Here is a 142,452-nt window from a genome sequence, read left to right on the forward strand (position 1 = left end):
GACTGAATAAAAGATGTGGAACTACGATCACGCTGCGTATTGGTCCGATCCTTCCGAAAGCCCTGACAGAATCACCCACCAACCAAGGACCAAGCAGCGTGGTATGGAGCAGCGGGAGTTATGGACGTGGGAGGAAATCCTGGATGGCAAAGGACCCTGGAGGCAGGCTGGGGAGTATCGCCGTCCGAAGGAGGAGATCGAGGCAGCAAGAGCGGAGCGGCGATACTATGAGGCGCGATATCCACAAGAGGCAAGGACGAGAGGCAGCACCAAAAGAAATTGGGGGGGGCACACGGGCAGATTGGCTAAGGCGATTTTAAGACCTGAGCCAACTCCCCGTGCTTACCGTGGGGAGCGAGTGACCGAGCAAGCACCTTGTTATGCGGTGGTGCGCACTCACAGCCCTGTGCGCTCGGTGCAAGCTCCTCACCGTTGCCATGCTAGAGTTGGCCGTCAGCCAGGTAGAAGTGCGCCGGTTCAGCGTATCTGGTCTCCAGTGCGTCTCTTCGGTCCAGGTTATCCTGCGCCTGCTCTACGCACGGTACCCCCCTTTCACCAGCACAGCCCAGTTTGTCCTGTGCCGGCGCTCCGCCCTTGCTTGGCGCAAATCACCATTCAGCCAGGACGGGGTGTGCCAGCTCTAAGCTCCAGACCTCCGCTGCGCCTCCGGAGCCCAGTACGTCCTGTGTCTCCACCTCGCACTTGCCCTGAGGTGCGTGTTACTAGTCTGGCGCCTCCTATGCCAGTCCCATGCATCAGGCCTCCAGTGTGCCTGCCCAGTCCGGGGTGTCCTGTTCCTGCTCCTCGCACTAGCCCTGAGGTGCGTGTTACTAGTCTGGCGCCTCCTATGCCAGTCCCACGCATCAGGCCTTCAGTGCGCCTGCCCAGTCTGGGGTGTCCTGTTCCTGCTCCCCGCACTCGCCCTGAGGTGCGTGTTACTATTCCAGCGACGCTCCTCAGCCCGGAGCCTCCAGCGACGCTCCTCAGCCCGGAGCCTCCAGCGGCGGTCCGCAGCCCGGGGCCTCCAGCGGCGGTCCGCAGCCCGGGGCCTTCAGCGGCGGTCTGCAGCCCAGAGCCTTCAGCGGCGGCCTTTAGCCCAGAGTCTTCAGGGGCGGTTGGTGGTCCGAAGCCTCCGACGATGATCCATGGTCTGGTTCCTCCGGACATACAGAAGCGGGGGGATCAGCGGGCGGTGGGGGTACTACGCCCGGAACCAGAGCCGCCGCCATAGACATTAGTCACCCACCCTACCCTCCCTTTGTGTTGTGTTTTCTTTTGGGGGGGGGGTTGTTGTTTAGTTTATATATTTTTTTTTTAGGTGCGGTCGGAGTCCGCGCCTTTGGGGGGGTGCGACTGTCACGTCCTGACCATAGTAAGTTGTTATTTTCTATGGTAGAGTAGGTCAGGGCGTGACAGGGGGTGTTCGTCCGTTTTTGTATTTCTATGTTTAATTTCTAGTTTTGTATTTCTAGGTTAGTTTTTGTTTGGCATGACCTCCAATTAGAGGCAGCTGGTTGTCGTTGTCTCTAATTGGAGGCCATATTTAAGTTGATGTTTGTCCCACTGGTGTTTTGAGGGTGATTATTTTGTGAGTAGTGTATGCCGGCTCTGCGTCACGGCTTTCTTGTTTTTTTGTATTTCAAGTTTATGGTTTATTGCATTAGTTTCACGACTGAATAAAAGATGTGGAACTACGATCACGCTGCGTATTGGTCCAATCCTTCCGAAAGCCCTGACAGGGAGCGGCAAGCGAATCCTGGTCTCCGGCGTGAAAGGCAAACCCCCTATGCATCACGACAATAGGGTTATCCCACTTGGTGGGAATTGTAACATGGCTCAAAGAGCTAGGCTTTTTATCAGCCACACCACAGTATCTTACACAATATAATGATGCACCACAAGAGGGAGACTGCTTCACTTGCATATGGTCCATATGGTCCACATAGTCCATTATGTGTAGTTTTTGGACAGGCTCCATCGTCCTTGATGATACACTAAATTTGGGAAGGCCACTGAAAGACCACTAATGCACGTCTGAGTTCTATTATTGTGTTTACTGCTCAATGAGGTATTTACACTAAAAGGCAAACCAGTGTTGATGGCTATTGATCTCAGACAATTTGGCCAGCAGAAGCCACCAATCAGGTTGCAGCACACTGAACCTGCTACCGTCACGTCCCATCTCCACTATAACCTTATTGTCCCCCTGACCCTGTCTGGTTCCACCCCTTCTGTACCTATCAGCTGAGGGGGTCTGCTCTACTCTATGGGCTGAAGCCCCCTTGTATTGGCAGGCTGGTTGGGTTTCACTGTTGAGATCTGAATACTCTCCTTTATTGATCTCTGGACACAATGATCCCACATCCTCCATCCTCCCAGAAGACCAGCCCCCACTCCTCACACCCCCATGTCCCTCATCCAGAGGACACGGACCAACCAGTCACTTTAATCTAAAACATTGCATAGGAAATACACAAGTAAGAAAGTATTCTACTGTGTCACTGACCTTTACAGATGGTGTCACTCAAGTTGTTTTTTGTTTGTATACATGTAGCCACAATATGACTCGACTATATTATTATCCATTATGGTAGGTGGTGGGCCTACCATAGTTTGTTGTCATACACTTGGTTGGTTTGTTAAGATGATTGTCATGGCAACTTGCTAATGGATAAACAGCCCATTGAAAGAGGTGATGATGAATATGCTGGTGATTACATGGTTATGGAGGTGTATAGAACTTTTTGCTGAAATGGATCTATCCAACTGGCCATAAATAGCAAATAGCCAGTGAATGACAGCTCTTTAAGTAGTGTTATGTATATGCTGCTGGTGTGCTAACAAGGCCTTCTATGAGTCATACATTATTCTCTCCCCACATATCCTGTTCCTGTCCTTATGATTAGTCAGCATACTGTAAGCCAATGTCATTCCACTCGGCAAGGTCACTCATAAAATATAGTCTTAATAAAGATTTCATGAGGCTGAACATTTTAAAGGTTTGAATTGGTAAAGTAGCTGAATGGCCTATTCATTAGAATAAGTAATGAAACATGATAAGTTTCTTAAAGTACCTTACTCATGACTTTGCCTCATACAGTCTGTTACAGTTTGGTATGGTAACATGGACAGTCTCACTAAGAGACTAGAGAGGGTTGTGCTGAAAGCCTCAAAGATTACTGGCTGAACTGGGACCTTCCCTCTGTGAGCTTTCTGTACACCAAGCGCACCTCCAAATGTGCAGAAAAAATAATCAACGACCCCTCCCATCCATCCAATTACCTCTTTCAGCCCCTCCCCTCTGGTTGGCGCTACAGGTCATTGACCACCGAAACTGAACGTTTTAAAAACAGTGTTTTTCCCACAGCAGTCAGAACATTGAACTCCCTTCGATAATATAGAGCTACACTAGATGGCCAAAGGTATGTGGACACCCCTTCAAGTTAGTGGATTCACCTATTTCAGCCACACCTGTTGCTGACAGATGCATAACATCGAGCACACAGCCATGCAATCTCCATAAAAAGACAGTGGCAGTAGGATGGCCGGTACTGAAGAGCTCAGTGACTTTCAACGTGGCACCGTCATAGGATGGGACCTTTCCAACAAGTCAGTTTATCAAATTTCTGCCCTGCTAGAGCTGCCCCAGTCAACTGTAAGTGCTGTTATTGTGAAGTGGAAACATCTAGGAGCAACAATGGCTCAGCTGTGAAGTGGTAGGCCACACAAGCTCACAGAACAGGACCCACGAATGCTGAAGCGCGTAACTCATAAAAATCGCCTGTCCTCGGTTGCAACACTCACTACCGCATTCCAAACTGCCACTGGCAGCAACATCAGCACAATAACTGTTCGTCGGGAACTTCATGAAGTGGGTTCCCATGTCCGAGCATCCGCACACAAGCCTAAGATCACCATGCGCTATGCCAAGCGTTGGCTGGAGTGGTGTAAAGCTTGCCGCCATTGGACTCTGGAGCCGTGGAAACGTGTTCTGTGGAGTGATATATCCCGCTTCACATCTGGCAGTCAGACAGACGAATCTGGCATAGGCGGATGCTAGGAGAACGCTACCTGCCCCAATGCGTAGTGCCAACTGTAAAATATGGTTGTCACAAGGGTCGTCGAAAGGGGACCAAGGCGCAGCGTGTAAAGTGCTCATATTTCCTTTATTAATGAAAACACTTAAACCAAAATAACAAAAACAACAGCCAACAGTTCCGTGAGGTACACTGACAAAATCAAAAACAACTACCCACAAAAACCAAAGGAAAAACAGGCTGCCTAAGTATGGCTTCCAATCAGCGACAACGATAGACACCTGCCTCTGATTGGAAACCATACCCGGCCAAAACATAGAAAACAAAACATAGAAATAGAAATCTAGAAAAAGCCCACATATAAACAGAAAACCCAAAACCACCCAAAACAACTACCTGTCACGCCCTGACCACTCTACTATGGAAAATTACCTCTTCCAAGGGTCAGGACGTGACAATGGTGGAGAAGGAATAATGGTCTGGGGCTGTTTATCATGGTTCGGGCTAGGCCCCGTAATGCTACAGAATACAATGGCATTCTAGACAATTCTGTGCTTCCAACTTTGTGGCAACAGTTTGGGGAAGGCCCTATCCTGTTTCAGCCTGACAATGCCCCCGTGTAGAAAGGGCTTGAAGAGATCAGTGTGGAAGATCTTGACTGGCCTGCGCAGAGCACTGACCTCAACCCCATCGAGCAACTTTGGAATGAATTGGAATGCCGACTGTGAGCCAGGCCTAATCGCCCAACATCAGTGACTGACCTCACTAATGGTCTTGTGGCTGAATGGAAGCAAGTCCCCATGGCAAAGTTCCAACATCTAGTGGAGTTAGAGCTTATCAGCACATTGTACTGGAGTTAGAGCCTACCTGCCCAGTGTACTGGAGTTAGAGCCTATCGGCACAGTGTACTGGAGTTAGAGCCTATCGGCACAGTGTACTGGAGTTAGAGCCTATCGGCACAGTGTACTGGAGTTAGAGCCTATCGGCACAGTGTACTGGAGTTAGAGCCTATCGGCCCAGTGTACTAGAGTTAGAGCCTATCTGCCCAGTGTACTGGAGTTAGAGCCTATCGGCACAGTGTACTGGAGTTAGAGCCTATCGGCACAGTGCACTGGAGTTAGAGCCTATCGGCACAGTGTACTGGAGTTAGAGCCTATCGGCACAGTGTACTGGAGTTAGAGCCTATCGGCACAGTGTACTGGAGTTAGAGCCTATCGGCACAGTGTACTGGAGTTATGGCCTATCAGCACAGTATTTGGTATTTTGTTATACACTGCTCAAAAAAATAAAGGGAACACTAAAATAACACATCCTAGATCTGAATGAATGAAATAATCTTATTAAATACTTTTTTCTTTACATAGTTGAATGTGCTGACAACAAAATCACACAAAAATAGTCAATGGAAATCTAATTTATCAACCCATGGATGTCTGGATTTGGAGTCACACTCAAAATTAAAGTGGAAAACCACACTACAGGCTGATCCAACTTTGATGTAATGTCCTTAAAACAAGTAAAAATGAGGCTCAGTAGTGTGTGTGGCCTCCACGTGCCTGTATGACCTCCCTACAACGCCTGGCCATGCTCCTGATGAGGTGGCGGATGGTCTCCTGAGGGATCTCCTCCCAGACCTGGACTAAAGCATCTGCCAACTTCTGGACAGTCTGTGGTGCAACGTGGCATTGGTGGATGGAGTGAGACATGATGTCCCAGATGTGCTCAATTGGATTCAGGTCTGGGGAACGGGCGGGCCAGTCCATAGCATCAATGCCTTCCTCTTGCAGGAACTGCTGACACCCTCCAGCCACATGAGGTCTAGCATTGTCTTGCATTAGGAGGAACCCAGGGCCAACCGCACCAGCATATGGTCTCACAAGGGGTCTGAGGATCTCATCTCGGTACCTAATGGCAGTCAGGCTACCTCTGGCGAGCACATGGAGGGCTGTGCGGCCCCCCAAAGAAATGCCACCCCACACCATGACTGACCCACCGCCAAACCGGTCATGCTGGAGGATGTTGCAGGCAGCAGAACGTTCTCCACGGCATCTCCAGACTCTCACGTCTGTCACGTGCTCAGTGTGAACCTGCTTTCATCTGTAAGCACAACCCCCACCTGTGGACGTCGGGCCCTCATACCACCCTCATGGAGTCTGTTTCTGACCGTTTGAGCAGACACATGCACATTTGTGGCCTGCTGGAGGTCATTTTGCAGGGCTCTGGCAGTGCTCCTCCTGCTCCTCCTTGCACAAAGGCGGAGGTAGCGGTCCTGCTGCTGGGTTGTTGCCCTCCTACGGCCTCCTCCACGTCTCCTGATGTACTGGCCTGTCTCCTGGTAGCTCCTCCATGCTCTGGACACTACGCTGACAGACACAGCAAACCTTCTTGCCACAGCTCGCATTGATGTGCCATCCTGGATGAGCTGCACTACCTGAGCCACTTGTGTGGGTTGTAGACTCCGTCTCATGCTACCACTAGAGTGAAAGCACCTCCAGCATTCAAAAGTGACCAAAACATCAGCCAGGAAGCATAGGAACTGAGAAGTGGTCTGTGGTCACCACTTGCAGAACCACTCCTTTATTGGGGGTGTCTTGCTAATTGCCTATAATTTCCACCTGTTGTCTATTCCATTTGCACAACAGCATGTGAAATTTGTCAATCAGTGTTGCTTCCTAAGTGGACAGTTTGATTTCACAGAAGTGTGATTGACTTGGAGTTACATTGTGTTGTTTAAGTGTTCCCTTTATTTTTTTGAGCAGTGTATTTTATTTGGATCCCCCATTAGCTGTTGAGAAAGCAGCAGCTACTCTTCCTGGGGTCCACACAAAACATGACATAATACAGAACATTAACAGACAAATGATCAGTTAGGGCCAATCAGCACAGTGTGCACTGAGGCTGGGACCAGGCAGATAGAGGCTGATCTAAGAGGTGGACTGTTCCCTATGAGGTCACAGCCTGGTGTGCATTTCAGCATGGAGTGGAGAGAGTGGCCATCACATGTGTGTATCTATTGTTAAGAAGGGAATAGGCTATCACCTGAGAATGGTTACAGAAAAGCCCAACATCTAAAAACAATACTAACATAAGCAATGGGCAGGTGTTATGTAATGGTTCTGAGTAGTTGTAAAGTCCCTCGACCCTGTTCCTGGTTACAAGCCTGGCGACAGGCCCATGTCGCCCTTCCGGCTCACACCCGCTCCCCTGCTGTTATCTCGTAAGGCAGCAGCACGAAGCCAAACAGAATCAGTGGTCAGGGTTGTGGTAAGGTGCACTGAGGCTGGGGAGACCAAGTTGTAAAGCACCTGACCTGTTAGAGGGTATGATCCTGAGGATATCACAGGGAAGTGGCCATGGCTCCCTGTGTTTGTACAGGTGATAGACCATACTGTAATAGACAGGTCTGTCTCTATCTGGCCATTAGAGCGTTGAGGAGTGAGAGGGTGTCAGACAAATACAGACATGGTGGTCCTCTGTTGGCCCTGAGGATGTGGTCTGAGAATTCAGCAAACAGGATGGAAGTCCAGTGTGCCCCTGACATCCCCCAGATGTGAGAAAGATGTTGTCTGTAAACAGGCAGGTCAGCTAATAAACACAGCATCCCGTTTCCATTTGTGGGATAGATGCTAGGTTGTTCAAGTTGTGTGGGTAGACTAGAATGGAAATCAACGTTGTTTCCATGTCATTTAAATGGAATTACTTTGAACCAACGTGGAATAGATGTTGAATTGACGTCTGTGCCCAGTGGGTCCTGCCTCCCTTCTCCTACTGATTGTACAGAGTGTCGTAGAGCACATGGGCACACATGTAGGAACCCAACCTGGTGGATGGATGCATAGCAGTATTTTGCAACTGGACACTCACCACCACATACTGGCAACAGAAAAGAGAGGAGTGATTGTCTTAAACTCCCTCCTGCTCTCCTCTCCCATTCTAATCAGTCTGGTTGAGCTACTAGCTCTAATCAGCTAAATGGATGGTCTGCTCTGGGTGAATATTGATGATGTTGGGAGGTGGGGACCTTAACCTCCCCTGGGGACTTCTCTGGGGGAGGGAGATTATTATTGCATATTGTTGTGGCAGAATTAGAATTTTCCACAACAATACTGTTATTATTGTATTGTGTAAAATGGTGTGTATAACATTTCAAGAACATATCAGTTATGCATTTTATTATGAGTATATTATTATCAGTGGTTTGATATTTGCACTATGATATGGTTTCATTTGTATCTCTCAATACATACAATATGTATTGAGGGGAGGGGGGGTTAAGGCGTCGCAGCTATTTTGTTCTGGACACACGCAGCTAGTCATGTATTCAGCATATCAAACAGTGGAATGATCAAAGTGTCTTAGTGTATGTGAGAGTGCATGGGAACTAAGCCAGGAGACCATCGTTTAAACCTCTCATCCTCTGTATGAGTGTCCTGGGATCCTTAACAACCACTGAGACCAAGACCTCCACTGGATGTCTTCTTATCTGTTAAATGGACAGCACCAGGGAGGAGAGGAGAGGGTTACTGGGTTCAAGATAATAGAGGGGGGAGAAAATGGGTGAGAGAGGGGGATGAGAAGGGGAAGAGATGAGTGTAGCAGAGAAAGAGGAGTGGAACTGAAAGAAAGAGCAAACGAGGGAAGGAGGAAAGGAGAAGTGTTAACACAGACAATCTTAGTGATGAGTATTGACAGCCAGGCACAGAGAGGGACTAATCTGATTGGTTGGTGGCCTGGTATTGAATAACCATCAGTGATAACCTGATCTCTCTCTTCCTCCCTGCTTCCTTCCCTTCCACAATGTGATCTGAGCTCAGGCTCTCATTGAACTCTGCAGGCACTGGACTTCCTCAGCTCACTTCTATTGAATAATATTTAGTAATGAATTATTACATTTAATAGGATAATCAAAGTGTGTGCCTGAGACAATGAAATAAACCATATAAATAAATAAACAATACACCAATTGTGAAATGGCAATCCAAAGAATGCTTACTTATCAATCCAAAACATCCAAACACAAATGTAGGCCTAAATTATGTTGATGAGCGGTACGATGGCTGCGTGGTCCAGTGGAGTTTATACTTGCGTACTATTGTTTGTACAGATGAACGTGGTACCTTCAGGCGTTTGGAAATTGCTCCCAAGGATGAACCAGACTTGTGGAGGTCTAAAATTGTTTTTCTGAGGTCTTGGCTGATTTCTTTTGATTTTCCCATGATGTCAAACAAAGAGGCACTGAGTTTGAAGGTAGGCCTTGAAATACATCCACAGGTACACCTCCAATTGACTCAAATGATGTCAATTAGCCTATCAGAAGCTTCTAAAGCCATGACATAATTTTCTGGAATTTTCCAAGCTGTTTAAAGGCACAGTGTATGTAAACTTCTGACCCACTGGAATTGTGATACAGTGAATTATAAGTGAAATAATCTGTCTGTAAACAATTGTTGGAAAAATTACTTGTGTCATGCACAAAGTAGATGTCCTAACTGACTTGTTAACAAGAAATTTGTGGAGGGGTTGAAAAATGAGTTTTAATGACTCCAACCTAAGTGTATTTAAACTTCCGACTTCAACTGTACATATGAGATGAGTATTGCAAGATATGTAAACATTATTAAAGTGGCATTATTAAAGTGACGAGTGATCCATTTATTAAAGTGGCCAATGATTTCAAGTCTGTGTATGTAGGCAGCAGCCTCTCTGTGTTAGTGATGGCTGTTTAATAACAGTCTTATGGCCTTGAGATAGAAGCTGTTTTTCAGTCTCTCTGTCTCAGCTTTGATGCACCTGTACTGACCTCGCCTTCTGGATGGTAGTGGGGTGAACAGGCAGTGGCTCGAGTTGTTGTTGTCCTTGATGATCTTTTTGGCCTTCCTGTGACATTGGGTGCTGTAGGTGTCCTGGAGGGCAGGAAGTTTGCCTCCGGTGATGTGTTGTGCAGACCGCACCACCCTCTGGAGAGCCCTGCGGTTGTGAGCTGTGCAGTTGCCGTACCAGGTGGTGATACAGCCCGACAGGATACTCTCAACTGTGCATCTGTAAAAGTTTGTCAGGGTTTTAGGTGACAAGCCAAATTTCTTCAGCCTCCTGAGGTTGAAGAGGTGCTGTCGCGTCTTCTTCACCACACTGTCTGTGTGGATGGACCATTTCAGTTTGTCCATGATGTGTACGCCAAGGAACTTAAAACGTTCCACCTTCTCCACTGCTGTCCCGTCGATGTGGATAGGGGGGTGCCCCCTCTGCTGTTTCCTGAAGTCCACGATCATCTCCTTTGTTTTGTTGACGTTGAGTGAGTGGCTGTTATCCTGACACCACACTCCGAGTGCCCTCACTTCCTCCCTGTAGGCTGTCTTGTTGTTGGTAATCAAGCCTACTACTGTTGTGTCGTCTGCAAACTTGATGATTGAGTTGGAGGCGTGCATGGCCACGCAGTCATGGGTGAACAGGGAGCACTGGAGGGGGCTGAGAACACTCAAGCTTAATGATGAGCTTGGAGGGTACTATGGTGTTGAATGCTGAGCTATAGTCAATGAACAGCATTCTTACATAGGTATTTCCCTTGTCCAGATGGGATAGGACAGTGTGCAGTGTGATGGCGATTGCATCATCTGTGGACCTATTGGGGTGGTAAGCAAATTGAAGTGGATCTAGGGTGACAGGTAAGGTGGAGGTGTTATGATCCTTGACTAGTCTCTCAAAGCACTTCATTATGACAGAAGTGAGTGCTGCTGGGCGATAGTCATTTAGTTCAGTTACCTTTGCATTCTTGGGTAAGCCAAGCGGTCTCTGTTTCAGGCCAGGTGCCAACCAATCACAGCCCCCCCCCCCTCCCCCCCCACCACCCCACTTAAGTGGACCTGATGGACTTTCCCTGGACCAGCAAATTTAGTCCCACAGGGATAATTTTATGGATAATAATAATTAATTTTAGGAACTGGGCCTGACCACAAGCCTTATCCTGTTCCCCCAATAGAATCCTTCTGAATCCTTCTGGGTCCCATGGCATATTTTGAAAGCTTCACTATTGTTTGTTATTATATCGATCTAAATTAACTTTTAGTAGATAAACATTATGTCAGTTGGGTCCAGCAGGTTTTTAATAACAGCTTGTTTTTATTCAAATGAAATCAGAGAGCATATGGCCCTATGCATATTAAGATGCACTCTTTATGGGGTATAGAAGTTCAGGCCTCCCCCTGATCTACAGTGTACCACCTCAGACAGACATCGACCCCTTGGGGGGTCATGACATTGGAGCGTGGAGAAGTGAAGGATGGCTGATTATTTTTCATGAAGTCTAAATCATCCCTCTCTCTCCCTCCCTCCATGCCTGCTTCTCTCCCTACCTCCTTTTCCCATCCTCTCTCTCCACCTGGAAAAATAGCAGGTGGTGAAACGTGATCCCGTATGTGTGTGTGTGTGGGGGGGCGCTGGGCTGGTCGCTGGGCTGGGCGCTGGGCTGTCCTACTAATGGAGATGAATGTGGGCTCAGGACTGTCTCCTGGGCCAAACGGCCACTGCACCGCCATCACGCTGAGAGATCCATTTCTCTCCAGCTTCCGTACGAGCTGCAAATCTTTTTTAATGAGTGGGGAGGGCTGAGACTCACAACTGGAGCTGGAAGATTGAGGGGGGGAATAGAGAGAGAAAGAGAAAAATTATGATTGGAGGACTATCCTATGCTGACTCGCCAGAACACGCTAACATCTGCTTTTCAGGGATGGAGTATTTTCAACCTAACTTCCGTTTCCGCTGAAAATCGGAAGTGGGAACTTCGCTCAGACGTCTTTTTATGCCTCCTACGTTAGGCTATTGGAGGACTGACGTAAGATAAAGGAGGATGGATGATAAAGCAAGAGAGCGAGAAAGAGAGGGAGGAGTGGATAAAAGGGGGATTGATATTAATGGGGGAATAATGCAGTGAGAGATACAGAGACAGACTGACAGAGATAAAGAGATCATGATTGCAAACAAGTCACCTCTTTGGCTCACCGTGGGAGGAAGTCTTGCAAACACCAAATCTGCTCATCACCACTCTTTCCCTTCCTCCTCCCTTGTACACTCTTAGAAGAAAAGGTGCTATCTGGAACCTAAAAGGGTTCTCCGGCTGTGCCAATAGGATAACTTTTCCACAGAGGGTTCTATATGGAACCCAAAAGGGTTCTCCTTTGGGGACAGCCGAAGAACCCTTTTGGAACCCTTTTTTTCCTAAGAGTGGAGTTTACATCTGTTGTTTAAGAGCCATGGTTCATATTACAACATATTAAAACATCCCATACCCTCTCTGTTTACCATGTTGTACTTACTCTCCTTTCTCTCCAGTCCAGGCTATGCTGGGATGGCAGTCACAACCCTCTCTCCCATTGGCCAGTAAGGTGGGCGGTGGGGAGATGCACTCTGAACCCACCAGGTGGGACCCTCCTCACTCTCTCCAAGCACTCTGGGGATCGCTGCATAATGCATGCTCCTAGAATGGAACTTATAGTCTGAGTAGGGAAAAACACACCAGGCCAGGGAAGAGACTGGATGCCGAGGCTATGTGTCAAAAATAAAACATGTGCATTTATGCCCCAAGAGCCTCACTTTGTGGCTGTGGGATTTCTTTACTCTAAAAATAACCCAGTGTTGCTATTAACAAAGCTGAATATTGGATGTAGAGAGTTAAACTAGAGGTTGACAAAAAACAGTATTGAGAGGAAAGTACAATTGTCTGGCTGGTTTTTGGCCTAAGTTTCAGTAATTCTGCAATGTCTGAGTGTCAATATTTTTTACAGTACTGCCTATCTGGTGTATGTGACAATAAAACATATATGTTTTCATCAATCTGTCAACGTTGTAACCTTGTTCAGAGGGTCAGCAAAAACTAGAGGGTCAAAAAAATAATAGCTGGCAAAAACATTATTTTTTAATGTCTTCCCATTTCCGGATTTCAACAAAATTGCCCTATAAAAACACTTTACTTTGAGATTCTTACATGTTGGCTTTAAAAGTAGATAGAGATTGACCTTGACTGCACCAGGCTTTGCAAAGTGTTTACTTACCCAGCCAGAAATCTATTAGCCGCTGTATGTGTCTGTGTGACTCATCTCTCTGGCTCTTGGGCAAATTCTGAAAGGGTTTAGAAATGTAGCCTTCCAGCTTTATGGTATTCTCAGCTAACACAATGTCTGGTCTGCCTGAACCAACTTCCTGTTTTTCATTAACTGGAGATTGAAGGTAATTTAGGACATGCTCTGTTTCTGCATCTCTCTCTCTCTCTCTCTTGCTCTCCCTCTCTCCCCCTCACTCTCTCTTGTGCAGTCTCTCTCTCTCTCCCTATTCCTCCCCCTTTCTCTCTCTCTCTCTCCCTCTCACACACCTCAGCATGTTGCAAGATGGAGAGCAACTGTGAATAGCACCTGAAGTGTTTCCTAACCATATGACCTGAAGAGGAAAAACTCCATGCCCTTATTTATGAACAGTAGCTACCCAATGTGAAGACCTACAGTATTTCCCTTCCAGTTGTGAATCAGCCCAGTTCTACTGTACATGTTCTGCTTCTGCTGTAGAGAGATGAGTCATCAGCCAGTGGGCTGAGGCTGGGGCTGCAGCACCTGCAGACAGTCACAACACCACAGCAGTCAGACAGTTTTTCATCCTCAACTTACCCACCACCTAAGAGGGTCACGGCTCTCAGTCTTTGTTGCTGTCAATTCTATTTACATTGACTCGAACAAGTCATCCCATGAGCAAACACAAAAAAAAGAGTCGCCCCTTGGATGGTATGATATGTTTCATGATTTAATATGTTACTTTTATGGCATGACACGTGCTGTCATCTGGACCCTGATATGTCTGTCTTTATACAAGGCTCATAAGATAAATCAAATAATCATCTAGGAAATGATCAACAATAACTGAATTAAAATGTCTGGTATCTTGCATAATAATGTAGTGAAATATTTAATGTAGTGAATGGATACAGTAACAGGAGTATGCAGGAGACCAACCCCCCACAATTTCTTATCAGAGGGCTCCCTCTTGTGGAAACACATGACATTATGAAGTTAATATACTGCCTCACCATTAGCATTAACTCCATCAGTAAATCAATACTGTTAATTAGTTGTTACCTGAACAATGATGTTAGGGCATATTTAGATAAAACAAACCAATCTATAACTTATCATTTATGTTATTGTTGAACATCTCTCCTCTAGCAACTTTCCTCCACTTCTGCCTCCCCTGCATCAGAGGGAACAGCAGGCTTCTGTGTTGCTTTACTTCTGTCACTGAGTTCCTGTATGATGGCACAGCTGCGATCCAGACTCTGTCTGAGGTCCAGCAAGTCTCTCTGCATGCCTTCCAGGATATCCAGCTTAGACAGCTTCTTGTCAATGGATGACGCACCTCCTGGCCACCATTATTTACAAGATCCTCCCCAACATCATTCATCTCTGGGCTGTTGCTGGTGAGACAGTCCTCCTCCTCTACTATGAAAGACCCCATGGTTTTCTTCCACACCATTTCAGAATAGGAGTCAATGAAGGATTCAAGCTCCTCCAAATTACTGTTCCCCCATTAGTCAATCAAGGCCTGCAGGCCTCCTGTTCTGGCAATCTCCTTGAGGGTCCTGTCCCTCAGCCTGGGGTGTCCAAGGGACTGTATATCCACAATATCTTCCTGTTTCTTCACCAGCATTCTTTCTGGTTCTTTGGGTTGCTGGACCAGGAGGAGAGCTTGGTGTCCTGGAGAGAACAGGGTGACTGGTTTTCTACCATTCTGTCCATTCCATCTCAGATGATGGCTCTGAGTAGATCCAGTGTGGAGACAGTCTGGGAGGTTCACCACTAGCGTCTATCTGCCCCCCATGTTCCACATCAGCCCCTCCTGATTCCCCTGAAGCACGCTGGCCATGCTGGACAGAAACCCCACCACATCCAGGATGGAGTGATTTGCTTCAGTCCACCATCCTCCGCTGGCCTCTGGTAGTGCCAACTCCTGTCCACCAAAGTCTGGGGCTCCTGAGTCATCTGAGGTTAGAAGGTCCTCTGAACTAGCCACCTCACACGTTGCAACACAAGAGAGCTCTGTCAGAAGAAATAGTAAATACATCATGAAATGATGCACTGTAAGTTCTATCTAATGTGCATCAGTCTTGCTTACCATCATGAAAGGGAGTGTCTGTGTGGTTTGCTACAAGGACCTCTATGCCCTCTCCCATCACTCCATCCATCTCTGGCTCCTGCATCAATATAAGACTCTTCCCAACCTGTTCTCCTCTCTGTAGAACCTCCAGCCTCTCCTCCACCAGCATCTCCTCTATCTTCTGTAGCAGCTCAGTGACCTGTGCACCAGTCCCCTGGCTCTTACTGTCCAACACGTGATATCTGTTGCCACACTTCTCAACAAGCCTCTGGAGGGGCTCTTCCTCACTCTCAATGCGCTGCTCGATGGTCGTGTCCCCCAGCCAGTCCCCAAAGGTGAATAGGACCATGGTTCTATTCCATACTTTCTCTCCGAGCGCCTCCAGGTGTTTTTCTGCTGTTCTACAGACAGTGTGGCTGAAGGAGGAGCTCACATTCATAACCACCAGGACCACAGTTACCACAGAGGCTGAGAGAGACATCAGGGAGCCAGGAACCACTGACAACCAGCCTGGTGGGTCCAGAACTGTCACAGTCTTACCCCTGACCTTTCCTTGTCCTTCCACACAGTCAGTGGCATGGCACCCTACTTTAAAGTGCTCTTTGCCCAGGATGGTGTTTCCAGCAGAGCTCCTGCCTGTGTTGCGGCCACTCAGCAGCATTATTCTCAGCTCTGAGGGACAGTAGAGCTCCCCTGTCACAAACAAATAAGAATACTGTCATGTATAACATGTCTACTGTGGACATAAAATGTATGAATACAAAGTGTTTCATTCACATTGTCAGATTTAAAGCTCTATGAGCGAATGGAAAATGTTCATCCTAAATATTTCACACCAATATGAATAGAAACAGACACCTAAAGTGCATTTTGAGAGAGATTGATTTAACTCACCGAATAGAGATCTGGCAGACTGTCTTTGTTTCTGCCTCCTCGCCAGTCTCTCCCCTGCTCTTTTCTGTTCTTCCCTCCTCTTCTCCTCCAACTCCTGCAGAACGCCAGCCTCAATCTTACAGTAACAACGGCTGTTGCATGACATCAGTTCAAGATAAATCAAAGCAGTGCGACACAAACAACAACACAGAGTTACGCATGGAATAAACAAAAGTACAGTCAATAACATAATAGAAAAAGTCTATATACAGTGTGTGCAAATGGCGTAAGGAGATAAGGCAATAAATAGGCCATAATGGCGAAGTAATTACAATTTAGCAAATTAACACTGGAGTGATAGATGTGCAGATGATGATGTGCAAGTAGAAATACTGGTGTGCAAAAGAGCAAAAAAGTAAATAAAAACAATATGGGGATGAGGTAGGTAGTTGGATGGGCTATTTACAGATGGGCTGTGTACACCTGCAGCGATCGGTAAGCTGCTCAGATAGCTGATGCTTAAAGTTAGTGAGGGAGATATAAGTCTCCAACTTCAGCGATTTTTTCAATTCGTTCCAGTCACTGGCAGCAGAGAACTGGAAGGAAAGGCGGCCAAAGGAGGAATTGGCTTTGGGGGTGACCAGTGAGATATACCTGCTGGAGCGCATGCTACGCGTGGGTGTTGTTATGGTGACCAGTGAGCTGAGATAAGGTGGAGCTTTACCTAGCAAAGACTTATAGATGACCTGGAGCCAGTGGGTCAGGCGACGAATATGTAGCGAGGGCCAGCCGACGAGAGTTTACAGGTCGCAATGGTGGGTAGTGTATGGGGCTTTGGTAACAAAACGGATGGCACTGTGATAGACTGCATCCAGTTTTCTGAGTAGAGTGTTGGAGGCTATTTTGTAAACGACATCGCCGAAGTTGTCGATCGGTAGGATAGCCAATTTTACGAGGGTATGTTTGGCAGCATGAGTGAAGGATGCTTGGTTGTGAAATAGGAAGACGATTCAAGATCAATTTTGGATTGGAGATGTATGATATGAATCTGGAAGGAGAGTTTACAGTCTAGCCAGACACCTAGGTATTTGTATTTGTCCACATTTGAGGTAATAAAGCTAGAATCCTTCGTTTTTGAATTCCAGGTCTCACAGCAAAATATTTTGGCACATATGCGAGTAAAATGGTCGCACTGTAGAGCCCTGATAGAACAGAAATATTCTAAAATCTACTGTTGGCAATATGGCAAAGCATTGTGTCCTAAGAACCATCTCAGTGATTACTCACCATTGAGCAGAGATCTCTGTTTCTGTGTCTTCATCAATCTCTGCTGAGCCCTTTGCTCCACTATCCGCTTCTTTTCCTCCACCTCTTGTAAAAGCAGTCCATCCATTTTAAAATAGTTGTCACTATTTTCTGTCACCAGTCTCTGCATCTTCCTGAACAGCTCTGTGACCTGATTTCCACCTGGTCCACTCTTCAAGTTGAGGCAGTGATACCTATGACTGCATTTCTCCACCAGCCACAGGGGGGCCGTGCCTCCTCTCTTGACTTGCTGTTCCATGTGCATGTGTCCAGGCCAGTCACTGCAGGTGAAGACGACCATACAGTGACTCCACACTCTCTCACTGAGGAGGGCCAGGTGCTCCTCTACAGCCCTGTGACGCTTCTCACAGAACACTGAGTGTGCCTTAATGACGATAAGGAAAATATGGGGTCCCTGGGGTGCACAGAGAGACACTGCACACTATCTCCCTTTTCACCAGCTGAGGTGTGTCCTGCACCTTGAAGTCACACCACCAGCCAGGTGTGTCCACCACAGTAACCCACCCACCTGCCACCTCTCCCACCCTCCTAGAGCACGTGGTCCGCTCCTTGATGACAAACTCCTCCCTGTCCAGCAGCACATTGCCCACTTCGCTCTTCCCAGAGTTTCTGACGCCAAGAAGGACAACTTTCAGGTCTGAGAAAGACACAAACAAGAGACGTGAGAGACAGAGTTACTGTTCATGCTAATGCACATTTTGTGTTATACTGTCTGACATTAAGCTTCCATTTTAAAGAGACTGTCATTCCCACAATGATTAACAAAGAAATTGTAAAAAACCCACACGTACAGTCACAGGTACACGCACAAACATAAACATGTACAGTCACAAGTACATATATAAACACACACGTACAGTCACAAGTACATATATAAACACACACATGTACAGTCACAAGTACAGTACATACACAAACAGACACAGATAGCATACACCTGTGTGTGTATTACGCCACTATGAAACTACTGATAACGTGGTGTATTGACAACTTGATCAGATGTCTGTCACATGTTGCTTTATCGCACACAGTATGTACCTGCTACACACAGTATGTACCTGCTACACACAGTATGTACCTGCTACACACAGTATGTACCTGCTGCACACAGTATGTACCTGCTACACACAGTATGTACCTGCTGCACACAGTATGTACCTGCTACACACAGTATGTACCTGCTACATACAGTATGTACCTGCTACACACAGTATGTACCTGCTACACACAGTATGTACCTGCTACCCACAGTATGTACCTGCTACACACAGTATGTACCTGCTACCCACAGTATGTACCTGCTACACACAATATGTACCTCCTACACACAATATGTACCTGCTACACACAGTATGTACCTGCTACACACAGTATGTACCTGCTACACACAGTATACATACAGTACATGGGGATATTATAAAAACATGAATAGTTGCTATAAGTAATGGTAATGTTGCCTACAAATATCAGTACACACACCACATTGATAGAAGAGGGCAGTTCATCATCTTAACTTACATTAAACTGGCCATGTTAGGGTTAGAGTAATACTTTTACACTGATTGATGCTAAAGTTATTAAAAACAACTTCACAAGCCATGTGTAAATTGTCCTTTATATACAGTACAACCTTTTTCTCAAGTTGATATGTAAGACAATTGAGATTAAAAAACGTACCACATGTTGATGATTCTCTGGTTGCCATTTCTCTTGATCTTAAGCTTTATCTGTGCTTAGTTTCTCCCCAAAATTGTTACAATCCAACTCATTTTAGTCATCATGTCAATGCCCAATAACAGTCCTTTCCCTTCTGGCTTACAACAACTTCCTGAAAGACTGGGGTGTAGCTTTTACTCTGAAGGGAATGGACACTTGCCTTGATGACTTGTGATGTCTTTATGAGTCTGAAGTTAGGCAGTAATAAGCAGTAATAATGTTATGTTTATAACCACATGGGAAGTTGGTAATAACGAGTTGTGAAGTTGTAAATATGAATTGAATGCATGAGACTAAATTGAGAATAAAAATGGGTTTAGTAGTAAACAGATTATTCAGTAGACATTCCTATCGGTCCTAGACTATGGCGACATCATCTATATAAATGCAGCTGCCACTTCATTAAAGCTGTTAGTTGCAGTTTATAATAGTGCACTGAGATTTATTACGGGCGACAATTTTAGTACTCATCACTGCATTCTCTACAAGAATGTTGGTTGGCCCTCTTTGATGTCACGTAGGTTGATATATTGCTATGTTTTAATTTATAAAGCCCTTTTACAAAAAGACCCACTGTACTTAACATCATTAATTAACTTTAGACATACGAGCTACCACACCCGGTCTCAGGGATGGCTAACTCTGGAAATTCCTTTGGTCTCTGTGTTTTCTTGCACCTTAATTGTGTAACAATTGGCCCCTAGGCCAATTCAGAAAGCTGATTGAGGACCTTATTACTGATGAATGTGTTTGTTTTTTATGACCGTGTTTTTCTTTCTGCTCGCATATTGTATTTATATTTTGATGTGTGTATTTTCTGTAATTTATGTAATTCAGGGCTAATCTGTAAAATAAACCTTGGTCTCAGTATGACTCACTGATAAAATAAAGGTTAAATTAAAAATGTACTTCCGCAAATGCTGGTATGAAGGTAATTTCCTTATTAGGTGATGTCAGAGTTCAGCATGTGGGAGAAGATGGAGCTCAGGGATGACAGACAAGCTTCCCAATAGTAATTACCAGTTGGAGGGCCATTCAACTGGATTTTTACCAGTCGTATATGTGGTAAATACTACCTTCCCACTTGGTTATGAATGGAGCATAAATAAGGAGCCAGCCATTTATTTCAGTTGAAGAGACATCAACAAGCCACTCCTCAGAGTCAGCATGCCTTGCAAAAGTAAAAGATAAGGAAGAAAAATAGTTAGGCTGGACTTTATTGACCCAACTTTATGACATGACTCATCTGTCTGAGTTTGTCATCTGCCCAGCCCACCTTTGTCATTGATGCAGTACATCTGTACAGTTATTATCTTATGTTGACTTGCCCATGACTGAGAGGCAGTATATACATCATGTTGTTACAGTTTTTCACAATTGCTAAAACACAATTTTGCAAACTAGGCTGGTTTTATCAAAATACTTAACACAATTCACAAAACCACACACCCAAACTACAAAATACCTCATATATCCTGCAAAATGAAGCACTGCAACCAAAACTACATATAGCATTATCAAAATCAAACATTTGCACGAAATGGCACACACTTCATTCATATTACCATTCTCCCCCTCCCTCTTCCTCTCTATGCATTGCCATAATACTAAAATAGTTCAAATTGTAGAAAATTCTTCAGAGGCACAGAAATATTTGCAGATACACACACATGCTGTTGAAACACAAGTCAGTGCAACATATGCACAGCAGATATATTTACATTGGACTGAACAAAAATATGCTCACAAAAAAACAGTAAACTGAAAAAGAAAATTGCTGAAAAAAATTAGCTGAAATAATATATAGAAAAAAAAAAGAGGCAAGAAAAATAATTAGGCAGCATCTTGCCGCACAGCTGGGTCTGGCCACAACGCCTCGTCCACATCACAGGCAATATCTTCCCTTGACAGACATCGAGGGAAGAAGCGCCTTGAGTGCCTTATCCATCCCTGAATCGCACCCACATCAATCTCATCACATGCCTCTTCCATAGCCTGCACAAGAGGCATGCACTCAAAGGGCTGCCGGTCGTATACCTTCCACCGCCATGCCGAAAAGAACTCTTCTATGGGGTTCAGAAATGGTGAGTATGGTGGGAGGTATTGCACGAGAAATGGTGGGTGGTCAGCACACCAGTTTTGGACTGGGGCTGCACGATGAAAGCTCACGTTGTCCCATACTACAACGTACCGGGTTCTTTGATGGTCTGCATCATTCATACACTCTGGTGGTATGAGAATGTTGTGGAGTCTGTCCAGAAATGTGAGAATATGGGCTGTGTTGTATGGTCCAAGGTTGGCATGACGGTGGAGGACACCATGCGTATTGGAGATGGCAGCGCACATTGTGATGTTCCCACCACGTTGGCCAGGAACATCTGTAATGGCTCTGTGGCCAATGACGTTTCTCCCCCTTCTTCTGGTCTTTGCTAGGTTGAACCCAGCCTCATCCACATCCATAAAGATGAACTCATGTGGGATTGCATGAACATCCATTTCCAGTACTCCCTGAAAACAAAAAAGCAGTCAATATGGTGTTATCCATTACACTGGGAAACAATGTTTCATGTAGTGTACTGCAGTCAATATTGTACTTACATCCACATATGCTCGTCTGACCTCTTTGTTTCTTTGAGAGTTTCTCTCAAACGGCACCTTATAAAGTTGTTTCATTCTGATTTGGTTTCGCTTGAGAATGCGAGCCAATGTGGACAGACTGACTCGTTGAATGTTATTGAATATGGTGTTGTCTTGGATGATGTGGCTTTGAATTTCTCGTAATCTGATTTCATTATTTTCCAAAACCAAGTTTACAATGGCAGCTTCCTGTACCCCGGTGAACATTTGGCCCCTTCCTCCACCATGGTTGCGTCTCTCAGTCCTTTAGAAAAACAAAAATATAGGGCTTGGACAATGCAGCCTAAAGATATTTCCCCCACAGTAGAGTAAATTCTACTGGAAATTTGTGCAGTTAGTGTATGACATCAGCCATTCATGAAGTAAACAGGTGTCACCCAACTGATACAGTATGACATGGGGTGTACTACATAGTGTGAAAGACATTTTGGTTACATACCTGTACTCCAGTCTAAATGTCCGGATGACACAGGCGACAGTAAAACGGCTCAAGTTGGGCTGTACTCTCTGTCCAGCCTCTCGCATTGTCAGCCCATGGTTGATGACATGATCAACTAAGGTTGCTCTGATTTCATTTGAAAATTGTTGTCTTCTTTGGCCATGAACTCCTCTACCAGCTCTACCCCTACCTCGCACTCTTCCTCCCCCTCTCATTCTCCCCCTCCCCCTTCCTCTCTCTGCAATGGCTTCCATTGTTGTTGTAAAATAAAAGGTGCTCACCTGTGGTCTTTTCATAGTGCTTACTTCCTGATTGAAGTGGTAACAATTAACCATTGAGGTGTTTGGCCAGGTGGCACATGTATTGGCCAATTAGCTCATGTAGTGTCATTTTGAATGGCAGTGTTTTGAAATAGCAAACTTGTTGTGTCTGATGCAGAGAACCGTGTGCAGTGCATTTAAAAAGTGCCATTTTGAATTGTAAAATGTGTGTAAAGCAGAAAATGTGTTTAGACTTTTGGAGACTTGAGAAGAGGTTTTGCTCTCTGTGTGTCAGTTTAAATAATGGTGCTGTGCATGTCATTTTAATGTGTTAGCAATTGGAAAAAACTGTAAGCATGTCTTAATGAATTGGTGAAGTCTGATTCCGGTAGGTAAAAACTGCAATCTTGCATCCCAAACATTAATTTTGACAGCATTCCTAGAAAAGAAATGGCAAACTATGCTACTATGCTACTGCAATTGTTTTTTGCTACAAAGTTGGATTGTTCATTGCAGTGTCACCAATAATCAAATCAAAATCAAATCAAATGTATTTATATAGCCCTTCTTACATCAGCTGATATCTCAAAGTGTTGTACAGAAATCCAGCCTAAAACCCCAAACAGCAAGCAATGCAGGTGTGGAAGCACGGTGGCTAGGAAAAACTCCCTAGAAAGGCCAGAACCTAGGAAGACACCTAGAGAGGAACCAGGCTATGAGGGATGGCCAGTCCTCTTCTGGTTGTGCCGGGTGGAGATTATAACAGAACATGGCCAAGATGTCCAAATGTTCATAGATGACCAGCATGGTCAAATAATAATAATCACAGTAGATGTCGAGGGTGCAACAGGTCAGCACCTCATGTATCTCTACCACTCCTGCTGTCTCTAGAGAGTTGAAAACAGCAGGTCTGGGACAGGTAGCACGTCTGGTGAACAGGAACAGGTCAATAACGACCAAAACCTCACCTATATATCTATAGTATTTGCCATTCAAACAGATGATCAATAATCTCAAAGAAGGGAAGAAGAAAGGGAAATGATGGATGCATTTCAAAAGTATTGGAACATGTCCCTGCTAGTATTTTCTTCCTGCTTTTTCTCGCTCCTCCCACCTCTAGTTACACCAATCAAAAGCATTTCTCTGCTCATACGCTTAAGCTAGCTAGTTAGCCTTTCTAGCATCTGTGTTACACAATCGTGTCTTGAGGTCAAACCTGAATCAGCTTATCGAGAAGGAACTAGCAAACTAGCTAGTTTCTTCAACAGCCATGGGTGTGCAAGTCAAAGTCGAATACTGGTATGTTTATTTTCCTTTTATTGGATTGTTCGCCGTTTTTTTTAAGCGGCTCCCATGCGTTTTTGGTAGCTACTGTAGCTAGTAGCTCGAACCAGCCACCTTCATAGCGCAGAATACCCACTCTTTTATTATGAAACGGGCTATGTTTTATGCTAGCTAACGTTAGTTGATGAATGTTTACCTTAGACATTGCTTGGACATTTTCCCCCAACTACTTTAGTGTTAATTATTCATCACTAAGCCATGTTTTTGTTTTGTCGTTGTCTTTAGCGGTGGATGAGGGTACGAGCCCCGCTATCAGGAGCTCGCGCGGGTTGTCACCGCGGAATTCACTGAAGCGGAAGTGTCGGGCTTCGTAGGAAGGCAAGGTAAGTTGGTCCTTTCTACATAGCCTACTACAGACAATACAGGTACGTACAGTGTTGGTAAGTACACTAATAATGTGAAGTATTTTGACATCGCTACATGTTCTTCTGTGTAGCTATATATTCACTGGACAGTTTATTAGAGAGGTGTGTGTCACCCTCATGCAAGGTTAGTGCAAAGGCTGAGTGAGTAATGACAGTTGCCACACGGACCCCCCTTTGCCTCCAGAACGTCCTGAATTATTTGGTGGAATGGATTCTTTAAGTCGGACACATTCCAAAGGGATGTTGGTCTACACTGATGCGATGGCATCATGCAGTTGCTGCAGATTGGATCGTGGTACACCACCGTCATCAGCCTGTACCATTGACACCAGGCAGAATGGGTCCATGGACTCATGCTGCTTACGCCAAATCCTGAGTCTGTCGTCAGCATGACGCAACAGGAACCGGGATTTGTCGGACCAGGCAATGTTTTTCCACTTCTCAATTGTCCAGTGTTGGCGATCGCGTGCCCACTGGATACGTTTTTCTTGTGAGATAGGAGTGGAACCTGGTGTGGATGTCTGCTGCAACAGCCCCTCCGTGACAAGGATCGATGAGATGTGCATTCTAAAATGCCATTCTGCACACCACTGTTGTACTGGGCCGTTATTTGTCTGTTTGTGGCCCGCCTGTTAGCTTGCACGATTCTTGATATTTTCCTTTGACCTCTCATCAATGAGCTGTTTTTGCCCACAGGACTGCCGCTGACTGGATTGTTTTGGTTTGTGGCAACATTCTCGGGAAACCCTAGACACTGTTGTCGTTGAAAAGCCCAGGAGGGCGGCTGTTTCTGAGATGCTCGATCTGATGTACTTGGCACCAACGATCATACCACACTAAAAGTCACTTAGGTCACTCGTTTTTTCCCATTCTTCTAACATTCAATTGCACAGCAACTGAATGCCTCTGCCAGTCTGCCTGCTTTATACAGCTATCCATGGCCACATGACTCACTGTAGGAGTGAACCATTTTCTTGTACCTAATAAACTGGCTGGTGAGTGTATGTCTCTACTATATTCTCAGACTACATTGTTTTCCTTGATTTGATGCTTTTGTTTCTGCAGGCAGTTTTGAGATTGAGATCAATGGGCAAGTAGTTTTCTCCAAGCTCGAAACAAGTGGCTTCCCATATGAAGACGACGTAAGTTGTTAACTTCTTACAAGGCTGTCATTTTATTGTCTGACACACTGTATGTGTGTCAACTGCCAATGACTACTGCCAATGACACAAGATGTCTTGTCCCCCTGCAGATCATGGACGCTATACAGAAAGCCCATGATGGCAAGCCAGTGGAGAAGATCACCAAGAGCCGCCCGCCTTGTGTCATCCTGTAGATCTCCTCTCCCTCTATTCTCCAACCCTGCCCTCTCCTGACAGCAGCATGCTGAAGACAGGACAGTGCGCATCCATCACTGCCACTGTCATTACTCACTCAGCCTTTGCACTAACCGGGCATGAGGGTGACACACAACTCTACGTTGAAACTACACTAGCAGAGTTGGACTAAGACCACTGTCTTTGATTTAGAGTACAACCTGTCATAAGGTTTTGTTGTGCCTTCTCTCTCCCCTCTCTCTCTGCTCCCATTGAGGTGTTCCAGGACTTATATGATTACTGTAGACCAAAGCTGAAAGGTTTATAGTATGATGACCCCAGTCCTGGCAGCTCCTATGTTATGGGATCAGAGAAATGGAGGAGACCGTAAGATCGAGGGGCAGACGGGTTGGGGGGAGCACCCTATTATATTCCAAAAGCCTCATTGCCTAGCAGACAGTTACTGCCTGATTTGTTCTAATTCCTCTCAAATACAGCACCATCATTGGCCAGACATAAACAAAGTTTTGATGAATGTAAAAGATAAATGTTATCGAGTACCAAAAGCAAGAAGGGAAGGAGCTCAATTATTTTCAGCCCTCTGTGAAAATAATTCTATCACCAAGCATCATAAGCCCTGTTTCACAACTTGTATCCTGTACCCTACTATGATGATGAACGTGCTGTTTGAACCTGTCAATGCAATGTTTGTCAATTTATTTAATAAGATGTGTTCTAAAGTGGAGACACTTTAAACAAGGTTGAAGCTTAGACCTTTAACGTTGTTTTTGTGTTCAGTTCTGTCACTGCAACTTTTATTTATCTTTAAACTAGTGTATCTCAATGTCGGAACTTGGATGTAATCAGGGTTTTTTTCTTCAGTTTTGGCTATCTTATAGCCTGGAGCATTCCAGGCAGTGTCTTTAACAGTGAACTATATCTCTGTTTTGAACTGTTCTCTTTAGCTGAAATGTGAGGAACACCGTAGTAGCCAAACCTCTTGTAAATTTGCAATTGTATACTGCCACTGAATCATAGATGATGCATTTTCATTGACTCTGTGGTTTTTATATATGATCAGCTTTACTATTAGTAGAGCTGACGTTGCAAGTAGATAAATCCTCAGATGTTTTGAAAGCCATCTCTCACTGCTCTGTCTATAACTGACGACACCTCATCAGCCACTGTTTATGCGCACAGTTTATTGAATATCATCTCTGAATACAATTTGTTTTCTGTTGCCCAGGGCTGTCAAGTATGATATCCATTTGGGAGAACTTCTATCACAAAATAAAGTTATGGATTATTTAACTGTATAAATATGTTAGTATTGTCTTAACGTGTCATGCTCAAAACTACTTAACATGTTTTTCTTCTCTTTGTTTCACTTCTGTAATAACTACTCAACTCCATTAGAATGGAGAACATGTCAGTTCTAAAGGGCTATGTAACAACATATTACCATATTATTACAGTATTGGCTCATTCACAGGTCTGAACTCTATACAGTACATCCCCATGGCAACATAGCACCTCAGGTGTGTTACTCAGGTCTCAGTAATTACTCTCTTGTTGATACTCACATTCAGATATCGAATGCCACTGTCATGTGATCATTCTATAGGGGGAACAGCTGTAGGCTACACCCACGCTGTAATGTCAACACAGAGCCAGCCATGACAACTGCAGTAGGAAGAGAAAAGCCTTTGGAGCAAGAAGCATCTTGGTACGTTTCATACATTGCGCCTGCATTGATCAAACCCTGCTGACTGGCTACAGTATAGTGTTTCCGAGTGTTTTTTTCCTGTATTGAATGTGTTAAGCAGGGTTGTGGTCAATTTTAATTAATTGAATTCAGGAAGTAAACAAATTATAATTCCACATTGAATAGAAGTTGAGGGCAATTGGAATTTAAATTTCAGTTTTCTTCCTGAATTAACTGGTGTTCAGCTCAAAATACCACTGCCATCAAGCTAGCTATGTACTTCTGTTAACTGAAATGTTTCCAACTCACTCTGAGTAGGAATAGATCCTCTCAGATATGACATTTTGTGGAGGTGTTGTTCCTGCATGTTATGGTCTTGACACTACACACATGGAATCAAATACCCTGCCCAGCTATATTATTGTCTCAATACACATTTCAATGTTTTTCTAGAACTTATCCATTACTAAAGAACAGAATAGAAATGTCAAATAACTCAGGATGATGAGCCTTTGGAGTCTCGATTGTCAATGGTTTTTGTTTTTGCAATGTTTTATTGTTTTACTTGAAAAAACAGTTAACTATCATGTAGTAACTTGCCTGTTTCAGTTGATCACTGGCCCAACCCTACCTGGGACAGTAAACCTGTAATCCAGTATACCCTTTTAGACTTACTCATGACTAAGGAGGCAGGTTACGATTGCTCCTATTGTATTTACATATTGAGGATTCTTACTCCTCCTACATCAGTCATTCAGGCAAAACACCTTTACATCAGCGAAGCACAATCAAGAAGAAAGGAGTGAGAAGAAGAATCTGGGTCAAAAGCCATGGGTGTGGTGCATATCAGAGTGGAGTACTGGTAGGTTTATATTCATTTATATTTGGGAGGATGCGTTTGTTTAACAAAGAGGCCGGAAACTATGGAAGTCATGGAACATATGGCAACTGCCATAGCTTTTAACACTCAGGTTGAGTCTGTATGTTGTATGTTTTTATGCCGTTTTAATTATTCATCACAGTTTTGGTTTTCTATCACTGTTTCAGTGGCCAATGAGGGTACGAGCCCCGCTACAAGAAACTTCAGCAGGCTGTCGCTGTGGAGTTTCCTGAGGCGGAGGTGTCAGGCTTTGTAGGACGAAAAGGTCAGCTGGATAACCAATCAATCACATTTATTTTATAAAGCCCTTTTCACATCATCAGTTGTCACAAAGTGCTATACAGAAACCCAGCCTTATTCCCCAAAGAGAAAGCAATGCAGATACAGAAGCACAGAGGCTACAGTGAAATGTATTGTTGTAGTATTGTTGTAAAATATGTTGTAATATTTACCTATTCTTTTGGTAAAATACCAGTTTTCACACCTGTTTTGTGTATGTGTCCATCAAGGTTAAACCTACATATTGTTTTGAAGAGAAGTGTGATGCTGTTGTTTCTGCAGGGAGCTTTGAGTTGGAGATCAACGGGGAGTTGGTCTTCTCCAAGCTGGAAACAGGTGGCTTCCCCATGGAAAAGGATGTGAGTACTGGAAGCTTTCTCCTCTGAAGTTGCAGAACTGTCAACTTCAGCCAGTTTGTTTACATCACTGAAATTGACACAAATGTTTTGAAATTGACACAAATGGTCTCAACAATGTGTATGCCCCTTCAGGTCAGGGATGCTCTCCAGAACACCTATGATGGCAAGCAAGTGGAAAAGTGGACCAGAAATCGCCCACCTTGTGTCATCCTGTAGATCTCAATTCCCTCTATCCTCCAACAGTTATCACTCAGACCAATGCTGATGTCTGTCACCACTCACACAGCAGAGAATATTTTCTGTTCCTTCTCTCTCTCTGCTCCCATTGCAGTGTTCCAGGACTTTATATGATTACTGTAGACCAAAGCTGAAAGGTTTATAGTATGATGACCCCAGTGCTGGCAGCTCCTATGTTATGGGATCAGAGAAAGGGAGGACATGGGAAGACTGGTTGGGTGGAACTTCCTTATTCCAGATCTTCTATGCCTATCTGCTTACAGCACCATCATCAGCCAGATAAACGATCAATTTGAGCTGCTGAAGCCTGTCTCGCGTTGTGTTACTGTGTATTGATCTCCCATATTGCAACTGATGCTTTGAAATTAGCTTTAAGTAGAACTGGTCAGTTGAGTAGATGAATTGCTAGTTATGGTAATGAAGGCCACCACCCACTGGTCTGTCTGCTACACTAACGAGACATCAGCCCATGTTCATCACACGCCATTTCAATTATCATCGCTGAATACTGTTATTGATTGCTGATGACAATGTTTGATACCCACTGGGAGGACTTCAATCTCGAAACAAAATAAAATGACATTGTTTGTTTTCTTCCTAATTGTTGTCATGTTCAGAACCCAGGCTTTACTGGCAACACAGTAGGAAGGAGGAGACCGCAACCCATACAGACACTTGTTTTTACTGATGCACATTTGTACACTAGAGGGTGACACATGCAACATCCTTTGCCTACAGTTTTCTATTACTTGCCAAGCTCAACTCATTGTTAAAAAGTCCTATTCTGTAAAGTGATATTTGCTGAATTAGTTTTCACATTTATCTGACTTCTACAGAATGATCTGCGTAGTGTACTGTATGTTGAATTCCTTTTGCTTGGTTGATGGTTTTGCACTTTGGCCCTTTATGAGTTTCTGCTCCTTGGGCGGTAAGTGGCTGACACTGGCTAGGTGGGTCCAGGCTACAGGCTCTGGTAAGGAGTGATAATTCATGCAAGCCTGCTTGCTCTATGCCTGATAGAGCCTATCATCTCAGTCTATGAGCTCCATAGTACTGTCACCGTCTCTGCCGCCCATTTTGTGCCACACAATTCCCCCATCAGAACTTTATGAATTGAAGCATTCAAAATTAGCATTGTGTAATTCATATATGATGGGGTTGCCATGATCATTTTTGCAAGAGACCCCTCCATACCAGTCAACAGTAACTTCTGAACTCTGTGAAGTATGAATTTTTATAGTGTTATTGGTTTGTCATATGATTTGTTAGAGGACATTCCCTCCTGCATCGGTTGCTATCAATTATGAAGCGGGTAAGTGACTGTATGTCACAAGAAGGATGCAACCAACAGCCTCTTTAGTTTTTCAATATTGTAGTTAATGGCCGGGAATACATTGTTCCTTGCGGGGATTGAACCGAGAACACCATGACTCCCAAGACAAACAACCCCAAGAGAATAATGTCCTCATCTATGTTCTGCATATTACGTACGATAATGCTAAAGAGGTACAGTACAGAGGCATATGGACACAGCAGATGGACCTCCACTATTAATGATTACCGCCCTGTGCCACAGCAAAATTGCTATTTTCTCTATCCCTGTCCGTCTGTCCGTCTCGCGCTCTCTCTCTCTCTCTCTCTCTCTCTCTCTCTCTCTCTCAGGCTTCTCCCCTTTTGATTTGTCCTATTATTTATTGTTTTCTCAGTAATTCAATACCTTTGATACTCCCTCAACAAGACACACTATTCAGTTCCTGCTTATAACATTTAATTTACATATGAGTACATCACAATGAGTACATTACAATACCATTTAGCTCTGAGACAGGTGCCATAAATTGAATGGTAAATAGCATAGGCGCTATAGTAAATGGGGACAAATTGTGAATGCAAAAGCCCAAGTGCAGTGAACATCTAGAGCCCTGAAATTCAACTTGAAGCCTTGAAGACAGTTCCACACCATTTTTTCATTGTTCCCCTCTAATAAGGGACCGATTTAGACCTGGGACACCAGGTGGGTGCAATTAATTATCAGGTAGAACAGAAAACCATCATGCTCCGGACCTCATAGGGTAAGAGTTGAGTACCCCTGCTCTAAAGTAAACACATGGGTGTGGTCCACTGCTTATCTAGTGACCCCTCTGTCATGAGCATGGATGAACACACTGTCATATTTCTAATTTCCAATTCATGCTTTTCACAGATTGATTCAGCATTAATTGACTACTGGCAAGAATGGTGGTGGTGCATCAATAACATTTGCGTTTAAATTAACAACAGTTGTTGAGTGGTAACAGGGGATGTTATTGATTTCCTCAAGGTTACCTCGCCAAAACAAAGAAAGATCCAACAAGCATTGAGCCAGTTATTAAAAATGCATTTCATACCGGGCTATACGGTTTTCAATTACAAGGGCCGGCATTTACAGTAGTATAAACATTTTCTTATTTCCCTTACAAGAGGTGCACAAAATAGAGAAAGTTCCTTACGCAAAGCTGGAGAGGTTGTTCATACAGGTATTCAGATACAGATACAGTATGCTGTGTGTTTTGTAGAATCAGAGCAAATGGAAATATAGTTAAATATTTCAATCTCTGTTCATCTCATTAAAAGCCAGGATGGATGTCCCTCTCCTGTCTCATAGAGCTATGGTACAGGTCACCAACAGACCACCACCATCAGGCACTCTCTATATTTGGATATACAAGATATATTTACTTGTTTCTACGTATGTTGCTGTCATGAGTTTCTAGTGTTTGAGAACCAAGACCCAATCAAGGCCCTAAATGGATCAAGGTTGATCTGATGGTCTGAACGTTAAGCCACATGGTGATGGGGGAGCTACAGTAGGTCATACAGTATGACATGTGTCAGTGGGGGCCTAGGTAACACTTTATTTGGATAGTCCATTTGTAGATGCTATACGGACTATCTACAGACTATCAGTAACATTTCAACTAACTATCTACTGACCCTAGCTCTAACCCTAACCTTAACCGTTATCCTAACCCTAAACTTAACTCTAACCCTAACCTTACTCTAACCCTTATTCTTAACCTAACCCTAACCCTAACTGTAATATTAGCAAGGAGTTGCTTATTAACAGATTGTTGATAGTATGACCATCTGTAGACCATCTACTGATGGAAAATCCGGACTATCCAAATAAAGTGTGACTGAGGTCTGCTTATAAGTTTGGCAGCTCTTAATGGAAAAAAGTTTAATTTAATAATAAAACCCACTCAAGGTCATCATGAGGGGGAATCCCTCCTTTCATAGAAGGGAATCCCTAGTACGTAAACAAGATGACGTCAGAAGTCAAGATGCTCACGTCCTGATAGAGTGCCCCTTTGCATACCCCCTTTCCCCTCCATGCAGGGTGAAGCTGGTCCTGTTGGTCCATACAGGTTTGGTCTCTCTGGCACCCTGTGTCCTGACTTGGCAGCATTCCAAACAGAGAGGGCGGAGGGGAGAGAGGAGGGTTGGGATATCCCTGGCCCAAGGTGGGCCACATCGATAGGGCTGTTAGTCTGTCACACAGGCCTTATCTCTCTATCCCCTTTGGTGCTGAACGTAGTACAGCGTTTCTTGCCCCGGCGTACTTTCAAATGGGTGTTCCCTCCATTTTCTCTCTTTCTCTCTCTGTGCCTCTCCATCAGCCCCAGGTCACTCTATCATTGGGTACGTTTACGTTAGCATCGTGGCGATCAACCTATTTCTACTGCCACAGACTAGGCTGGATTACCTTGGTGCAGGTAAGGGTGTGGCCTCCCAGGCCGGGGGTCCTTTACTGGGGTCTGTCATTGAGGGGGCTTGGGGGTCAGTGGTATTGAGTGGAGTACAGGTGAGAAAAGGTGGGGATTTGAATGAAACATGTGACAGACAACTTTATCTAACTTTCCATGTATCTGAGGTTTATACTAAAATTGTATTATATATGCCTATTAGTGAGAATACATTTTTAGAATGACATAGCTGCAAGTTGGAGTTTGTCTTTCTACAACCCAAGTCTCTCAATTAATCTATTGCTAACTAACCGTACAATGACCCAGGTGCTTAATTTCTTGTTTGTAATTGGTACAAAAATGACTGTAAAATCTAACCAGCATTATGTGTGAGTTGTATAGTACAATTTACGGTCTGTAGTGTTTGATTGTGGCCTGTGATGTTTCAAATAACAGCTAACATCACACTTCTCTTCATCAGTTTAATTAGTGATGGTATATGTGAAGAAAGTTGACTTTTTTTTGTTTTCCCGATCACCTTAATTTAGTGGTCGACGGAGGTTTAAAAAGCTCAGGGTCACAAGGTTTGAGAGACTATGGCGGTAGTGAACAGTGTCTTATCTGTCCATCAGCCTCTGTTGTTCCAATGTTATACACATTTGCATAGTATTTCTAATCAACATTGTTTTATGTGTATTTGGAGTACTACATATTCATTGTGTAACCAGATATATGAAGACACAATTTTAAGTTAATACACATTAAAATATTCTACTTCTCACTGTACACTTAAAGATTTGTATTGCCTGTCATTGTACCACGAGTTACCACCAGCCTTTTTTTTCCTTTACTGTTTTTGGAGTAGAGTAAATCTGTTAAATTACAAGTTACTGTACAAAATAGTTGTTACAGTATGAGTTGTAATATTGTAAGTTACTGTAATGGATGACTAGAGCACTAGGGTGTCTGTCTATCCTGAGGAGGGCGTAACCCAGAGATAAGACTCTGTGAGTCTCCTACTCAAACCACTGCAAGGGCCACACTGTCTCAACAGCTGACTCATGGTTAGGAGCACAGCTCATAGGGGCTGTGACATGAGCTGGTGGTATCTTGATTAAATGGGCCTCAAAATGTGTCATAAGTGTGTTTATAAGGCTTACTTGTGTAGAGGTTCATATGCCCTGTTGGTTGGGCCTGTGACACATTGTGACCAATTTGGGTTCACTGTGTGAATGAGTAACCCATGAAAACATGACAAAACAGTCCATTTAGAGTTTACACCAGATTACCCCAGATAAATTTTACCCCAGATTAGCCCAGTTAGAGTTTACCCCAGATTAACCCAGTCAGAGTTTACCACAGATTACCCCAGTCAGAGTTTACCACAGATTACCCCAGTCAGAGTTTACCCCAGATTAACCCAGTCAGAGTTTACCCCAGATTAACCCAATTAGAGGTTACCCCAGATTACCCCAATTAGACTTTACTCCAGATTACCCCAGTCAGAGTTTACCCCAGATTAACACAGTTATAGAACTGATGCAGGGGCAGTTGAGTCTCAGGTATTCCCAGAATTATTCTTCAGGCCCAGGGCCATAAACCCCTCCCCCTCCCCCAAAATGGTCACGATAGAGCTGAGAGGTCTAGACTAGAGCAAGGTCTTATTCGATGTCACTGTTGAACCATTGATTGTGACATTAGAGGAAATCCCCAAATACCCCCCCCCCCCCCCATATGAGAGCGGGCTGGCATTCATTAGCTCTTCGGAAACTAAGTCATTGGTACGTTTCTATTTATAAGGCCACACTGAGACAGCTCCCTTTTCACCTGTGTACCTACATTGTCCAGCAGAAGAATGACAACTATCGCCTGCGCTCACATGTGCATTGTTGACTGTGCCTAAGGCCCGTACAGAGCTAGAGGAAAAAGGTTCATGGTTTTTTGAATATTTTTTTATTTAACCTTTATTTAACTAGGCAAGTCAGTTAAGAACAAATTCTTATTTACAATGATGGCCTACCAAAAGGCAAAAGGCCTCCTGCTGGGACGGGGGCCTGGGATAATTATTATATATATTTTTTAAATACAATAGAAATATAGGACAAAACACATATCACAGCAAGAGAGACAACACAACACTACATAAAGAGAGACCTAAGACAACAACATAACAAGGCAGCAAAACATGACAACACAGCATGGTAGCAACATTACATGACAACAACATGGGAGCAACACAACATGGTAGCAGCACAAAAACATGGTAGAAACATTATTGGGCAAAGTCAACAGCACAAAGGTCAAGAAGGTAGAGACAACAATACATCATACAAAGCAGCCACAACTGTCAGTAAGAGTGTCCATGATTGAGTCTTTGAATGAAGAGATTGAGAAAAACTGTCCAGTTTGAGTGTTTGTTGCAGCTCGTTCCAGTCGCTAGCTGCAGCGAACTGAAAAGAGGAGCGACCCAGGGATGTGTGTGCTTTGGGGACCTTTAACAGAATGTGACTGGCAGAACGGGTGTTGTATGTGGAGAATGAGGGCTGCAGTAGATATCTCAGATAGGGGGGAGTGAGGCCTAAGAGGGTTTTGTAAATAAGCATCAACCAGTGGGTCTTGCGACGGGTATACAGAGATGACCAGTTTACAAAGGAGTATAGAGTGCAGTGATGTGTCCTATAAGGAGCATTGGTGGCAAATCTGATGGCCGAATGGTAAAGAACATCTAGCCGCTCGAGAGCACCCTTACCTGCTGATCTATAAATTATGTCTCCGTAATCTAGCATGGGTAGGATGGTCATCTGAATCAGGGTTAGTTTGGCAGCTGGGGTGAAAGAGGAGCAATTACGATAGAGGAAACCAAGTCTAGATTTAACTTTAGCCTGCAGCTTTGATATGTGCTGAGAGAAGGACAGTGCACCGTCTAGCCATACTCCCAAGTACTTGTATGAGGTGACTACATCAAGCTCTGAACCCTCAGAGGTAGTAATCACACCTGTGGGAAGAGGGGCATTCTTCTTACCAAACCACATGACCTTTGTTTTGGAGGTGTTCAGAACAGGGTAAGGGTAGAGAAAGATTGTTGGACACTAAGGAATCTTTGTTGTAGAGCATTTAAAATCCAGGGAGGGTTCTCTGCCCCTTCCATTTGGAACAAGCTTCAAGAAGTCCTGGAAATTACAAGAGCCCCTACGTTTAAATGTGTTTAAAGCAAAGGTAAACACTATGATATACAATGAAGTGAGGGGCTGTCAGTGTTTTGACCCATAGTTGCACGACACTTCCCTAAACCATGTTGTTGCTCAATGTGTACATTTTTTTTTTTAACTGTAGTGTTTTGCTTTTTTGGCCAGGTCTCTCTTGTAAGAGATTGTTCATTTCAATGGTAAAATAAAGGTTAAATGCAAGTCTGTATTTCATGTGTCTAATTCTAGTGTGTTTGTGTTTATTAATTTATGTCAATGTGCATTCACATTACAGGGTATGCACAAACGTTGCTGAAAGTTTAAGGACAGACGAAGCAAGCACTGACACACTCCAATGGAGAACGATCTGTCTTTTGGAGAGGTGGATAAAACACATTTTTATTGCAGTAATGCAGTAAATGGGATGGGGAAATATGAATTGTCAATTCAAAGTATTTGTAACATTTTATTTACATATTTTACTTTGACCCCCCCCCCTCCTCTCTCTCTCTCTCTCGCTCTCTGATTCCATCCAGGATGTCATGTCCTATGAGGAGGAGATTGACTCTGCTTTCCCATCTCCGATCAGACCGTGAGTGCTCTCCCCTCTTAAAAGTTTATTTTTTAAGTCTAATTAGCATTTCCTCATAAAAGAAGTCCAACCTGAACAATATTAGAAGGAATTCAATTAATGGGTGAAAGAGTCTAAAACAAGATATTGTGAATGCAGCTACATCAAGTGGTTGCCTAGGTTGTCAGTGAGAGTGATCAGAAGTAGGGCTACTGTAAATGATTATACAACACCACCCCCCACTGGTCTAAGCCAGCATGACATCCTTATCTGAGAAGGCAGGACTGATAATGCAGAGCTTGCCCAAGTCTCTCACTGAAGTCACCAATCTCTGGTAACACAGCAAGCGAATGGTTCTGAGGCTACAGAATATACAGACATCATACAGGCTTTTGCTGCCCCTTTTGGCCAGAACGCCAAACACCAGGAGCTGCAGGTACTTCATGAAAGAAAGGAGCACAACCTGGCCTGTTGTCTGTAAGATCTGGTGAGACATGGACAGGTGTTGAGGAGCAGCACACCTGCGTCCCGTGCCCCCCCTCACTAACCTGGTTCTCCCCCCTCCCCCTCCCTCCCCAGGACCCCACCGGGCCACAGTGGCAACTATGACCTGGAGCAGAGCAGGCAGGAAGAGGACAGCGACCAGGCCATCCAGAGCATCGTCATTCACACCGACCCAGAGGGTGAGCACTAAACGCCCATCAACACATTCTCTCTACTCCCCTCTGTATGTCTCTCCTACACAAGTACACCTCCAATGGAGTGCTAGGACTGAATACTACCTCTCTGTATTTCAGCCTATCTGAACCTGAACACCAACGCCAACACCAGAGGGGATGCTCAGGTAAGCCCCATTTGGGGTATAGCTTCAAATAAACGGATACCTAGTATATTGACAAGGAAGTTGCCATTTTGAACCTGAGCATGATGTTGTGTGTGTGTGTCTCAGGCCTATGTGGAGCTGAATGAGCTCATGGGCAACAGCTGGCAGGAGACTGGCCGCTGGGTGGGCTATGAGGAGAATTTGAACCCAGCAACGGGCAAGTGGGGCCCCTCCCACGTCTCCTACCTCACCTTCAAGAGTCTGATCCAGCTTCGCAAGATCATGAGCACAGGTGACTATCTGGAACAAATTCACTGTGTTTATCACTCAATCTATATTAATTTCTTGACATAATCTGGTTCATTTCATGAGGTTATTAGCAAATGAATCTTTTCTCAGAACCACCATATGAAACCGTATTTCCAACAATAGATGACAGGCAGCAACAGGCCATGTTTGACCTTTCCCAAAACTCTGTCTGTGTGTGTTCAGGTGCGATCATTCTGGACCTGCAGGCCAGCAGTCTGTCTGCTGTGGCTGAGAAGGTGGTGGATGAATTGCGGAGCAAGGGTGAGATCCGTGCCACTGATAGAGATGGCCTGCTGAGGGCTCTACTGCAGAGACGCAGTCAGTCTGAGGGAGCTGGAGCTCGACCCCTGGGAGGAGACATCGAGATGCAGACATTCTCTGTCACCAAGCAGGTAACACTAGGCTTAGGATCTATATCGCACCGCTAAATCTAAATATCATTCCAGCACTTCATGACTTCTGTCAACCTCTCTTCCTCTTTCTTTGATAAATCTACCTTTCTCTCCCAATATCTCACTAACTGACCTTCCTCCCTTTGCTTTTCAGAGAGATACAACTGATAGCGTGGAAGCATCCATTGTCCTCTCAGGTAAGTCGTGTGTGAAAAATGTACTTTTTAAATGTATTTTATTTAACTAGGCAAGTCAGTTAAGAACAAATTCTTATTTACAATGGCGGCCTACACTGGCCAAACCCGGACGACACTGGGCCAATTGTGCACCGCCCTATGGGACTTCCAATCACGGCCGGTTGTGATACCGCCTGGAATCGAACCAGGGTGTCTGTAGTGACACCTCTAGTACTGAGATGCAGTGCCTTAGACCGCTGCGCCACTCGGGAGCCCAACTGGATATTCTGCCTGATTTGCCTATTCAACCATTTATTCTAAAGAATATGGAGACTGTAATCTAAGCTCTATATGTGTGTGTTTGTTCCAGGGGTGATGGACTCCCTGGAGAAGCCTGCTGTGGCCTTCGTCAGGCTGGGGGACTCTGTGGTGATAGAGGGGGCCCTGGAGGCCCCTGTGCCGGTGCGCTTCGTCTTTGTGCTGGTGGGCCCCAGCCAGGGAGGAGTGGATTACCATGAGAGTGGCCGTGCCATGGCTGCCCTTATGGCTGACTGGGTGAGAAAATAGGAGTGGAAGGAGGGATGGGACTTATTAAGGCCAAGGAGCGCAAGGGGGGAGGGGAAGAATGAGGAGATGCTTCATAGTATCTAGATGAATCTTTTCAGTGTTTTACAATAGCTAACCATGCTCTCCCCACATCTCCGGTCCTACAGGTCTTTAGTCTGGAGGCTTACCTAGCCCAGACTAACAAGGAATTGACCAATGCCATCGCTGATTTCATGGACTGCAGCATCGTCATCCCGCCCACTGAGATCCAGGACGAGGGCATGCTCCAGCCAATCATTGACTTCCAGAAGAAGATGCTGAAGGACAGACTCCGCCCCTCTGACACCCGAATCATATTTGGTGGTGGGGCCAAAGGTCAGTCACACAGACTAATCCTGTAGTTACAACTAATCTAAATCTACATATAACTTGAAAATTCAATTTCCAAAATTAGGGATTGTTTACGTTTGGCCTACATTTCCTTCTAATATGATTTTCCAAATAAAATTGATGTTTAGAAAATGCAGAGATTTTGGAGATTCTAGTCTAAACCCATCCAAAATACTTGCTCTGTCTGTGCTCATTTTGAGTCATTATTTGTTTTGTTTTTGTATCCAGCTGATGAGGCCGATGAGGAGCCAAGAGAAGACCCGCTGGCCCGGACAGGCATTCCCTTCGGCGGGATGATAAAGGACATGAAGCGGCGGTACCGCCATTACATCAGTGACTTCACAGACGCCCTCAACCCCCAGGTCCTGGCTGCTGTCATCTTCATCTACTTCGCTGCCCTGTCCCCTGCCATCACCTTCGGAGGCCTGCTGGGTGAGTTCATGTCTGAAGGAGGGACCCACCTAGTATCATAGAGGACAGGAGCACTGACTGACTCTATATAGGATTTGTGGGTAGGCCTACATAACAGCAGTTATAATCATGACCTTCATCCCCCTGACCTCTGCCTCCAGCCGATAAGACGGAGCACATGATGGGCGTGTCTGAGCTGATGATCTCCACCTGCGTCCAGGGCATCATCTTCGCCTTCATCGCAGCCCAGCCTACACTGGTCATCGGCTTCTCTGGACCACTGCTGGTGTTTGAGGAGGCCTTCTTTGCGGTATGTATCATAGAACTTTCACATAACAGCTCAGTGAGCCCTAGCTCTGACCCCTGATGACAGTATGCTGAGCCATCACTGCTTCATGTCCTCAGGATGTCAATCATATTAAACATGATTTGCATTGGCTATTATGATAACTATGAATTTCAAAGTTACAATGCAAGTACATCATTAACATAAACAACTTATTTTTATAAATCCCATTGTCTAGTTCTGCAAGTCCCAGGAGATTGAGTACATTGTGGGCCGTATCTGGGTAGGCCTGTGGCTGGTGATCATCGTGGTGGTTATCGTGGCCGTGGAGGGCAGCTTCCTGGTCAAATTCATCTCCCGCTTCACGCAGGAGATCTTCTCCATCCTCATCTCCCTCATCTTCATCTACGAGACCTTCAGCAAGCTCGGCAAGGTACCACACATCACTCTACCTCATCTCCTCACATCCATCCCAACATTTACATCCATCCACTATCCTAAGCACTTTTTTATACCTCAACTGTAAATACAAAAATAAAACCTGTCTTTCTCCTTTCCTTCACACCCCTCCTGTCCTCTGCTGCTAATTCATCTACATACCTACTTTTCTTCTCTTGTTATTCAGATCTTCAAAGCTCACCCTCTGGTTCTGAACTATGAGCACTTGAACGACACCCTGGACAACCCTTTCCACCCGGTGGTCAAGGAGGAAGTAAAGCATCTTGATGATGGCAACATTACAGTGCAAGAGATCTTAATTGAGAGGGCCTACCCCAACACCGCCCTGCTTTCCATGTGTCTTATGTTCGGGTGTTTCTTCATCGCATACTTCCTCCGTCAGTTCAAAAATGGCCACTTCCTCCCTGGACCGGTAAGAGCTACAGCTGTTTTCAACAGTGATGACTACTGTATGTCTGTGAGCAAAGCGAACTTTTAACAACCTGGTGCTTACACAGTATTTTACTGCTGGACAGTATTGAAGAGAGATGAATCAGGATAGGGTCTTTTAGGGCTGGAGAGCCCCCTCTGTGTTCTGTGTGTGATAGCCTTCACTTCATATGTTTTCCCTATCACCAGATTCGTCGGATGATTGGAGATTTTGGTGTTCCCATCGCCATTTTCTTCATGATCGCTGTGGATATCACCATTGAGGATGCCTACACTCAGGTTAGTGATGTATAGGTTTGTGTTGCCTTGACTAAAAGGTGATCTCGGTGTATAACATATTACTCTATCCTTAAACTGTTTCATGTAAAAAGTGATATCTATTAATAGATTAAATACAGCATATGTATTTTGTGTGTCCCCTGGCAGAAACTTGTGGTGCCCAAGGGTCTTATGGTGTCCAACCCCGATGCCAGAGGCTGGTTCATCAACCCCCTGGGAGAGAAGAAGCCTTTCCCCGCCTGGATGATGGGGGCGTGTTGCGTGCCAGCCCTGCTGGTCTTCATCCTCATCTTCCTCGAGTCCCAGATCACTACGTTAGTAAAATCGTCTTTATGTCCATAGTCCCTCCACAACCGCCAAGCCTCCTCTCATTGTTTGACCTCTGACCTTTCTAGGCTGATTGTGAGCAAACCAGAAAGGAAGATGGTGAAGGGCTCTGGTTTCCATCTGGACCTGCTCATCCTTGTCACCATGGGTGGCATCGCCTCCCTGTTTGGGGTGCCCTGGCTGAGTGCCGCCACAGTGCGTTCTGTCACCCATGCCAACGCCCTCACTGTCATGAGCAAGGGACCCAAGCCTGAGATCGAGAAGGTGCTGGAGCAAAGGATCAGCGGCATGCTTGTGGCCGCCATGGTCGGTAAGTGCTACCATATAGGCAACTGAGATTTAGCTGATGCAGTCGATCCCGACGAACAGACAGAACACTGGGTGTCTAAAGGAAAGGTCAGCACAGTCCTTTGTTGAGCTCCTAAAAATGTCTGAGAAATGTTTGTTGTTCCTGTATTCCCAGGTGTGTCTATTCTCTTGGAGCCTATCCTGAAGATGATTCCCATGACGGCTCTGTTTGGAATCTTCCTCTACATGGGTATAACCTCACTCAGTGGGATCCAGATGTGGGACCGAATGCTTCTGCTTATTGTACCCAGGAAATACTATCCTGCTGACGCCTACGCACAAAGGGTACACTGCCTCTCTACACCCCCCAATTGTCCTCCTTTCTGTTTCAGCGTTTTTTATCATTATTTAATTTATGAAACATACCAGACAATTCCTACACAATAACACACTGTGGCAATCACAACGTAATTATCTGAAAAATCATAAATTACCTTTGCACTTACAAGTTTTACACCATAGTAAATATCAGGAGTGCAACTTTGGTTTTAGAAGTGGGGGAGACATAATTTTGTATTGAATTTTTATACAATCGAATAAACACTCCAAGCAGCCTACCTGACCGCTCGGAGGTAGGCATGGTCCTAAAGCACACCATTGCTTGTTTTGTATCACATTCCAAAGATAAAACTGGGGGGGACAAAAATGCTATTTCAGAATGTGCCCGTCCCCAGTGAAGGTTATGCCCCTGGTAAACATAAGTATATATCCAATGTGTTGCCCCTGTCTTAACCCTCCTTCTCTCATCTCCTTACTGCAGGTAACTACTATGAAGATGCACTTGTTCACTCTGATCCAGTTGGTGTGTTTGGGAGCTCTCTGGATGGTGAAGATGAGTGCCTTCTCCCTGGCTCTGCCCTTTGTCCTCATCCTCACCATCCCCCTGCGCATGGCCATCACTGGAACACTCTTCACTGACAAGGAAATGAAATGTGTAAGTGGCACACAAATGTTTTAATGTGGTTAACTACAATCACAACACATGCATATGTTTGGGGTAGGAGCCTGGTCCCAGGTCAGTACCTTGTTGTCATGCCGATGAGTGGTCAGAAGATTTAGCTAAATCACATACACATGAGAACAGAATGGACCTGATAGAATCTGCAGAGAACATTTTCAAAATACCCATTCAGCTATTGATCAATAGAATGTCAGTATAGCTATTCATTTTCTTCCTATTGGGTTCAGTTTCATTTCTATTGGAAATGCTATCTTTCAAATCATTTTAGGAGGTTTAGAATAAATTCTGCCTCTAATAAATCAGTGTGACTCAACTAAACTGTGTGTGTTTCTCTAATGAGACTGTGTGATCTGTTGTAGCTGGATGCCTCTGACGGCAAGGTGAAGTTCGAAGAGGAGCCAGGAGAGGATATGTACAACGAGTCCCCGTTGCCATGAACACAACCTTTCACTTCTCAACTCACTGCGAGGACCCAGTGAACTCAAACAATGCTTTAATAGGGACCGGTGTCTAACACATTTATTAGTATATGCCATCAAAAAATATTCTTTAGGAAAATGTATTTTAGCCAACTGTCCTGAAACCTCATTGCAATTGGGTATGTTTGTGTGCCAAGCTAAAATGAAGGTCTCGGGTAAGCATTCAAACCTTTTTAATGACAGGTAGCCTAATATTCTACACTATTAATATGACAATTAACATTTATCTCTCACATACCCAAATAATGCCAAAAATATAATCCCATCAGTATTAGGCAGATAAATAGATAAATGCAATATTATAAGTCACACGAAAATGCTTTTCTATGGGACTGTTATTTTAGCCTTGGTTCTATAGCCTATTTTATACCCTAGTTACATTACTCTCCTTTGTTACAGTTTGGTTTTATGCTTCATTGTGATTAATTGTGTGCTTATTGAATGAAAGTATTTTGTAGATTACCTTTTGTTCTTGCTGTTTTGTTTAGTTGCAAGCTAAAGTGTGAGTATGGAGTTAAAATCATCTTAGTTCTATTTTTGGGTGTCAAGTGGTGTCACTCATTCAGTTCTTATACCTAAATACATATTTACTTCAGGATGTAATGCTTTCGGGATGGCAAAGGTGAGAGGGATACATATAGGAAAATTATTGATTAATCACTGAATGAATTGTAACAATATAATGATGATGTGGGAGAGAAATGTGTAAATATGACAAATGAATCACAGCAATAAGATCTGACTATAGGCCTATTGCACTATTTTTTCATTGATCAGGGACAGGTGTAAAAGGACAGCTGTATATTTGGTTTATTGTATGTGGATGTGTGTTTGAATCACTGTACAACTGCTGTTTTGATTTTCACCCAACCAATTAAAGACATTTTAAACCCTTTAATTTCTTAATTTGAGACATTCCATCACTTTATTCATCAATGGTAGGAGGACTGACAGTGCTGGTCCACAGGAGCACTGAGAAGGGCGCCACTCCAACACGGTTTAACGAGGCTGTGCGCTCATTGGAAAGTCATTTGTTTCCAATGGATCTGGCTGTCTGGATTGGATGGCTGGATTACGCCCACAAACTGACAAGGTGGAGTTGGAAGAAATTGCATGAGTGAGAAAATGAAACCGTCAAATAGGCTTCTAGACTTTGCAAATAGGAGCACCACTAAAAGTATAGGCCTATCCATGGAATACAATTCCAGTATCGTTTTCGCAATCTGTCAACAGTTAGCGCTGGCATGAATATATGTTTATGACACTTTTTTTCTCAAAATGTTCAGTAGGCCTTAACACTGCAGATTGTTATTAAATGTTATAATTTGTTAAATTACTTTAATGTAACAACAGCTGACTAAAGTTCCGCTTAGATATATGCATATTTGTCTGGGACAAATAACTTTTACAAAAGTATCAGTAGTCTAAAAGATTTGCACTCGCTCATTGTCCTCGGTTGGCAACGGCGGGTCGGGGAGCTAAATGTGGAAAAATAGTATGGCTGTGGGTGATGCGTTCGGTAGCGGGGGAGAGATCGAAAATGCGGATGTCTTTGCTAAGAGAAATGGTCGGATCGAGAGAGCTACGCGTTGAGTGGAAGGAGAAAGCAAGTGAGATGGAGGCGGGGGAAGTTCCCATCTCTGCGGGGACTGGAGCGCCTGTGCCCTGGACCGGCGGCGCAGTGCTGGCTAACATTCAACCCAACCCTTGTTCCACAACGAGCTCTACTCACGCTGAGACAGGTAAGGCTCACAGCCACCTCCGTCAATTCGACTGCTCAAAAAATATATAAACAAAATGATTTCCACAAACAATTTACGCTCAATATGGTTTATTTTCTCCCTTGAGTAATTTTAAAAGAACACCTCATCTTGAATGCCTTGTGTTAGCAAAACACTACTGTAGGGTAGACCATTCCGAGGTCGCCATACCCGAATTTCCTCTCCTTTACCACGGGTAGGAAATGCGAGCTATATGGTATAAATTGATAACATTTGCATTGATTATGGACCACCGTCAATTTGGAATTTAATTCACCAATGTATCTTATTTTCTGCTAAGAATTGACTATTTCCGCGCCGAGACCTCCATGCGGTTGTTGACAGAACCAGCCGCCTCTCTGGTTAGCCATCATGGATCTCAGTTTAATATCTCACCGTGTGGGCTCGCCCTCTATCTCGCTTGACAACCATCATTGCCAACCTGCGAAAACCAGTCTTTGGTACTGTTATAGTTGCCTATGATCCTGGTGCGGGGCAGGTTAGTTGCACACCCAGGCTTACTTTAAACCCCATTTCTTGCTAAGCATGTAGTGCGCCATATGAGCTTGTCACGGTCGGTATCCTAACTGACTCGCGCTTTGCCTGTAGTATGGCGGCTCTGGAACCATCCTCGCGCCAGTGAACCATTTGCAATCTCGGATGTACAAATATTTCATTCTGTGTGGTGTCAATTTGATACAATGTAACCGCGGATTGAAACCTTGTGAATGATGATAGATTGTAGTTATGTATCCTCATTTCAATTCGGAAGATTAGCACAGATTGTTACAATTTATTTCCTTTTTTCTTCATTCGTGTGCCTCAGTCTTCATGACCCATCCTCGCCACACGGCTACAAAACCTGGTTTACACCGTGTTCAACAACAGCTGAAAGAAAAGTCGGGGTGGATAGAACCGTTTCACGGTGAGTTTGTTCATTTAAATCGTTGTTTTCAAGAAACACAACAGTGAATTTGTCTGTCTCAGATTAATGATTTTCTAAACATGATTCTCTTTCATGGAGACGAGGTCAGTGTTCGGGTCGCAGTCGTTTGGAACTGGATTTTTTCCTATGGGTTAATTCAAAACTAGTAACGTTAGGCCAATACGTAATATTTTGAACGACCAATTACAAATGCATTTATCTAGTTAACGTTCCCTGCAATATTGATTGCACCCTAAATGTATATACAAAATAAAAACGTAAATCATTATCCATGGTGAATCCCCTGAAGTTAGCGAAGCTTTAGCTAGCTAGCATAACAGTTGACTGGTCTTGGTGGTGGTTTTCATATTTTACATTTACAGTAGCTAGCTAGCTACTATACCCTTTTAAACCTTAAAATGTATAGATTATTGTCATTTGATTATTTTCGCAGGTGACCACCGTGTTGGCTAACATATTGCTGTAAATTAATGTAAATCTGATGGTTGCTAACACAATATAGCTAGCGAGTTAGCAGCTAGCTAACCATTGCATTGAACCAGCGTAGTGCGGTTGTAACTAGCTAGCGCGGTCGGTCGTTGGCTCGGTTGGAGTATGTGGACCCCCCCAAACCATCTTATCATACCAGGATATTACTTTTAAATTTCCCATAAACTGCATTGATTTATTGGGACACTAGCTAACTATGTCCAACCACTGTTTTAAACGCATCATTAGACCAGCGATAATTGTATCCCCCCTTAAACGCACTGGCAGTCCAACACAAGCTCGTATCACCAAGAACGGGTAAACAACAGGCGGGGTGCTGACTGCAGAGTCGCCATCACATATCCCAAATCGGTTACGCCTCGCGCAAGAATGTCCTGCTTCTTCGAGTCTTTTTCGGTTTATGGTTGCCCGCTGCGATACTAAAACGATTAAAGCATAGAAACGGGTCACTGAGGACTATGCCCAACAATTTAATTTATTATAAAGCGTAATATGTATCCCTCTTTGGCCCCTCACAAGAGTCGGCCGATAGAGATTCAAGGCGGAGGCAGGTTTCAATTCCAGCTCAATGTTGCTAGTGTGGTTTTGTCGAGTGGTTCATTTGGTAGTAATGTTCCCTGGCCACCATTCCCCTTCGTTGGAGACCGAAAGCAGATCTCCCGTCCATAGTCAGCTGGTTGCCTACAGCTGCCTCTAAACGTTCGCTTCCTCCTTCTGTGGAACCTCCCCACCACCACTCCGAGAAAATCCTCCATTACCGATCGACAGAAGACATGGTCGACAGAAAGCAAAATGAGTTGCTACTTTAATGTAGAATAAGCTAGCCTATTTTCCAAATCGACATACAGAGAACATTACTAGTCGTATCCTTCTGCGGTGTTATTTGAGATGCGAAACCGTCACAAGCTATAGCCTGTCTCACCGTGTAGCGTAAACGTTTAGGGGCGGTGTAATAAACATTAATAACCATCATGTCGAAGTCGATTTTAATTTCCAGGATTTTAAAAGGCTGGAATTTCTTATCCAATAGCTTGTTTGGAATGATTAAAAGCAGTTGAATAATCTCTGTCCAATAAATCTTGTTTTCAGTATCACATTTTACACACTTATTTTAATATGCAAGTCAATATACTAGTAGAATGATATACATTTTTAACCTCTAACCTATGTCATTTCAAATGTGTTTAACCTCCAAACATTATTTTTCCACATATTTCCTAATATCACAAGGCATAGCATTGGCCAAAGTCGTTTTCTGTTACTTTCTCACATTTGCACGCATTAGGTGGATGCATAGGTAACTTGGCTATTATATATCCAGTGTAGATTTTTTTTTTGGTGGCACAGTAGTGAGAGTAAATTGTTGGTAAGATTAACAATGACTCACTGCACCTTGTATATTATTCACAGCCATTAAAAGAAAGGGATAGTGTTTTATTAGGATCTGTTTTGTTTATGTGCAGGTTAAAGAAAGTACAGATGAATGGAGAAATGGATGCGTCCACTAAAGACCAAGGTGAGATCATAGTCAATCAACGTGAGATCATAGTAGTCAATCAAGGTGAGATATAGTCACAACATGGAACTTCTTCCTTCCATCCCCTTCAGAATATTTTGCAAAATGGAGAGATTCATGATTTATTTTCACTTCAGCCAGGATAATGGTTGCAGGACAGGTAAGCTGATGTGTGTGTCCTTGTGTGGCTATAGTGTGGACGCAGGACGACCTTCTGAATCTGCTAGAGGCCATGAAAGTCAATCTTCCCCAGAAGGACCTGGCCAAGTACAAGACATCGGAATCCCATCTGGACTGGGAGAAGGTGGCCTTCAACTCATTCACAGGAGAGATGTGCAAACAGAAGTGGAACGAGGTCTCCAAAGTGGTACGCCATGTCTCTATTATGCTCTACTGTGGACTGGGGTATTGTGTATTTGAGAATAAAAGTGGATTTCCAATTCTTGTCAGTTCAATATGTACATACTGCATCTTGCCTCTGCAATGCGTTTTATGTTGTTCCGTGTCTTTGGTTCAGATCCGTAAATTTCGCACATTAACAGAGCTGATTTTCGATGCCCAAGACTTCATCAAGAACCCGTATAAGGGCAAGAAGCTGAAGGTGAGCTGCATGTCCTCTTTTTATGATAGACACTATCAGTTGATACTTTCACAGGTGACACATTATTTTCTTAGCAAATTCAGTTATCTGGTGACTGATTTGACTGTCTTTTGTGTGTAATTTTACTCATATTTGGTATTGTTCTTTCGAATGTTCTTCTGTTTTTTTCACTGAACAGAAGCATCCAGATTTCCCTAAAAAGCCCCTGACGCCATATTTCCGCTTCTTCATTGAGAAGAGGGCCAAGTATGCCAAGCTGCACCCTGAGATGAGCAACCTAGACCTCACCAAGATCCTCTCCATGAAGTACAGAGGGCTGCCCGACAAAAAGAAGGTCAGAAGCAGGGAGAGAGTGGGAAGGAAGAGATGCAATTAAAGGGAGGGATATAGTGACGTTTGGGATGGGGGGTAAATATGTCCTCCCTGGTAGATACAATTTATTTGAACTGAGTAATTTGCTGACGTTGCTCATGGTCGACTGACTTGTTTTTTGACAACAGAAAAAATATCTAGAAGACTTCCAGAAAGACAAAGAAACGTTTGGCCACAGCATGTCAAAGTTCAGGTAAGGTTCAAATGTAGGTTATCTGCAACTGCAGTAAATATATATTTCAAGGGTGGATTTCTCCATTGTGTTGAATGTGTTTTAATTTGCTTGTTGAGTATTTTTATTTAACCTTTATTTAACTAGGCAAGTCAGTCAAGAACAAATTCTTATTTACAATGACGGCCTACCAAAAGGCAAAAGGCCTCCTGCTGGGATTAAAAATAAAATATAAATATAGGACAAAACACACATCACGACAAGAGACAAAACAACACTACATAAAGAGAGACCTAAGACCACAACATGGCAAAGCAGCAACACATGACAACACAGCATGGTAGCAACACAACATAAGAACAACATGGTAGCAACACAACATGGTACAAACATTGGGCACAGACAACAGCACAAACGGCATGAAGGTAGAGGCAATAATACATCACACAAAGCAGCCACAACTGTCAGTAAGAGTGTCCATGATTGAGTCTTTGAATGAAGAGATTGAGAATAAACTGTCCAGTTTGAGTGTTTGTTGCAGCTCGTTCCAGTCGCTAGTTGCAGCGAACTGAAAATAGGAGCGACCCAGGGATGTGTGTGCTTTGGGGACCTTTAACAGAATGTGACTGGCAGAACGGGTGTTCTATGTGGAGGATGAGGGCTGAAGTAGATATCTCAGATAAGGGGGAGTGAGGCTTAAGAGGGTTTAATAAATAAGCATCAACCAGTGGGTCTTGCGATGGGTATACAGAGATGACCAGTTTACAGAGAAGTATAGAGTGCAGTGATGTGTTCTACTGATCACCTCAATCCACAAAAGTAGAGACCAATTTGACCCCAATAACTACCGTGGGATATGCGTCAACAGAAACCTTGGGAAAATCCTCTGCGTTATCATTAACAGCAGACTCGTACATTTCCTCAGTGAAAACAATGTACTGAGCAAATGTCAAATCGGCTTCTTACCATATTATCGTACGACAGACCACGTATTCACCCTGCACATCCTAATTGACAAACAAACCAAAACAAAGGCAAAGTCTTCTCATGCTTTGTTAATTTCAAAAAAGCCTTCCACTCATTTTGGCATGAGGGTCTGCTATACAAATTGATGGAAAGTGGTGTTGGGGGAAGATAGCCTATTGGTTAGAGCGTTGGGCCAGTAACCGAAAGGTTTATAGATCGAATCCTCGAGCTGGTAAAAATCTGTCGTTCTGCCCCTGAACAAGGCAGTTAACCCACTGTTCCTAGGCTGTCATTGTAAATAACAATTTGTTCTTAACTGACTTGCCTAGTTAAATAAGGAGCATTGGTGGCAAATCTAATGGCCGAATGATAAAAAACATCTAGCCGCTCGAGAGCACCCTTACCTGCCGATCTATAAATGATGTCTCTGTAATCTAGCATGGGTAGGATGGTCATCTGAATCAGGGTTAGTTTGGCAGCTGGGGTGAAAGAGGAACAATTTATGAGGAGCGATTACGATAGAGGAAACCAAGTCTAGATTTAACTTTAGCCTGCAGATTTGATATGTGCTGAGAGGACAGTGTACCGTCTAGCCATACTCCCAAGTACTTGTATGAGGTGGCTACCTCAAGCTCTAAACCCTCATAGGTAGTAATCACACCTGTGGGAAGAGTGGCATTCTTCTTACCAAACCACATGACCTTTGTTTTGGAGGTGTTCAGAACAAGGTTAAGGGTAGAGAGTAGAGGTCAACCGATTAATCGGAATTGCCGATTTTAATTAGGGCCAATTTCAAGTTTTCATAACAATCGGTAATCAGCATTTTTGGACACCGATTATGGCCGATTACATTGCACTCCACGAGAAGACTGCATGGCAGGCTGACTACCTGTTATGCGACTGCAGCAAGGAGCCACGGTAAGGTGCTAGCTAGCATTAAACTTGTCTTATAAAAAACAATCAATCTTAACATAATCACTAGTTAACTACACATGGTTGATGATATTACTAGTTTATCTAGCTTGTCCTGCGTTGCATATAATTGATGCAGTGCCTGTTAATTTATCATTGAATCACAGCCTACTTCTCCAAACGGGTGATTTAACAAGCGCATTTGTGAAAAAAGCTCTGTCGTTGCACCAATGTGTACCTAACCATAAACATCAATGCCTTAAACTCAATACACAACTATATAATTTTTAAACCTGCATATTTAGTTAATATTGCCTGCTAACATGAATTTCTTTTAACTAGTGAAATTGTGTCACTTCTCTTGCGTTCTGTGCAGCAGAGTCAGAGTATATGCAGCAGTTTGGGCCGCCTGGCTCATTGCGAACTGTGTGAAGACCATTTCTTCCTAACAACGACCGTCATTAATTTGCCAGAATTATACATAATTATGACATAACATTGAAGGTTGTGCAATGTAACAGCAATATTTAGACTTAGGGATGCCACCCATTTAGATAAAATATGGAATGGTTCTGTATTTCACTGAAAGAATAAACGTTTTGTTTTCGTAATTATAGTTTCTGGATTTGACCATATTAATGACCTAAGGCTCGTATTTCTGTGTGTTATTATATTATAATTAAGTCTATGATTTGATAGAGCAGTCTGACTGAGCGGTGGTAGGCAGCAGCAAGCTCGTAAGCATTCATTCAAACAGCACTTTCCTGCATTTGCCAGAAGCTCTTCGCTGTGCTTCAAGCATTGCGCTGTTTATGACTTCAAGCCTATCAACTCCCGAGATTAGGCTGACAATACTAAAGTACCTGTTAGAACATCCAATAGTCAAAGGTATATGAAATACAAATGGTATAGAGAGAAATAGTCCTATAATTCATATAATAACCTCAACCTAAAACTTCTTACCTGGGAATATTGAAGACTCATGTTAAAAGGAACCTCCAGCTTTCATATGTTCTCATGTTCTGAGCAAGGAACTTAAACGTTAGCTTTTTTACATGGCACATATTGCACTTTTACTTTCTTCTCCAACTCTTTGTTTTTGCATTATTTAAACCAAATTGAACATATTTCATTATTTATTTGAGACAAAATTGATTTTATTGATGTGTTATATTAAGTTAAAATAAGTGTTCATTCAGTATTGTTGTAATTGTCATTATTACAAATATATATACATACATGCATACATGCATATCGGCCGACGTAATTGGTATCGGCTTTTTTTTGGGGTCCTCCAATAATCGGTATCGGCGTTGAAAAATCATAATCGGTCGACCTCTAGTAGAGAGCTTGTTGGACACTAAAAGCTTTGTCGTAGAGCATTTAACACAAAATCTGGGGAGGGGCCAGCTGAGTATATTTATTTTTATTTCACCTTTATTTAACCAGGTAGGCTAGTTGAGAACAAGTTCTCATTTCCAACTGCGACCTGGCCAAGATAAAGCATAGCAATTCGACACATACAACAACAGTTACACATGGAATAAACAAAACATACAGTCAATAATACAGTAGAACCAAAGAAAACAAAAGTCTATATACAGTGAGTGCAAATGAGGTAAGTTAAGGCAATAAATACGCCATGGTGGTAATTACAATATAGCAATTAAACACTGGAATGGTAGATGTGCACAAGATGAATGTGCAAGTAGAGATACTGGGGTGCAAAGTAACAAGATAAATAAATACAGTATGGGGATGAGGTAGGTAGATAGATGGGCTGTTTACAGATGGGCTATGTACAGGTGCAGTGATCTGTCAGCTGCTCTGACAGCTGGTGCTTAAAGCTAGTGAGGGAGATATGAGTCTCCAGCTTCAGATATTTTTGCAGTTTGTTCCAGTCATTGGCAGCAGAGAACTGGAAGGAAAGACGACCAAAGGAGGAATTGGCTTTGGGGGTGACCAGTGAGATATAACTGCTGGAGCGCATGCTACGAGTGGGTGCTGCTATGGTGACCAGTGAGCTGAGATAAGGCGGGGCTTTACCTAGCAGAGTCTTGTAGATAACCTGTAGCCGGTGGGTTTGGCGATGAGTATGAAGCGAGGGCCAACCAACGAGAGTTTGCAGGTCGCAATGGTGGGTAGTGTATGGGGCTTTGGTGACAAAACGGATGGCACTGTGATAGACTGCATCCAGTTTGTTGAGTAGAGTGTTGGAGGCTATTTTATAGATGACATCACCGAAGTCGAGGATCGGTAGGATGGTCAGTTTTACGAGGGTATGTTTGGCAGCATGAGTGAAGGATGCTTTGTTGCGATATAGGAAGCCGATTCTAGATTTCATTTTGGATTGGAGATGCTTAATGTGAGTCTGGAAGGAGAGTTTACAGTCTAACCAGACACCCAGGTATTTGTAGTTGTCCACATATTCTAACTCTTAGCCGTCCAGAGTAGTGATGCTGGACGGGCGAGCAGGTGCGGGCAGTGATCGATTGAATAGCATGCATTTCGTTTTACTTGCGTTTAAGAGCAGTTGGAGGCCACGGAAGGAGAGTTGTATAGCATTGAAGCTCGTCTGGAGGTTAGTTACCACAGTGTCCAAAGAGGGGCCAGAAGTATACAGAATGGGGTCGTCTGCATAGAGGTGGATCAGAGAATCACCAGCAGCAAGAGCAACATCATTGATATATACAGAGAAGAGAGTCGGCCTGAGAATTGAACCCTGTGGCACACCCATAGAGACCGCCAGAGGTCCGGACCACAGGCCCTCCGATTTGACACACTGAACTCTATCAGGGAAGTAGTTGGTAAACCAGGCGAGGCAATCATTTGAGAAACCACGGCTGTCGAGTCTGCCAATAAGAATGTGGTGATTGACAGAGTCGAAAGCCTTGGCCAGGTCGATGAATACGGCTGCACAGTAATGTCTCTTATCGATGGCGGTTATGATGTCGTTTAGGACCTTGAGCATGGCTGAGCTGCACCCATGACCAGCTCTGAAACCAGATTGCATAGCGGAGAAGGTACGGTGGGATTTGAAATGGTCGCTAATCTGTTTGTTAACTTGGCTTTCGAAGACCTTAGAAAGACGGGGCAGGAAAGATATAGGTCTGTAGCAGTTTGGGTCTAGAGTGTCACCCCCTTTGAAGAGGGGGATGACCGCGGCAGCTTTCCAATCTTTGGGAATCTCAGACGATAAGAGAGGTTGAACAGGCTAGTAATAGGGGTTGCAACAATTTCTGCAGATAATTTTAGAAAGAGAGGGTCCAGATTGTCTAGCTCGGCTGATTTGTATGGGTCCAGATTTTGCAGCTCTTTCAGAACATCGGCTATCTGGATTTGGGTTAAGAAATGGTGGGGGCTTTGTCGGGTTGCTGTGGAGGGTGCCGGGCAGTTGACCGGGGTAGGGGTAGCCAGGTGGAAAGCATGGCCAGCCGTAGAGAAATGCTTATTGAAATTCTCAATTATAGTGGATTTATTGGTGGTAACAGTGCTTACTAGCCTCAGAGCAGTGGGCAGCTGGGAGGAGGTGCTCTTATTATCCATGGACTTTACAGTGTCCCAGAACTTTGAGTTACTACTACAGGCTGCAAATTTCTGTTTGAAAAAGCTAGCCTTAGCTTTTCTAACTGCCTGTGTATATTTGTTCCTAACTTCCCTGAAAAGTTGCATATCACAGGGGCTATTCGATGCTATTGCAGAACGCCACAGGATGTTTTTGTGCTGGTCAAGGGCAGACAGGTCTGGAGTGAACCAAGGACTATATCTATTCCTAGTTCAACATTTTTTGAGTGGGGCATGCTTATTTAAGATGGTGAGGAAGGCACTTTTAAAGAATAGCTAGGCATGATCTGACGGGATGAGGTCAATGTCATTCCAGGAAACCCTGGCCAGGTCGATTTAGAAAGGCCTGCTCGCAGAAATGTTTTAGGGAGTGTTTGACAGTGATGAGGGGTGGTCGTTTGGTCGCAGACCCATTACGGATGCAGACAATGAGGCAGTGATCACTGAGATCTTGATTGAAAACAGCAGCGGTGTATTTGGACGGCGAGTTAGTTAGGATGACATCTATGAGGGTGCCTGTGTTTACGGATTTGGAGTTGTACCTGGTAGGTTCATTGATCATTTGTGTGAGATTGAGGGCATCAAGCTTAGATTGTAGGATGGCCGGGGTGTTAAGCATGTCCCAGTTTAGGTCACTTAGTAGCACGAGCTCAGAAGATAGATGGGGGGCAATCAATTCACATATGGTATCGAGGGCACAGCTGGGGGCAGAGGGAGGTCTATAGCAAGCGGCAACAGTGAGAGACTTGTTTCTGGAAAGGTGAATTTTTAGAAGTAGAAGCTCGAATTGTTTGGGTACAGACTTGGATAGTAATACAGAACTCTGCAGGCTATCTTTCCAGTAGATTGCAACACCGCCCCCTTTGGCAGTTCTATCTTGGCGGAAAATGTTATAGTTAGCGATGGAGATTTGAGGGTTTTTGGTGGTTTTCCTAAGCCAGGATTCAGACACGGCTAAGACATCTGGGTTGGCAGAGTGTGCTAAAGCACTGAGTAAAACAAACTTGGGGAGTAGGCTTCTAATGTTAACATGCATGAAACCAAGGCTTTTACGGTTACATAAGTCAACAAATGAGAGCACCTGGGGAGTGGGAGTGGAGCTAGGCACTGCAGGACCTGGATTAACCTCCATATCACCAGAGGAGAAGTAGGATAAGGGTACGGCTAAAGGCTATACGAACTGGCCGTCTAGCACGTTCGGAACAGAGAGTAAAAGGAGCAGGTTTCTGGGCATGATAGCATAGATTCAAGGCATAGTGTACAGACAAAGGTAAGGTAGGATGTGTGTACATTGGAGGTAAACCTAGGCATTGAGTAATGATGATCATGATCATCGCATACGTAGGAGGTGGAACAACATGGTTGGTTAAGGCATATTGAGCAGGGCTAGAGGCTCTACAGTGAAATAACACAGTAATCACTAACCAGGACAGTAATGGACAAGGCATATTGATATTAGAGAGAGGCATGCGTAGCCAGGTGAACATATGGGTCCAGTGAGTGGTTGGGCTGACTGGGGACATGGCGATTTAGACAGTTAGCAGGCCGATGCTAACATTTAGTAGGCCGTGGCTAAACAAGCTAGCAGTTAGACCGGGGCTGGCAAGCTAGCAGTTAGCAGACTGGGGCTGGCAAGCTAGCAGTTAGCAGACTGGGGCTGGCAAGCTAGCAGTTAGCAGACTGGGGCTGGCAAGCTAGCAGTTAGCAGACTGGGGCTGGCAAGCTAGCAGTTAGCAGACTGGGGCTGGCAAGCTAGCAGTTAGCAGACCGGGTTGGCAGACCGGGGCTAGCAGTTGGCAGACCGGGGCAGGCAAGTTAGCCTTTGGGAGACGTCGCGATGGGGGTAAGTCTGTTTTTGCCTCTTCGTGCGGTGACGTCGATAGACCAGTCGTGGAATTAGTAGGGTTCCAAGTAGCTCTAGGTAGCTAGTAGGCCGCAGTTATCAGAATGGGCCTTCAGCGGACATCGCACCTGAGGGTCCTGTTGGAATCGACAGGGAAGATTATGTCGGTATTCCAGTCGTAGAGGATCGGCGGGGTTCCGTGCCCCGTACCGGCAGTAGAAGGGGTCCGGATATTGTAGCCCAGGAGTGGGCTTCGGTGGTAGCACAGGAGCCCTGTCCGGGCTAGCTTCAGGCTAATTGGTGCTTGCTCCGGGATGGAGACGCTAGCCAGGAGTAGTCACCCGGGATTGCGGTTAGCTAGTTGCGAAGATCCAGATGAAAATGTTCAGAGTTTGCGGTAGGTATAAGTCTATCATCTGCATATAAATGGATGAGAGAGCTTCCTACTGCCTGAGCTATGTTGATGTAAATTGAGAAGAGCATGGGGCCTAGGATCGAGCCTTGGGGTACTCCCTTGGTGACAGGCAGTGGCTGAGACAGCAGATTTTCTGACTTTTATACACTGGCCTGGTTTGCTAACTTCCTCTCTCAAAGAGTGCAAAGACCCCTCAGGGTCACCAATACTCCTTAGCCATCCCACAAGAATGGAATGGTCTACCGTATCAAAGCTTTGGCCAAGTCAATAAAAATCGCAGCACAACATTGCTTAGAATCAAGGGCAATTGTGACATCATTGAGGACCTTTTAAGATTGCAGTGACACATCCATAACCTGAGCTGAAACCAGATTGCATACCCGAGAGAATACTATAGACATCAAGAAAGCCAGTCAGTTGGGGCTTCCGGTGACGCAACTTAAGAAATGGCTGCCTAGTTTTTTTGTACTGCACATCGGTTGGGTATTTCCCCCCCTAAATTCAAGTATTTACTCAGAGCATTGTAATAACTTAAGCAAAATGGAAAAGGGGGAAATAGGAAAAGGTCGCGGAGCTACAACAACAGCCCGTAACAAGACCGAAGAAGATATAATCGTCGATGAACCTGAGATGGCTAATGCTAGCGCAAATAAGAACCCTCATTTCCTGAGGTGATAAAGGAGGAATTGCGCGAGGCGCTCACAGGCTTACGAGAGGAACTTCGAGAAGTTGTAAGAAAGGAACTAAATGAGTTCAAGAAAGACATTAACCAGAAACCTGAAGAAAACAAATTAGAACTTCAGCATATCTATAAGAATGGGGGACGCAGAGCAGCGCATTGGGGAAACGGACACATGGAACTCCGCAGTCAAGGAAATACTTGAACAGTCACTGAAAAACCAACACGTACTACAGGCAAAAGTGACAGAACTCTAAGGTTTCTCACGTCGAAACAACATTAGACTTTATAACGTAGTAGAGGGCGCAGAAAAAGACTATGCCCAAATTCGTGGAGGGTCTATTCAAAGACATACTTGAAGACGACACTGACCTGGGAATTGAGAGAGCACACCAAGCTCTGGCCTCAAAACCCCCAGCGGCACCCCACCGAGATCAAAAGTAGTACAGTTCCTAAAATTCTCAGTCAAAGAGAAAGTCTTACATGCAAGCTGGAAAAAGCCTGTTAGCTTCCAAGGCCAACGAGTGTTCTTTGATCATGACTACGCGGGAGAGATACTGAAAAGAAGGAAAGAATACACCCCTATTAAGAAAGCGCTTAAAGAGAAGGGTATACGCTTCCAAACACCATTCCCGACAAAAATGCAGGTATTTCTGGAAAATGGCCCGGTTACATACGAGCATGCAGACGAGGTGGCTGAGGATCTGAAGTCGAGAGGCATCCCAGTGGAGTATACCGCCAGGAGAAAGGTGACATCACCGGCGGAAATACTCAAGCAGGCTCTCCCATGGATCGTTATCGACAAGCAGAGCCATGGAGAAAGAGGGAAACCACCTCGGCGAGAGGACGTTCACATCCAAGAGAGACTCAGGCATTTCCAACGGGAAGATGGAAGACACTGAACCGGATTTAACAGAATTAATAGTTACCGCGAGCTGTTAAAACGTTGGGTTTTTACGGTTGACATTGCAATAGGTTAAATATCTCCCCTATTTTCCCCCAATGCTGAACAAGGGTGAGTAGCCAAAAGTATGTGTTCTTTATGAACACACTAAGTAGCGTCACGTTAATAACATATATGTTAGCTAAGGATTAATTACACATTGACAACGGGGTGACAGAAGGGCATATCAAGGGGAGGATTCATGATATGCACGCATGACCGATATAGTTTTCACTTGTAATTAACCAATGTGTATAAGTGACGAAATAGGCGCCCTTATTATTTTAATTTCCAACAGGTCTTGTTTGTGACTACGTCACGCATTTTCATATCTGAGTGAGGGGCCCCTCCTGCGGACAGGCTCATCCCCTCAAACCCCAGAGGCAAGAGAGTCCTCTGACATGGGAGTCCAAATACCTAAGTATTTTCCCACTTTGGTTTACTTTATTATCGTTCTTGATTTTTAGGCTCAAGATAAGCAGGCAGATATGGTGCACAGTTTTTTAAATTTATATCGACGCATCATCGGGAATTTAAGGTCATAAGTCTCAATGTAAACGGACTGGGGAGTGCCATCAAGAGAAGTAAGGTAATAGCAAAGATGAAATGGGAGAGAGTTGACATACTATTCTGGCAGGAAACTCACTTATCCACACCTGAACACGAGAAACTCAAGAAAATGGGATATAGGAATACTTTTTTTTTATTACAAAATGGGTAGAAGGAGAGTTGCAATCTTGATCCCAAATTCAGTTAATTTTGAGTTTATGTCAGAAATAAAAGACAAGGAGGGTAGATTTATACTTGTTAAATGTAAACTGGATAACAAGGAAGTTACATTATTTAATGTATACGCACCCCCAGGGAGTGACATGGTCTTCTACGGGATGGTGTTTGATTTAATTGCCACAGAATCCTCTGGCACTCTTATCTGTGGAGGGGATTTTAACACAATTTTAAACTCAAACTTGGACAGCACAAATCAAAATAGGAAAATGAGTCTAGTTGCGAAAAAGATCAATAGGATATTGCAGGATCTAGGAGTGCTCGATGTATGACGTGACACCCACAAGACCGATAAGGAATATACTTTTTACTCAGCCCGCCACACTGAATACTCCAGGTTAGACTATTTTTTTCATGTACAGTGTAGATAGACACAGGCTTAAGGATTGTAGGATCGGGCAGAGCGACTTATCAGATCATAATGGAGTTTACCTTACTCTACACCTTGATAGCAAACCAAGAAATACTCTGTGGAGACTTAATACAAGCATGCTGAATGATCCAGCATTCAAGGAATCAATAAAGACAGAATTGAACATCTATCTGGAGAATAACGATAACGGGGAAGTATCTCCTGCTACATTGTGGGATGCAGCTAAGGTGGTTATTAGAGGAAAGATCATAGCCACATCATCTCTCAAGAAAAAGATTAAAGCACAGAAACTGCTGAAATTACAGGAAACACTAAGAAACTTAGAACGATCTCATAGTCAATACAAAGATCCTTTTATATTACGAGAGATACAAAAGGTAAAACAGGAAATTGACTTAGAGAAGAAGTATAGGAAAAAGCTCAGGTTCCTGAAATAACGATATTATGAAGCAGGCTCAAAGGCAACCAAATTACTAGCCTGGAGACTCAGGAAACAACAAGCACAGAATACCATTTTCAAAATAAAAGACCCCAAAACAAAGAAGATCACATGCAAATTAGATGAAATACAGAATGCATTTGAATCATATTACACACATCTGTACAAGCAACCAGAGAAGGCAGATGCACAGACAATAGAGCATTTTTTGAACTCACTTGATCTCCCCTCAATTGGGACAGAGCAAAATGATAGACTAACTTTAGAAATATCCACCGAAGAAATTAATAAAGCAATATCTCAACTAAAAGTAAACAAGTCTCCAGGCACTGATGGCTTCCCTTCAGAATGGTTCAAGACCTTCAGAGAACAACTAACACCTCTACTTCAGGCCTGTTTTAACTGGACTCTGCGGCAGGGGGGTCTCCCACCATCATGGAGAGAGGCCATCATATCTGTAATCCCAAAAGAGGGTAAAGATAAAAAGGAATGCAGTTCATATAGACCTATCGCAATTCTTAACACAGATTATAAACTATATGCATCAATAATAGCCAAAAGAATGGAGAACATAATCCCAGAATTGATTAACGGAGATCAAACTGGTTTCATACAAAATAGGCAGACACAGGACAATATAAGGAGAACACTACATGTCATGGACCACATTACTCAGAATAAGACAAGTGCAATATTAATCAGTCTAGATGCAGAAAAAGCATTTGATTCAGTGGGATGGGATTACCTATTCCAAGTTATGGAAAGATTTGGTTTCAACAAAGAAGTGATACAGTGCATCAAAACACTGTATTCGTGTCCGACCGCTAGAATAAAGATAAATGGACATTTGTCACGAACGATAAAATTAGAGCGAGGGGCAAGACAAGGCTGTAATCTTTCACCCACGCTCTTCTCCTTGTACCTCAACTTTTAGCACAGGCAATAAGACCGGACCCAATATTAGAGGGAATAACAATAACAAGCAGTGAACATAAGATGACATTCTGTTATTCCTTAACCTCTCTAGGGTCGGCGGGACGAAATCGTCCCACCTACGTAACAGCCAGTGGAATCATGTGGCGCGTCATTCAAATACCTTAGAAATGCTATTACTTCAATTTCTCAAACATATGACTATTTTACACCATTTTAAAGACAAGACTCTTGTTAATCTAACCACACTGTCCGATTTCAAAAAGGCTTTACAACGAAAGCAAAACATTAGATTATGTCAGCAGAGTACCCAGCCAGAAATAATCAGACACCCATTTTTCAAGCTAGCATATAATGTCACATAAACCCAAACCACAGCTAAATGCAGCACTAACCTTTGATGATCTTCATCAGATGACAACCCTAGGACATTATGTTATACAATACATGCATGTTTTGTTCAATCAAGTTCATATTTATATCAAAAACCAGCTTTTTACATTAGCATGTGACGTTCAGAACTAGCATACCCCCCGCAAACTTCCGGTGAATTTACTAATAATTTACTAAATTACTCACGATAAACGTTCACAAAAAGCATAACAATTATTTTAAGAATTATAGATACAGAACTCCTCTATGCACTCGATATGTCCGATTTTAAAATAGCTTTTCGGTGAAAGCACATTTTGCAATATTCTCAGTAGATAGCCCGGCATCACAGGGCTAGCTATTTAGACACCCAGCAAGTTTAGCCCTCACCAAAGTCCGATTTACTATAAGAAAAATGTTATTACCTTTGCTGTTCTTCGTCAGAATGCACTCCCAGGACTTCTACTTCAATAACAAATGTTGGTTTGGTTCAAAATAATCCATAGTTATATCCAAATAGCGGCGTTTTGTTCGTGCGTTCAAGACACTATCCGAATGGTAAAGAAGGGTGACGAGCACGACGCATTTCGTGACAAAACATTTCTAAATATTCCATTACCGTACTTCGAAGCATGTCAACCGCTGTTTAAAATCCATTTTTATGCCATTTTTCTCATAAAAAAGCGATAATATTCCGACTGGGAATCTGCGTTTAGGTAAAAAGACGAAAGAAAATAAAGCATGGGGTCGACTCGTGCATGCGCCTAAGCCCATTGTCCTCTGATCGGCCACTTGCCAAAGGCGATAATGTGTTTCAGCCAGGGGCTGCCTCGATATCATTCAGCTTTTTCCCGGGTTCTGAGAGCCTATGGGAGCCATAGGAAGTGTCACGTTACAGCAAAGATCCTCAGTCTTCAATAAAAAGAGACAAGAAGCTCAAGGAATGGTCAGAGAGGGCACTTCCTGTAAGGAATCTTCTCAGGTTTTTGCCTGCCATATGAGTTCTGTTATACTCAGACACCATTCAAACAGTTTTAGAAACTTTAGGGTGTTTTCTATCCAAAGCCAATAATTATATGCATATTCTAGTTTCTGGGCAGTAGTAATAACCAGATTAAATCGGGTATGTTTTTTATCCGGCCGTGTAAATACTGCCCCCTACCCCCAACAGGTTAAAGACCCAGGCTCAAGTGTACCTAGATTGATGGATGTTTTACAAACATTTGGAACATATTCAGGGTATGTGCTTAACTTACACAAGACCCAAGCCCTAGTATATAATTATACCCCACAGGAAGAGCTGAAGAGTAGGTATAACTTCCACTGGACTTCTTCATCCATTAAATATCTTGGACTATATCTACCAAAAGATACACCCAAACTTTATTGCATGAATTACGATCACATCAACAAGAAAATAAATGATGACCTAGACAGGTGGAATTCACTTCCCTTAGATCTTAGTAGTAGAATTGAAACAATCAAAATGAACATCCTGCCGAGGTTACTGTATTTGTTCCAATCACTGCCCATAGAAATCCCGCCTAAACAGTTTAGAGAATGGGATAAACGGATATCAAGGTTTATCGGGAACAGTAAGAGACCAAGAATTAGATATACAACATTACAATTACCAAACAACTGTGGGGGTATGGCCTTACCAAACCTAAAAGATGATTTATGTGTCCGCCCAATTGTCTGTGTTGGTGCAATTCAGAATACAAATCCATATGGAAAGACATTGAGACTACTTTGACAGAGACACCCATACAGTCAGTTTTGGGAAATAAGGACATGGTAATAGATTAATTTCTCTCTGAAGACATGGTTTAGGGTAGTTAAGCAAAATAAATTAGACAGAGAGATCAAACTGCTGAGTTGGCCCGCATACGACCCCAGCTTCATCCCTGCAACTCAGGACCTAGATCACTTCCAGGACCTAAGTAAAAAAACATGGCTTCGATAAACAAGATTTTTACAGATACCTACAACTTCGACACTATTTCTTAAGGGAGATAAAAGTGACTGACCCTCGAGCACCTCCAAAATTAATCCAAGTATTCACTAATGCATACAACTTGGGGAGTAACAAAAAAAACTATCTCAAATCTCTACTTGGGTATTCAATCCTCAAAGAAATATTCTACAAACTATATAAAAAAGAAATGGGAGGAGGAACTTAACATTGAAATAACTGATGAAACATGGTTGAACATATTAGACTCAACAAAGCGCCACCAACTCAAGGTCATGGAGAGAATTCTGTTGGAAGAATGCTGTACGTTTCTTCATAACACCTAAACTGAAATCAAAACAGACTGGCTCCCTACATCCTTGCTGGAGAGAATGCGGCCTATCAAGGGTGGATCACTCTCATATATTTTGGACTTGAACCGCAATTGAAACCTACTGGGGAGAAATAAGATCTAACATTGGAAAAATAATGGGATTTGACATAGAACAAACATTCATTTCTTTGTACTTGGGTGAAATACCTGATAACTTACACAATAGAGAAAAGTACCTCTTGAAAGTCCTACTGGCAGCCAGTAAAAAGGCTATCACTAGGAAATGGCTACAAAAAGACCCTCCCACAGTGACACAATGGATAGACATTGAAAGAGAAATACAACAGATGGAGCGAATGACCTTTGCTTTAAGAACACAATAGGAGAGAGGTCAGGAATACTGGGAAAATGGGTTTCGTACTTGGAAAAGGTCTAATTCAAAGATGTCAATGTAACTAATATGATTAAGGTATGACGTGCACTATAACTGCCAGATCTTTTTTATTGTTCTTTTATTTTACTTTATTTGTACTTTCTTTGTGTTCCTACAATAAAAACAAAGTATAAAAAAAAGAAAGCCAGTCAGTTGATTATTATAGTTTTTCCAACACTTTTGATAAACAGGGCAAAATAGAAATCGGCCTATAACAGTTCGGATCAGATTGATCTACCCCTTTAAATAAAGGATGAACCGTGGCTGCCTTCCAAGCAATGCGAACCTCCCCAGAAAGGAGAGACTGCTTAAAAGTTCAGAGATGGGCTTGGCGATGATAGGGGCAGCAGCCTTAAAGAATAAAGGGTCAAAACCATCTGACCCAGATGTTTTTTTGGAGTCAAGTTTAAGGAGCTCCTTTAGCACCTCGGACTCCGTGACTGCCTGCATGGAGAAACTTTGAAGCGGGGCAGAGGAAAAAGAGGGAGAAGCATCAGAGATAGTCACATTAGAAGGGGTGGGAGATGAGGAAATGTTGGACAGGCAATGAGGCATGGCTGAGTCATAGGAATCCTGACTTACTGAAGTGGTGATTAAAGAGCTCAGCCATGTGCTTCTTGTCAGTAACAACCACATCATCAACATTAAGGGACATGGGCAGCTGTGAGGAGGAGGGTTTATTCTCCATGTCTAACTGTTTTCCAGAGCTTATTGGGGTTAGACCCACAGAGAGAGAACTGCTCCTTAAAGTAACTAACTTTGGCCTTCCGGATAGCCTGAGTGCACTTATTTCTCATTTGCCTGAACGAGAGCCCGTCAGCCTGAGTATGCGTGTGTCGAGCCTTTCGCCTAATGCAATTCTTGAGGTGGAGTAACTGCAAGATCACGGTCGAACCAGGGGCTGAACCTGTTTTTAATTCTAATTTTTTTGTGTGCGTGTTTAACAATACCACTGAAAATATAAAAAAAAGAAGGTCCAAGTGTCTTCGACAGAGGATAAAGCTGATTCTATACCATTTTAGAGGCTAGTTCATGAAGGAAGACTTGCTCATTTAAAGTTTTTTTTTTTTTTTTGCAAGCGTCTATGACACATCAGGACAGGTTGTTTCACTGACCAGCCATTACGAACACAGGCTGTAAAACAGTGTTCATTATTAAGGTCATTACAGAAAACACCAGATTGATACCGATCAGGATTATTTGTGAGGATAACATTGAGGAGAGTAGCCTTTTCTGGGTGTTTGGAGTCATACTTTGTGGGATTGGTAATAATCTGAGAAAGATTTAGGGAGTCTCATTGCTTTGGGACATGGTCAGGTGGTTTAAGCATGTCTTAGGGCAGTTAGTAGGGTACAGGCCGGTGCTGATGGAGGACGATAGCACCCAGCAACAGTCAACAAAAGCTATTAGAAAGTTTTAATGCTTAAAACCAGCAAATCAAATTGTTTGGAGACAGACTTGGCGGAGACAACCAAGCACTGAAGGTGATCCTTGGTAAAGATTGCCACTCCCCCACCTTTGGAAGATCTGTCTTGCCAAAAAAGGTTATAACCAGAAAGGTTAACATCAGTATTCAAAACACTCTTCCTTAGGCATGTCTTAGTAATGACCAACACACCTGGAGCTGTGAACCCACACTTTCAATTGATCAATTTTAGGTAATAAGCTTCTAGTGTTAACCTCTCTGGGACATGTGGGACGCTAGTGTCCCACCCGCGGGACACACTATTCAACAGCCAGTGAAATAGCAGGGCGGCAAATTCAAAACAACAAAAATCTCATAATTCAAATTTCTCAAACATACAACTATTATATCCCATTTTAAAGATACACTTCTCGTTAATCCAACCACATTGTCCGATTTCAAAAAGGCTTTACGGCGAAAGCGTAACATTAGATTATGTTAGGACAGCGCCTAAACAAGAAAAACCACACAGCCATTTTCCAAGCAAGGAGAGGTGTCACAAAAACCAGAAATACAGCAAAAATTAATCACTAACCTTTGATCTTCATCAGATGACACTCCCAGGACTCAATGTTACACAATACATGTATGTTTTGTTCGATAAAGTTCATATTTATATCCATAAACTCCATTTTACATTGGCGCATGATGTTCAGAAAATGTATTGCCTCCAAATCTTCCGGTGAATGAGCACATCAATTTACAAAAATACTCATCATAAACATTGATAAAATTATTATATTATTATAACAGTTATTGAAAGAATTATAGATACACTTCTCCTTAATGCAACCGCCGTGTCAGATTTCAAAATAGCTTTACGGCGAAAGCACATTGTTCAATATTCTGAGTACAGAGCTCAGCCATCAAAGCAAGCTATAGAGTTACCCCCCAAGTTCTGGAGTCAACTGTCGTGTCTTTGGCTATGCCGGATTAAGTGATATGATATGCTATTCTATAAAATCCTTTCTCTGTAATTAATATCACCTGATTAGCTAATCATGTAAATGTAATTAACTAGAAAGTCGGGACACCACGGAAGAGTGTTTATAGAGCCGTTATCTTCCGAATAAACTCTTAAAAGACTTAGTAATATTTTACATCGATAGCCGTCATCTTAATCGTCACCTTATTTTCAGTCTCATAATGAAAGTGGTAATTCTTGGTTATCTTCACGAACCCTGGCTAACAAGTTGAATCAGCAATACAAAATTGGGTTTAATTATTTATTTACTAAATACCTAACTAATCACACAGAATTACATATACACAGAATACAAATGATGTCATACAGAAAACGTCCCTGGTGGACGGAGCCGACATGGCGGCTTGTTACACAACGAAAGGGGGTTGGGCTTGAATGAAAGAGCGGGAAGACTTAGGAACAAAGAAACAGCAGCTATGCTATCGTAAATACAGAATCTTATGCATTCTAAATTACCGCCCATTTGGAAAAGGAAAATGCTATAAATATTTACTCTGAGCTGCGCTTCGGTAGATTGGTTGTAGATGCTGGCCGGGTTGGCCAACAGATCTTCCGGTCCTCAGAAGAATGTCAATGGTGGTAAATTGGATACGTGGTGGTATCTTTGTCTGTGGTAGATTGGATCCATCGTCCGTCCTTTCCTAGCCCACGTCTACAGCGGCCGCTGCTAACTCAACGGCTAGGAAGTATCACTTCTGTAGTGAATAAGTTCAAAGTTCATACCATTCACAACCAAAGCTCACGCCGAGGTTGGCTTAGTTCTGTACTTGATGTGTGTCCTTGTAACGCAGAGGCTGCAGACCTCACGTAGTGGAACCCAACGGCTACATTGTGTCATTGTCTTATATAGTGGCGAGGGGAGGAGGGTGTGTTTCATCGTTTATAACCCGTCTCTTCACAGGGGCGGGTCACTGATCAAGCAGGGCACTTTCCTTATGAAAACCCAATTCTCTCAATTGGAAGCTAAAATTACATTTAATCTCCTAACAAACAATTTTAATTATCAAACATTTCAATTGCTTAACAATTCCATGTGACTCTGATAACTAGAGTGTGTAGACTTTCCCAGGTACAGTTTATGTCGTCCTGTCATCAGTCATAATGTCTCAGATGACAACCGAACTGACATCCATACTCATTAAGTTCCAATGCATATTTCCAACTGGTTCTATTACCAAAATATGGTTCCTTTACCCCATTTGTTTGATGTTCCCAGACTCTATATATTTAACAAAGGCTATTCAACAGTCCTTCAGTAGGGTCAGAAAGAGAGGGGAAGGGAGAAAGGTATCTATGGGGGGTCATAAACCTTACCCACAGGCCAATGTCATGACACAACAAAACTCAGAAATAGTATTATAAATCTTCACTTACCTTTGCTGATCTTCGTCGGAATGCACTCCCAGGACTCCCACTTCCACAAGAAATGTTAGTTTTGTTCGATAAACTCCATATTTATGTCCAAATACCTCCGTTTTGTTCGCGCATTCAGATCACTATTCCAAAGGCATAATGCGCGAGCGCAAAACCCGAGACAAAAAGTCAAATAGTTCCATTACCATTCGTAGAAACATGTCAAACGATGTTTACAATCAATCCTTAGGGTCCTTTTAACATAAATCTTCAATAATATTCCAACCGGACAATAGCGTATTCATTACAGAGGAAAAAGAATGAACGGCACGCCTGTGTGCCAGTGAATGGTCTTTGGACAGCAGGAGGGGGCTTCAAAGGGCGCTTCAAAGATTCCTACCACTTGTTGGGCCCAAAGGCCTTGACACCCTTTACTTCACACCTCAGTGCTAATTGAAGTTGTATTTGGTCTGTCCTTGTAAGCCTGGCAGCCCTAACTCAGCATTCAGTCCCCATAAAGTAAAATATCATTGTAATGTACTTTTTTAATCTTTTTTTTTTCTTCTTGGCTTTCAAAATGGCATCAGACCAAACACCACTCACTCAGTTCCAGGTTGGACGGTATCCTCAGGTCTCTGCTGTTTGTTTGCTAGAGTACCCTCCGTATAGCTTGGAAAAAGGAAACCTTGGTAGCAGTAATCTCTCCGGTTAATTTTGGTCAAAATTAGGTTTTAGGTTCGAAGACCATGCTGTGGAGGGTAGTATCCTGCATTATGTCCCTGCCGATAAATCAAAGTCTATCCTTTTGTTAAAAAAAACATGTTGAAAAATGTGAGAGCTCACATGCAGCTGTCTCTCTCTCTCACAGTAGTCATTGGGTTTCTGTGTGACTATAGGGAGGACCATCCCGACCTGGTGGAGAGCATGGCAAAGAAAGGTTCTAATGTGCCAGAGAAACCCAGGACGCCTCAGCAGCTATGGTACAGTCACGAGAAGAAGGCCTTCCTCAAAACACACGCAGACGTGAGTTACGCTTTTCAGGACCGTTTGTTAGCACCTACAAAAACACAATGTTCACACTCAATGCTAACATGCTAAAGTTGAACTATGTCCATCTGAAGCAACGTATATGTTCTTGAATCTATAATATCTGTTACTAGGCGACCACCAAAGACATTAAAGACAGTCTTGGGAAGCAGTGGACACAGCTGTCAGACAAAAAGAGACTCAAGTGGATTGCCAAGTCCCTGGAGATGCACAAAGCATATGAGGTGAGAGCATCCTCAAATATGAGGCACAAGACTCTGAAGATGGCCAAATTACTGCCTGACTTGGGTATTTCCAAGAGGGTTAATTGATTTTTAACCCGTGACCACTGTTTGTTTTCCACAGGAGGTGATGAAGGGCTTCATTGAGACTCACCCAGAGCTCAACATGAGCAACGAGGACATCGTCAAGTCCACCCTCACCAAGGCTGAGAGACATCTGAAGGACAAATCTGATGGCAGGCCAGACAAACCACCCCCGTGAGTACTAATCCCCACAAGCACACTTTTAATCTCACCACTGGGTGATCACACTGTTAACTGGACATGGTGACGAGGGTTGTGACCGTGTTGTGTATTCTGTGTGTGTTTTAGGAATGGTTACTCCATGTTCTGTGCTGAGTTGATGTCCAGTATGAAGGACGTGCCCAGTACAGAGCGCATGGTCATGTGCAGCCAGCAGTGGAAGCTGCTGAAACAGAACGAGAAGGACGGCTACCAGAAACGCTGCGAGCAGGTCTGTACTTCACTAGCAGATGGACTGTTCACTCCAATGTTGACTTTTAGACATACTGTCAGAAGTCTTAAGCGCTCAAGTTTTCACAATTCTGTTTTTCAGAGAAAGAAAGAATACGAAGTCGAGATGAACCGGTTTCTTTGTGTAAGTTTGTTTTTCTACATGTATGTGTGTCTATATACAGTTGAAGTCGGAAGTTTACATATACGGAACCCAAACCCGCTGCGCGCGTGTGCCATCGTGCATACATTTATTTTGTCCCCCCACACCAAACGTGATCACGACACGCAGGTTAAAATATCAAAACAAACTCTGAACCAATTACATTAATTTGGGGACAGGTCAAAAAGCATTAAACATGTATGGCAATTTAGCTAGCTTGCACTTTCTAGCTAATTTGTCCTCTTTAGCTAGCTTGCTGTTACTAGCTAATTTGTCCTGGGATATAAACATTGAGTTGTTATTTTACCAGAAATGCACAAGGTCCTCTACTGCGACAATTAATCCACACATAAAATGGTCAACCGAATCGTTTCTAGTCATCTCTCCTCCTTCCAGGCTTTTTCATCTTTGAACTTATATGTTGATTGGCATCTAAACTTTCATAGTATTACCACGACGACCGGCAACACAGTTCGTCTTTCAATCACCCACGTGGGTGTAACCAATGAGGAGAAGGCACTTGGGTACCTGCTTCTATAAACCAACGAGGAGATGGGAGATGCAGGACTTGCAGCGTGATTTGCGTCAGAAATAGAAAGGACTTCTATTTTAGCCTTTGGGCAACGCAGACGCGCGTGAGCAGTGTGGGTGCAATAATTGTATAACATAGATTTCTAAATTTATTTTGCAACGCTCGCGCACGCGATGCTTGCGGTGTAGTCAGGGTATTAGGTTGGAGTCAATAAAACTCGTTTTTCAACCACTCCACAAATTTGTTAACAAACTATAGTTTTGGCAAGTCGGTTAGGACATCTACTTTGTGCATGACACAAGTCATTTTCCAACAATTGTTTACAGACAGATTATTTCACTTATAATTCACTGTATCACAATTCCAGTGGGTCAGAAGTTTACATACACTAAGTTGATTGTGCCTTTAAACAGCTTGGAGAATTCCAGAAAATGATGTCATGGCTTTAGAAGCTTCTGATAGGCTAATTGACCTCATTTGAGTCAATTGGAGGTGTACCTGTGGATGTATTTCAAGGCCTACCTTCAAACTCAGTGCCTCTTTGCTTGACATCATCGGAATATCAAAAGAAATCAGCCAAGACCTCAGAAAAAAATGTGTAGACCTCCACAAGTCTGGTTCATCCTTGGGAGCAATTTCCAAATGCCTGAAGGTACCACATTCATCTGTACAAACAATAGTACGCAAGTATAAACACCATGGGACCACGCAGCCATCAAACCGCTCAGGAAGGAGACGCGTTCTGTTTCCTAGAGATGAACATACTTTGGTGCGAAAAATGCAAATCAATTCTAGAACAACAGCAATGGACCTTGTGAAGATGCTGGAGGAAACTGGTACAAATGTATCTATATCCACAGTAAAAAAAAGTCCTATATCGACATAAGCTGAAAGGCCGCTCAGCAAGGAAGAAGCCACTGTTCCAAAACCGCTATAAAAAAGCCAGACTACGGTTTGCAACTGCACATGGGGACAAAGATCGTACTTTTTGGAGAAATGTCCTCTGGTCTGATGAAACAAAAATAGAACTGTTTGGCCATAATGACCATCGTTATGTTTGGAGGAAAAAGGAGGAGGTTTGCAAGCCGAAGAACACCATCCCAACCGTGAAGCATGGGGGTGGCAGCATGATTTTGTGGGGGTGCTTTTCTGCAGGAGGGACTGGTGCACTTCACAAAATAGATGGAATCATGAGGATGGAAAATTATGTGGATATATATTGAAGCAACATCTCAGGACATCAGTCAGGAAGTTAAAGCTTGGTTGCAAATGGGCCTTCCAAATCGACAATGACACCAAGCATACTTCCAAAGTTGTGAAAAAATGGCTTAAGGACAACAAAGTCAAGGTATTGGAGTGGCCATCACAAAGCCCTGACCTCAATCCTATAGAATTTGTGGGTAGAACTGAAAAAGCGTGTGCGAGCAAGGAGGTCTACAAACCTGACTCAGTTACACCAGCTCTGTCAGGAGGAATGGGCCAAAATTCACCCAACTTATTGTGGGAAGCTTATGGAAGGCTACCCGAAACGTTTGACCCAAGTTAAACAATTTAATGGCGACGCTACCAAATACTAATTGAGTGTATGTAAACTTCAGACCCACTGGGAATGTGATGAATGAAATAACATTTGAAATAATTACATTTTTACATTTACATTTTAGTCATTTAGCAGACGCTCTTATCCAGAGCGACTTACAGTAGTGAATGCATACATTTCATACATTTTTTTTTTGCTGGCCCCCCGTGGGAATCGAACCCACAACCCTGGCGTTGCAAACACCATGCTCTACCAACTGAGCTACAGGGAAGGCTATTCATTCTCTCTACTATTATTCTGATATTTCACATTCTTAAAATTAAGTGGTGATCCTAACTGACCTAAGACAGGGAATTGTTACTAGGATTAAATGTCAGGAATTGTGAAAAACTGAGTTTAAATGTATTTGGCTAAGGTGTATGTAAACATCTGACTTCAACTCTATCTAGGGAATGAGAGCAGAGGCAGTATGTATGTTATTTACTCAGTGTCTGTCTGTCTGCAGAGTATATCAGAGGAGGAGCAGCAGCGTGTGCTGGGGGAGCAGAAGATGATTGGCTTTAAGAAGGGCAGCGGGGGCAGCAAAAAGAAGAGCAGAGCAAAGGTAAGTCCCACAATGCGTCAGTATCACTCACCTCATCAGCTCCACATATTTCACAATTAAAATCATAAGGAAGTATGAAATGGAGATGACAAATTTTGTCAATCTCAGACAAAATAGATATTGACTGTAGTATGCATTATCTCAGAGGGGATCAATAAAGTTGTATTGAATTGAAAAAAGCTCCCATCGCTTAAATTGCAGCCTAGCCCAGAGAAGCCCAAAAGGCCCATCTCGGCCATGTTCATCTTCTCTGAAGAGAAACGTCCCAAGCTGCAGCAAGAGCGACCAGACCTGTCTGACAGTGAGCTCACCAGGCTGCTGGCACGCATGTGGAACGAGCTCTCAGATAAGAAAAAGGTACACACCCCAGTTTAATACACAATACCATAGTGCAGCTGAGGGAGGGTTCTGAGCAGTAAGATGCAGTATATAAATATCTATGGTACAGAATAAATGCAGTACAATGCATGACCGCATCAATTAAATGGCATCGGCTTGTGTCGATGAAAGGGGATTTCTGGTTTCAGCCTCTACCTGTGATTGTTAGCTAACTAACTGACGTTGTCTTCCCCCTGTAGGAGAAGTACAAGCGCCTTGAGACGGTCCTGAAGGCAGAGTCTGTGAAGAAGGGACACGAGGAGCGCAGCCGGCTGCCAGACACCCCCAAGACTGCACAGGACATCTGGCAGCAGAGCGTCATAGGAGACTACCTGGCCAGGTTCAAGGTGGGTGACACAACTATGGCCTTGGATCAGGACTGCCTTTTAAAGCATGTCAACTCCTCCTTCCACCCTTGTCCTGACTATCTACCTCATTCCTCCTGTGCTTTACAGAACGACCGGCCAAAAGCCCAGAAAGCCATGGAAGCCACTTGGAACACCATGGAGAAGAAGGAGAAGATCATGTGGATCAAGAAGGCAGCTGAGGACCAGAAACGATACGAGGTAAGTGGAATCCAGTGTGTCTAAAAGGCAGAGGCCCCAGAGATTTAAGTGCCCTTTGAGACTTACTGGCACTCTTTTTGCTGACAGAGGGAACTAAGTGAGATGCGCTCTCCTGCAACCATTATTGCCTCAGGGAAGAAGATGAAATTTGACGGTGAACCCAAGAAACCCCCATCGTGAGTATTTCTGATGGAATGCTTCTGTCTGTGTTTTTGATAAACTTACTTCACTGTGTTCACCTATAACTATATTGATGTAGGATATGTAAACGTACCTTTCAGGAATGGCTACCAGAAGTTCTCTCAGGAGATGTTGTCCAACGGAGAGCTGAACCACCTCCCTATGAAGGAGCGCATGGGGGAGATCGGGGGCCGCTGGCAGAGGCAGCCCCAGAAGGAGAAGGACCGCTACAAAAAGATCGCTGAGGAGAAACAGAAGCTGTACAAAGTAGAACTGGAGCGGTGGCTGGCGGTACGCCGTCTTTTATTTGTTGCAGACACGAAGTCAAAATCAAATGTATTTATATAGCCCTTCTTACATCAGCTGATATCTCAACGTGCTGTACAGAAACCCAGCCTAAAACCCCAAACAGCAAGCAATGCAGGTGTAGAAGCACAGTGGCTAGGAAAAACTTCCTAGAAAGGCCAAAACCTAGGAAGAAACCTAGAGAGGAACCAGGCTATGAGGGATGGCCAGTCCTCTTCTGGCTGTGCCGGGTGGAGATTATAACAGAACATGGCCAAGATGTTCAAATATTCATAAATGACCAGCATGGTCAAATAATAATAATCACAGTAGATGTCGAGGGTGCAACAGGTCAGCACGACCAGGTGGACTGGGGACAGCAAGGAGTCATCATTCCAGGTAGTCCTGAGGCATGGTCCTAGGGCTCAGGTCCTCCGAGAGAGAGAGAAAGAAAGAGAGAATTAGGGAGAGCATACTTAAATTCACACAAGACACCGGACAAGACAGAGAAATACTCCAGATATAACAGACTAAGTGCATTGAACATCCTATCAATTGTGTGCCTGTAATGACCTGACAATTTAAAATGTCCCTGCTTTCACAGAGCTTGTCCTCACAAGAAAGAAATGTGTACAAGGAGTACAACTCACAAGTAAGTCATCCGTGCTATTCTATTATGTCTTAGAGTGAGAGTTATCACAAACTCTCCCTGTAGTTGCTGGCAAATTAACATGTAAACAAACTGAGTGTTAATCTTAATCTCCTATTGTCTTCCTCAGAAAAGAAAAACCCCAGTGAAACCAGGAGGCACTGCAGCCAAAGTTAAGGCCAAGGTAACCAAGAAGTCGGTAAGTCCCAGCTCTGTTCAGTTTATCATTACCACTCTACTTTTACTACTCTGCTCTAAGTTAAACATCATTCATCTCTGACAATCAATCTTCCCCCAGGACACAGAGGACGAGGATGATGATGATGACGAGGAGGAAGAGAAGGAGGCTGCCTCATCAGATAACGATTCGTCCAGTGCAGAGGACAGTGAGGAGGAAGATGATGATGACGATGTTAGTTTTCAGACTTGTGTGAAATTCATCATTGCTGTTGGAAATTATAATGGTGCCCTTGACTGACATGACATGAGGCTAATGTTGTTGTGCGACACCTCTTGCAGAATGAGGAAGACGACGATGATGACGACGATGATGAGGAGGCGGAGGATAAAGAGAACAAGTCAGAGGGAAGTAGCAGCAGTGATTCAAGCTCAGTGGAGACGTCGGACTCTGATTCAGACTGAAACACTGGTCCGTTGTGACCCAAGAGAGACTGAGCAGCGCTGAGCCAAGAGTTCAGGGAGCGCTGCCACTGTGCCGGCCCTGCTTTCCTCACAACCCACCACCAGAGGGAGCCCCTGCCCCACCATGTCCATTTCTCACTCACTTTCTCTCTTCTGTGTTTCTTCATTGGTGTTCTGTATAAGGAGGGTGAAGACCCTACCACCACCACATCATGCCCTTCATCTGTTATTCCTCCAACCCTGCCTTGACCTGCTCCCCTGTCCAGCCCACACAACGCTGGGTTCAGGTGGGGACATTTGGCTTCCTTTCTATATTCTGTGGCTAATAGGTTTCTATTAGCTTTTTTTGGGTGACTGTTGATTTTGGCCCCATCCTGCTTTGTCAGTGTCTGTCAGATGCTAGAGGCCACGGTTACAAAGGGGGGAGCGGGGAGTTGTGAACAGGCCTCCTAGAGCCAAAGAACCTATTTGTCTGGGGGATTATTTTGGGGTGGGGGGTGCAGGGGACCAAATAATTGCACTCTTGAGAATGTTTCCTTTAGTCTTTTGTTCTTCAGCGCCTCTCAACTTTCTTCCTGCTCTCAATGTGTATGTTTTAATTATTAGGTTCTTAACGAGGTGGTATCTTCAGGAAAAATTAAGCCATTATGAATGTCTCTTGTTGTTGCTGGAAATTTAGTGGAGATGTATTCATCCACAGTTTTAGTTAGATTTGGATGCATTTAGAAAAATGGCTTTTACCTGTCTTCGACAGGTGTTCAAGTTCAAAGGTGACTGACAGTCTATTTATTTATGCTACATAGAAATGCGTCCAAGCTTTTTTGGGGGACAATTTCAAGGGTCTTTGTGGAGCAAGTCCAAGACAATTCTGTTTGACTCATGTTGGTTCTCATGTTGATTTTTCAGTTTAGATTTGTTCATCCACTGGCCTGTTGAACAGAATAAATAATGAATGTTTCTTAGTGGTATCAAAGGAATATATCGTTTATCGATTAAGAGTTTTTGCTTGCTACTCTTACAGAGTAGTTATTTTTGCCCAGACTGCAGATATGAGATTTAATTCCAAACAGTCTATGTTGTACAATTTAATATTGGTTTTGATTTCTTCCTTGAACCACTGTTTTACACTTCTATTTGATCTAAAGCTGATTTAATGAATTTGTTTTAATAATGTCGAGGGCTGTGGTCAGTTCCATTTGAAATCAGGGATAGATTGAAATGGATCCATTTAGTTCTTTTTAAATAAAATAAAATTGACCCCAACCCCGATATTCTTTTAGTCGAAGTATCCCAAAAAAGCTTTGCACTTAATGTAAGCCTGTCCCATACTTCCTGTGGTCAACAGTCAACTGTTCAGCCCCTTCATGTGTTTGTGTGAGAGCGACTGCATTGGTGTGTGCTGTCTGCATCCTGTGTTTGACTGTGGCTTCGAATATCTACCCTTCTCCATGTGTGTACTTCTCCACTCCCCAAGGATTCAAAAACATTTGCTTGGTGAGAGAATGGGCTAGACGGAGGTCCTAAAAATGTTTCTTACACTAGTCACATGCTTTTAAATCCTTGTGGGGCAGTGAACGAGTTTGCACTTAGGAGAGAAGAGTACAGAACCCGACTGCAACCTGTGAAGGATGTATGTGCCTGCGTGGTGTAGAAGGCACTTCTCATCCCATTACCACACAAACACCTTGATGTAGATTTTTTTAATGCCCTTTTCTCAAAATTATTGAAGCCGAGTCATGTGTTGTCCTGTTGGTTACCAGCGCAAGGACAGATGTGATAGATGACCCACTGGACAGGTTATGTCATAAGTTTAACTTGTTTCCAGGACAGTACAATGGGTTAACAATGGCCCCAGTTTTAAATGGGACTGAGTTAGTCCATTTCTAAATCTCATAATTGTTGACTGAATAACACCAGCATGGTGGGCTATATATGATTTGGTGAAGGGAATGTGGGAAATGTTATGGAGGGTGGCATACTGGATTCGGGAAAAGGGATTTGGGGAAAGGTGTTGCCAATGGGGATACAACATACTGTTGTATGGTATTTGTAAATATTGCTTTTTTGTATTGTGTGGAATTACTTTGATTTGTAGTTGGATTTATTTGGCCAAGTCTTGTCAGTGGCTTCATCTGAGGCGTGAGTCCATTGCTTGCAGGGGAAACGTTTTTTTGATTGTATTTGTCCGTTTTAGTTATTATCTCTCCCCATGTTGGTTTCTTTGTATAAATGACTAAATGAGAACGGCTTTACAGATTTGTACTGCTGATCATTTGACACATTTTTGATGTTTTTTATAGCGGAGGGTGTTATGTCCCTGCTATTTAAGCATTTGGCAAATAAACTTGGTCTTTAAAGTATACATATTGCATTCATTATTTTTTACAAATGGTTGTAGGTGATATGTGATGGATGTTGAAGCCAATTGCCTCCTGAAAATGGATAATGGACCACTTCAAATAATATGTTCGAAATGCCGACCAAACAATAGTGTCTTAAATAAATGGATAAATTAGAATTGTCAGATACTATACCCTAATCTATGATTTAGTTGTTTCGTGAGAACTAATCGATAAACGATAACCGTGATTATTTCACCTCTTCCCTTTCCGTCAATAACATAAATGGCCACTCGCGAGAGGGGGCGGATCCAGACATCCGATGTTTTTTCTATTTAATTATTGCATATCCAATTATAAATTAAATGTATGCACTTAAGTACAGTCACTTGAGTTGATTAGAAGTTAATTTCCTTTCTCTGCCATTTTTTCCCTACTTTAGGCCAAGTAAAACGGCACGGAGAACCTCGCTGATCGTTTAGTGAGGTCTGTTAGGAAGGAAAATGGCAGCCTCTTTTTACATTTTCTTATCATTTCCCTTTGACTCTGCTGGATCACATTTAAATGACTAGTTAATAGCTACAACAACATGTATCATCCTATCTAGATACAATGTAGCAAAATAATCTCTTGTCAATGTCCAGCTAAACTGTAACGGCTAACTGTTACATCATAGATTGGTCGTTGATGGTGAGTGCGAGCTGACCAGTATGATATTCTCTGTAAAGAAATCATTGAACGTACCCGTCTTAGTAAGATCATGTGCAATGAGCTGATTTGTTAGCTAGCTATGTTTTTGCTATCGGTAGCAGATATTAGGAAAATATTTGGTTTGCTAACTAGCTGTCTATCAGTTGTTACTGCGTTCTATCCTAGCTAATATCGAACGTTAGCGCTAGCTAGCACGTAGTAGCTAGCCGTGTCTCAATGCTCACTCTAGTCTCTAGACAATACAACTGTTCTGGCTGTACTTTCGTTTTTGTTCTGGTTCTGTCTTGTATTGTGTAGCCGCAACACCAAATTTACTAATTCAGTGAAATGTATTTGTTTCAACAGCTAACCAAAACAATATCAGGCAGTCACCTCTGCCAACTATTAGCGAAGAAGAGGTCTCAACTGAGTGTCGGTGCTCCTTTGTAAGTGTTGATTCAGTCTCACTCTGGGACTTTTGTTGGGTTTTGTCCAACAAATGGATAATCTCTTGTCTCATCACTTATTGTTTGAATGACAGAGTTATTTTAAATCACTAAATGTGTGTATTTCCTGTTTTCAGCTCTGTTGTCCCCCATATCTGTGCCATGTAGAAGGCAGTGATTCGCCCATAAACGTTTGCAAATGAAAATGGAGGATATGTCTCTGTCGGGCCTGGACAACACCAAGCTAGAGGTGAGTAGTGGACTACACTTTTACCATCCTATCATGTTTGGTGGTAGTTGTCCTGCTTTAAAACAGGAAGTTGCTCATGTAGTTTCCTTTCCTTTGTGAATCTGCTTTGTTTTTTGCTGCCCTCACAGGCCTTGGCTCAGGACATCTACTCGGACCTGGTGGAGGACGCCTGTTTGGGCTTGTGTTTCGAGGTGCATCGTGCTGTCAAACAGGGCTACTTCTTCCTGGATGACACGGACCAAGAAAGCATGAAGGACTTCGGTTAGGACCAGAGTGCTTTCTCCTGGGTCTGGTTATCTGGTTCATCTCTCTGCCTTTAATTTGTTAGTTTCTTTCATGCATGTTCTTGCCTTGCTCCGTAGAAATTGTTGACCAACCAGGAGTGGACATTTTCGGGCAAGTGTACAATCAGTGGAAGAACAAGGAGTGTGTGTGTCCCAACTGCAACCGGAGCATTGCTGCGTCCCGCTTTGCCCCTCATCTGGAGAAATGCCTGGGCATGGGGCGCAACAGCAGCCGCATCGCCAACCGCAGGTCAGCAAGGGGCACTGGACATGGACAGTGGGCACTACACTACAATGTGACATAGAAAACAAACCAATACATTCCTCAAGTGAATGGGCAATTCTGATCATTTTCTTGATATTGGTCTACAGAATAGCAAGCAGTAACAACATGAACAACAAATCGGAGAGTGATCAGGAAGACAATGATGACGTCAATGACAATGACTGGTCGTATGGCTCAGAAAAAAAAGGTGAGAATAAAACAAGTGTGAATCCCTGTCAGAATTTTTTTTTTTGTGGCTTTAGCTGAACAAGCACATCTATGCTTGTCTTACACCCATCTATTTTCCCTCTACAGCTAAGAAGAGAAAGTCAGATAAGGTATTTTTACATTCTTTGAAACAACATGTACCTTTGGTAAGTTTTGTTGCCGTGGGGATATTTATTCATGTTTTGTATGTTGTTTTTGTCCACATGTAATTGCAAGGGGGCCAATAGATAAAAAAATAAGGATTTCTGGTATCCCTCTGTCCATTCTGCTAGGGCCGGGATGATACCAGTATCGCGTTACTCGTTAGTATCGTGGCAAGGAAACTTCTTTAGGAAAACAGCCCCAATGTTGGAAGCAAACATCATTAAGCTGTTATCCAGTCACATTTATTTATTTTACAAGCTATAGTGCACATTTTACAAACAGCAGCTTTTTAAAGGACCAAATAGTTTGCTCTGCATTGTGTTTGAATTTTTCTCATGGAATTTTTTTTGCCATACTGATATTGTCCCAGCCCTAATTTTCTGCTTGCAAGGATGAGCATTTTATTTGTTTTTTACAAATTCAATTGGATCAAGGGGTGTGTGCTTCACTTTTCCTGTTGCATGCTTCGCTAGTTGTAGATCAGTGTGAATCTAAATTGACAGTTCTTCTCTTGTTGTGTATTATTTCCTTAGAATCCAAATTCACCCAGAAGATCAAAATCTGTAAAGCATAAAAATGGTGAGTATAACGTTACCTCTTAGAACCCAGGTGAAGTGACAAACTAGAAGCTGTGTGTCATTTACATTTCCTGAATACTGACTGCATAATGCATTTCCCATCTGGAATGTAAAGATTTTCCAATTGAAACACATGATTAGAATGCAATTTTTCTTTTTTAATCTTAGTGGCAATCAGCAGTTAAAACAATAACAAGGCATCGTCCTCGCCCCTTATTCTATAAAAAGCGGAGGGATTGTGCTAGAAGTTCTTTACCACTCAAATTAATAGAAAGAGCTATGGATGCAAGGACTCACCATTGTGATATCAAAGTTATAGTTTTGAGGCTGTATAGTGTTTTGTTAACAAACATTGGAGTACAACAAGTTCTGATGGGGTATGACAGTTTAAGTTCTATTCTTCAAGAATCAATGGGTACATATCATTAATTTATAAATCCTAAAATGGATGTAGCAACTGCAGATTGCCCCTTTTTTTTTAATGAAATTTGTCTATCAGTTCTCAATCAGCATTTATTTTACTGAAATTCACACTGATATTCATGCTAAATTGCATACATTTGTTTATATAATGCATTCTGATATACAGAATATTATATGTGTATGGTCTCATGGTGTTTTGTTTGTCAGGAATTAGAATGTGGGAATGTTCTAGAGTCCAGACTCTCTGTAGCCTTGAAATGGAAGTGTGTAGGTGAAGTCTAACATAGAGCTCACTCCTGAATACACCCAATTTATGGCCCTACTTTGTGTGTTTGTGTGCGTGAAAGTTTTAGAGTAGTTGGTTGAATGGTTGGGGATGTTTTACACTCTGGTCGTTTCAGCATTGCTGGGGCCAAAGCCTTGTTGCAGATCAGGAAGCTCCATGCGTGCTGTTGAGAGATGATGCATTTCCTCAGTGATCGGAAGGGGCTGATTACTGCCAGGCCAGCTCTATAATGCCCTCCCCCACAGCAATGTAGGGTCAAAGGTCAACTGGAGAAGAATCTGGGAAAGAACCCTGCCGTTTTAGGGATAGTATATCAGGAAAAGAGTGCCTGGAGTTTGAACTTTCGTTCCTAAGGAAATTAACACCCAGGGTGTCTCCAAAATCCTCTATTGAAAATGTTAATGTGGCCTTCTGGATTGTTCATGATAGATGGCCATTGAAGGAGTCTGCTGCTTAAATCCAGGTCAAATGCACAATGTTAGCAGAATACAGATGTAGTACAGTATGAAAAGGATCAGAAACTGCATTGAGGATAAGCAATTAAGATATAAGGCAAAGGCCGACTCTTCGTGCTCCACAATCTTCTGTTTGCTTGATGATTTTAATTTCACATGGATCATGGTGCAAAGCTAGTGAGCTGAGAATGACTTACAGGAAGCTGACAATTGTGTGCAATAAATCACAGTTCAGCCTCCAGTTTTCAGTTCTTTGTATGTAATATATCCAATTTATTTTCTGTATTGTGTTATATATGTTTAACTAGTTCAACACTTGAGTGAAAAAATCATGTCCGATGATAGTCTGGTCCCAGTAATGATAGACTACAGTCATGTCTCTAAAGCAGACCAGCTGCTTATCTTAGTTTCTCAGGTGACTCAACAAGTCCTCTGTGCATTATCCTATCCATTATCTACTTGACATATTCATGCTTTTGTTTGCATTTTTGTTTTTGTCGTTTTGTATCATGTCTTCATTGATTCTTGATTTCCTGATTGTCCATGTTTCTTTAAATGGAACTGAAATGAAACGGTGCTGCTATCTTCTATGGAGCATCAAGGATGTTCCTATGTAATAAATGACCTGAACTCAATCCACACCAGTTTGACCGACCTGTCATTTGTTGCTTTGGCCCTTAAAGTGCTGCTCAATTTCTATCACAGATTGATTAAACCATTGAAATATATTTTGCCTTATGCATAAATATACTTGCAATTGCAGCACGTACATAATAATCAATCATGTTCTCTTACCTCACTGGTCAATAGCTAGAGAGACCTTTGCTTCATCCCGTCATAAACTGTACATTTTACGTATGTTTTCTCAGACATAGGAATCAATTGTTTGTGACAGGTAATATTGTGGATATTGCACTAAATGTAATCACTGCTGTATTTCATGGTTGGTGGTGGTTGTGTGCATCATCTGTGTCTTTGGGAGTCAGTGGCAAGTAGACTGATAGATCATATGCTGTTCTCTTTTTCAGGGGAGCTTAGTAATAGTGTCAATGCAGATCCATACAAGGTAACCAGAATCCATTTTTCTGATGGTTCACACCTACATATCTATTAGTGTGTTGATGTCTGTTATCGTTCTCTCTCCCTCACTGCAGTACAACTATAACACTGGCATCAATTACGAAACTTTAGGCCCTGACGAACTGAGGTCTCTGTTAACAACAGTGAGTCATTTTCATTTATCCATTCTACCATCCATCCACAAGTCTAACTGTATATCAGATCATATCTAAAATCTCAAGACATTTATCAGCAGTGTGTATGACTGGCTTGTCTCTAACTACACTGCCCCCTGTCTGCAGCAATGTGGAGTGATCTCGGAGCACACCAAGAAGATGTGCACCAGGTAGGGATTACTCTGCACGCAGACACAGCTCATGCACCTCTTAATAGTCTTGTCATTTCAGCTACACGGAGTGCACACACATACCTTTATCACACAAACTCATGAATACTTTTTGTTTCTCAAGCGCTGGCACTAGATGTTAGCTTGAGTCAAAGTTGCTGATTATGATCATGATGAGCCATTCAGGGTTGTACTGTGCCAGACAGACATCTTCCTGGAAGTTTGATGTCAATGTCAGGACGTCCTGTGTCCATCCTCAGCCTGCCCCTTAGTATGGACCTTACCAGGTTCTCAGAGGTGTTTGTTAAACTAGCTAGTAAGGAAGGTCTTCTGTGACTTGAATGACGTGTGTTCCGGACAAGTGGTGAACCTGTGGCCCAACTCCATTATGGAGGCTGCCAACAGACACTCATGGTTACTGTTCTGCATGTTGTTTCTGTGAGACCTTTAACATGATCATTTTCATTGGTGTGTTGTGATCATGTGTAGTTGGGACTGATTTTTGGGGTACACAAGTGGCAACTCTATATGATTCTCAATTATTTTCCATTTCCTTTATAACATACAGTATTTAGATGATTGGGGTCAGTTATTGGCTAATTTTCTTTAAAGAAAATGTATACTGAACAGAAATATAAACTAAACATGTAAAGTGTTGGTCCCATTTTTTACGAGGTGAAATAAAATCTCTTAAATGTTCCATACGCACAAAAAGCTTATTGTGTGTATTAATGTGTTTACGTCCCTGTTAGTGGGCATTTCTCCTTTGCCAAGATAATCCATCCACCTGACAGGTGTGGCATATCAAGAAGCTGATTAAACAGCATGATCATTACACAGGTGCACCTTGTGCCGGGGACAATAAAAGATTAGTCACACAACACAATTCTACAGATGTCTCTAGTTTTGAGGGAGTGTGCAATTGCCAGAGAATTGAATGTTTATTTCTCTACAATAAGCTACCTCCCAACGTCATTTTAGAGAATTTGGCAGTACATCCAACCGGCCTCACAACCGCAGCCCAGGACCTCCACATCTGGCTTCTTCACCTGTGGGATAATCTGAGGAGGGGGGGGGTAGGTAATGAAAAGTATTTCTGTCTATAATAAAACCCTTTTGTGGGGAAAAAAACTCATTCTGGCTCCCCAGTGGGTGGACCTACAGTATGCCCACCCATGGCTGCTCCCCTGCCCAGTCATGTGAAATCCATAGATTAGGGCCTGATTTCCTACTATGAACTGTAACTCAGTAAAACCTTTGAAGTTGTTGCATGTTGCGTTTATATTTTTGTTCAGTATAATACCAAATTGTGTAAAATTAGTGAATCAATTCATATTTGATTGGACAACAGATATTTTCCAATTGGACTATGTAAGACCCTGATTGGACACTGCCTGCCTTACGTGGTGAGAGACTAACTGGACACTGTCAGTGAGCAAACATTAATCTCTAACCTCCAAACTCTGACACCTGACCCTTCATCTGATTGGTCACTGGCAGTGTCTTTCTGTCTCTCTCCCACTCTTGTCTCTGCCGTGGCCCTGGGTAGGCGGGGCCACTGTGCATTGTGGGCAGGTGTTTCTCAGGTGTTTGTAATGCCACGTTGTGTCCCTGCCAGGTCCCAGCGGTGCCCCCAGCACACGGACGAACAGAGGAGGGCCGTCAGGGTGTTCCTCCTGGGGCCGTCCGCGTGAGTGTGCCCCTCCCCCGCCCCTCAGACCTCCATTGGTTCTGACTGGTTTATTCCTAGAACTGATATATTCGACCTTGATTGGTACCTGTGGTGTCCCTAAATGTACAGGTGTTTGCTTGAGGAGTTGTATTGAATGACTATGTATTTATTGTGGATGTTTTGTGCCAGTTAGATGGACAGGCCTTATCATTGAGGGTGGACTATGTTAGTTTGCTACTGTATGAGCACTCATGGGGCCAACTGTATGGCCTGGATGTGTACTACAGTAGGTGTGCTGTATGGCAGATTGAATGGCTCCACCATGTGTACTGCTGCTGTCTCAGTGTCTGATCTGAGCGGCTGTTGTCTCTGTCAGGTCGTCTCTGCCCGATGCAGACACAATGGTGGAGAGTGACTGCTACGACGCCTCAGACGGACAGGTTCTCATGAGTCGCCTACAGTGGGACGGATCCTCAGACATCTCCCCCTCCGATTCAGGCTCCTCCAAAGCCAGTAAGAGAACCGAATTCAGGTCCACATTCTGTACGTTCATTACAGTGGAAGTCGGTCTCATCTCATCCACCGCTCTCGATCTCTCTCCCAGGCACCAACAACTCAGACTCTAAGAAGCCCAAGAAGAAGAAGAAGACGTCTCTTGGCCTAAACAGCACAGGAGGAGGAGGGGGCGGCAGTGGGAGTGGAGGGGGCAGCAGCTCCCAGAGTAGTCTAGTAGGCCTATCCAACAGAAAGAAGAAGCCCAAGCTTCCTGTTCCCCCTGCCCCCAGTATCTATGACAACCTAAACTAGGGTAGTCCCAGTCTGCCCCCCCCCCCACACCGTACCCAGGAAGGTGACTGGAGGGTGACATGGAATTCTGAACCGAGCTTCATCCACTCATCCAGCTCCCCAGCCTGTCAAGTCATGGTCTCATACCTAACAGAGGTACAGATACCAATGTCCTCTCAGTGGCAAAGATGATAACCCATTAACTCACATCCACTCACACACACATTAATATCAGCCCTGATTAGCCCAGGGGTTGTAACTTCTCTTTATTCATAACTGGACACAGCACCCCTTCATTTGAACGCCATTCTTATTTGTTTGTTGTTGAAGACAATATTTAGCAATTCCAGTTATAAAGAAACATGGGTCATTGATTGTTCACTTTAATTATGTTTTTGTTAATCAGTGATTTCGGCTTCAGACATGGACCAATCACACTCCGCTTTTTTGCACTCTGATCTGTTTTTTTCCTGAAAACAAAACATTGCTTTATTTTTGACTCTGTTTAGGAGGGGACTTGTAGACTAATTGCATCACCTTACGACTACAGCTTTGTTATTATGGTGGGGGATGTCAGTGACATCTTGTTGTTTCACCAGTATTGGGGTACTTGATGGTGGCTTTATCCGTACTAGCATTGTATTGCACAGTGGTGTATGTGTGGGTGCATGTGTGTATGAATGTTTGTTGTGTAAAGTTGACTGTTTTCCATGTTGTGGGCCTGTGTGTGTGATTTCATTTGTTTTCAGATTACTATGCATCTCTGAATGTGCCATTGTGGTTGAGTCAGTATATGTGTTATTTTGAATATTTAACTTTTTTGGTTTACATTGACTATGTCAAGTGAGAATCTGTATTTAATGTCTGCACTCAGTAAATTGTAAATGCAGATGTTGACATGTATCATGGAGTGAGCCAGTGCGTTTTTGTATACCGATACATGTGGTATGATGACCTATGTAAAATAATCATGATTTAATTGGATACTGTATACATACAGTTTCATGCTAAACAATGCTTCTTCCCTGTCTATCTTTACTGTTTCATACTCAGTCTGAAGTTTCTCCAACCTGCTTCTGCTGCAAATCATAATATCACTCTATACAAGTTGTAGATCTCGCATTGCTTCCTGTTGAATAATGCTATAGTATAGTGGAGTCAACCTGCTTTTTTCTCAATAATACTCTAGGTCAATCTGCATCACTTGACTTGCTTTCAAAGTCTGTCTCTGCTTATGTGCAGTGTCTATGCACTTGTAGGAATTCAAATCCGCCGCCACTTGTTGCATGGGATATTTCAAACTGTTATTCTTGCCCTTTTCAGTTTTACTCTAGCTAACGAGTTAAGTTTGATATATATATTGTTATTCATTCCTGTTTGAGAGGCCCACCAGACTATACTTGCTAGGGAGAATCTTATATACCCTGAGTTTTCATTTAGAACATTCAGCCAGTGATTAAGTATGACATCACTTTGATGTGCACTAAAAGAATCAACCTTCAAGTGAAAAAACACATTTTGGGTATGGCTGATTTCATTTGTCCCTCTTTACGGACAGGGTAAAGAATGGCCTGTATTACTAATGCTGCGTAACTGTTTATTTGTGTGTATCAGTGTGTCTCTGAACAATATGAGTGTGGACAAATGACGCAATAGAAAAAGTGTCTTCACAAAACAAAAACAACTTTTTTCATGCACGTGTGTGTGTGTGCCATGTGCAAATATGTCAATTGTATATTAATGTGATGCACAGCTAGGTTCTCTTTATATCCCAGTTCCCCATGTGTACAGAAGTTTCTTTGTCTGAGTAAAATGAAGTGTCATTCAGATTTATTGCGTTCTGTCATTTTGTCCAATATCTAACATACTCCCTCTTTACACAGGGACTGATTGGTTTGAATGTCTTTAAATCTGAATCACAGCACTGAAGCCAGAGGAAAACAATCGAACTTAAGGGATAAAGAGATTTTCCCTGTCATGTGTCACATTCCCCAACAGAAATCCTGATGTGTCCGATGCGGTTTTATCCCATTCATTCTATGTACAGTAAATACATATTTACAGTATTTTCTAAACCAAACATGTTGCTTATTTTCATGCATTAACTTATATGGTTTAAAATAACTAAGATATTAGCGTAAAGTAATTAAAGCAACAAAAATCCTTACAAACTGTTTTACCTTGCAATAAGGCAGTTGTTACAGTCCACAATAACTAAGGTGAAAGCTCATTCCCAAAGAACTGGAATGAAAGTAGAAATATAACCAGCACTCCATACATAGCGAGTGGTTTCAAAGTTGCTCTAGAGTCAAGTCTTTAGTTGTATAATCTTCATTTTGTTTCCGTTGCAAATGAGGAAATGAATTGCTCGTTCAAACACGTACTACAAAAAGACAAAACATTTCTGGAACGTTAACATGTATATAATGAAAAGAGTATGTATGTGGCCATGATGTGAAGAAATGCATTATCCTAGGTCTAGATTCAATCAGATCAAGTGTTAACCGGTGATAGCTGACACCCGCATAGCTGATTTTTGGCAGTGTAACTGCGTTGGAGCTGTCAAATCAGTGAGTGGCTGCTCTTCATCATTATCACGAAGCCACACCTGTCCTACTTGCATTAGAAGTTCAGAACGAGAAAGTGTAGGCTAGATAGAAATTACACTCAAATTGAAAATAATTAAAATAAAGATTTCTAATCAGCCTAATCGAGGTGTAGATTACATCTCACATTCCATTGTTCGAACTTGTAAACAAGGCTCCGTGGTATTCACTTAAAGCAAAGCACGGTTTTGACTGCTACAGTTTAACTGACGCTCATACACGACCACATAGATAAGTCAGATTTCAAAATTCCTAATAAGACACTTAGGTCATCACCTTTGTGCACAAAACATCCATTTAATTACTCAAATATTTGTAGCTGATGCCAACATTTTATATTCATCTGTCTGCCATGTTTTTGGATGACGTCTGCGCTGCTCCCTGTGCGCACTGAGTGCTAGTGTGCATGTGATGTTGGTCTGTATAAACCGGATTCAACCCGGATATAGACATGAATTTGCGTATGCGAACGTGAGTAGATAACCTTGAAAACAAAAGGCGGACATCTTGGACGCAGTCTCCAGTTCTTATTATACCTCAGTGGATTTGACAGCACTAACACAGTTCCACCTCCCACACAACTTCTATACGGATGTCGGCTAAAGCGGATCTGATTGAATAGAGACCCTAATTTCTGAGAGCAACCTAACACAGAACAGGCTATGTGAAGCCAAACTGGCCAGAAGATATTGCTGACAGTGGACAAAGCAGCCTGTGGTCCTGGGTGTGATGCTGATGGTTCTGCCCTATAAGGACCAACAGGAGCTGGACCCACTCAATGTTTTTCTGAGAAGCAAAATTACAGCTCAGTATTATCTCTGCTTCATACTAACAAACACACATTCCAGATAACTTGAATCTCTGCACATACAATCAATCTCACATTATGCTATTTGCTGGTGCATGCACAAACACAGCCACACCCACTCTAAGGATTCCAGTTGAGCTCTATGGTGTCTGAGGCAGAGGCCCCCTGACTCCATTCATCCTCCTGACACAGTTGTTATTCCTTCTCATTCTCCTGCCCAGATGAGGGACCTTCCATCCTGCCTCCTCTCCCGCTCACCGGCTGTGCATTCCAAAGATGAGGAAGCTGAAGAACACAGTGACTCCCACCAGGGAGATGGTAGCAGGGGCGGTGAAGAACTGACGGTAGTTGATGCGGAAGTACCAGACCACGGCTAACATCACCACAAACACAGGCACCACCAGGCTGCTGGTGCTCAGAGCCAGGCCTGCAGCCCTGATTCCCCCACTAGCCCCAGAGTGAGCTGCCTCCTCTGGGCTGGCCTCCCGCAGCACCTGGGACACGTGGCAGTGGATCACACTGTTGTGAGAGATGTTGAGGGAGAGCAGAGTCCGTTTGGGATCCTGAAGCAGCTGGCCCTGGTAGATCAACTTGATCTGACGCTCCCGCCCCGAGAAGTACTTACTAGAGGGGAGAAACAAATGTCTCTGTAAGACTGTATGGGAGAGATATGCATGTTCAATAAATCAAAAAAGAAGGTTAAACACAGAAAATGTATAATGAGAGCTGCCATAGCATACTGTAATGACCCTGGGTTTATAAGCGAGGAAATCGACTCTGCCGCACAAGCATGCTTTTGCGGCACAGTCGATATCACGCTGGACTTCCGGCTAGAAGGTCGAGGGTTCGAGATCTTCTCCCTGCTGTTTCATTACAATACTAACCTCTTCAGTAGACCCACTGTATCCTGGGGACTCAGGACTGCCACCTCTTCTGTGTCATTCAGGAACTTCAAACGAACCGTGATGCTGGTGCAGGAGACCACTGGGCTCAGCTTCTGAACCTTCTCTTCTTCCTCATAGTCATCCTCCATCATCTTCCTCATCATCATCAGGCTGGTATGTCTGAGGTTTCTTCCCCTGGATATTCAATAGCAGGTCAACTCCAGCCCCTGCAGTCCCCTCTCCTGTTCCCTCACCATCTTCCCTCTCAGACCCAGGCTCCCCCTCCTCTGGCTTGTTCTCCTGGGAGGGTGGAGGTGTTTGCTGCTCTGGAGTGTCTGCACTGGGTGGCCCTCCACTGTAACTGTCATGGCCCCCCAGCCCGATTAGGGAGGCGTGGGCCCCGACTGTAAGTATGGTGCTCAGGATGTGGTCTCCCCGATCTGCCACTTGCGTGGAGAGCCAAGCCAGGACCAAGGCCAAGACCAGGAGTAACACACCGCTTACTGCAGCCACCTCGCCTCCCATCCCATCCATTGTCAGTGCACACACCGCCATCTCTGTCCTTAGTGTCTGTGGTAAAGCAAAAAAGAGAAGTGAAAATAGTGCATAGATACATATGAGTAGAAAGCCTATGAGCAAAGACCTGTATTACAACTGTCAGGGACAGAGACCTGTATTACAACTGTCAGGGACAGAGACCTGTACTACAACTGTCAGGGACAGAGACCTGTACTACAACTGTCAGGGACAGAGACCTGTATTACAACTGTCAGGGACAGAGACCTGTATTACAACTGTCAGGGACAGAGACCTGTATTACAACTGTCAGGGACAGAGACCTGTATTACATCTGTCAGGGACAGAGACCTGTATTACATCTGTCAGGGACAGAGACCTGTATTACAACTGTCAGGGACAGAGACCTGTACTACAACTGTCAGGGACAGAGACCTGTACTACAACTGTCAGGGACAGAGACCTGTACTACAACTGTCAGGGACAGAGACCTGTACTACAACTGTCAGGGACAGAGACCTGTACTACAACTGTCAGGGACAGAGACCTGTACTACAACTGTCAGGGACAGAGACCTGTACTACAACTGTCAGGGACAGAGACCTGTATTACAACTGTCAGGGACAGAGACCTGTATTACAACTGTCAGGGACAGAGACCTGTATTACAACTGTCAGGGACAGAGACCTGTATTACAACTGTCAGGGACAGAGACCTGTATTACAACTGTCAGGGACAGAGGTGAAGTGCTACTTCAAAGCAACCGTCTATAGTTTCTAAAGTGATGGCCTGGCAATGTTGTCACAAAAGTTAGCTAGCAAACCGTAGCTAACCATCTAACTAATGTCAACCCAGTTAAAACACGTCACTAATGTGTTTACTACTACATTGTGCATCCGTTGGAGAACTAGCTAGATACAGAAGAAAAATGTTTTTCAATGTTTATGCTAACGTTAGAAGACATATTGGAGGTTAACTAGCTAGGTATTAGGTAAGCTAGCTAGCTAGTAATAGCAACAAGGACGACCTTCGTTTGCTAACTTCCACTAAATTGTCAAAATGCTTTCTATAGATGTTCTAATTAAATGCACACACCAGTTATATACGCATTTGAATATAAGAGGTGCGCTTACCTGCTATGTAGTCAAATCATGTTTGACGACATGCTACCATGCTAATTTAGCCACAGCCCCGATAATAAAACTGGAGTAGAGGGCCACATAAACACAGATGACGTTAAGCCACCAGCACGTAGGTCGGTTAGTGCTTTCAGGGATCCTTGGGACGTCCAACTATTGTGTAGCTGGCAAGCAAGGAAACAAATAATGGTATAAATCTAAAATACTAAAAAGTGGCTTCCTCTCCTCGCATTCTCTCTCCTTCATGTGCTGAAAATAGAGTACAGATGAAAGCAATAGTGTACCTGTGGTGGGTGGTTGCTTTCACCTGTGCAGATGAAGCAGCCTGGGAAGTAGTTAAGAGTCATACAGTCTGAGTTGTTGTCAATACATTCTGAGATGTCTTTTCATTCCTACCAATCGTCCATACAAATACAATTCATACAAGAACATAAATTAGTTCAGAAAAATAGTATCACATTTTCATATGCAAAATTGAAAGTTGATTTATTAATACAGAAAACACAAATTATTGCAACCATTCTTTTAGTTATTGTAAATGCAAATCCTTCTCTCTCTTGGCTTCTGTCCCATGTGTTCCACTTTATTCACCGGATCTCCCCGTCATTCCGAAGTAGTAGATACTCCATCAGAGAGCTGGGGATGTCCAATCTACTGATAGCTGCGTCGATACCTTTTCCTAAGTGGCGGCGCAGAGCACAGCGGCACAGGTGCTGCAGGGAGCGGGGCTGGCTAGTCATCTGCCTCACAGAGTCAAAGAAACCCTGGTGCGTCTGGGGACAGAGAGATGGTGGGGGAAAGGGAAGAAGGACATTAGATGGTTCAGGCAGTGAAGGAGAGAGCTGAAAACAGAGGAAAGACAAACCTCATGTATCTCAAGAGGGATAGACTGCATCCATTCCTCACAGGAAGGGACAACAGCATAGCAGTTCAGCATTACCTCCAGAGTGGCAGGGGAGAGGAGGCAGAGTTTCAGCATCTATATGGAGGAAATCTGTGGGTTATTATTATCATGCCCTCCAAAATATATTGTCTACGTAGAATTGCAGGGAATTAGCTTTAAAAAAATTTCATTGCACCCCTAAATGAAATAAAATCAAGCTTTTGCTGGTGCACATATTTCATCCCAATAAAATATAATTAAATCGGCCCAAATGCAGCCTCCAACTGGCATTTTTACACCCAGCTTGGCCCAACTCACTTTTCCAATTGACCACCCTGACATACCAAGCTTTTACCGGCCTTGGCCCCGTGGTTTAGGAGGGAGCGTGCTACAGCCTCAGGATGCTGGTCTGGATAGTCCTCCACCACCTGCAGACAGGAGAATAAGTCTGTCTTATCTACCACTGACTGATTATGAAAATTATAAATATAATTAAATAACCTTACGTCCAAATGGATCTTACACTATGACCACAGAACTCTCCTTAGCAGCCCCCCCCCCCCATATGACCCACCCTTAATCCCACCTGTAACAGACAGTCCATGGGTGTGTATCCAGCACAGTTCTGCACATCTGCTTTGGCTCCATGTTGTAGTAAAATTTCTGCAATGCGTGGGCTGCAGTTACTACAGGCGTTGTGTAGAGGTGTGTGGTGTTTCCTGCCTGCAGTGCAGGGGTCAGCCCCAGCTCCCAGCAGCATCTGGACCACGCGGAGGTACCGCCCAGCCTCGGCAGGCCTCTCAGCCCCACCACAGGCTGCATTGAGGGGGGTCTCCCCCTCACGGTTCCTGGCTGACACATCAGCTCCATGGGACAGAAAGAGCTTCACATGCTCCTCCAGACCCCGACGAGCCACCACATGGAGGGGCATTAGCTTTGTTTCACTGGTCAACACATTGACCTCTGCCCCACCCGTAACCAGCAGCTCAGCACACCTGAAGAGAGTAGACACAACCTTATAATCTTATCGTTCATTAGCACCCGCATCAACAGACCCACCTGCCATATAACTTTTGAAACATTCCGCTATCTATAAATAATATAAATGATCACCAGGCATAGTGTCAGTATGGCTAAGAGCGCTGTAACTCACTGAAATGTCTGGGCTGTGTTGCAGAGGTGAAGGGGTGCACTGCCGTCTTCTGCCAGCAGGTCAGGGTCTGCTCCGTGGGATAGCAGCAGCTGGACACAGCTGTCATGGCCACCTATACAGGCATCATGCAGGGCTGTGCTGCCACCAGGGTCAGCATCCACCTCCGCCCCTCGAAACAGCAGCTCCTCCACACAGCCTGAGTGTCCCTTGCTGGCTGCCAGACGCAATGCAGATGTCTGCTTGATCTTGGAGCTCATGGTCCACATCCCTGTCAGAGGGACAGAGAGTATGTACATTATTTACCTAGCAGATGCTCATAGCCAGAGAGGCTTAGGAATGTTTAGAGGATAGAATAAAAAGAGAGTCGATGAGCAGTGATTGGGGAATGATTGGAAGATCTATAAGAAAGGCACAGATAGGTCTAACAAAAAGACAACAGTGAAGCATACAGTAAAAGTGAGTTTATATTCTCTGCGTTTGACACCTACCCAGCTCTGGAGCCCACACCATCTCCTCATGTACTGTTTCCATCAGTGCGTTGACCATGCAGGGGTCCTTTAACACAGTGTGCACTCCCTTCATGTCCCCACACATGAATGTGTTGTGGATTGTGGTGTCTCTGCATCGGGCCTCATAGACCCGGATCTCCTGGAGGCCCCGCTGCTGTCTGGGAGGGGGTCTGGAGGCCCGGGACACAGGTGGCCGGCTCATGGCCCTCCTGTGAGCCAATGCCTGCCGCTTATCCTCCCACTCCTGGAGCTCCTGATCCACTTTCAGAGAATGCAAGGCGGCTGAGTTGAAGGTAAATGTGTCCCTGGACATGACACCCAAAGCTGGAGCAGAATCTCAAGCAACCCACTGAGGTCTTTGAGCAACACATTTGAAACAGTTCCAATTTTAGTTGCTTACAGTGGACACAACATGACTCAGTGCAGCAAATTTGACTTAGACACTGACAAAAACCTACTGTTATGGCCAATACTAAACGAAAATCAAGTCAGAGACAACAGAGACGACAATTTATTTTGTCTCTGGTCTTTGAAGATTGCATTTACATAGTATCAATGTTGTGTGAATATAGAATTCTACTCACCTTGAACTTGTAACCGCTGTGAATTCAGAATGTTTTCATGTGAACTCAGGTAAGTTACTATACAAAATATAGTACATTTTCTGTTGTGGATAATGTAATTTGCTTTCGACTACTTCATGGCGTGTTTTACAGACACCTCCAATGTCCTTTCGCAAGAAATTGTTGCCCCAATACAAGTTTAGTGCCTGTTATAAATAGACGGGGAACTGCATTAACTGAGATAGTCAGCAGGTGGCGACAAGTGACGACCCATCTCGCGAACGTCACGTCACGCAACGTGAACATTGATTACGTAATTACGTTCTACTTGAACGTGGCGGTGCCAATTTCACAAAATTTCCCATTTACAACACCTTTCTTTGCTTGAAAAGTTATACCTTTCTTTACGGCAGCAAGTACTGGATGGCTGAATGAAATGACATCTACACTTTCGATTGATCTTATGTATCAATGTAAATAGACAGAAAAGACATTCGACACGAGATCGCATGACTGCTATGGTAAGAATCAGTCATGTTTGTTTGCTAGTTTTGGTCCCCTTGGTCGGTAGCTGCCACAAGTTTACAAATAAGAGAAGCTTCTAGCTAGCTTGGCACGTAGCTAACAGTGTTAGCCAGCCATCTAGTTGGCGAAATGTAATTTACATCTAGCACTTTCTTAGTTGACGAAGCTATATTTGAAGATGTCTCTCTTTTTCGACAGACTTGCAAGTGGAATGGATTATTTAACGTTGGGGAGGACTTCGATGATGAGGTGCTGCAAACTGATTTACACAGTCAGTGATTATCACCTGCTGATATGATAGTTATGACAGATTATAGCCCTCTGTATAAATTCTCAGATTGAAATCACAAGTAATGTAGAGTACTGTTGTGAAACTATTTAGTCTGAACACCTCTGCCTTTCTTTGAATATGAGTTATACAATTGTGTGTGTGTGTGTGTGTGTGTGTGTGTGTGTGTGTGTGTGTGTGTGTGTGTGTGTCTTAGGATCTCCTTGAGATGGACTGGTCTGCTCCATCAGTGTCTGCTAGCACAGTGTCCTCTGCAGCACAGTCCTGTTTCCTCCGTTCAACTGCAGCATCAACTCCTGCTGCCTCCTATGGCCAGAATAACTCACATCAACCATCCACAGAAGGCATACTTGCCCATAGGGGCCTGTCGAATGGCCCAGGGTCAGAGAATGCAACACCGAGCAGTGTAGGGCAGTCTGCTGCTTTGGGTTTGAGACATCTCTCTACATCTAAACCACTGCCCTCGTTCCCTCTTCCCCCTCTCCACCTTCCTACACTGAGTAGGGGACCGTGTACAGTTACCCAACAGAGCTCCTCACCAGCTCAACAGATGAAGTCAAACACAACAGGACAGCAAGAGGCCCCCTCGCCACAGGATGACTTTGATGATTGGGATGTTGACCTGGCAGACCTAGATGAAAGTGATCCACAGATGAGCACTTGGGCTCAGGTCCGAGAAACTGCTCCAGCTGCAGATCTAACCAAGCCCAGTGATGACTTTGTATCCCCAGCCAAAAGACTACGGCCCACAGCCTGTGGTGGTGCTCAAACAAGGCCCAATGTGGGTCTGAGAGGATTCAGTACCTCTAATCAAACTTCTGGTCTTCCCAGTAGTAATATACTCCACAGGTCCTCATTCCCTGGCCCCTTCGCCTCTCCCCGCCCTGATCCTAGTGCTACTTTCCTCCTAGCTCCACCCCAGAGCCCAGTGTTTCCTGGCCTCACCATGGCCTCCAGCCCCTTCCCCAGGCCTGTGACCCCCAGGCCAGTCAGAGGGCTTCCTTCCCAGGTACAGAGGCCCTGGGCTACACCTCTGGCTCAGGGACGCAGCCTTTTTGACCCCATCTCCCCAGCCCCCTCTAGTAGGTTTGGTGGACCCATGCCTTCCCCCAGTCTCACCCCCCGTTCCCTCCACACGCCCATCTTCACTAACCACTTGATTCAGCTGGTGTCCAACTCCAACAAGACCCCCCAGAGACCCAGTTCTGACCACATCCGGCCCAATACCCGCCGCTTCCCCGGGCCTGCAGGAATCCTACCACAACAGGTGTCTCTTTCTGCTTCTATCCCTACCTGCCTCTCTATCTGTTTATTTGTAGTCTAACTAATCTCAGCAGTCAGCAATGTGCTTGGTTGTGATAGTAAGCTACTGCGGGTTTCCATTCTCTCTCCTTAAAGCAGCTCCGTGGGCAGAGCCTGGATGACATTGTGGTGGCCATTCCTCAGACACCTGCACATGGGGCCGTGGCTCGACTGCCCAGTCAGGTACTATCACACTGATGTGTAGCCTATACATTTACAGAATGTATCATGTGTCATGATATTAATGAACCTTCTTATCCATTATTTATTATATCATGTTGCTTTATGAACATGTGTTGTGATGTGTCTGGGTTTGTGTGTGTAACAAAAAACTTGTCCAGGTTCCCAGCTCTCAGAATGAGGAAGAGGATTTCAGTGGAGGTCCGTGGGCAGCAATGAAGGCAGAGATGGGATTGGACGAAAGGAACTCCTCCTGTTTTCTGCACTCTTACAGCGTGGCCATGGTCCTCCGCAAGGTGACCAGCACATTTAGCGTTCTTCAATTTACACAGCCTACGGTAGCGTAAATGGCATGAAAGGTGACTGAAAGGCTAACCGTGTTCAGGCTGTGCGTGGCCATGTACCCTTCAACAATATGCAGAATTTAACATAGCATATTTAATGTTAGAAGCTTTAAATGCCATATCAACTGGTGCAAAAATGTAACACTTGCGTAACACCGTTTGCATAATTTGACTTCATGAGCATGTTTTTTTGCACCCAGGGCAGCCTCCCTGATAGAAGTTGATGGGGAGTTTTTCTCTATGTTAATGGCCCTTGTCTCTGTGGTGGCGGTCTATCAGTATAATCAGGACAAATGACAGGCCTGTTCCTGTGGTGTTAGTAGTTATTATCCCAATCATGATCACACATGAATCATCTTAATGGTTATTCTGTTGTTTTCCACAGTCTTAATGTGCCAGTGCTAATGGCAACTCTGCATGAGTAATTGAACTGTTTAATTAATTAAAGTTAATGATTGGCAGTTGTTTGAACTTGTTTTGTAGTGCTCTAATACGAAGGTCTCTGTCTCTCACTCATTCACTCACTCACTCACTCAGGCGGCCCTGAAACAGCTGGCGAAGAACAAGGTCCCCAACATGGCTGTGGTACTAAAGAGCATCCTCCACACACACGCTGATGCCAAGGCTGTGTTCAAGGATCCCACAGGTAAGGCCTACTGGTGGTAAGGTTGTGCTTGTAGGTAGAACTGGTCACACAGCCATTGTAGTGAGTGTGTGGCTGGCGGTTTGTGTGTACGCCACTGAGAATTCACCTGAATTCGCTTCACACACCATGTGATTCAGTAGAAGACATCTGGTTTGTTTCATTGCCCCTAGGGCCCTCTTTCCTCCATTTTTCTGTCTCTTTCTCTCATTTTCTTGCAGTTCCTCTCTCTTTCTCTGTGAGTACTGCTTGAACCTAGCAGGTCATCATGGCCTCAGGAGAGCCAGTGTGAGGACTCCTGAGCACATCTATTATAGTAGATACTTAACCTTAGTGTTGTGCTTATTAGTGATTCTATCATCATGGATCAGCGTCAAATGAACGGGTATTAGCTACACGCTGATCACCACGGACTACTAAGTCTCAGTCATCTGTGCATTTCCCTCCTGAAGTGTGTCCCATGGTGCTACCTGTCAACAGATTACCACCGGAGGGGGATGCACTGATTACTACACTAACTGTTGTCATTAGTAGGAATAATGTGATCAGTGTGCTCCATGTGGTATGAATCAATCACATGTATTTTATAAAGCCATTCTTACATCCACAGTGGTCACAGAGCGCTATACAGATACCCAGCCTAAAACCCTAAAAAGCAAGCAATGCAGAAGCACAGTGGCTAGGTGTGCTGTTTTGCTCTGACTGCACCGGTAGAGCACAGTAGTAATATGTGTGTGTGTGACTGACTGTAGGAGAGATGCAGGGCACAGTGCACCGGCGCCTCCTAGAGGACAGACTAGGGGAGCTCAAGACAGGGGCTGTACTGCTGCTCAAACAGGTAGGACTTCCACAGGCCACACACCTCACTATTTACTGGTGTTTCATTGCAAATCATTTGTTGGATTCTTCAAAATGATTGATGAGCCACTCACAATAAAATCTCAAAAACAAATTGTGTGTGTGTGTGTAAAGTTGATCATTTTTGCACTATGTTAGATGTAGACCCATAATTAGTTGTCTCTTCATGAAGGTGGGTGTGTTCTCTCCATCCCACCGTAACCACTACCTGAACGTGACACCCAACAACCTCCTGAGAATCTACCCTCCTGACGGCTCGACCCTGTCCTCCACACAGACCCAGCTGCTCCCACTCCACCTGGTGAGAGACCACTACCAAGGCCTGGAGGACATATTGTTATCCTAGGCTGTTGGGAGTTTGATCTAACAATGACAAATCATTGATGAGTAAAACTTGGTGTCTTGACAGATGTTTTGTATTTGTTTGTCTAACTCCACTGTTGAATGTAGGAGCCAATGTTGGAATCACCTGATCAGTCCTCCAGTGTCCCAGGAGTCCCTGTGTCTCAGATGGAGTTGTTCTATGATGATGATGATGACGAGGATGTTCGGGCCCCACTGGTCTCTGCAGACTCTGGAGCTGGCTCCTCTAGTGTTCCACAGGGCCCCCCTGCTGCACCACTGGACCTGTCCTGGGACGCAGGTGGGACTTGGATATGCATATGAGTGTATGTTCTTGGTAAACCAATCAGCAGCTCCACCCTGTGTGTTTGTTTGATTGAATTTGTCTCTGTGTGTTGTGCAGATGACCTTGATGAGCTTCTTGGGGAGTTGCCTGTTGAGTCCTACTGCCTCTGACACCTGCCCACCTACCCCTTACAGATAAGGTACCTTTGTACAGGGGAGATGTGGGACAACTAAACCGTCACTTACATGTGAATTTGAGTTTGGCGCATTCTGACTGCACGTTGGATGCCTTTCTACCTGATTCCCCCGGAGAATCTTGTCGCCTGAAGTGCTATCATTTTGTGTTTGGTGTGCTGTGACCATTAATCTTACCGGTATAAATTGCATGTCGGCTGTGTGGGGGGGGGAGAGGAGAGACTGTCCCTCCCGCGTCTCCCCAATTTGAATGAAGCTTCACTACCCCTACTGTTACGGGTACATCCCATAGACAGTCATCCCCCTGTTTGAAGACCTGCTGACTGATGTTTTGTATATTTTTTTACGTCACAGTGCAGACTCCTCTAAATCATAGCTAACTACTGTATGTGCACATAATGTCTTGTAAAACATGTATATATTAAAGACTGTTCAATAATACACTATACACAACTGAAATGGTCTCTGATTTTCTTGTCTCTCTAATTTGCGGTCTTTGGAGTGATTGAGAATTAAAATGCATGAGAATGTTCTTACTAATAGGAACAGTATATGGAAAATCAAACATTACAATTAAATGTCCATTTAAACCCTGGCTTGATTGATCTACACTTCTGGTTTAATTGCATCGTGGTGGTGTGCTGTAATTAGGCACCGGTGTTGCAAGATTTCATTGCAGAGGCAGAGTATCCTGCTGTTCATAGCCATTAATTGGAACTGCAAATCTTTTTTTCAATTTAAAGTTTTTAAACGGTTTTCTTGTCTTTCAGTCAACTAACACTATTTTAAACATTGATGGCGCTGATGAAACGTGGTGTGAACTAAAGTATCAGCCTGAAGTGAAGGACCTTCAACATTGTCTCCTGGAGCCTTCTGACTGTCAATCTGTACCATGCTATTCTATCTCCATTTCTGTCTTATTACTATCTCCTCTGTCTCTCCTATCCTCTGGCTATGATCTGTTCTGGTCCAGCCTGTTTACCATGCATTACAATTGTGTAGAGACTTTAGGGGAGGGATTTCCTGGGGTTTTAGTCTCTGTGGAGTTAAATCCTTCTTTCCTGCATGGCCAAATATATTCATCCAGCTCTGTCTGGTGGGTGCCCTGGGCGGCTGGGACAGTCACAGCCTGACAAATGGGGTCTTATCTGGGCTAAAACAGCAGGATGGGAGGCCCATGCCAAAACTTCACCACCACCAACCCCTCAGAGGCATCACTAAATATCCAGATCAGCCTTACTTTCTGTACTACCCCACCCACCCCTCCAAACTTCACTTGTAGACAGACTGACCTACAAATCATATCACCTTGCATCCTAATTAACTACTCAATATTGACCAGTCAGTCAACATTTTCCCATGATACATCACTGTTTTGATGCTCTCGAACACGACCATGGTCTTTTACCTGTGGAACTTTTGGTCATATATCCCATTTTCCTTACCTGAACATGTACTACCAGTAGGGGGCAGTGGCTCACCCCCCACTGCTGTGTTTTGCCTTACAGGCAGTGTCGGTGTGTCTGTAAGACTTATTAAAGTCTCAGCTGGTAAGATCTGAGCTGTTGGAGGGTAAACTCTACTGTCGTCTGCATGTTCCAATTATATATAGGTGTAACAAGGTGGGTCTAGCCGGCTCAGGTCCAGTGCTGTACCTTGTATTCCCATGCTGAAACCAGATGTGTGTATGCATACTGCCGTTCAAAAGTTTGGGGTCCCTTAGAAATGTCCTTGTTTTCCATGAAAACATACATGAAATGAGTTGCAAAATGAAGAGGAAATATAGTCAAGATATTGACAAGGTTATAAATATATATTTTTTTAAAATTTTTATAATAATTGTGTCCTTCCAACTTTGCTTTCGTCAAAGAATCCTCCATTTACAGAAATTACAGCCTTGCAAACCTTTGGCATTCTTGTTGTCAATTTGTTGAGGTAATCTTTAGAGATTTCACCCCGTGCTTCCTGAAGCACTTCCCACAAGTTGGATTGGCTTGATGGGCACTTCTTACGTACCATACGGTCAAGCTGCTCCCACAACAGCTCCATGGGGCTGAGATCCGGTGACTGTGCTGGCCGCTCCATTATAGACAGAATATCAGCTGACTGCTTCTTCCCTAAATAGTTATTGCATAGTTTGGAGCTGTGCTTTGGGTCATTATCCTGTTGGCATGGTGTTGGAAAATGGAGTGATAGCCTTCCTTCTTCAAGATCCCTTTTACTCTGTACAAATATCCCACTTTACCACCACCAAAGCACCCCCAGACCATCACATTGCCTCCACCGTGCTTGACAGATGGCGTCAAGCACTCCTCCAGCATCTTTACATTTTTTCTGCTTCTCACGAATGTTCTTCTTTGATCCGAACACCTCAAACTTAGAATTGTCTGGAAAAAAGTGTTATGGCCAATCTTCCTCTGTCCAGTGTCTGTGTTCTTTTGCCCATCTTATTCTTTTCTTTTAATTGGCCAGTCTGAAATATGGCTTTTTCTTTGCAACTCTGCCTAGAAGGCCAGCATCCCGGAGTCGCGTCTTCACTGTTGACGTTGGGACTGGTGTTTTGCGGGTACTATTTAAGGAGCTGCCAGTTGAGGACTTGTGAGGTGTCTGTTTGTCAAACTAGACACTCTAATGCACTTGTCCTCTTGCTCAGTTGTGCACCGGGGCCTCCCACTCCTCTTTCTATTCTGTTTAGAGCCAATTTGTGCTGTTCTGTGAAGGGAGTAGTATACAGCATTGTACGAGATCTTCAGTTTCTTGGCAATTTCTCGCATGTAAAATGTGAGGAAGGCAGATGTTTTACATGTCCCCAACCGATTGTTTTTTTGTTCATTTATTTGCGTTTAACTTATTTTTCTACTTATTTTGTACATAATGTCGCCACTAACGTCTCTTATAATCGAAAATAACTTCTAGACATCAGGACTGCGATTACTCACCACGGACTAGCAGAATCCTTTTTTTTCATTCACCAGTCTGACGAGCCTGACACGAAGGATATAGTGCTTCCTCGGGAACAGGCCCAGATCCCTGTGATTTGGGTGAAGAGGAGGTGGAGGAAAAGGGGCTGAAGGGCGGGCTGCCTTCTGAGAATTCGTAGGCGATCAAATAAACCACCACTTCCCTCCATTCTGCTAGCAAACGTGCAGTCTTTGGAGAATTAAATCGTTGACCTACGCAAAAGATTAAACAACCAACTGGACATTAAAAACGAATATCTTATGCTTCACGGAGTCGTGGCTGAACGACGACACTGTCAACATACAGCTGGCTGGTTATACGCTGTACCGGCAGGATAGAACAGTGGCATCTGGTAAGACAAGGGGCGGCGGACTATGTATTTTTGTAAATAACAGCTGGTGCACGATATCTAAGGAAGTCTCGAGCTATTGCTCGCCTGAGGTAGAGTATCTTATGATAAGCTGTAGACCACACTACCGTAGCTGTTTACATACCACCACAGTCAGAGGCTGGCACTAAGACAGCATTGAATGAGCTGTAATCCACCATAAGCAAACAGGAAAACGCTCACCCAGAGGCGGCGCTCCTAGTAGCCGGGGACATTAATGCAGGGAAACTTAAATCCGTTTTACCAAATTTCTATCAGCATGTTAAATGTGCAACCAGAGGAGAAAATAATTCTGGACCAGCTCTACTCCACACACAGGGACGCATACAAAGCTCTCCCTCGCCCTCCATTTGGCAAATCTGACCATAATTCTATCCTCCTGATTTCTGCTTACAACCAAAAATTAAAGCAGGAAGCACCGGTGACTAGATCAATTAAAAAGTGGTTAGATGAAGCACATGCTAAGCTACAGGACTGTTTTGCTAGCACAGACTGGAATATGTTCCGGGATTCCTCCGATGGCATTGAGGAGTGCACCACATCAGTCATTGGCTTCATCAATAAGTGCATCGATAACGTCGGCCCCACAGTGACCGTACATACATACCCAACCAGAAGCCATGGATTACAGGCAGCATCCGCACTGAGCTAAAGGCTAAAGCTGCTGCTTTCAAGGAGTGGGACTCTAACCTGGAAGCTTATAAGAAATCCCGCTATGCCCTCCGACAAACCATCAAACAGGCAAAGCTTCAATATGGGACTAAGATCGAATCGTACTACACCAGCTCTGGCGTTTGACAAATGTGGCAGGACTTGCAAACCATTACAAAGGGAAGCACAGGCGCGAGCTGCCCAGTGACACGAGCCTACCAGACGAGCTAAGCTACTTACGCTTGCTTTGAGGCAAATAACACTGAAACATGCATGGTAGCACCAGCTGTGTGATCATGCTCTCCGCAGCCGATGTGAGTAAGACCTTTAAAAAAGTCAACATTCACAAGGCCGCAGGGCCAGACGGATTACCAAGACGTGTACTGCGAGCATACGCTGAGCAACTAGCAAGTGTCTTCATTGACATTTCTAACCTCTCTCCCTGTCCGAGTCTGTAATACCAACATGTTTTAAGCAGACCAGCATAGTGCCTGTGCCCAAGAACATTAAGGTAACCTGCCTAAATGACTACCGACCCGTAGCACTCACGTCTGTAGCCATGAAGTTCTTTGAAAGTCTGGACATGGCTCACATCAACACCATTATCCCAGAAACCCTAGAGCCACTCCAATTTGCATACCGCCCCAACAGATCCACAGATGATGCAATCTCTATTGCACTCCACACTGCCCTTTCCAGCACCCATGTGAGAATGCTATTCATTGACTACAGCTCAGCGTTCAACACCATAGTGCTCTCAAAGCTCATCAACAAGCTAAGGACCCTGGGACTAAACACTCCCTCTGCAACTGGATCCTGGACTTCCTGACGGGCCGCCCCCAGGTGGTAAGGGTAGGTAACAACACATCCGCTACGCTGATCCTCAACCCAGGTGCCCCTCAGGGGTGCGTGCTCAGTCCCCTCCTGTACTCCCTGTTCACTCATGACTGCACGGCCAGGCATGACTCCAACACCATCATTAAATTTGCTGATGACACAACAGTGGTAGGCCTTATCACCGACAACGATGAGACAGCCTATAGAGAGGTCAGAGACCTGGCCGTGTGGTGCCAGGACAACAACCTCTCCCTCAACGTGATCAAGACAAAGGAGATGATTGTGCACTACAGGAAAAAGAGGACCGAGTACGCCCCCATTCTCATTGACGGGGCTGCAGTGGAGCAGGTTGAGAGCTTCACATTCCTTGGTGTCCACATCACCAACAAACTAACATGGTCCAAGCACACCAAGGCAGTCGTGAAGAGGGCATGACAAAACCTATTCCCCCTCAGGAGACTGAAAATATTTGGCATGGGTCCTCAGATCCTCCAAAAAAATAAAATGGCTACCCAGACTATTTGCATTGGCCCTCCCTCTCCCACTCTTTTACACCGCTGCTACTCTCTGTTGTTATCATCTATGCATATTTACTTTAATAGCTCTACCCACATGTACATATTACCTTGACTAACCGGTGCCCCCGCACATTGACTCTGTACCGGTACCCCCTGTATATACTCTCACTATTGTTATTTTACTGCTGCTCTTAATTACTTGTTACTTTTATTTCTTATTCTTGTCTGTATTTTTTTAAACTGCATTGTTGGTTAGGGGCTTGTAAGTAAGCATTTCACTGTAAGGTCTACACCTGTATTCGGCGCATGTGACTAATACAATTTGATTTGAATAGCCTTCATTTCTCAGAACAAGAATAGACTGCGAGTTTCAGAAGAAAGTTATTTGTTTCTGGCCATTTTGAGCCTGTAATCGAACCCACAAATGCTGATGCTCAAGATACTCAACTAGTCTAAAGAAGGCCAGTTTTATTGCTTCTTTAATCACGACAACAGTTTTCAGCTGTGCTAACATAATTGCAAATGTTTTTTTTAATGATCAATTAGCCTTTTAAAATTATAAACTTGGATTAGCTAACACAACGTGCCATTGGAACACAGGAGTGATGGTTGCTGATAATGGGTCTCTGTACGCCTATGTAGATATTCCATAAAAAATTGTCATTAACAACATTAACAATGTCTATACTGTATTTCTGATCAATATGATGCTATTTTAATGGACAAAAAATTAGCTTTTCTTTCAAAAACAAGGATATTTCTAAGTGACCCCAAACTTTTGAATGGTAGTGTATATACTGAACAAAAATATAAGCGCAACAATTAACGATTTTACTGAGTTACAGTTCATATAAGGAAATCAGTCAATTGAAATAATTTTGTTAGCCCCTAATCTATGGATTTCACATGACTGGGTAGGGGCACAGCCATGGGTGGGCCTGGGAGGGCGTAGGCCCACCCACTGGGGAACCAGATTCTGCCAATTATAATGGGTTTTTCCCACAAAAGGGCTTTACTGCAGACAGAAATACTCCTCAGTTTCATCAGCAAATGAATCTGCAGCTGAAGAAGCCGGATGTGGAGGTACTGTGCTGGCATGGTTTTTAGTGGCCTTTTATTGTCCCCAGCACAAGGTTCACCTGTGTAATGATCATGCTGTTTAATCAGCTTCTTGATATGCCATACCTGTCAGGTGGATGGATTATTTTGGCAAAGAAATGCTCACTAACAGGGATATTAACAAATTTGTGCACAAAATTTCAGAGAAATAAGCTTTTTGTGCATATGGAACATTTCTGGGTTCTTTTATCTAAGCTTATGTAATATGGGACCAACACTTCACATGTTGCGTTTTTTTGTTCAGTGCATTCGGAAAGTATTCAGACAGTCTTGTTCTAAAATGTGTTAAATTCTTTTTTCCCCCCGCATCAATCTACACACAATACCCCATAATGACAAAGTGTAAACAGGTTTTTAGAAATGTTTGCAAATTGAAACTGAAATACCTTATTTACATAAGTATTCAGACCCCTTGATGTTTCTACAACTTAATTGGAGTCCACTTGTGGCAAATTCAATTGATTGGACATGATTTGGAAAGGTACACACCTGTCTTTTATAAGATCCCACAGTTGACAGTGCATGTCAGAGCAAAACCAAGCCATGAGGTCAAAGGAATTGTCCGTTGAGCTCTGAGAAAGGATTGTGTCGAAGCACAGATCTGGGGAAGGGTACCAAAACATTTCTGCAGCATTGAAGGTCCCCAAGAACACAGTGACTTCATCATTCTTAAATGGAAGAAGTTTGGAACCACCAAGACAGGGAGGTGACCAAGAACCCGATTGTCACTCTGACAGAGCTCCAGAGTTCCTCTGTGGAGATGGGAGAACCTTCCAGAAGAACAACCATCAATGCAGCACTCGACCAATCAGGCCTTTATGGTAGAGTGGCCAGATGGAAGCCACTCCTCAGTAAAAGGCACATGACAGCACGCTTGGAGTTTGCCAAAAGACACCTAAAGACTCTCAAACCATGAGAAACAAGATTGAACTCTTTGGCCTGAATGCCAAGCATCACGTCTGGAGGAAACCTGGCACCATCCTTACGGTGAAGCATGATGGTGCATGCTGTCGGGATGTTTTTAAGTAGCAGGGACTGGGAGACTAGTCAGGTTTGAGGGAAAAATGAACGGAGAAAAGTAAAGAGAGATCCTTAATAAACGACCCTAAGCACGCAACCAAGACAATGCAGGAGTGGCTTCGGGACAAGTCTCTGAACGTCCTTGAGTGGCCCAGCCAAAGCCAGGACTCGAACCTGATCGAATATCTCTGGAGAGACCTGAAAATAGCTGTGCAGCGACACTCCCCATCCAACCTGAAAGAGCTTGAGAGGATCTGCAGAGAGAACGGGAGAAACTCCCCAAATACAGGTGTGCCAAGAAGACTTGAGGCTGTAATCGCTGCCAAAGGTGCTTCAACAAAGTACTAATGTGATATTTCAGATTTTACATTGTCATTATGTGGTATTGTGTGTAGATTGATGAGGGGAAAAAAACCTATTTAAACCATTTTAGAATAAGGCTGTAACATAACAAAATGTGGAAAAAGTCAAGGGGTCTGAATACTTTCTGAATGCACTGTGTATGTAATATATAGATATATCTCTATCTGTCATTGGCTGAAACATCCGCCCTTTAACTTCATCACCCCAACCCTGCTGTAGAATTGAACCAGTGCCACTCTCCTACTCCCTCACACTCCCCATGTTTAATACTCCCTAATTATCTTCTACTAAGAGCGTATTATTTTTCATAAGCCATTATGTTATGAAAGAGTAATTAACTTACTTGTTCAATCTCCACAAGCGTATCAGGGACTCTTTCATTAATTATTTGATAAAATATCAACACAATACTCTCCTCTGTGGTCGTTTTCTTTTCACTCGAACCCTGGGGTAGAGGAGGCCTTTTATCTCTGGTGGAAAAGGAAGTTAACTTTCTATAATTTGCAGGGTGACTCATCATGATTGTGATTCACATTAATAACATAACTCAGAGGTTTAGGGACTTATCCACTGCCTTCTGAGTGAAAATGGATGACAGAGTATTTCGCATTCCATGGCAGGTAGGGCTGAGAAGTGCCAGGGACATCCCGATACGATATATATTGCGATTCACACAATTCTCTCTATATATATATTGTGATTTGATATTGCGATTCGATGTTCTAAACATATTGCCACGTCTGCTGCAGAGAGATGAGAGAGCCATGAGAAAAGTGTTGATCAGTCATGGAATAAAAGTGCTGAAATCATGATGGCTCACTAATTAAAAAGAAGATGGAGAACAAGCTATAGGATGAAAAATACAGAAGTTTTAGCGCCGGTACAGCCGACTAGCCCTAGCTAATGCAACCTAGCAAATAAAGTAATACATTTTTTACATTACATTTTAGTCATTTAGCAGACGCTCTTATCCAGAGCGACTTACAGTAGTGAATGCATACATTTTTTTTTGTTGTATACATTGATACTTGGAGTGAAATGATAGTGTGATAGTAACTTTTTAATATATTTTCATCACTAAATTAGCAGGTTATGAACACCTTCAGGTAGATGTCAATGCTTTCCAGTGTGAGGAGTTAGACAGCTGCAAGAGGATGAAATGAATGCCATTATGCAGTGCAAATTTAACAATGCATACTGTAGGAAGACTACAATATCCTGGCTGAGTGGTTGGTTTTATGTAATTGCATTAGTATATGACTTTGGGTAAGGAAACTGCTGCTGCATCCTCTAGAATATCCCTTGTAGTTGGCTAAATGGAGAAAAATGAATCCACTCAAGATGGATAGCATTTGCTTTGTACAGAAAAGGTGGTAAAAATAAAGACATCTCCAACCCAGGAGACGGCTAATCCCTGTAAAACTATGCTCATTACTTCAATGGGAAAGGGGAGATTTGCTTAATTAAGTCGTTAAGGAGCCAGCAACCCCACAGCTGTTTGGGACCACTGCAAATTTCATTTGAGAGAAATGTGATTGACTGATACAGGGGAGGACTGGGACCAGAAATTGGCCTTGGCATTGTTAACACACAGGATCATTTTCTTTCTTGAGGCCCCCAGTATTAGCAAGAGAATGATAATTTTGCGCAGTTAAACAGGCCCACTGGGCTATATATGGACCAGCCCAACTGGCATTTGCCTGAAATTCCAGATGGCCAGTCCTCCACTGATATTTGTGTCAGTGTGTCAGGTTGTGTGTGTATCCCAAGTGCTCACAGACTTACATTTTTACACTGAACAAAAATATAAATGCAACATTCAATCATTTCAAATATTTTACTGAGTTTCAGTTCATATAAGGAAATCAGTCAATTTAAGTAAATAAATTAGGCCATTATCTATGGATTTCACATGACTGGGAATGCAGATATGCATCTGTTGGTCACAGATACCTTTAAAAAAAGGTAGGGGCGTGGATCAAAAAACCAGTCCGTGCCTGGTGTGACCATCATTTACCTCATGCAACGTGACATCTCCTTCACATAGAGTTGATCAGGTTGTTGATTGTGGCCTGTGGAATGTTGTCCCACTCCTCTTCAATGGCTCTGTGGAGTTTCTGGATATTGGTGTGAACTGGAACACGTCGTCGTACATGTTGATCCAGAGCACCCCACATATGCTCAATGGGTGACATGTCTGGTGAGTATGCAGGCTATGGAAGAACTGGGACATTTTCAGATTCCAATAATTGTGTACAGATCCTTGCGGCAAGAGGCCGTGCATTATCATGCTGAAACATGAGGTGATGGCGGTGGATGAATGGCAGCACGACAATGGGCCTCAGGATCTCATCACGTCAAATTGCCATCGATAAAATGCAATTGTGTTCCTTGTCCATAGCTTATGCCTACCCATACCATAACCCCACCGCCACCATGCTGCACTCTGTTCACAACACTGACATCAGCAAACTGCTCGCCCACATGTCTGCCATCTGCCCGGTACAGTTAACCGGGATTCATCTGTGTAGAGCACACTTCTCCAGCGTGCCAGTGGCCATCGAAGGCGAGCATTTGCCCACTGAAGTCGGTTAAACTGCAGTTAGGTCAAGAACCTGGTGAGGACGACGAGCACGCAGATGAGCTTCCCTGAGACGGTTTCTGACAGTTTGTGCAGAAGTTCTTCAGTTGTGCAAACCCACAGTTTCATCAGCTGGAACACTGCTGCGGGGACTTGCTTCCATTCAGCCACAACAGCATTAGAGAGGTCGGGAACTGATGTTGGGCGATTAGGCCTGGCTCGCAGTCGGAGTTCCAATTCATCCCAAAGCTGTTCGATGGGGTTGAGGTCAGGGCTCTGTGCAGGCTAGTCAAGTTCTTCCACACCGATGTCGACAAACCGTTTTGCTTTATGCACGGGGGAATTGTCATGCTGAAACAGGATATGGCCTTCCCCAAACTGTTGCCACAAAGTTGGAAGCACAGAATTGTCATTGTATGCTGTAGCGTTAAGCTTTCCCTTCACTGGAACTAAGGGGCCTAGCCCGAACCATGAAAAACAGCCCCAGACCATTATTCCTCATCCACCAAACTTTACAGTTGGCACTTTGTAGTAGTGTTGTCCTTCCATCCGACAAACCCAGATTCGTGTTTTGGACTGCCAGATGGTGAAGCGTTATTCATCACTCCAGAGTCAAATTGTGGTGAGCTTTACACCACTCCAGCCGACGCTTGGCATGTGTATGGTGATCTTAGGCTTATGTGCGGCTGCTCGGCAATGGAAACCCATTTCATGAACAGTTATTGTGCTGATGTTGCTTCCAGAGACAGTTTGGAGCTCGGTAGTGAGTGTTGCAACCGATGACAGACGATTTTTATGCGCTTCAGCACTCGGCGGTCTTGTTCTTTGAGGTTGTGTGGTCTATCACTTTGCAGCTGAGCCGTTGTTGCTCCGTTTCCACTTCACAATAACAGCACTTACAGTTGACAGGGGCAGCTCTAGCAGGGCAGAAATGTGATGAACGGACTTGTTGGAAAGGTAGCGTCCTATGACGGTGCCACGTTGAAAGTCACTGAACTCTTCAGTAAGGCCATTCTACTGCCAATGTTTGTCTATGGAGATTCAATGGCTGTGTGCTCGATTTTATACACCTTTCAACAACGGTGTGGCTGAAATAGCCGAATCCACTCATTTGAAGGGGTGTCCACATACCTTTGTATATATAGTGCATCATCACTTGACTCTAAGTTTACTTCGATATGATAGTTATTCTATCAATATTTGCTCATAAAGGCGCTTCCACCGACATTATTCGCATAATTAATTTTACCGACACAAAAAGATCCCAACATGAACGAACATTGTCTGTTGGCATTTCTAAAATTGTACTGGAATGTCATGTTTCCATCAAATGTCAGGTAATTCATCCGCATGAAATGGGTGGATGGAAACGTGGTTACTGACACAGACCCCACAAGGGGTGATGGGACTCACTTTATGCTCCACGCAAGGACCGATCATCAAAGCACTAGCGCAAAGGTAGGTCAATGTTCCAGGTATCTGTAGCGAATAGGCATAAAAAGTCCTAGCGGTAGAATGAATCACACAGGCATGCAAGTTGTGTTGTTCAAGGATGCTCTGTTCAGGCAAAGATTATGACTACAGTAACTGCCTCTGTCATTTTTGGTTCAGGTGTGTAAACACATCATTTGCCACAAGCCAAACCGCTTTCGCTGCATAGGCCTACAGAGCTTGAGCCGACATATCTACTTTACATGTCTCAACCGTGGTGGTCCCACAGTTGACGATGAATGTATATAAAAATAATTATGTTGGGTTTAAAAAGAAAGAGGGATGCAAAATTTTGTCTCAATAGGGAAAGAGTTAAGAGCTGGAAGGAATTTGCAAAAAGCACACCACAATCACAACTTTTTGGTAAGTCTCTATAGATGTTAATTTGGATAAAACGCCTTCGGCTTTTATTAGTATATAATATGCTAAGTGGGTCTCTAATATCTCTGTCTAAATGACTGCTGCCTCATTGCCAGATTTACAAACCAAATCTAGTCAACCTAGGCTAATTCAGGCCTGGGGTGGTCTACTGCTGCCTCATTCCCAGATTTACAAACCAAATCTAGTCAACCTAGGCTAATTCAGGCCTGGGGTGGTCTACTGCTGCCTCATTCCCAGATTTACAAACCAAATCTAGTCAACCTAGGCTAATTCAGGCCTGGGGTGGTCTACTGCTGCCTCATTCCCAGATTTACAAACCAAATCGAGTCAACCTAGGCTAATTCAGGCCTGGGGTGGTCTACAGGCAAGTCCTAATTTTTCTGTTTAGAAATGAAGAGCAAAAGTCTGGCCTACAGCCAATGGATATCTAAATTGCCTACCCATTGGTCAAAATTAGCTCTGGTGCCAACTACATTGTTCACAAACAATGCTGCTGCTGTAGCATTCAGGGGTTGGCCAGTTTTGCCATGCTCTCTCACATTTTATAGCCTAGCCTATGTTTAAACAGACTATTGATTTCTAGATAAAGATAATTGAATGCTTCCTTGTCCACCCATATAGTGATCATGTAAGCAGTAGGCTAGTTAGTTTAGTGGGAGGGCAACAGGAAAATTGAGGTATTAAAACTGTGAATGTAACATTGCATTCTGGGGCCCTAAGCAAGATTTGGTTGGGACCCCAACGCAAAACATTGCAGTGGCGGTGGAGACGGTGGAGAGAGAAATGTATGTTTTAAAGTACATTTCCTGCAATTCTACACATTTTGCCATGAGGTCTAGAGTAAATGTTGCCGTTTTAATGCAAGTTTTCTGCAGTCCTACACATTTTGCCATGGGGTCTAGAGTAAATGTTGCCGTTTTAATGCAAGTTTTCTGCAGTTCTACACATTTTGCCATGGGGCGGAGAGAAATGTTTTCAGCCATGACTTATGCCATGTTAATGATATCTGAGTGAACGTGACTAACAAAATCAATGGGGGTCCCCTGGAGGTCAAGACCCCTGGGAATGCGTGCCCGGTTGGTTTTTGGACATGATAACTGGCTAGATTAACTTACCAATCTAAAAAGTTCTCCCATGTCACCCCGTTCCTTCACACTCTCCACTGGCTTCCATATGAAGCTTCCATTTGAAGACCATGGTACTTGCCTATGGAGCAACTAGAGTAAATGCCCCTCCCTACCTTCAGGCTATGCTCAAACCCTACACCCCAACCCGTGCACTCTGTTCTGTCACCTCTCATCTCTTGGGTGGGAGGGCAGCTCCCGCTCAGCCCAGTCCAAGCTCCCCTCTGTCCTGGCACCCCAATAGTGGAACCAGCTCCCCCCTGAAGCTAGGACAGCAGATTCCCGGCCCATCTTCCGAAAACATCAACAACAACAACAAAAACTTTCATGAACTAACACTCGCACTTGACTTTTTTCCCCCTCTTACAAGCTCTGACTTTGCTGACAGCTACTTTATTGATAAAAACTGTGCTTACTATGACTGTGATATGTGGTTGTCCCACCTAGCTATCTTAATGTGAATGCACTAACTGTAAGTCTCTCTGGACATTAAAATGTAAAAATTGTTAGCTCACATTGCTAATTGTGTGACTGACAAAACAAGAGACAAACTGATGATGCACGACCAAGTTTCAAACTTTTACTGTTCTAATTCTCAACAGTAAGTTGAGACACCAACTTAGTTCCCAAAACCTGCTTATGTTGCTTATGCCTGGAACCGGCCCTGTGTAGAGGACTATATTTAAGAAATAAGGCCTGAGGGGGTGTGGTATATGGCCAATATACCACAGCTAAGGACTGTTCTTATTCACGATACAATGCAGAGTGCCTGGATACAGCCCTTAGCCGTGGTATATTGGCCATATACAAAAAAAACCTGAGGTGCCTTATTGCTATTATAAACTGGTTTCCAACGTAATTAGAGCAGTAAAAATAAAAGTTTTGTCATACCCGTGGTACATGGTCTGATATACCACGGCTGTCAGCCAATCAGCATTCAGGGCTCGAACCAACCAGTTTATAATTATCTTCTTATTGGCTAGCCACGTACATGCTCTCACCACTCCCCAGCTCCTAACTCCATGTCTGTTTCTATTTCATCAAATTAGTAGCCCTCTCCATTTACTATGCTCTTCCTCTCCCTCGATTGTCTCTTCTTCTCTTTTTGCACACATTGCCACACTCCTTTCTCTTCTCAGTCCCCCTCGGTCTCCACTTGTCTCCTTGTATTACTTGGCACATGCAGCCCTGCTCTCTCCACGCTATACCCCTGCCACCCCCTCTACCGACACACACTGTTACATATCTCTGGGTCAAATGTAGCTTCAACACACAAGTTCTCTCATACAGACTTTTTGTGATATCTCACTCACGCTAACACACATACACAGGGATACACAGAACACACACATTTGGGGTTATGTCTCTGCATACCTCCCTGTGTGATATCTCTGTGCAATCCTTGCCCGCTGGGCACAAAATGCAGTGTTTATTATCAGTGGGGGAGTGGAGACTTTCTCTCTTTCTCTTGCTTCCCCTCTCCTTGCCACCCCCCCCCCTCCTTCTGTCTCTCTCCATCCCTCTCCACCACTCCTCATGCGTGATCTCTCTCCTCCACCTTTCCCTAACCATCCGTCTCCCTGACAATCTGCGTCCTGCATCCATCCATCAGTCAGTTAGTGGTGAGATGGGGAATATGAAAACAGGCGGGCGGAAAAGAAAAATGAGAGCAAGAGGGAAAGAAAAACAGAAGCAGATTCAATTAGAGACTTCACTGTGGAGAGGAGTGTGTTTGTGTGTGCTCTATCCCCCCCCCTCTCTCTCTCTCTCTCTCTCTCTCTCTCTCTCTCTCTCTCTCTCTCTCTCTCTGCGCGAGCGTGTGTAAGCTTGCGCGTCTCTTCTGGCTCCACTGTTGTTCACTGGCTCCATGGATGAGCTGGGAAGAGGAGGGAGAGCGGAATCAGCGGATGCGTCTGGCCAGAGGAGAACGGGAGGAGTTTGGATCGGCATGCGCGACAAACTGGCGGCGCTGATCATCAGTGGCTCTATCTCCATCCCTCCCTTCCCCCTCTCTCTCCCCCTCTCTCCCTTTCTCTCTCACGTGCACACACACTCTCAGACTCACACACACTCACACACAGGCTGGATGTCATCTCGCTAGGCTGAACGAGAGGTGCTTAGGCTTGTCATTAGTTGCACAGGGAGATCCAGAGAGTTGAGTGTGTGTGTGTGTGTGTGTGTGTGTGTGTGTGTGTGTGTGTGTGTGTGTGTGTGTGTGTGTGTGTGTGAAGTGGGGACACTGAATACACAGAGGCGGCTTTGATTGGCTCGTGGCTTAAATGACTCTCTCATTCTGTGTCACAGTGGACTTACCTCTGGGATCCTGACAACGAAAACGGTCACTGAGAGAAGGAGAGAGGGCGGGGGGATGTTGGAGGAGCGGAGGGGGGAGGGTTCAGGCACAGAGAGGCTGGCATCCAGAGTAACTAGGGACAGAGAAAGAGTGGAGGCACGGAAGGAAGGGATGCCCTGGGTGTGCATCTTTCTATTCTTCACGCTCTCTCTTTTCTATCTGGAGTAAGGACTTGGGGGTTGTGAAGATCTCTGCCTCATGTGCTCTTCCTCTCTCTCTGTCTGTAGGTCTGTCTTTGGCTTGATTCTCTGGGTTGCTTTATTTTGCTCTGTGTCTCTGTGTTTGTCGCTCTTTCTGTGCTGCAGGTGTGTATGTTTGGGACACTCCCCCTCTCACCTTTCTCTCTTTCTCTGTGTGAACTGAACGTGTGATTATGTGTTCCTATTCTAGGTGGTAGTTCAGGGCTCTCATTGCATTGCCTCTCTCTCTCTCTCTCTCTGTGTATGTGTGTGTGTCTCTGTAGGTGTCTGTGTATTGGGGCGTCCTTGGCTGTGGGACCGGAGGGGTCATGATGGACCTAAAGGAGAGTTGTGGCAGTGAGGGGAGCCATGAGAGCTCCAGTCTGCACCCGTCCTCCTGGCAGGCCTTCTCCCACACCAGCACGCTCCACGGCCTGCGCTTCATCTTCCCCTACGGCCGACCAACACCTCGCCGCCTGCTCTGGGCCGCCGCTCTGCTGGCCTGCCTGGGCCTCCTGGCCCTGGAGAGTGCCGAGCGCCTGGCCTACTTCCTTTCCTACCCCCATGTGACGAGCGTGGATGCCGTGATGTCGGGCAGCTTGGTGTTCCCTGCCGTCACCGTGTGCAACCTCAATGCCTACCGCTTCAGCCGCCTGTCCCGCAATGACCTGTACCACGCTGGGGAGCTGCTGGCCCTGCTGGACGTCCACCTGAGGATCCCTGAGCCCCAGCTGGCCGAGCCCCACGTCCTGGCCTTCCTCACAGACAAGGCCAACTTCACCGCCTACAGGCCCAAGCCCTTCAGCATGCGTGAGTTCACCGAGAGGGTGGGCCACGACCTTAAGGAGATGATGCTCTACTGCCGATACCAAGGCCAGGAGTGCAGCCACAAAGACTTCAAAATCGTAAGTCTACTCATAGTCTCCCTGTCTTTGCTCAGGTCTGGCATGGGTCAGATCTGCTGCTACTGCAGCGCAGTTGAGTCTCTCACTCAGAAGGCTTTGTCTGTCAAGTGTTAATGTGTGTTCTGTGATATGGTCTACAAGTTTTCAAAGACTGGTAGAGGTTTTTTCCCTCTGAGTTGTCTTGATGTATGTTGGTAGCTGAGGCTGTTTCCTCCCATGCTACTGTGCACTGGGTCCCCTGCTGTGTATTTCTCTTGATATTTTTGTGCTTCCATCTACAGGTTGTTTTTGAGTGATTGTGTACTGCAAGCACACACTCTGCAGCTGTCCTGCTATTATCTTCTTTATTTCATCCACAGGAGAGCTCTTGGGGTTTTGACAGTCTGTGCTACAAGTCTCTTGATAGTCCCCATAAATATGGAATAAGTAGTTTGTCTTTGGGCTGAACACATGTGATATCATTTCAGATTTCATGGAATGACAGCTGTTGTTACCCAGTTACAGCTCTAGTTGGCAAGTTACAGCTGTTGTTGCCCAGTTACAGCTCTTGTTGCCCAGTTACAGCTCTTGTTGCCCAGTTACAGCTCTTGTTGCCCAGTTACAGCTGTTGTTGCCCAGTTACAGCTGTTGTTGCCCAGTTACAGCTCTAGTTGGCCAGTTACAGCTGTTGTTGCCCAGTTACAGCTCTAGTTGGCCAGTTACAGCTGTTGTTGGCCAGTTACAGCTCTTGTTACCCAGTTACAGCTCTTGTTACCCAGTTACAGCTCTAGTTGGCCAGTTACAGCTTTAGTTGGCCAGTTACAGCTCTTGTTACCAAGTTACAGCTCTAGTTGGCCAGTTACAGCTCTAGTTGGCCAGTTACAGCTCTAGTTGGCCAGTTACAGCTGTTGTTGCCCAGTTACAGCTCTAGTTGGCCAGTTACAGCTGTTGTTGCCCAGTTACAGCTCTAGTTGGCCAGTTACAGCTGTTGTTGCCCAGTTACAGCTCTAGTTGGCCAGTTACAGCTCTAGTTGGCCAGTTACAGCTGTTGTTGCCCAGTTACAGCTCTAGTTGGCCAGTTACAGCTGTATTTGCCCAGTTACAGCTCTAGTTGGCCAGTTACAGCTGTATTTGCCCAGTTACAGCTCTTGTTACCCAGTTACAGCTGTTGTTGCCCAGTTACTGCTCTTGTCCACATACAGCTCTAGTTGGCCAGTTACATCTCCTGTTGCCCAGTTACAGCTGTTGTTGCCCAGTTACAGCTTTTGTTGCCCAGTTACAGCTGTTGTTGCCCAGTTACAGCTCTTGTCCACATACAGCTCTAGTTGGCCAGTTACATCTCTTATTGGCCAGTTACAGCTGTTGTTGCCTAGTTACAGCTGTTGTTGCCCAGTTACAGCTGTTGTTGCCCAGTTACAGCTGTTGTTGCCCAGTTATTGGTCTTGTCCACATACAGCTCTTATTGGCCAGTTACAGCTCTTGTTGGCCAGTTACATTTCTTGTTGGCCATTTACAGCTCTTGTTGCCCAGTTACAGCTCTTGTTGCCCAGTTACAGCTCTTGTTGCCCAGTTACAGCTCTTGTCCACGTACATCTCTAGTTGCCCAGGGACATCTCTAGTTGCCCAGTTACAGCTCTTGTTGCCCAGTTACAGCTCTTGTCCACGTACATCTCTAGTTGCCCAGGGACATCTCTAGTTGCCCAGGGACATCTCTAGTAGCCCAGTAATAGCTCTTGTTGACCAGTTACTGCTCTTGTCCACGTAAAGGTCTTGTTGGCCAGTTACGGCCCTTGTCCACGTACAGGTCTTGTTGGCCAGTTACAGCTCTTGCCCAGTTACAACTCTTACCCAGCTACAGTTTGTAGCCCACAAGTTCTCCAGACCATGCACAGGCTGTAGTATATGTACAGGTTGCTGCTAATGAGTTTTCCTCAGTGCTTTTTGTCTTGTAGCCATAGAGCCATAGCACACACATAGGCCCTGCTGTAGACATGCCTTTAGGCTCTGATCTGCTTTGATGAGGTTCCCTTTGAGGAGTGTAATCATTCTTATCATTAAAGGAGAATATCAAAGACATCACTCTCTGTCTAAACTAGCATACTGGCAGCTTGTAGATTGTCTGAGTTGAGGCTTCCAGGTCGCCCAGTTTTGTAGTCACAGATGGATTCATATCTTGGTTTTTCATCTCGGGACACACTCACTGTCACTGCACAAAGACTAACTGGCAAGGCAACAGTGATGTGTAATGTAATAGCTTCACTGGTTTTATTGGGGTGGTCTCAGTGACTCATTTATAATTCTGTCAGGAATTAGTCATTCTTCAATGGTGAATCTGTAACCTAGTAATCTTTTGGGAATCTCTGTTTGGACAATATGTAATTTCCTGTTAACTCTGTTGGATCCTTTGGGTGTAAATATTGACCTAAGAATGCTCTGTAGTCATACTTGCTAGTCCCTGTAGTGATTTATGTACTGGTGACGTTTCTTCAAATCAAATTGTATTGGTTACATACACATATTTAGCAGATGTTATTGCAGATGTAGCAAAATGCTTGTGTTCCTAGCTCCAACAGTGCAGTAATATCTAACAATTCATAACAATGCACACAAATCTAAAGTAAAAGATAGGAGTTAAGAAATACAGTACCAGTCAAAAGTTTGGACACACCTACTCATTCTTGGGTTTTTCTTTATTTTTACTGTTGTTTACATTGTAGAATAATAGTGAAGACATCAAAACTATAAAATAACACATATGGAATCATGTAGTAACCAAAAAAGTGTTAAACAAATCAAAATACATTTTATATTTGAGTTTCTTCAAAGTAGCCACCCTTTGCCTTGATGACAACCTTGCACAGTCTTGAAGGAGTTCCCACATATGCTGAGCACTTGTTGGCTGCTTTTCCTTCACTATGCAGTCCAACTCATCCCAAACCATCTCAAATGGGTTAAGGTCAGGTGTTTGTGGAGGCCAGGTCATCTGATGCAGCACTCCATCACTCTCCATATTGGTCAAATAGCCCTTACACAGCCTGGAGGTGTGTTGGGTCATTGTTGAAAAATATTTTGATTTGTTTAACACTTTTTTAGTTACGACATGATTCCATATGTGTTATTTCAAAGTGTTGATGTCTTCACTATTATTCTAAAATGTAGAAAATAGTAAAAATAAAGAAAAAACCTTGAATGAATAGGTGTGTCCGAACTTTTGACAGGTACTGTATAGAAATATTTGGACGAACAATGTCGGAGTAGCATTGACTAATATACAGTAGAATAGAATTCAGTATATACATATGAATTGAGTAAGGCAGGATGTAAACATTATTAAAGTGACTAATGTTCCATTATTATAGTGACCAGTGTTTCCATGTCTATGTATATATGGCAGCAGCCTCTAAGGTGCAGGGTTGAGTAAAAGAGTGGTTGCCGGCAAGTGATGGCTATTTAACAGTCTGATGACTTTGAGATAGAAGCTGTTTTTCAGTCTCTCGGTCCCAGCTTTGATGCACCTGTACTGATCTCGCCTTCTGGATGATAGCGGGATGAACAGGCCCTGGCTCGGGTAGTTGATGTCCTTGATGATCCTTTTGGCCTTCCTGTGACATCGGGTGCTGTAGGTGTGCTGGAGGGCAGACCGTGTGCCCCTGGTGATGCGTTGGGCAGACTGCACCACTCTCTGGAGAGCAGATTGTGCAGATTGTGCATCTGTAAAACTTTGTGAGGGTTTTAGGGACCAAGACACATTTCTTCAGCCTCCTAAGGTTGAAGAGATGCTGTTGCGCCTTCTTCACTACACTGTCTGTGTGGATGGACCATTTCAGATGGTTGTGATGTGTACGCCAAGGAACTTGAAGCTTTTCACCTTCTCCACTGCGTTTTGTTGACATTGAGGGAGAAGTTATTTTCCTCGCACCACTCTGACAGGGCCCTCACCTCCTCTCTGTAGGCTGTCTCGTCATTGTTGGTAATCAGGCCTACAACTGTTGTGTCGTCTGCAAACTTGATGATTGAGTTGGAGGCATGCGTGGCCACGCAGTCATGGGTGAAGAGGGAGTACAGGAGGGGGCTGAGCACGCACCCTTGTGGGGCCCCTTCGTTGAGGATCAGTGATGTGGAGGTGTTGTTTCCTACCTTCACCACCTGGGGGCGGGATAGGGCAGTGTGCAGTGCGATGGCGATTGCATCGTCTGTGGATCTATTGGGGATGTATGCAAATTGAAGTGGGTCTAGGGTGTCAGGTAAGTTAGAGGTGAAATTAATCTTAACTAGCCTCTCAAAGCACTTCATGATGATAGAAGGGAGAGTTACGGGGCGATAGTCATTTAGTTAAGTTACCTTTACTTTCTTGGGTACAGGAACAATGGTGGACATCTTGAAGCAAGTGGGTACAGCAGTCTGGGATAGGGAGAGATTGAATATATCCGTAAACACTCTAGCCAGCTGGTCTGCACATGCTCTGAGGACACAGCTAAGGAGGTCATCTGGGCCAGCAGCCTTAAGAAGGGTTAACAAGTTGAAATGTCTTGCTCACGTCAGCCACGGAGAAGGAGAGACCACAGTCCTTAGGAGTGTGCCGCGTCGGTGGCACCGTGTTATCCTCAAAGCGGGTAAATAAGGTGTTTAGCTTGTCCAGGAGGAAGACGTAGGTGTCCGCAACGTGGCTGGTTTTCCCTTTGTAATCCGTGATTGTCTGTAGACCCGGCCACATACGTCTTGTCTCTGAGCCATTGAATTGCGACCCCACTTTCTCTCTGTACTGACGTTTTGACTGTTTAATTGCCTTACGGAGGGAATAACTACTCTGTTTGTATTTGACCATATTCCCAGTCACCTTGCCATGGTTAAATGCAGTGATCTGCGCTTTCAGTTTTGCGCGAATGCTGCCATCTATCCACAGTTTCTGATTTGGGTAGGTTTTAATGGTCACAGTGGGAACAACATCTGCTATACACTTCCTGATGAACTCAGTCACCGTGTCAGTGTATACATCAATGTTATTCTCAGAGGCTACCCGGAACATATCCCAGTCCGCATGATCAAAACAATCTTGAAGCATGGATTCTGATTGGTCAGACCAGCATTGAATAGACCTTAGCACGGGTACTTCCTGTTTGAATTTCTGCCTATAGGAAGGGATGAGCAAAATGGAGTCATTAGTGTTTTAGCAGCGCGAGTGCTACAGTCAATGTGTTGATAGAACTTTGGAAGTGTTTTCCTCAAATTTGCTTTGTTAAAATCCCCAGCTACAATAAATGCAGCCTCAGGATATATGGGTTCCAGTTTGGCTGTGACTATAACCAAAGATAATTATCTTGGGTGGTAATACGGTTGGCATTTGATTCTGAGGTATTCTAGGTCGGGGGAACAAAAGGACTTGAGTTTCTGTACGTTATCACAATCACACCGTGTGTAGTTAATCATGAAATATACAACCACACCTTTCTTCTTCCCGGAGAGTTCTTTATTCCTGTCTGCTCAATGAACTGAGAACCCAGCTGGCTGTATGGACGGGGACAGTATATCTGGAAAGAGCCATGATTCCGTGAAACAGAGTATGTTACAGTCCCTGATGTCTCTCTGGAAGGAGATCCTTGCCCTGAGCTTGTCTACTTTATTGTCCAGAGACTGAACATTAGCGAGTAATATACTCTCAGTGGCTTTTGAGTTATTCTTGTCTTGTGACTCGCAGTTGACCTGTGTCAGGGAGAATGTTGGAGCTTGGAGCCTAAGATTTTCATTGTACCCTGCAATCACACCTACAACCCTGTACATGTGACTGTTAAACACTCTGAATCTGAATCATGTTGGCAGTCTACAAGAGAATGCACTGTCATAATCTCTGCCCACTGCCTGTTTCCTTGGTCTCTCTCTCTTTCTCTTTCCACTCTCCCCCTGCCTTTGTCACAAAAAATATATATCCTTCTACCAAGGCAAAAAGATTCACAGAAATAGAAACACACACACACTGGAGCATTACCATGACACTCCAGGGACCAGAGTTTGAGTGACATTGTGACGAATGACCGCAGGGAGGATTGTGGGAACATGGGCGTCAGCGTGATGTGACGGATGGAACTGGAACAGAATAGAATACTACACAAAAGAGAAGGCACAAATGTGTTTTTCCATTGTAGTGAAAGTGTATTTGTGTACATTTCAAATGTATTTACGCATGTGAATAACAGATTGCTCTTGTGTGAGTGTTAGATTCTAAATGTAAATACATTTGAATAATTGAAAAGTCTGTGTAGCCTATATGTGAGGCTGGAGCCGTGTGTGTGTGTGTGTGTGTGTGTGTGTGTGTGTGTGTGTGTGTGTGTGTGTGTGTGTGTGTGTGTGTGTGTGTGTGTGTGTGTGTGTGTGTTTATAATGTGTGAATGTGATTCTGATTGTGTTAAGTAATGCTCCCTCTGTGTGATTATTACAGCCCTGATTAAACGCTGATTGATCACAGTGACAGGCTACATCAGTGTCTGCCAGACTGAATGCAGCTCAATGTGATAGTTCTACAGTAGCATCCCCTCAGATTGATGCCAGGGTGGGCCCTATCACACACTCAACCTTAATGAGAGCCAGCCAGCATGGCCTGATGATAGCAGCCAGACTAGGTGCTCTGTATCACACCGATGCTAATTAGCAATACATCTGACCCAGCCAGGCCAAGGATTACAACCACAATGGTGTATTTTCAGCACCGCATTTATGCACTACACTACCTGTGGCCTCATGTGACTGGTTGGCTGTAATAGATTAGTCTAGCTACATGGCCAATTGCCTATGTCTACATTGTTGTGTCTGTGTTTAGTTTAACCTTGATCCCTATGAAGGGATATATTCACTTGAAGTAAGTTTATTGGGTGTCAGATAGCCTAGAGGTTAAGAGTGTTGGGCCAGTAACCGAAAGGTCGCTGGTTCGAATCCCTGAGCCGACTGAAAAATGTGTCGATGTGCCCTTGAGCAAGACACTTAACCCTAGTCGCTCTGGATAAGAGTGTCTGCTAAATGACTAAAATGTAAAAATGTCCCACCATCAGAGCAGCACAGAACACCAACAGGTAGGGGGTAGGCTACATTATGTTCCCTCTCACTAAAAATGGAATTTGTTTTAAAATTGTGCATTTCACTCCATTTGAAATCCCCATGCATCATATTACATCCTTAATGTGAATGGATCCATTCATCGTTAATGTGCCATTACGAAGCCATTTTACGTTCCCTACAGGGCACCGCTCAGTCTGTTAAAGGGCACGGGAACCACTGCTAACTCACTCTCCCTGGTCCGCCCCTCTAAAACACCCCAGAGACAGGAAAGCAACCTGTTCAGCAGAATAAACCTGGGGTGAGGCCTGGCTTGAAATGTGCATGTCCTGCTGTTTATTTAAAAGACACTGCAATAGTGTGGATAATGTGAAGTAGTGAATTATGGTGGTCTCTGGATAGTGGTGCGGTTTTCGAAGAGAGAGAGAGAGAGAGAAGGGGAGCACTTGAGTCAGTGAAGATGGAGGGGTGTGAGCGAAAAAGAGAACGTGATGAAGCCCCAGTCAGTCAGTAAAGAGAGGGTGAGAGAAAATGGGATGTCAAGGCATGGAGAGATGGACTAAGTGGTAAAGCCAGCATGGAGAGATGGAGAGCTGGACTAGGTGGTAAAGCCAGCATGGAGAGATGGAGAGCTGGACTAGGTGGTAAAGCCAGCAGGGAGAGAGAGAGAGAGAGAGAGAGAGAGAGCTGGACTAGGTGGTAAAGCCAGCAGGGAGAGATAGAGAGCTGGACTAGGTGGTAAAGCCAGCAGGGAGAGAGAGAGAGCTGGACTAGGTGGTAAAGCCAGCATGGAGAGATGGAGAGCTGGACTAGGTGGTAAAGCCAGCAGGGAGAGAGAGAGAGAGAGAGAGAGCTGGACTAGGTGGTAAAGCCAGCAGGGAGAGAGAGAGAGCTGGACTAGGTGGTAAAGCCAGCAGGGAGAGAGAGAGAGCTGGACTAGGTGGTAAAGCCAGCAGGGAGAAAGAGAGAGCTGGACTAGGTGGTAAAGCCAGCAGGGAGAGAGAGAGAGAGAGAGAGATAGAGAGCTAGACTAGGTGGTAAAGCCAGCATCGAGAAAGAGAGAGCTAGACTAGGTGGTAAAGCCAGCATCGAGAAAGAGAGAGCTAGACTAGGTGGTAAAGCCAGCATCGAGAAAGAGAGAGCTGGACTAGGTGGTAAAGCCAGCAGGGAGAAAGAGAGAGCTGGACTAGGTGGTAAAGCCAGCAGGGAGAGAGAGAGAGCTGGACTAGGTGGTAAAGCCAGCATCGAGAAAGAGAGAGCTGGACTAGGTGGTAAAGCCAGCATCGAGAAAGAGAGAGCTGGACTAGGTGGTAAAGCCAGCAGGGAGAAAGAGAGAGCTGGACTAGGTGGTAAAGCCAGCAGGGAGAAAGAGAGAGCTGGACTAGGTGGTAAAGCCAGCAGGAATAGAGAGAGCTGGACTAGGTGGTAAAGCCAGCAGGAAGAGCGAGAGAGAGAGAGAGGAGAGAGAGAGAGAAGATGAATATGGCCCATTACCTCAGCAGCCTGCCTGGAGACGTGCTTCATCATGGACACAGAAGTATGGGACAGAGTGTGTGTTTCTGTACTGTTCACATAATACATGTATGTGTGCTTTATATTAATTGGTCGTCCCCTGCGGGACGGTTGAGCTAATGTAGGCTAATGCGATTAGCATGAGGTTGTAAGTAACAACAACATTTCCCAGGACAAAGACATATCTGATATTGGCAGAAAGCTTAAATTCTTGCTAATCTAACTGCACTGTCCAATTTACAGTAGCTATTACAGTGAAAGAATCACATGCTATTGTTTGAGGAGAGTGCACAGTTTTGAACATGAAAAGTTATTAATAAACAAATTAGGCATATTTGGGCAGTCTTGACACAAAATTTTGAACAGAAATGCAATGGTTCATTGGATCAGCCTAAAACATTGCACATACACTGCTGCTGTCTAGTGGCCAATATCTCAATTGCACCTGGGCTGGAATAATACATTATGGCCTTTCACTTACATTTCAAAATTGATGGTACAAAAAATTACCAAAAAACGGTTGGTTTTTTCTTTGTATTATCTTTTACCAGATCTAATGTGTTATATTCTCCTACATTCCTTTCACATTTACACAAACTTCAAAGTGTTTCCTTTCAAATGGTATCAAGAATATGCATATCCTCTCTAGGGTAGGTGGCACCAAATCGTCCCACCTACGCAACAGCCAGTCTAATCCCGTGGTGCGATATTCAAATACCTTAGAAATGCTATTACTTCAATTTCTCAAACATATGACTATTTTACACCATTTTAAAGACAAGACTCTCCTTTATCTATCCACACTGTCCGATTTCAAAAAGGCTTTACAACGAAAGCAAAACATTAGATTATGTCAGCAGAGTACCCAGCCAGAAATAATCAGACACCCATTTTTCAAGCTAGCATATGTCACATAAACCCAAACCACAGCTAAATGTAGCACTAACCTTTGATGATCTTCATCAGATGACAACCCTAGGACATTATGTTATACAATACATGCATGTTTTGTTCAATCAAGTTCATATTTATATCAAAAACCAGCTTTTTACATTAGCATGTGACGTTCAGAACTAGCATACCCCCGCAAACTTCCGGGGAATTTACTAACAATTTACTAAATTACTCACGATAAACGTTCACAAAAAGCATAACAATTATTTTAAGAATTATAGATACAGAACTCCTCTATGCACTCGATATGTCCGATTTTAAAATAGCTTTTTGGTGAAAGCACATTTTGCAATATTCTAAGTACATAGCCCAGCCATCATGGGCTAGCTATTTAGACACCCAGCAAGTTTAGCCTTCACCAAAATCAGATTTACTATAACAAAAATGTTATTACCTTTGCTGTTCTTCGTCAGAATGCACTCCCAGGACTTCTACTTCAATAACAAATGTTGGTTTGGTCCCAAATAATCCATCGTTATATCCAAACAGCGTCGTTTTGTTCGTGCGTTCAAGAAACTATCCGAAATGGTAAATCAGGGTTACGAGCATGGCGCATTTCGTGACAAAAAAATTCTAAATATTCCATTACCGTACTTCGAAGCATGTCAACCGCTGTTTAAAATCAATTTTTATGCAATTTATCTCGTAAAAAAGCGATAATATTCCGACCGGGAATCTGCGTTTCGGTAAATAGAGGAAAAAAAAGAAAGACGGGGGCGACCAGTGCACGCGCCTAAGCCCATTGTCCTCTGATCGGCCACTTGACAAAGGCGATAATGTGTTTCAGCCTGGAGCTGGAATGACAACATTCAGCTTTTTCCCGGGCTCTGAGAGCCTATAGGAGCCGTGGGAAGTGTCACGTTACCGCAGAGATCCTTTGTTTTGGAAAGAGATGTCAAAGAATGCCAATAAATGGTCAGACAGGCCACTTCCTGTAAAGGAATCTCTCAGGTTTTTGCCTGCCATATGAGTTCTGTTATACTCACAGACACCATTCAAACAGTTTTAGAAACTTTAGGGTGTTTTCTATCCATATCTAATAAGTATATGCATATTCTAGTTACTGGGTAGGAGTAGTAACCAGATTAAATCGGGTACGTTTTTTTATCCGGCCGTGTAAACACTGCCCCCTAGCCCTAATGGGTTAACCTTGCTTCAGGTCCTGAGCTACAGGCAGTTAGATTTGGGTATGTCATTTTAGGTAAAAATTGAAAAAAAGTGGCCGATCCTTAAGAGGTTGGCTCCTGTTGCTGTAAGCATGGACGTGTTTAACTATACTTGTGGGGACCAGAAGTCCCCACAATAATAGTAAATGGGGTTAAGGTTAGGGTAAGGGTTAGGGAAAATAGGATTGTGAATGGGACTGAATTGGGTGTCCCCACAGAGTTACTTATTCAAGACTGTGTGTGTGTGTGTGTGTGTGTGTGTGTGTGTGTGTGTGTGTGTGTGTGTGTGTGTGTGTGTGTGTGTGTGTGTGTGTGTGTGTGTGTGTGTGTGTGTGTGTGTGTGTGTTTGTGTCAATGTGTGTGTGCATGCATGCGAGTGTGCTAGTTTGCACATTACTAACACGTACTGTATATTTGTGTGTGCTCTGAGTGACTGATCACAGCTCGGGATGGACATGAGTACTCAAACTGTCTTTAAAACTCCATCTTTAACCAGAGATCAATGTTTATTCAAATACTGTAAAACTATTTGATCAAAATGTTGTCTTGAAGACAACGTTAATTTGCTTTGACTCCAGGGTTCCATTAGTACATGTTCATTTGTGGGACACAGCAGAAAATAAACCCACCTTGTCTCAGTCACTCAATTGCGTTCCGGCCGCTCCATCTACACAAGCGTGCTGTGTGCACCTACAGATACAGACCTATAAAACTAGAAACACGTATCTAACTGATGGGATATACAAGCTACATTCCTTGACAAAACGACAACAGTTTTAGCACAAATTCAAAATAGACTGGTTGATTGATGTCGAGAAATAAATGTGTGTTCCAACAATGAGCTGCAGTTTTGGAATAATTGGGTAATTTTCCGTCTAGGCTACTTTGCGGGTTTCATTAGTTACCACATCCACAAAGTCATAATGCATTAAAACAAAAATTAACTTTTTGATCTTAATTTAGGTTAACAGGGGTTAATGTTAGGGTTATTTTGATCTGATTATAAGAAGAGTAATTGCAGAAACAGGCATGGTTTAGGACTTTGTGGCTGTGGTAACTAATGTTAGTGATGATCCTACTTATCGAACTGCTAGTGGCATTTAGAATTGGTTGGTCTTGGCCAGTGGTTCCCAAACTTTAAATAGTCCCCTACCCCTTCAAACGTTCAACCACCAGCTACATACCCCCTCTAGCACCAGGGTCAGCGCACTCTCAAATGTTGTTTTTTGCCATCATTGTAAGCCTGCCTCACACGATACAATACATTTATTAAACATAAGAATGAGTGTGAGTTTTTGTCACAACCCGGCTCGTGGGAAGTGACAGAGCTCTTATTGGACCAGGGCACAAATAATAATATAATAATATTCAATAATTTTGCTCTTTATTTAACCATCTCACATATAAAACCTTATGTGTTCATCGACAATTGTGAGTAACTCACCACAGGTTAATGAGAAGGGTGTGCTTGAAAGGATGCAAATAACTCTGCAATGTTGGGCTGTGTTGGAGAGAGTCTCAGTCTTAAATCATTTTCCACACACAGTCTGTTTAGTTTTCATGCTAGTGAGGGCCGAGAATCCACTTTCACATAGGTATGTGGTTGCAAAGGGCATCAGTGTCTTAACACCACGATTTGCCAAGGCAGGATACTCTGAGTACAGCCCAATGTCTCCCTGTCATGGCTTTTGCACCATCAGTACAGATACCAATATGAGCAGCAGCTACGTTTGGCTACATACGGACCGTTAGTGGAATTCACGCGAGAGAGTAACGGTTAATGTGATTGGATGTTAATTATTTGACTAGGCTACCTGTATTTGACATTGTGTTGTTATTTCGCGGAACACTAGATGGTTTAATTTTATCTTTGGCAGTGTAACGAGGGTTCTCAGGCGAGAAAAAAAACCTCACCCAAATGTATAGCCCCGATGAAAAATATACATGGACTGTTTGAAAATGTGTTTTTTTTTTTTTACAAAAATCTATCTAAAATTATATTATTTAAAAAATAATATATTATTTACATTTACGTCATTTAGCAGACGCTCTTATCCAGAGCGACTTACAAATTGGTGCATTCACCTTATGATATCCAGTGGAACAACCACTTTACAATAGTATTATAAAAAAATATATATATTTGGCGTACCCCAGACGGCATTGCCCGTACCCCAGTTTGGGAATACCTGGTCTAGGCTATTACCTCCCCTAAAAATAGACAGGTTCCACACTGAAAACATGCAAAAACATTAGTTTGATGAAGACAAAGACCATATTTTCATCAGAATCTTTAAACCTAGCCCTACTCACCAAACAGATGCCCTGGCCATAACTCATCCCTATGCAGTGTTCAATGTAGAAATGTTGATCATTTTCGAAAATTCCAAGGAACTGGCATAATAAACTAAATAGAACGTCTGTATATCGAAAAGAAGACAGATTTTGGTTTGTAACCATGAAAAATGTTTCTTTCAACTTGCTAAATTGAGCCCCATTTCAAATGATCACTCTGAGAATAACTGTTCCAGACGCGAGATGTGAATTACTTCGCACTATTCTGTTCTATTTTATTATGTTATATTACATCATGTTTTTTACTATACAATAGTTGTCTAGACTGTGACAAGGGCTCTGGAAATACGAGCTTCTTGTCTGCTAAATGAACAAAAGAAGGCTGTGCCGTTACACAGCCATAGGCTTCTACAGGTAAACCTCACACAGCTGAGGTTACTACCTTTTTGAAGATTAGGTTCCAATATATAATATAACCAGTTGATATTACAGGTTCAATACATTCATCTTAAATTGCACTTGTTTTTACATTGACTGAATATATGAGTCAATTTAGCAATTAGGATTCGTTATCTGTAACGGTTATGATACATTTGGCATTGTTGCTTACTGTTGGCATATATGTAAATGCACACATTTTTTTCTCAGTGATGCCCTTGTTCTAAAAATGGCTTATTTTTTAAAATCAGTAATCCAGTACTCAGGGCTGCATCTGTTACCCACGTAAGCAGTTTAGTCAATTTGTCCTTTTTCAGCCTTTATGACCAAGGGTGCTAGTACTACCTCACAGCTTTGGTTGATGTTTCTCACTCTTCCTATATAGACACAGATGGATGCAGCATTGCATTAGTGCATCGCATTAGTAGAAACCAAGACTGTTCTCAGGGCATGCCTGGTTGTAGCTAGATATGCGTCATGGACAATTTTTGATAACCCCTTTCCTAACCTTAACCTAACTCTTATAACTTGCCACGTTAATTATCCTAACCTGCTGCATAAGATCTCCTAACCTGCTACGAAAAGTCACTTCTGCAAGTCAAAACCGGCAGACCTGCCCTGAGAACAGTCTTGGTTTCCACTAATGTGATATATATAGCCAGATGGATGCTAAACTGTAAATAGTGCTGCCTCTGTATCATAACATGTAGATGTCTTCTTCTTTATTAGCATATTGGATGCGTAACATTTCCTTCCTGTGTGCAGTAGCTGCTGATGCCTTATCTTTCACCTCTCTACCTCTATCTCCCTTTTTTCTCTCTCCCACTACCCCCTTTTCTATCATGGCCTTCTCTTTCCCTTTGTTACCCTGCCAACTTTCATCTGACCACATACATACACACACGGATACACACGCACATGTACACATACAGGCCGACTGACATAAACACATGCACACTACAGACACACAGACACTACAACACCTACACACCCTCTCTTTAATCTCTGTATGGCAGCCAGCCGCTCTTTTGATCTCGCTGCTGGTCCTCACCTGGGCTGCTGCATGCTCTGGGCCTTGTGGGCCTGTTCTCCTTGGTTAGGGTCTTTAGCTGCTTTAAACTGCTGTTAACTGGAGTTCAGTGGGCTGAGGCCATCCCAGCTCACTGTAAACACTATAGCCTCCCAACAGGACCACATCTAAGTCACACCATTCTGGTAAACACCCATATTGAGTTTGTAGCTAAACTCTTTATTCAGTGACTGGTTTTTCAACTAATCCATTACAGCGGGTGATAGGTGGTCAAGAAAGTCAATAATTTATAATATATTTTGTACTTTGGGGAAGAAATATGAGTCCTCAAACCTAAAATTCACCATGTATTGAAAGTGTTAGATTAGCTGATATTGATCTACATTTGAAGGGTAAATGCTTGAAGGGTAAGTGCAGCTCCAAAAACCATCAAGTGCTATGATGAAACTAGCTTTCATGAGGACCGCCACAGGAAAGGAAGACCCAGAGTTACTGCTGTGGCAGAGCATAAGTTCATTAGAATTAACTGCACCTCAAATAAATGCTTCACAGAGTTCAAGTAACAGACACATCTCAACATCAACTGTTCAGAGGAGACTGTTAATCAGGCCTTCATGGTCGAATTGCTGCAAAGAAACCACTACTAAAGGACACCAATAAGAAGAAGAGACTTGCTTGGGCCAAGAAACATGATCAATGGACATTAGACCTGTGGAAATTTGTCCTTTGGTCTGATGAGTCAACATTTTTGATTTTTGGTTCCAACCGCCATGTCTTTGTGAGATGCAGAGTAGGTGAACGGATGATCTCTGCATGTGTAGTTCCCACCGTGAAGCATGGAGGAGGAGGTGTGATGGTGTGTTTTTTTTGTTACTGGAGACACTGTCAGTGATTCATTTAGAATTCAAGGCACACTTAAGCAGCATGGCTACCACAGCATTCTGCAGCAATACGCCATCCCATCTGGTTTGCTCTTTAGTCGGACTATAATTTGATATTCAACAGGCTGTGTAAGGGCTATTTGACCAAGGAGAGTGATGGAGTGCTGCATCAGATGACCTGGCCTCCACAATTACCCGACCTCAACCCAATTGAGATGGTTTGGGATGAGTTAGACCACAGAGTTTATTTTTTTATTTTTTACATTTATTTAACTAGGCAAGTCAGTTAAGAACAAATTCTTATTTACAATGATGGCCTAGGAACAGTGGGTTAACTGCCTTTTTCAGGGGCTGAACGACAGATTTTTACCACGTCAGCTCGGGGATTCGATCTAGCAACCTTTCGGTTACTGGCCCAACGCTCTAACCACTAGGTAGAGTGAAGGAAATGCAGCCAACAAGTGCTCAACACATGTGGGAACTCCTTCAAGACTGTTGGAAAAGCATTCCTCATTTAGCTGGTTGAGAGAATGCCAAGAGTGTGCAAAGCTGTCATCAAGGCGAAGGGTGGCTACTTTGAAGAATCTAACATATGAAATATATTTTGATTTGTTTAACTCTTTTTTTTGGTTACTACATGAGTCCGTGTTATTTCATAGTTGTGATGTCTTCACTATTATTCTACAATGCAGAAAATAGCAAAAATTAAGATAAACCCTTGCATGAGTAGGTGTGTCCAAACTTTTGATTGGTACTGTATATGTATGTATGTATGTATGTATGTATGTATGTATGTATGTATGTATGTATGTATGTGTGTGTGTGTGTGTGTGTGTGTGTGTGTGTGTGTGTGTGTGTGTGTGTGTGTGTGTGTGTGTGTGTGTGTGTTGAAAATCAGGGTTATTCCACCAAATATTGATTTCTGAACTCTTCCTAATTTAAAACATTAGTATTGTGTTGTTAAAAAATGAATATGAACTTATTTTCTTGGCAACACCGATAAATCCATGATAATCGAGAATTTCAATAAGCATTTCTCTACGGCTGGCCATGCTTTCCTCCTGGCTACCCCAACCCGGCCAACAGCTCTGCACCCCTCGCAGCTACTTGCCCAAGCCTCCCCAGCTTCTCCTTCACCCAAATCTAGATAGCTGATGTTATGAAAGAGCTGCAAAACCTGGACCCGTACAAATCAGCTGGGCTAGACAATCCGGACCCTCTCTTTCTAAAATTATCCGCTGCCATTGTTGAAACCCCTATTACTGGTCTGTTCAACCTCTCTTTCGTATCGTCCGAGATTCCTAAAGATTGGAAATCTGCCACGGTCATCCCCCTCTTCAAAGGGGAGACACTCTAGACCCAAACTGTTACAGACCTATATCCATCCTGCCCTGCCTTTGTAAAGTCTTCGAAAGCAAAGTTAACTAACAGATCACTGACCATTTCGAATCCCACCGTACCTTCTCCACTGTGCAATCCGGTTTCCGAGCTGGTCACGGGTGCACCTCAGCCACGCTCAAGGTACTAAACGATATCATAACCGCCATCGATAAAAGACAGTACTGTGCACCCGTCTTCATCGACCTGGCCAAGGCTTTCGACTCTGTCAATCACCGTATTCTTATCGGCAGACTCAATAGCCTTGGTTTCTCAAATGACTGACTCGCCTGGTTCACCAACTACTTCTCAGATAGAGTTCAGTGTGTCAAATCAGAGGGCCTGTTGTCCGGACCTCTGGCAGTCTCAATGGGGGTACCACAGGGTTCAATTCTCGGGGCGACTCTTTTCTGTATACATCAACGATGTCGCTCTTGCTGCAGGTGATTCCTTGATCCACCTCTACGCAGATGACACCATTTTGTATACATCTGGCCCTTCTTTGGAAACTGTGTTAACAAACCTCCGAACAAGCTTCAATGCCATACAACACTCCTTCCGTGGCCTCCAACTGCTCTTAAATGCTAGTAAAACTAAATGCATGCTCTTCAACCGATCGCTGCCCACACCTGCCCGCCCGTCTAGCATCACTACTCTGGACGGTTCTGACTTAGAATATGTGGACAACTACAAATACCTAGGTCTCTGGCTAGACTGTAAACTCTCCTTCAATATATTACACATATTAAGCATCTCCAATCCAAAATTAAATCTAGAATTGGCTTCCTATTTCGCAACAAAGCCTCATTCACTCATGCTGCCAAACATACCCTCGTAAAACTGACCATCCTACCGATTCTCGACTTCGGCGATGTCATTCACAAAATATCCTCTACTCAGCAAATAGGATGCAGTCTATCACAGTGCCATCCGTTTTGTCACCAAAGCCCCATATACCACCCACCACTGCGACCTGTATGCTCTCATCAGCTGGCCCTCGCTACAAATTCGTCGCCAAACCCACTGGCTCGTGCTCCAGCAGGTATATCTCATTGGTCTCCCCCAAAGCCAACATCCCCTTTGGCCGCATTTCCTTCCAGTTCTCTGCTGCCAGTGACTGGAACGAATTGCAAAAATTGCTTAAGTTGGAGACATATCTCCCTCACTAACTTTAAGCATTAGCTATCTGAGCAGCTTACCGATTGCTACAGCTGTACACTGCCCATCTGTAAATAGCCCATCCAACTACCTACCTCATCCCCATATTGTTTTTATTTACTTTTTTCCTGCTCTTTCGCACACCAGTATTTCTACTTGCACATCATCATCTGCACATCTATCACTCCCGTGTTAATTTGCTAAATTGTAATTACTTTGCTACTATGGTCTATTTATTGACTTACCTCCTTACTCCATTTGCACACACTGTATATAGATTTTTCTATTGTGTTATTGACTGTACTTTTGTTTATCCCATGTGTAACTCTGTGTTGTTGTTTGTGTCGCACTGCTTTGCTTTATCTTGGCCAGGTCGCAGTTGTAAATGAGAACTTGTTCTCAACTGGCCGACCTGGTTAAGTAAAGATGAAATAAAAACTAAAAAAATATATTAGAGGTCTGACAACACTGCATCTTTTTGTTATTTTGACCATTTGTCATTTTCTGCAAATAAATGCTCTAAATGACAATATTTTTATTTTGAGAGAAATGTTGTCTGTAGTTTATAGAATAAAACAAAAAATTTAATTTTACCCAAACACATACCTATAAATAGTAAAACAGAGAAACTGATCATTTTGCAGTGGTCTCTTCATTTTTTCCAGAGCTGTGTATATATATATATACACAGTGAGGGAAAAAAGTATTTGATCCCCTGCTGATTTTGTACGTTTGCCCACTGACAAAGAAATGATTAGTCTATAATTTTAATGGTAGGTTTATTTGAACAGTGAGAGACAGAATAACAACAAAAAAATCCAGAAAAACGCATTTCAAAAATGTTATAAATTGATTTGCATTTTAATGAGGGAAATAAGTATTTGACCCCCTCTCAATCAGAAAGAATTCTGGCTCCCAGGTGTCTTTTATACAGGTAACAAACTGAGATTAGGAGCACACTCTTAAAGGGAGTGCTCCTAATCTCAGCTTGTTACCTGTATAAAAGACACCTGTCCACAGAAGCAATCAATCAATCAGATTCCAAACTCTCCACCATGGCCAAGACCAAAGAGCTCTCCAAGGATGTCAGTGACAAGATTGTAGACCTACACAAGGCTGGAATGGGCTACAAGACCATCGCCAAGCAGCTTGGTGAGAAGGTGACAACAGTTGGTGCGATTATTCGCAAATGGAAGAAACACAAAAGAACTGTCAATCTCCCTCGGCCTGGGGCTCCATGCAAGAGATCACCTCGTGGAGTTGCAATGATCATGAGAACGGTGAGGAATCAGCCCAGAACTACACGGGAGCATCTTGTCAATGATCTCAAGGCAGCTGGGACCATAGTCACCAAGAAAACAATTGGTAACGCACTATGCCGTGAAGGACTGAAATCCTGTAGCGCCCGCAAGGTCCCCCTGCTCAAGAAAGCACATATACATGCCCGTCTGAAGTTTGCCAATGAACATCTGAATGATTCAGAGGACAGCTGGGTGAAAGTGTTGTGGTCAGATGAGACCAAAAGGGAGCTCTTTGGCATCAACTCAACTTGCCGTGTTTGGAGGAGGAGGAATGCTGCCTATGACCCCAAGAACACCATACCCACCGTCAAACATGGAGATGGAAACATTATGCTTTGGGTGTGTTTTTCTGCTAAGGGGACAGGACAACTTCACCGCATCAAAGGGATGATGGACGGGGCCATGTACCGTCAAATCTTGGGTGAGAACCTCCTTCCCTCAGCCAGGGCATTGAAAATGGGTCGTGGATGGGTATTCCAGCATGACAATGACCCAAAACACACGGCCAAGGCAACAAAGGAGTGGCTCAAGAAGAAGCACATTAAGGTCCTGGAGTGGCCTAGCCAGTCTCCAGACCTTAATCCCATAGAAAATCTGTGGAGGGAGCTGAAGGTTCGAGTTGCCAAACGTCAACCTCGAAACCTTAATGACTTGGAGAAGATCTGCAAAGAGGAGTGGGACAAAATCCCTCCTGAGATGTGTGCAAACCTGGTGGCCAACTACAAGAAACGTCTGACCTCTGTGATTGCCAACAAGGGTTTTGCCACCAAGTACTAAGTCATGTTTTGCAGAGGGGTCAAATACTTATTTCCCTCATTAAAATGCAAATCAATTTCTACAATTTTTGACATGCGTTTTTCTGGATTTTTTTGTTGTTATTCTGTGTCTCACTGTTCAAATAAACCTACCATTAAAATTATAGACTGATCATTTCTTTGTCAGTGGGCAAACGTACAAAATCAGCAGGGGATCAAATACTTTTTCCCCTCACTGTGTATATATATATATATATATATATATTCTTTCTCTCTCTCTCTCTCTCGATCTCTGTTCCTCCCTCTCTCCTTCCCCTGGGGTTTGTATCCAGACAGAGCCCCCCCAGACATCTGACTGACTCAATACCAGCTCAAAGCCTGTCGTCATTGGGACAGCTGGACTAAACAACACCAGTAAATCCATAAGGGCACTACTGCTACTGGTGTTTCAGTCTGGAGAAAAGTAGTTTGGGCGGCGGTGGCACTGCATTGAATTGGTAGTGTGAGTGTGGGATGTAATGCCTACTCTGATCAATTCACTGATGTTTCTTAGAGGTCCTCTCTTGTAAAGACCACTCTGGTGAGGTAAACACGCCCATAGGCTTTTATTCTGCTTCCAATAGGGTTTCTGACAAATGTGATGTTAATTACCTTCTAGTTACTTTCTTGCTGTCGTACTCCATAGTCTGTGTACCTAAGAGGCAAAAGAGAGAGAGACTTTATGAATCCTTTAGTATGTATGGTATCCCACCTTGGCAGATAGTATGCTGCATAAGTTATTCAAATGATTAGTATTACAACTGCACATTGTGTTCATTAAAACTGTTGAGAGCCGTCAGAAATCAATACATGAATGCATTGGGGTTGCTAAGGCAACAGCCTTAAGTTTACATATATGCACACTATACAGGCAAACATATTCAAAAAGATTAACCCCCCCCCAGTTCCTCTGTTTAGCATTCACACTCATCCCTCGTCTGTGAGTCGTGGCATCGTTTCCCCTCCCATCCATTATTCAAGGCTGTGTGGCTGTGAGATCCATGGACCTGGATCCAAACAAGTCCCAAAATACCCACAGGCAGCACCGTTGGGCTAGCGGCCATGTCTAGGTTAGCGGCCATGTCTAGGTTAGCGGCCATGTCTAGGTTAGCGGCCATGTCTAGGTTAGCGGCCATGTCTAGGTTAGCAGCCATGTCTAGGTTAGCGGCCATGTCTAGGTTAGCAGCCATGTCTAGGTTAGCGGCCATGTCTAGATTAGCCTACTGGAGACACTGGTGTTTCTGGTCATGCTACTGATGCTAATGCTAGCGGTGCTGCACTAGCCAGAGTTAAGTGCTCTGACCTAATTACTATTATTAATATTTATTTTTGTATGTATTTTTTTAACCTTTATTTAACCAGGAAAGTCAGTTAAGAACAAATTCTTATTTACAATGACGGCCTAATGCTATCCTTAGCTTTCCTGTTGGTGCTGTAGACGTGTGTGCCTGTCTGCTGTTAGTGTTTAGTGATGGTGTTAACAGTGATGATCTCTGGCTGGGATGTCTGGGTTGCTGTAGTAGGATGTGTTGGGTCTATGTGGATGTACCAGCTGTATGAGAGGCCAGGCGGGCAGCAGTGCAGCGCATGCTGTGTCTGGACGTGTGTTAACGCTACAGCAGGCTGGCAGGAAGCCCCTGACACCCAAAGCGGTGCCGTCTCACGCCTGGCTGACTGCATGATAAGAGAGAGAATAGTGGAGGAGAGGGCGAATGAGAACGATGGAGAGTGAGTGTGTTTGCGGGGTTTGTTTGTGTGTGTGTGTGTGTGTGTGTGTGAGCGAGAGAGATAAAGATAGTGTGTGAGTGTCTGGGCTCTCAGCTGGCGATGGAAGTCTGTGTTAGAATATTCACATTGCATCCCTTCTTATGTAACATCGAAACACTAGCAGAGGGACAGCATGTGACACACACACACACACACACACACACACACACACACACACACACACACACACACACACACACACACACACACACACACACACACACACACACACACACACACAAACCATACACACAATGACCAAAAAGTTATTTTGTTGGCATTTACGTATGTCCCCATTACCAGTAAAACATAATCACAACCTATTTCTTTCACTTGCTTGCTGTGCTGTTTCATTGTTCATTTGTTCAGTCTCAACCAGGATTTCATCATACATGTCAAGCAGTGAAGTTTCAGCTCTATCTGTCCGTGGCTTCTCTTCCTCGGTGCGCACTGTCACTGTGTCCGTTTCCATCTTGTCCAGCTGTGTATGTAACATTTCACGTAAACCCTGTTTCTTGTCTGCATCGAAGTAGCGGTCCTTGTACCTAGAATCAAGATTGATGGCGACACAGTAAAGAGGCTCAGAGAGAATGCCACCGAATTGCTTGTTCACAGCCTTGAGTACTTTTGTAAGTTTTAACCCCACGGTCTGTCGGCAGCTGTTGAGCAGCGTTTCAATGCCATGACAGAGGGCATCACGTCTGCTGCAGACACAGTTGATTAGCTTATTTCTCCAGTCAGCTGTTTGAATGGCGCTAGGAGTGTGTTCATGTTTCCAAGTTTCAAACATGTTCTCAAATGCCATTGAAATGGCAGCAGCGATATGAGAACCAGCACATTCTTGAGCATGCAATACCGCTTTCCTCAGTACGAAATCCTTGTCGACCCACTGTGCTGTCAGACTCAGCATGCTCATGGGGCTGACATCGCTTGTCCAAATGTCAGTCGGGAAGCTAATAGCAGTGAGCTCATAGATGTACATTTCAACAATACTGTGTAACTCCGGTAGGGCAACATCTGAAAAATAGTGCCTACTTGGTAGTGTGTACCGGGGCTCGAGGTGCTCAACCAGTTGGCAAAAGCCAACATCATCCACAACAGAGAAGGGTTGATTGTCAAGGGCAATGAATTCCATTATCTTGGCGTTAATAGATTTCGTCTTTGAGTTGTCTAGCTGAAATTGTCTTACTCTTTCAAATTACTGCTGGACTTGAACTTGTTTAGTTGTTTGAAGTGTGCGCTTAGTATTTTTCTGCTTTTGTTCTGTGTAGCGCTGTATTTTTCTGCTTTTGTTCTGTGTAGCGCTGTATTTTTCTGCTTTTGTTCTGTGTAGCGCTGTATTTTTCATGGTGTCATTACGTCATCTACCTAGGTTATCTAGGTATGCTCGTCAGCTTTAACATCGGTTTTGCACATCGGCGTTAAACTAGACATCGTGCCGATGTTGGCATTTTTAGCTAATATCGTCTGATTCCGATATGTTCACAGATATATTGTGCATCCCTATCTCTCTCTCCCATACCTCTTCTCTCACTCTCCTATATCCCTCTCTCTCTCCTGTACCCCTTCCCTCTCTCTCTCTCCCGTACCCCTTCCTTCTCTCTCTCTCTCTCCCGTGTACCCCTTCTCTATCTCTCCTGTGCCCCTTCTCTCTCTCTCCTGTGCCCCTTCTCTCTCTCTCTCTCTCTCTCTCTCTCTCTCTCTCTCTCTCTCCCGTACCCCTTCTCTCTCCTGCTGATAATTTTTTCTTCTTTACCATTCGTGTGAAACAGTATCATATATTTTCTGAATTTTCTCCATATTGTGTAACTTTCCCTGTATTCCACTTGCCCACTTTAGCTGCCATAGGTCTTATGCTGACTCTGTGAGGATATGTAGGCTTTAGGTCAGAGGTCAAAAGTCACTATGTAGAGAGAAACAGCCATATCCATCTATCCCTGCCTCAGGCCTGAGAACATCATGGCTGTGGAGGGTGAGCCGTAATGGCTACCCCACTGCCAGCAGTTTCTCCTCCTACAAATACAGAGTATAATGGATCCATCCCCAGCTCTCAGACAGCGGCTCAGTTATGGGGACCCGTTTAATACTCTTAATGTAATCAAATTCGTTCAATTACAAAGCCCCAAACACTTCACTGTGTGCATTAATATGAATGAAGGTTTGCTAACACTATGCAAACACAGCATTGCGGCCAGCTGTGGTGAAATGACTCAATTTTAGTTGTTCTGTTTTAGCAAAGAAGAAGAAATGTTGTGAATGTTCTCTTGGCTTTATTTGAATGCTTGCTGTTTTCATTATTCTGTTTTGAAAGCTCCGTTCTTATTTAAATGTGTATTCATTCTTCTATTTTGACTGTCAAGTTTGTGTGTGTGTCTGTGTCTAGCTGTGTTTGGATACATGCTGGGTCATTGTTCAGTGATGCCTGTTTACTCTGTTCTGTCCAACAGTAAAGGAAATCTAGCAAGTCATCTCTTTCCCCACTTCTATCTGTTTCGCTTTCTTGTAAAACATCTTTAGTGAGATGAAAAGAAAGAACGACAGAGAGACCATAAGAGAGACAAATTATAATTTAAGTGATTGCACTGTCTCCAAGGTTTCTGTTTTGATGGCAGCAGGTTTCTGCTCCCCCTGTCTTTTGAGGGTCGAAGGTTGACACAGAGAGAAAGAGAGGAGACAGTCATTATGGCTGGTACAGTAGCATGTATCTGACACACAGAGAGAGAGAGAGAGGAGACAGTCATTATGGCTGGTACAGTAGCATGTCTCTGGTACAGAGAGAGAGAGGAGACAGTCATTATGGCTGGTACAGTAGCATGTATCTGACACAGAGAGAGAGAGGAGACAGTCATTGTGGCTGGTACAGTAGCATGTATCTGACACAGAGAGAGAGTGGAGACAGTCATTATGGCTGGTACAGTAGCATGTATCTGACACAGAGAGAGAGAGGAGACAGTCATTATGGCTGGTACAGTAGCATGTTTCTGGCACAGAGAGAGAGAGAGAGAGGAGACAGTCATTATAGCTGGTACAGTAGCATGTATCTGACGGAGAGAGAGAGGAGACAGTCATTATGGCTGGTACAGTAGCATGTCTCTGGCACAGAGAGAGAGAGAGGAGACAGTCATTATGGCTGGTACAGTAGCATGTATCTGACACAGAGAGAGAGAGGAGACAGTCATTATGGCTGGTACAGTAGCATGTATCTGACACAGAGAGAGAGAGAGGAGACAGTCATTATGGCTGGTACAGTAGCATGTATCTGACACAGAGAGAGAGAGGAGACAGTCATTATGGCTGGTACAGTAGCATGTATCTGACACAGAGAGAGAGAGAGGAGACAGTCATTATGGCTGGTACAGTAGCATGTATCTGACACAGAGAGAGAGAGGAGACAGTCATTATGGCTGGTACAGTAGCATGTATCTGACACAGAGAGAGAGAGGAGACAGTCATTATGGCTGGTACAGTAGCATGTATCTGACACAGAGAGAGAGAGGAGACAGTCATTATGGCTGGTACAGTAGCATGTATCTGACACAGAGAGAGAGAGGAGACAGTCATTATGGCTGGTACAGTAGCATGTATCTGACACAGAGAGAGAGAGGAGACAGTCATTATGGCTGGTACAGTAGCATGTATCTGACACAGAGAGAGAGAGGAGACAGTCATTATGGCTGGTACAGTAGCATGTATCTGACACAGAGAGAAAGAGAGGAGACAGTCATTATGGCTGGTACAGTAGCATGTATCTGGCACAGAGAGAGAGAGAGAGAGAGGAGACAGTCATTATGGCTGGTACAGTAGCATGTATCTGACACAGAGAGAGAGAGGAGACAGTCATTATGGCTGGTACAGTAGCATGTATCTGACACAGAGAGAGAGAGAGAGAGAGAGAGAGAGAGAGAGAGAGGAGACAGTCATTATGGCTGGTACAGTAGCATGTATCTGACACAGAGAGAGAGAGGAGACAGTCATTATGGCTGGTACAGTAGCATGTCTCTGGCACAGAGAGAGAGAGAGAGAGAGAGAGAGAGAGAGAGAGAGAGAGAGGAGACAGTCATTATGGCTGGTACAGTAGCATGTATCTGACACAGAGAGAGAGAGGAGACAGTCATTATGGCTGGTACAGTAGCATGTATCTGACACACAGAGAGAGAGAGAGAGGAGACAGTCATTATGGCTGGTACAGTAGCATGTAACTGACACAGAGAGAGAGCGAGAGAGAGAGAGAGAGAGAGGAGACAGTCATTATGTCTGGTACAGTAGCATGTCTCTGACACAGAGAGAGAGAGGAGACAGTCATTATGGCTGGTACAGTAGCATGTATCTGACACAGAGAGAGAGAGGAGACAGTCATTATGGCTGGTACAGTAGCATGTCTCTGACACAGAGAGAGAGAGGAGACAGTCATTATGGCTGGTACAGTAGCATGTATCTGACACAGAGAGAGAGAGGAGACAGTCATTATGTCTGGTACAGTAGCATGTATCTGACACAGAGAGAGAGAGGAGACAGTCATTATGGCTGGTACAGTAGCATGTCTCTGACACAGAGAGAGAGAGGAGACAGTCATTATGGCTGGTACAGTAGCATGTAACTGACACAGAGAGAGAGCGAGAGAGAGAGAGAGAGAGAGGAGACAGTCATTATGTCTGGTACAGTAGCATGTATCTGACACAGAGAGAG

General features: G+C 43.8%; 8 protein-coding genes and 2 pseudogenes across 27 annotated transcripts in view; 7 read left to right on the forward strand and 3 right to left on the reverse strand.

The window, feature by feature from the left end:
• Window positions 1-13,836: 13,836 nt before the first annotated feature.
• Window positions 13,837-17,419, reverse strand: LOC106606817 (GTPase IMAP family member 8-like). The gene is made up of 3 exons (XM_045715381.1): window positions 17,328-17,419; window positions 16,062-16,192; window positions 13,837-15,860 (listed from the first exon to the last, which is right to left on the reverse strand). Exon 3 carries the CDS (start codon window positions 15,826-15,828, stop codon window positions 15,172-15,174), a length of 657 nt encoding a protein of 218 aa, XP_045571337.1. The 5' UTR covers window positions 15,829-15,860; window positions 16,062-16,192; window positions 17,328-17,419; the 3' UTR covers window positions 13,837-15,171.
• A 6,120-nt stretch (window positions 17,420-23,539) lies between these two features.
• On the forward strand, window positions 23,540-26,759 carry LOC106606821 (migration and invasion enhancer 1; annotated as a pseudogene). Its single transcript, XR_001329129.2, has 4 exons — window positions 23,540-23,717; window positions 23,988-24,085; window positions 25,193-25,269; window positions 25,380-26,759. The product of XR_001329129.2 is annotated as a migration and invasion enhancer 1 (transcript).
• Window positions 26,696-29,504, forward strand: LOC106606820 (migration and invasion enhancer 1-like; annotated as a pseudogene). Of its 2 annotated transcripts, XR_006769230.1 has the most exons (6): window positions 26,696-26,981; window positions 27,068-27,169; window positions 27,899-28,010; window positions 28,196-28,293; window positions 28,590-28,666; window positions 28,799-29,504. The product of XR_006769230.1 is annotated as a migration and invasion enhancer 1-like, transcript variant X2 (transcript). The 2 variants fall into 2 exon arrangements; XR_006769229.1 differs by lacking the exon at window positions 26,696-26,981 and having other exon boundaries at window positions 27,043-27,169.
• Window positions 29,505-32,409: 2,905 nt separating this feature from the next.
• LOC100380859 (band 3 anion exchange protein) lies at window positions 32,410-43,897 on the forward strand. Its single transcript, XM_045715382.1, has 20 exons — window positions 32,410-32,658; window positions 36,109-36,195; window positions 36,350-36,405; window positions 36,964-37,067; window positions 37,182-37,228; window positions 37,334-37,499; window positions 37,700-37,908; window positions 38,063-38,105; window positions 38,455-38,639; window positions 38,798-39,005; window positions 39,249-39,452; window positions 39,593-39,741; window positions 39,956-40,150; window positions 40,343-40,588; window positions 40,795-40,884; window positions 41,032-41,198; window positions 41,280-41,521; window positions 41,675-41,844; window positions 42,320-42,493; window positions 42,880-43,897. Exons 2-20 carry the CDS (start codon window positions 36,169-36,171, stop codon window positions 42,955-42,957), a joined length of 2,760 nt encoding a protein of 919 aa, XP_045571338.1. The 5' UTR covers window positions 32,410-32,658; window positions 36,109-36,168; the 3' UTR covers window positions 42,958-43,897.
• Window positions 43,898-44,150: 253 nt separating this feature from the next.
• On the forward strand, window positions 44,151-77,286 carry LOC106606818 (nucleolar transcription factor 1). 2 transcript variants are annotated; one of them, XM_045715384.1, is made up of 22 exons: window positions 44,151-44,741; window positions 45,586-45,684; window positions 47,658-47,710; window positions 47,905-48,077; window positions 48,228-48,311; window positions 48,490-48,645; window positions 48,812-48,876; window positions 68,501-68,627; window positions 68,765-68,875; window positions 68,997-69,130; window positions 69,245-69,386; window positions 69,489-69,530; window positions 72,126-72,224; window positions 72,426-72,581; window positions 72,803-72,949; window positions 73,058-73,168; window positions 73,256-73,344; window positions 73,450-73,639; window positions 74,238-74,285; window positions 74,413-74,481; window positions 74,581-74,694; window positions 74,802-77,286. In XM_045715384.1, exons 3-22 carry the CDS (start codon window positions 47,674-47,676, stop codon window positions 74,922-74,924), a joined length of 2,217 nt encoding a protein of 738 aa, XP_045571340.1. In that variant the 5' UTR covers window positions 44,151-44,741; window positions 45,586-45,684; window positions 47,658-47,673; the 3' UTR covers window positions 74,925-77,286. The 2 variants fall into 2 exon arrangements, with proteins under 2 accessions (XP_045571340.1, XP_045571339.1); XM_045715383.1 differs by having other exon boundaries at window positions 44,152-44,741; window positions 47,658-47,755.
• Window positions 77,287-77,513: 227 nt separating this feature from the next.
• On the forward strand, window positions 77,514-87,006 carry at7l3 (Ataxin-7-like protein 3). Of its 9 annotated transcripts, none has more exons than XM_045714279.1 (14): window positions 77,514-77,749; window positions 78,320-78,399; window positions 78,537-78,649; window positions 78,778-78,910; window positions 79,012-79,183; window positions 79,306-79,406; window positions 79,514-79,572; window positions 80,104-80,149; window positions 82,341-82,378; window positions 82,467-82,535; window positions 82,674-82,717; window positions 84,336-84,407; window positions 84,766-84,902; window positions 84,994-87,004. In XM_045714279.1, the coding sequence occupies exons 3-14, from the start codon at window positions 78,599-78,601 to the stop codon at window positions 85,194-85,196; spliced, it is 1,125 nt and encodes a 374-aa protein (XP_045570235.1). In that variant the 5' UTR covers window positions 77,514-77,749; window positions 78,320-78,399; window positions 78,537-78,598; the 3' UTR covers window positions 85,197-87,004.
• Window positions 86,984-91,405, reverse strand: LOC106601657 (transmembrane and ubiquitin-like domain-containing protein 1). The gene is given in 4 exon segments (XM_014194008.2): window positions 86,984-89,213; window positions 89,474-89,620; window positions 89,622-90,043; window positions 91,123-91,405. Coding segments are annotated over 3 exon segments (924 nt in total). The 5' UTR covers window positions 90,029-90,043; window positions 91,123-91,405; the 3' UTR covers window positions 86,984-88,843.
• Window positions 91,406-91,597: 192 nt separating this feature from the next.
• LOC106601655 (ankyrin repeat and SOCS box protein 16) lies at window positions 91,598-94,502 on the reverse strand. Of its 5 annotated transcripts, none has more exons than XM_014194004.2 (7): window positions 94,258-94,502; window positions 93,653-94,029; window positions 93,165-93,432; window positions 92,598-93,006; window positions 92,356-92,439; window positions 92,069-92,107; window positions 91,598-91,901 (listed from the first exon to the last, which is right to left on the reverse strand). In XM_014194004.2, the coding sequence occupies exons 2-7, from the start codon at window positions 93,984-93,986 to the stop codon at window positions 91,716-91,718; spliced, it is 1,320 nt and encodes a 439-aa protein (XP_014049479.1). In that variant the 5' UTR covers window positions 93,987-94,029; window positions 94,258-94,502; the 3' UTR covers window positions 91,598-91,715. The 5 variants fall into 5 exon arrangements, with proteins under 5 accessions (XP_014049479.1, XP_014049478.1, XP_014049481.1 ...); XM_014194003.2 differs by having other exon boundaries at window positions 91,994-92,107; window positions 94,258-94,500; XM_014194006.2 differs by having other exon boundaries at window positions 91,994-92,107; window positions 93,653-93,926; window positions 94,258-94,447.
• A 58-nt stretch (window positions 94,503-94,560) lies between these two features.
• hrob (homologous recombination factor with OB-fold) lies at window positions 94,561-99,658 on the forward strand. 4 transcript variants are annotated; one of them, XM_045715386.1, is made up of 10 exons: window positions 94,563-94,757; window positions 94,960-95,010; window positions 95,247-96,317; window positions 96,452-96,535; window positions 96,694-96,828; window positions 97,414-97,522; window positions 98,272-98,357; window positions 98,550-98,678; window positions 98,828-99,020; window positions 99,123-99,658. In XM_045715386.1, the coding sequence occupies exons 1-10, from the start codon at window positions 94,746-94,748 to the stop codon at window positions 99,173-99,175; spliced, it is 1,923 nt and encodes a 640-aa protein (XP_045571342.1). In that variant the 5' UTR covers window positions 94,563-94,745; the 3' UTR covers window positions 99,176-99,658. The 4 variants fall into 4 exon arrangements, 3 of the variants coding, with proteins under 3 accessions (XP_045571342.1, XP_045571341.1, XP_045571343.1); XM_045715385.1 differs by having other exon boundaries at window positions 94,564-94,757; window positions 96,449-96,535; XM_045715387.1 differs by having other exon boundaries at window positions 94,583-94,757; window positions 94,960-95,032; window positions 96,449-96,535.
• Window positions 99,659-114,464: 14,806 nt separating this feature from the next.
• The window catches only part of LOC106600659 (acid-sensing ion channel 2), a 417,308-nt gene continuing 389,320 nt past the window's right edge, over window positions 114,465-142,452 (forward strand). The window contains exons 1-2 of the mRNA XM_045715389.1: window positions 114,465-114,746; window positions 115,450-116,070. Coding sequence (XP_045571345.1) covers window positions 115,495-116,070 — 576 coding nt within the window. The 5' untranslated portion in view covers window positions 114,465-114,746; window positions 115,450-115,494. The remainder of the gene's footprint in view (window positions 114,747-115,449; window positions 116,071-142,452) is intronic.

Source organism: Salmo salar, chromosome ssa03 (assembly GCF_905237065.1).
Source record: "Salmo salar chromosome ssa03, Ssal_v3.1, whole genome shotgun sequence".
In the NCBI taxonomy this organism is placed as follows: Eukaryota; Metazoa; Chordata; class Actinopteri; order Salmoniformes; family Salmonidae; genus Salmo; species Salmo salar.

Coding starts and splice junctions, on each gene's coding strand:
- LOC106606817 (XM_045715381.1), bottom strand. CDS start 15,828: ATGCTGCTGAGTGGCCGCAACACAGGCAGGAGCTCTGCTGGAAACACC.
- LOC100380859 (XM_045715382.1), top strand. CDS start 36,169: ATGGAGAACGATCTGTCTTTTGGAGAG. Junction 39,453..39,592: donor CACCTTCGGAGGCCTGCTGG/GTGAGTTCATGT, acceptor CTCTGCCTCCAG/CCGATAAGACGGAGCACATG. Junction 42,494..42,879: donor CTGACAAGGAAATGAAATGT/GTAAGTGGCACA, acceptor GATCTGTTGTAG/CTGGATGCCTCTGACGGCAA.
- LOC106606818 (XM_045715383.1), top strand. CDS start 47,674: ATGAATGGAGAAATGGATGCGTCCACTAAAGACCAAGGTGAGATCATA. Junction 72,225..72,425: donor AAAAGAAGAGCAGAGCAAAG/GTAAGTCCCACA, acceptor CTTAAATTGCAG/CCTAGCCCAGAGAAGCCCAA. Junction 73,640..74,237: donor AACTGGAGCGGTGGCTGGCG/GTACGCCGTCTT, acceptor CTGCTTTCACAG/AGCTTGTCCTCACAAGAAAG.
- at7l3 (XM_045714279.1), top strand. CDS start 78,599: ATGAAAATGGAGGATATGTCTCTGTCGGGCCTGGACAACACCAAGCTA. Junction 78,911..79,011: donor AGAAAGCATGAAGGACTTCG/GTTAGGACCAGA, acceptor CTTGCTCCGTAG/AAATTGTTGACCAACCAGGA. Junction 82,536..82,673: donor TGAGGTCTCTGTTAACAACA/GTGAGTCATTTT, acceptor CCCTGTCTGCAG/CAATGTGGAGTGATCTCGGA.
- LOC106601655 (XM_014194003.2), bottom strand. CDS start 93,986: ATGTCCAGGGACACATTTACCTTCAACTCAGCCGCCTTGCATTCTCTG. Junction 93,433..93,652: donor GGTGTGGGCTCCAGAGCTGG/GTAGGTGTCAAA, acceptor TCCCTCTGACAG/GGATGTGGACCATGAGCTCC. Junction 91,902..91,993: donor TCCCTCTTGAGATACATGAG/GTTTGTCTTTCC, acceptor CTCTGTCCCCAG/ACGCACCAGGGTTTCTTTGA.
- hrob (XM_045715385.1), top strand. Junction 96,536..96,693: donor TGGCTCGACTGCCCAGTCAG/GTACTATCACAC, acceptor AAACTTGTCCAG/GTTCCCAGCTCTCAGAATGA. Junction 99,021..99,122: donor GGACCTGTCCTGGGACGCAG/GTGGGACTTGGA, acceptor TGTGTTGTGCAG/ATGACCTTGATGAGCTTCTT.